This window comes from Enhydra lutris, unplaced genomic scaffold, assembly GCF_002288905.1.
Source record: "Enhydra lutris kenyoni isolate GAN:26980312 unplaced genomic scaffold, ASM228890v2 scaffoldscaffold19, whole genome shotgun sequence".
Classification (NCBI taxonomy): Eukaryota; Metazoa; Chordata; class Mammalia; order Carnivora; family Mustelidae; genus Enhydra; species Enhydra lutris.
Window position 1 is genome coordinate 20,091,295 of NW_019154103.1, and position 144,179 is coordinate 20,235,473.

At 37.6% G+C, this 144,179-nt stretch overlaps 1 protein-coding gene across 1 annotated transcript; it reads right to left on the reverse strand.

Moving 5' to 3' along the window:
* Positions 1 to 6,355: 6,355 nt before the first annotated feature.
* LOC111148274 (elongation factor for RNA polymerase II 2) lies at positions 6,356 to 77,771 on the reverse strand. The gene is made up of 12 exons (XM_022504750.1): positions 77,488 to 77,771; positions 60,925 to 60,972; positions 35,097 to 35,218; positions 30,260 to 30,423; positions 22,648 to 22,907; positions 19,038 to 19,162; positions 18,808 to 18,895; positions 16,557 to 17,127; positions 13,720 to 13,786; positions 10,098 to 10,269; positions 7,781 to 7,825; positions 6,356 to 7,689 (listed from the first exon to the last, which is right to left on the reverse strand). The coding sequence occupies exons 1-12, from the start codon at positions 77,632 to 77,634 to the stop codon at positions 7,573 to 7,575; spliced, it is 1,926 nt and encodes a 641-aa protein (XP_022360458.1). The 5' UTR covers positions 77,635 to 77,771; the 3' UTR covers positions 6,356 to 7,572.
* Between the last annotated feature and the right edge of the window lie 66,408 nt (positions 77,772 to 144,179).

Here is a 144,179-nt window from a genome sequence, read left to right on the forward strand (position 1 = left end):
GGGACTCAATCACAGTGATGCAAAAATCTAAATAAACCCCATAGGCTTTTTTGTCCTGGCTGGCTGCTTGTTTGTCAGGTTTATTGTAACAGAACTCTCCAAATCCAAATGAAAGATGGAAAGAAATAATTAGAAAATAAGCATATATATATATGTATATATATATATATATATACATACATACATATATATGTGTGTGTGTGTGTGTGTGTGTGTATATATATATATATATGGACACTTACTAAGTGCCATGCACCATCCTGCCCATACATTATCCTAACGCCCTGAGGAAGGCCCTGCCCACTCGTGGCTCGGAAGCTGGAGCTGCGGGGCTTTATAAACCTGCCCATGGTCTGTAGTTGGTGAGTGGCAGAGCGGGACTCTAAGCCAGGCTGTCTGGCTTGCCTGCTCCAAACCACGTGTGTATGGTGCGTCTTGTCTGGCTGTATGACTCCATCTTTGTACTGTTTGCCATTGGTGGCTGCTGGGCTGTTCTTGCCCCCACCGCCCGAACCCAGGAGGGTCTGTAAGCTCCTAGGGTCTCAGCCTGTCTGTGTGGCTATCATTTAAACATCTTCATTTCATCATGTATGGAATCCAGACAGTTGTTCTGGAATCAGTGGATGGGCTCTGCTAGCTCTGTCATTACAGGAATCCCATAGTCCTTTGATTATCCTCAACATGTCTATGCTTGGAAGATGACAGAAATGCTAGGAATAAAACAAGTGCCCACCCCTTTTTAAAATCAAATTTATTTTTTTTTTAAGATTTTATTTATTTATTTATTTGTCAGAGAGAGAGAGGGAGAGAGAGCAAGCACAGGCAGACAGAATGGCAGGCAGAGGGAGAAGCAGGCTCCCCGATGAGCAAGGAGCCCGATGTGGGACTCGATCCCAGGACACTGGGATCATGAACTGAGCCGAAGGCAGCTGCTTAACCAACTGAGCCACCCAGGCGTCCCTTAAGATCAAATTTAAAGAAATGTTAAGCTAAAGATGCTTTAATGAAGATAGAAAAATGATATACAACATTATCTCTAGACTGCTGTCCTCTACCACGTCTTTGAGGAGTGGGAGAAAAGCTACAGAAAAAATACCGTGGGAAATAAAATCAGAACCCATCCATTAATGATAAATAAAAGTCACTTTCAAAATCATTTAATTTTATATTACAAACCATTACAGACTATTGAGATGCTCATGTTCCAGAAGTGACTAGAGGTATGAATGCCAAATTGGAAAGACACATCCCCTTGAAGGTGTCCAGTTAGTTAATCATGGCAAAGGGACTCCCAAAGGCAAGTCAGTCCACCATCAGCAACTAAATTCTAAATCATGACTTTGGAAAGAAATGGCAAGGCACGTAAACCTAAATGACACAGCAGGCTCTTGCAGTAATCCAAATCCTCTGGCCACATGAATCTTAAGTAGGACATATATGAATAACCTTCCTCATTCCTTCTTTGAATAAATTGTTACTGAGCACCTTCTCTGTGCCAGGTACTAGACTAGGAGCTGGGAACACCCTAGAGAATGAAACAGTCTCCACTCTCATGGAACTTAATACAACTAGTAGTTAAGTTATAATTGGGATAAATGCCATGAAGGAGAAGTAGAAGATGAAACAGAGCATAGAACAGCATGACCTGAGTTAGTCTGAGAGGTTAGGGACAGCTTTCTGGAGAAGGTGATGTTAAGGGGAGATCTTGAGGGTGAGGAGGACTTAGCTAAGTGAGGAAGGGGTGGAGGACGGATCCGGTAGTACAGAAGAGACAGCAAGTATTGAGTAAGACCCTGGGATAGGAGGAGCGGGGGTTACTGGAGAATCCAAAGGTGACTGGTGCGCCGAGAGAGTAGGTGCAGCAGGTGATGAGACTGGCAAGGCAGAGAATGCCGTCTGTCTACACCACAGTGGAATTCTGTAAGCCCTTAGAAATCCGTGAACTATAGAAAGGCAGGTGGCCATTCCTCTAGAAGTCCCAGCTTTAGAACTCAAGTGTGGTGGCTAATCACGTGGGTTCATCTTTAGGAAGCACTCTCATCCATTTCACAAACCCAGAAATGGAATTCTTATCTTCCATCTACAAATGCCCATATTGTTCCAAGGATCTAATTACAGTTAAGACAAACCAGCCTGGCTGGCCAGTTGAATTCAGCAAGCAGCAGTTGTAAATACACATCTCTACTTCCACACCGAGCAGGATCATCTGACCCCAGCTGGAGAATTGAGCAATCACAAAATATCAGAGCTACTTCCTGCCACTGCCAGCCTCCTGTCCCAATCTCAGAAAGGTAAAACCAGTGGAGCAAGTCTGTGTAGATCTCGGCGGTCACTGAAACAAACACCAAACACTCCACCTTGAAACCTCAAGCCTCTCTCTGCCTTTGCCCCCTCAGCAATCAGTCCAAAAGGATTTGTTCACCAGGAAACTAATGCTCCGACAAACTCTCCCTATTGCATCCAGCAGACAAGCCATAATTTAGAGAGCAGTTTCTCATGGAACTCCCCAGTGCGTTACAAACAATGATGAAGCCTCTTCCATGCCTTCAGTAAGAAGGCATATTTCCATTTTACAGCTGAGGAGAAGAATGTGTTAAATGACCTGTGGGTGAGGGCTGGACACAATGATAACATTAGGAACTTCATTCACTCATCCATGAGGCTCCTCATAAACCTAACCAGAACCACTCCTGGCTCTGATCCATCGTTCCAGGTTTTCTGTATCAGTGTTTGGTTGAGGACTTCATCTTTCCCCTTTCCACTATTCCTTCAGAAAACTTGCAGAAAGCAGAGGTTGAGGACCCAGCTAGGAGAAATACTCTTATGTCTGTCTAATTCAGACTGGACAGTGCCTAAGCTGGAGTCTGTTACTGAGATAGACTTTTACTACGAAGAGGAGACGGTGTGATTCTAGGACTGTACCCTGCCCTGAGCCTCTATCTGCATAGCCCACCCTCCCTGCAACCCTGCCCCCCGTCTTGCTCACATAGCCTGCTTGTTATGACTGCACACACTTGAAAACAAAGGAAACATTTTTTCTCAAAAAGTATTTTGGCCTCTCTTCACATTTATCCATCATTTCTGAAAAAATCAACTCATTGAAAATAATCCACTAGATATTACCCCACCCCTCACATTCTAGTCTCCTTTGAATCTAGAGTCTGTCTAGCTTGTGTGGGGTTGCTGGAATGGTCACTGTGTGAAGCTCACGCTAAGGTGCCAGCATTATGAGGGGCAGAAGTGGTGAAGGACACAGACACTGGGGTCAGGCTTCCCAGCTTCCACTGTTTACCAGCTGTGTCATGGACAAGTCTCTTAACTTCTCCAAGCCTCAGTTCACTCACCTATAAAATGGTCTAACAGGGCTGTGGTGAGGAGTAATGGGACAGTGCATGCACAAAGTGTGTAAGCCACAGGAAACCCTTACATGGTAACTGTGATTATTGTTTTCCAAGTAGATGCTACCTCTGGAGGGCATGCCATACACTTAGGAAACAGGCAGGATCCTGGAGTAAATACCCAGCACCCATGTCCTGGAGTCACCAATAAGTATCTGTGTCCCAGGAGGATCACTTCCATTAGGGCATCAGAGAGCACTTTGTTGTGGGTTCTTTTCTTTTTTTCTTTAGAGAAATTTAAGAGCCTTGAAATGAGACAAAGGAAAAACAATTGCCAGAATTGCAAAGTTAACATTTTTATTGAACTGCAATTGGTGTAGAACAAAAGGGACCACCACAGCTGCCAAGCTTAGTTACAACTGAAAGTCCCTGCGACATTATACCTTTGAGCGTCCTAACATGGTTTGGGTGGAACAACTAAGAAACAGTGTAGAGATTATATATATGTGTATATATGTATATATACACACACACACACACATATATATACACACACATATATATATTTTAACACTTCAAAATATTTTGAAATGAGCCTTACAGCCTTGTTTAGTTTCAGAGTACAAAGAACATTGATAACATCTTCTGTTGCCTTCATTTAGTAGAATCAATTTGTGTCCTTTCACAAAAGTTTCCTCAAAATGCTGGCTATAATTTTCCCCCCATCCAGTATACATAAGAAAAGGATTTAGTAGCACTTAGGCAAGTAATAAACCGTAGGAACTTCAAAAGTAGTGAGGGCGGATACCAAGCGTACATGACTCAACACTCACACTGCCAGAAACACCATGAACTGGCCCAGGAGTTTCAGCCAAGTTCCAGAAGCAAGGACTGCACTAGTGGAAGGGATAAGGCAACCCAGGAGAGTGTCAGAACTATTGGACCACTTGTGTCTAACCCTCATTTCAGCATCTCGCTTCCAACATGCAAGTATGTGTTTGTTTTACATAATAAGGTGAAATACTTTGAGGGACAAGAAAACTATAAAGTTTAAAAGATCAATCAGAGATGAAAGGAAATTAATACTGAATTTTTTCTGATCAGTGTGCGTGGAGCAATGAGATAAACTGATCATACCAGTTACTTTTGTGAGAGCAAGTACTGAACCTCCATCACTACTCAGAGCTGGAAGTTATTACCCCCTCTCAAATATTCCATGGGAAATAAATGACAAGATAGGAAACAGAAACCCTACTTAAAAAACAAAACAAAAACAAAAGCATATCTAGTCAATGTTCCTTTTGGTTTGTATTAAGTCAGATGCTAATTTAATCTAGAGCTAATCTGCTGTTGGTAAAAATTTTCAGAAGTCCTTCAAATTATTTTAGATGAAATGTGACCAAAAAAGTAACACAACTCATTGTCTCATCTTGATAATATGTTTTATACTTGTGTCTCTCAAAACAACTAAATAAATTCTACCAGAGTAACTGGTACTAAGTGGCCACTCATTCCTGCAGCAGTTATTTGAGAGAATGTAAAAATCTTGCAGTAGGAGATAAAGGACGATTATAAATATTTTAATAGGCTCATGCCCATCTTCAAAAGAGATGCAGCCTCAGGTAATAGCAGGTTCAGAGATTTATAACTCAAATTTGCAACTGATAGATACACATTTCGCAAGGATCTGCCCAATGTATACAACAAACATTAAAATTAAGGCTTTTATAGATAGGTGGTCAAGTCCATGGGTGTGCAATGCTGAATTTTTATAATGTATCTCCAGTTTCCATTATTACCCAATTTGTAAACCAGAATATGTGCTGATGTGTGTGGGTGGGAGCTCCAAGGGCTAAGAACCAACTGGAAGCCTTGTTCATAAACAAGTTCTGAGATAAGGGCTGGCAGTGAAACAGTTGAGAGGTGCCTCAGATCACGTAGGGGACAGAGTGATTTGTGCCTGCTGACAGGGATGGGCATAAAAAAAAGCAAATAGTTCAATTTTAGTTCAAGACTTTGAGATTTAGAGACCCAAAGGTTTAACGCCTTATCTAAGCCAATGGTTCTCAAACCTTCCCTTGCAAAAGTCACCTGGAGGCTACTTACCGAAGTGTGGATACCTGGGCGCTATACCCAGAGATTCTAATTTGGGTGAGGCAAGTGGTCCAAGCACCTTGCTTTTGAGAAACACTGCTCAGAGCAAATAGCAGCAGAAATCTCTGATTAAAAGGCCAAGCTGTCCAAGAAATAACACCAGTGAGGTCATCACCTACAAACAAATCCCTTAGGAAACTCCACCATAATACGAGGAACAAAGTTATCCCCAATTAAGTTTCCTTTCCTATCTTTTTACAACTCAAAGTTTGAAATCAGTGAACATTTAGTAATGATTGTTCCAATTCTGAGGTAAAAGGAAGAGCACCAGGGATCTCAATGCTAAAAGAAACCAATTCCTTAAGAGGTCCATGCTACACAGAATCTAATTTCTGTAGTAATGTTATAGAGTTCTAGTGCAGTCTTGTACCAGTCTTTGTACAGTCTTTTTACTTTTGTATACTCTTCGATATTATCTACTCTTTCCAGTTAGTGTTTTTAGAAGAACTGCCAAGAGGAAAGTTCGTCTATATGCTCTTTCTGGTTTTCCAGATGCCAACATTTTCTGGTTTACACTGATACACAACAAAGTTATTTTTTAATTATTTATTTTTTGGATGCTGGAGACAAACATCTTTATTAAAGATACTACCAAAATTTTGGCAAACATTTCAAAACAGATTTGTAAACATAATGCTTCCCTTTTCAACTGGCAGCACTTTGAAAAGACAATACGGTAAGACAACACAAGTTGAATCAACATTAGTTCAAAATCCTTATATTTTTGACCACATAACTTATGTTCCCACATGATAAAACAAATGATAGTTTAAATCAACGTCAACAGATAAACTCCATGAAATGAAAGTTTGTGCTGTTTGATGAATCACAGTATGTTATGGTTAAATATATCTGCTCTTTTTTATATTCCTGGCTCCCAGGATGAAAAAAAAAAAAATCTTTAAATATACATTTCATGTAGGTAATAGCTTCTTTGCATATCTCTCTTCAAAAAATACTTTATAGCAGTATATAAATAGGTTACCTACATGTTTAATTTTATAATTTTGCCCCAAAACTATAGATCTGTTTCATTTTCATAACATATTGATTTTGCCCAACATTAATAAAGCTGACAAACTGTTGAAATGGAAATGCTTTTGTCTTCCACAATAGAAGTAGCAATTTGACAGGAAAAAAACAAAAACAAAAAAAAAACAACAACAACCCCTACAGTAACACTCATCAGTTGTTTAACCTGAGCGTTTGGCCTACTGAGAGTAGCAGCTTTTGTCCTCCATGCACGCTCACATCCACACCACCTCTGCACACACACCGGTCGAGCACACGCTTTCAGACGCTGGTAGGCCACGGTATGCTTCCCATTGCTCTAACCAAGTGGGAAGCAGTGTAGCTAATGATTAACCACACTATGTACACAACTAGCAAACACCTTAAGGCAACCATTGCAATGGGGGGTTAACTTGCAGGGCAGATTCAGTGTCTGGATCAAGTCAGCCTGTATATACATATGTGTGTGCTTATTTGTACACATACACATACGCCTTTCTATCTCTTAACCCTCCAAAACAATGTTTAAATTTTTTTTTTTTGTATTTTGTGCAAATTTCTAAATATTCTACCATTTAAGGCAAAGAGTTTGCATTAAGAAAGGTCAGAAAATAGGCTTATGTTTATCCAAAAGCATTTCACCTTGCACATTACTGTTTTTTTTTTTTTTTTAAACACACATAACTTTGAAGTATGGACACTGGATCCCCAATATCTAAAAAAAAAAATCATTTCTAATGACAAATATAAGTTTTTAAGGAAAAAAAAATTGATTTGAAGTATAGACACCGGATCCCCAATGTCTAAAAAAACATGATTTCTATTGACAAACATAAGTCTTGGGGGTAGGGTCGGGGTGGGGAGAAGGACCAGAAAAAAGGAGCTTCAAAAATGCAGGGAAGCAAAGTAAAAAGGGGGAAAAAATAAAAGTAAATTAACTCAAGTTTACTAATACTGAAACTTTCAACAAGCAAAGTTTCATTTTTTTTTTTTAGAATCTTAGAGCAACTCATTTGGAATTTTAAATAAATAAGCTTAAGTTTATTCACATCTTCTGGTCCAAGCAGATTTAGTGCCATGACTCTGCTTGCTGTTGGTCAAATTCACCTATTAGTCTTTTGATGTGAGCCAGCTTGTTATGAAGATACTCGCATCTATATTTTTCTTCATGATAATTGGGACTGGACTGCAGAGGAAAAAAACAGGGAGGAATTAGGTTGCAGAATGTGTAATACTTCCCAACTACGGGTCAGAAAACCCACAGTGATGATTCCTACCTGCTTGATCTTCTGATATTCTTGTAAGACTTCTTCGTGAACATTCTACAAAATGAAAATTAAAATCAGAAGGGAACGACTTTTCTTTTTCTTTTTGGCAATATAAACAGCTAAGACCCACTCAGTAAGGGTGTTGGAAATACTGATGATGGGAATGTAAACTGGTACCATCTTTAAAGAAGGCAATTTGGCAACTGCTATCAAAACAGCAAACGCAGAACTGACTCAGCACTTCTGTACTTCTCTTCCAGATTTGCCTGTGCCTGAGTGAATGCTATGTGTACAAGGTTACTTGCTGCGGTAGCATGTGTAAAGCAAAAGACAGTACACAAAATTTCAGTGTCCATTAATGCATGCAAAGGGATCCAAGGAGGCCATTAAAAAGGGGAAGTGCTTCATGTATTTATATAAAGTTCTCTAAGGTACATTATATTGTTTAATGAATAAAGCAAAGTACAGAATGATTTATACAGTTTGATATTAGTTGTTTAAAAGGGGGAAATAGAATGATAAGTCTAAGAATTTCATTACTTCTAAGATGCACATTTCTTCTCATTTTATTTTATTTTTTTAAAGATTTTATTTGTTTATTTGACAGAGAGAGATCACAACTAGGCAGTGGGGCAGGCAGAGAAGGGGGGGAAGGCAGACTCCCCGCCAAGCAGGGACCCTGATGTGGGGCTTGATCCCAGAACCCTGAGATCATGACCTGAGCCGAAGGCAGAGGCTTAACCCACTGAGCCACCCAGGCGCCCCATTTCTTCTCATTTTAATGAGATCAGATAAATAATGTATCAGTTTAACTTACTGGGACAGAAGACCATGGTACATACTGCGATTGATGACATCTTAAATTCAATTACATATGGCACACACATGAATCTGCTTGTGTATATACATCTCACAAACACATATACAGACCTTTGAAAGAATACATTGGAAACCAGTACTACTGATTGCCTCTAGGGAGGGATATTAGGTGGCTGGAGAAAATGGCTAATATTTATTTAACCTTATATACCATGGATTTAGGCGGTTTCCAAATGCTTACATTTACTCTGCACAACTCTATAATCACCTTATTTATGGAGGGGGATTTTGAAAAAAGTACGGTAACTGCCCAAGTCACACAAATATTAAATGGTACAGCTGGGAATCAAGGCCAGGCAGTCTAGCTCTGGAGCCTCCTCCTAACCACTAAGCAGTTCTTGGAATTACATTTTAGTTTAAATATAATCATGGTAACAACGGTAAAGAGCTATATCTAAAAAAATAAACCCCAAACCACCATAACAAGAGCACCCTCAGACACTAATTCCTCTGAAAAATCTTCTGTAACTCTAGGCAGCCTGTTTAAAGATTAAGGCCCACTAATGAAAGACACCTGAGTCTTTCAGATCTGAGGAAGAGACCGGAGTCTTTTCTGTGCCTGTGAGCACAGATGCTCTCAGGCTATTTTCCCCACTGGGGAAACCCATTCATTCTCTTATGCAGATTCCTGTCAGAAAAACAGTAGTAGGCCAGATGAAGGCACCATCTATGGTTGTGAAGTGTGACAAGTTATGTGGCCCACACAAAGAGGGAAACCTTCATTTAAAACATTAAACAGTTAAACATTTTGCTTGTTAACTATGAGAACAACCAGTACACGGGTCTGGCTGGCTTCTACTGGTTTGTCAGCTGTGGTAATACTACTACTTAAAGTCAGGAAGTGAAAAGAGATTACTATGTATTAACCGTCAGTCTTTGGAAGAGCTGGAAATACCAAACTTTTCACTTAAACCCAAAATCTCTGGAGTATTAAACCCCGTTTGTATTTTATGTCTGTATCTTCCCTATTCTATGCCAGACTGAGGTTTTTTTCTTTTTTAATGTACTTGAAATAGCAATTTTGGGGAGCAGCACCAGAACTAGCAGCTATATCTGAGTGGGCAGTTCAATCAATTATTTCAGTGAATCCCCAATCCAACTTTTTTTCCTAAAAAATATTTAGTTGTATTTGCTTTTTTCCTTGATACTCTCTTTAGTATGTTACAGTAAAGATTAAGCATATATTACATATTTTATACATACTTTGCCATATAAAGTTATTTTTTCCACTGACCGGAAAACAGTTCATTGTATTTACTTAGGTTTGAGAACTAGTTCAAATATTTAGTTTCCTAGCTAATTTTAAATGAAGACCAAAAGCTGAAGAGAGCCTGGTTTTGCCAGAAGACCTGCTCTGAAGGCCAGCAGATTGCCTGGGAATGGGCCAGGCAGAGAACAAAGAGGGTAAAATATGGAAGTCAGCCTATCTAGAAGCAAACATGTTTACCTGATACTCTTTTGAGCCTGGAGAAAGCTGCTTTCGTTGTGCATCTAGTTTGATAAATCTTCTAGCTACAGTCTCCATCCTGGCATGCAAGGCCCTGTACTCATCATACTCTGCATTGAAGTCATCCTTGTAATTTTGGCGTTGCTCATAGGAGACGATAGCAATATATTTTCTAATAAGAAAAAAGAAATAAGATAAATGGAGAGAGACTCTAGAATCAACATGATGCATAAGCCGGATATTTAAACCAAAAACTTGGAAACCATATCCAAGCACGTATCCCAAGACTGAATGCTGCCCTGCCACTGTTTGCCCCCATGTCACTCCTTCAGATGACTTCCACGTGAAATTATCCCACAGGAGAGCTTAAGACCTCCAGTGAAAGAAAGGAAATGTGAAAAAACATGGTGGCAATGGAACTGAAGTGTGACTAGAAAACACCACTTAACACAGATTTAGCTTTCCAAATCTTTCTTTATCCAAAATAATTCACTACCACACTAGTGGCAGAGGCCAACCCATCTGTCACGAGTCACATGGAAACAAACAGAAGGCCTCCATGGGTAACATGAAACCAGGAGAGTGTTACACAGTCACTCAGTGCTGAAGTCAGAGCTCTCTGGAGATCTGCTGCTTTATGAGAGGAGGTCTGTCTTTGGCTGTTTACACCTGCTGCCAGCAAGGTGCCTCTGGCTTGTTCCCTATACTTCTTTCCTCCCACGTTTGACTAGGCAAATGTATAAAATACAAAAGAGTAATTGTCTTCTTTTGAAATGAGAGACCGGGGGAAAAAATGGGGCATATTTCTAGTTCTTTTCAACACTAAAATATCACAGTCTGTGTAACTGAACATCAGTGTATACTATCATTCTAATTTACTTTCTTAATTAAAAGGCCATAAATCTGTTTTACTTCAGGTCGTGAATAACTTAAGGAAACTGGTAAGTAAAGGCCATTTTCCCAGAGTGTCAAGTTTATTCAGTGGTAAGCAAATTAAAACAGCATTTTAATATTAAAACAAAGTTAGTATTATTTGTTTGTGGCTCTGGGAAGTGGGACCACACCAGGGTCTGGCCTGGGTCTCTGTTCTCCATTCCTGTTGTGGGATGCAAAATTCCCTCGACTTTTTGAGATAAAAATTGAGATTTCAAAGCAATTTCAGGCAAGTAGCAGGTGCCTCAGCATGCCTCAGGCATGCACATATATTCTTGACTGCAGGGAAAACCCTGGAGTTCAGTCCTCTACAAAAATGGATTCAGATAATCTTACCAGTTTTATTCAAAACGAGAGGGCAAAATGTCTAGTTGGAAATGTGAGAAAAGTGATGCAACTGTGCAACCTTAATGTCCTCATTAATATTTTTATTCATGCTGAGTTAGACACTGTGGAGGTTTATTTTTCTAAGTGTAACTGAGACAGCAGTAGTATGCTGATTTAGGGCGCCCTGCTGGTGTCTTTGCTGTAAAAGGAACGGGGCCAGCCAAGCAGAGAAGCAGTCCTCTCCTAGACAGTGCTGTCCTGACTGCACACCAGAGGAAGCCCAGGGTGGGAAAAGAGATTCCTGGGAATAAGTGTATGTAAGCAAAATGGCTAAACTGCTCATGAAACTCAGGCTTCATTTATTGTATAAAATATCCTGCTTTCTCAAAAATCACAAATGAGGCTACACACTCGGTATTTTACTTAATTAATTTCCTTAGGGAAAAATACCAAACTGGCCAACAGTTGTGTTGCTATTATATAAGATTATTTGGTTATACTGGCATTCTAACAAAAAGCACTTCACTATTAAAAAAACAGACAAAAAACCCCCCAAAAAACTGTTATGGTTCTCTAATTGGTTCCTACTGCAGGGATGGAGTAAAATTTTAAAGGGCTTGGCTATTTCACAACCACAAGTAACAGAAGTATTCTTATTATACAAAAATTAGGAATATTGTGGTTTAAGTATGAATTATTCAGAGACTGATCATTAAGGTTTTATTGTATATCTTTTTGGTTTTCTTCTGAAACAACTGAAGTTTAAGTTCTGTAATTTCGGTGTTTTTGAAAATTCATGCTTTCTCACCATTTTAAGAAAATTTGCTATATTTACATCAGATAGTCTTGGGATAAAATAAGTTAAACAATCACAGAGGTTACGTACTTTCATGATTTTTAAAAGCCAGAAACACGACAAACATATGTGCTGAGGAAGATGTAGCAACCATCCTTAGATGAGGGAGTTAAAAACTAGTTTTTAAATATAGAACTAACTGTTTAAGTCGACAAAACACAGCAACATCCTGAATCCATGGGGAAAGGGTTAGAATTATTTTTTAGTCTCCCCACATGATTTTGTCACATATAACTAGTCTGTGTCATTATTACAAAAAAAGGGGAATTCAAAATCCATCACAAGAGAACAAGAGCACAGTACTGCAGATGTCATTTGAGGGGGCAACTTTCACAAGACTTTTGAGGAGAGGTGGGTTTGCAAAAGGAGAGGTGAACTCCCTCATCAGTGGAGCCCTGCAGGCGCTGTCCCCCAACCAGACCTTCCTGGGCCAGTTCAGTGGTGGCTGCTTTGCAAAACTCCCTCTCAGAACTCTAAAACTATACCACCATCTCAGATGAGAGAGGATTGAGCATGGTTTCTTGGCATCTTTTCAGTTAAGAGATGATAACGAGCATTATGGTTTCATGCTGTATCATTCCCCATTAAGTATAGCTTTCACACTACTGTTAAGCAAAAGTAACACATTTTAAGTATAAAATGTTCTCCACTTTAGAAATGAACATTTCGTGGTACGTGGAGGGCTAAATAGCACAGTTTAACTTTGTCCACCATGCTACTAAAAGAGGAAAAAATGTTCATAATGCTCAGAGTTCATTTTCCAGTCTACATTCAAATTATTTTGTCCATTTGTTAATTTTCAGAGCTATCCTGCAGTCATATCTGTTCGCTCTTCCGCTCTCCATTTTTCCAGGCTCTTGCAACTTAATTATTTCTTCTTACGCAGAAGCCTCTGAGTCTATAAAAAAGCTAGAATTATGTGTACAAGTTATAATTTCTGTGATAACCAGTTACAAAAATGTTCCCAGCTCAGCATTTAGCCACTTATTGCCATAACAAGAAAAACATTAATAACTGGTACTAAAGTGAAATGATCAAATCTTACTATTCTCTCCTCTTAAAATTAATTCTATGGCAGAGCTTTATTTAAATGAAAATCAGTCTATCTCTACTTTGTATTAACTGTGGAGGTTTAAGCTCTTTATCAGTAATAAACTCTCTTTGGGGGAAACAAGTGAATGTGCACTGACAGACTGTCAGCTTTGAAGAGTCAGATCCCTGAAATCTTCCATAATCAAATGCCTGGACTGGCCTCGGAACAAAGGACAGGCTTCTCTGTACTTAAAGGCCATGGAGCAGAGCTCAGAGCAGGGAGAGGCACAACCTGCTCAGGAAGACAGGGGTGGATTTGGAATGAGAGGCTTAATGGCAGCCTTGCAAATGCAGGGGTGGCTCCTGGGCTCTATTTCTGGAACTTCTTTTCTTGATTTGCAAATTATGGGAAAAGAATTTGCAAACTTTCTAAAATTAAACAGTTCTCTCCCATTGGCAGACGTCTGAACTTACATCAAATAATCTGGGAGTTCAATTGTTGAAGAAGGCTCCGTGGAGGCAGTGCATCCCTCTTTAACTCCTGTAACGAAGAAAAATGCAAGCTTTCACCGAACAGTATGGTTATAAAATCCCGATAATTCTAAAATAGATCAGAAACATCTGGAACACTCTTCCTCAAATTCTATTCTTCCATCTCAATAAGCAACAGTGAGCAAGGAATACAATTGAACACGAACAATAGAGGCCCTATGACCAGGGCCAGCAGAACTGACGCCAGGCATTGAAAGCGCCCTGGCTACTGCAGTGTCTGCACAATAAAGGAATTCCATCTTAACCCAAGGTCAATCTCCTATTCTTTCCACAGCAGTTGTGGCATCTGCCCAGCAATTCAAAGACTGTGGTGGCAGATGCAGCCGGACAATGCAAGATACAGATTTTACATCAACATCTACTTTTCATAGGATTCAAACAAGGCAGATGAGACAATGAAGTCAGGTAGCAGACTGCTGCGGTCACTGGATTTTCTTGCTACCCTTTTTGTATGCAGACCGCGGAAGCAGTGAAGAAGTTTTCCCGTTTATCAATTTAAAGTAATTCAAAATAAGGCATTACTGAATCACGATTTATACTCCTCCCATCTCTATACCGCATAATACCACAGATTTGTTTTTAAAAGGACAAAATAAATAAACAGACAAAGAGACTGCCAGCCATTCAGGGCTATGCTAAGTGTGTAAAGTCCCTCAGTCAGTATTCTATTTGTGTGAATGCACCATTTCCTGAGGGTATGTTTAGACTTTATAGGGTAATTTTTTATCATTTATAGTAGAATTAAATTAATAACCCAAGTCCTAACCCTGCCTGCTGGCAAAACATGCATGTCCAATATAAAACAAAAGTGAAAATTTGTTTAATTTTTTAAAAGACCAAGTATAGTAAATAAATTATGCAGACTCTGTGGGATTATTGTTTGTTTTTGTGTTGACTCAAGCCTGAGTCTGTCTTTTTTTATGACAGCCTGAGTCTTAAAGAAAAAGGCATCAAGTGCATGTCACCTGGCTTTTTTGCTACAAACACCAGATAAATTCCAATAGATTCAAGGGCTGTGGGTCTGGATCTATCCTCAGTATTCTGTGATAATCTCAACTGGCTTTGAGAGGTACTACATCCTCAGTGGAGGATTCAAAGACTAGGTTTGCTTCTCCAATCCTCCAACTCGAACACTCAAACCCTGCTGTAGGTTTCCTAATACTGGGACCCAGTTGCCCCAGCACCAGCCTGACTCAGGATTACCATCTCAGAGTGGGAAGTGTGGAGGCTGGGATAGAACCAGGAACGTGGCTTGCTAACTCTGAACACAAGGTTTCATTACCTCTTGCCATTTCCTGACCTGGCAAATTCAAGTACAGTAGTACTCGAGGGAAAAAGCTTACCCATACATTTTGGGCCACTATACAGTACCATACGGATTTCAGTGTTTCAACAGGTCAGCTTTGATGTGCAGTACACTTGACCCAGTGAAGGCATTGCATCATACTATTCTGCAAAGTTTCTCTCATGTGGTAAAAATGGTCAGTTAAATCTAAGGGTTACAGACTTCCAGTGTTATGGGAGAATTACAGAAAGACAACACTCCTTAAATTCTATTCATTAAAGTAACTTTTCTGAAGTTGTATTTTCCTAGGGAATTTTGCTTTAGTTAAGCTGGGTTTAAAACTGGAGGCAATGCTAAATGATGGGCTTGAATCTCTGACATGCTGGCATGGGGGACGTTAAGTTTTAGAGGACAACTTTTTTTAAATAAGAAAAATAGAATTTTTGTTTCTGTGTTAAAGATCATTATACCTCAGGTAAGTGGTCTTTCTACTAATTAGCTTTTCTTCAGAAATAAAGCATTGTAATAAGCTTCTTTGCATCTCTACATATCTGGCTTTTAACAGTTTCCAAAAGCTTGAAATGGTTAAATTTTGCTAACAATTAATACTAGTTTACTAAAACAGTGTTCTTAAAATTGAAAAAGAATTCTTAAGCTCTGTCATGCAGATTGCCAATAGCCTTACATAAGACAAACTGCCTTCACTCTGAGTAACGATGATGTGATGATGGATTTGCATATGCAATCTTACCTTGCCTGTCTTATAAAGAATTTGACATTTCCCCTGTGTTAATATTAATTAAGAGAGGGGTGACCCTGTTTCTTTGGCAAAGAAGGAAAAGAATTATTTTTATCGCTAACTGTGTGTCTGGTTAAATTAGTTCAAGACTGGCACATAATAATAGGTCACGTTGAGGTTGCATAGTACCCTGGCAGTTATGGGAAAGAGCAACACAGTCTACCTTCTAGAAGGGGCTCTCTGGAGGATAATAAAGTCATTTTCAGATGTTACCATCTTATTCTCAAGAAACTGTGTTTAGGGGCGCCTGGGTGGCTCAGTGGGTTAAGCCACTGCCTTCGGCTTAGGTCATGATCTCAAGGTCCTGGGATCAAGCCCCGCATCGGGCTCTCTGCTCAGCGGGGAGCCTGCTTCTCCCTCTCTCTCTGCCTGCCTCTCTGCCTACTTGTGATCTCTGTCTGTCAAATGAATAAATAAAATCTTTAAAAAAAAAAAAAAATTAAAAAAAAAGAAACTGTGTTTAATCGTTGGCTAAAAAGAGATGGAAAATGACTGCTGTTAAATACGAGAAAAATATCTGCTCTCAAAACCGCAACAGTATGTAAGATTAATAGCAGAAAGTCAATGGATAAAAAAGCACCAGTAATCATAAACAGCATAATCTCACACTCATGATGAGTTTGCTCTGCCCGTTCACTGAACACGTGCAGCTGGTTTTACAAATGTAAAATATACCTTCATTGGAATCTGGACTGGAGTTGTTCAGCTTGGCAATTTCCTCTTCTCCTTTAAGGTCCTCTTCCTTTTCTTCTGTCATCTCAATGTCGTGCTTTTTAATTTGGTCCTTTTCCTTGTGTTTTTTAGACTTCTTTTTGGACTTTTTGTGAGACATTGAATGGTTTTCTTCCATAGGCTTTGGACACTTTAGTAGAACTGAACCAGGGGGTAAGGTTTCCAGAGAAGTCCTAGAGGTATATTTATCTTGCTGGTCCTCATAGATACTACTGTTTTGACTGAAACTGTCAACAGGTAGGTCTTGAGTCCCCCGGCCTTCTGGAGTGCTGGGGGAATTGGAGTTAGAGTTTACAGTCTGAGGAGGATTGGAGACGGGCAGGTGGGTTGGAGGCAGCGGTGGTGGGGTAGGGATGGCAGCAGCTGCAGGGGGCGGCAGGAGGCCTGCAGCAGACTTCTCACTGGGGGGATTCAAATGGCCATTTAATGTTGGCGGAACTCTGTTTGTCAGGTGAGATATTCGAGCTTTTTTATTCATTAAAGGATCGATGAAATCTGAATCTAAAAGCCGTTTCTGTGGGGAGGAGGGAAGCAGAAAAAAAATGAGCCAGTTCGTATGAAACCTCAACATCACTGGTTTGGTTACCATATGAACAACTGAGTAATTTTACTCATTCTGAAGTTTATCACCAGCATCGTGTCTACCACTCTGCGAGCTTAAGCAGGAATAGACAATCCACAGAAACGAAAGGGAGAATCGGGCAAATACGTTTTCTGAACTTTCTGATCCTATAGCCACACGCTAAGTTCTTTGGGAGACCATGCCAACTTATGTGGACTATAGCACTTCAGAGAGTATTAAATAGAGGTACCCTCCTTCCTCTGTGGGCCACAGCTGACCCAGTTACATTGAGAGGAGAAAGCAGTTTGTACCATTTCACGCTGTCAGGACTAAGAAGGGTAGGGAAAGGGCAATAAGAGCCTATACTTACTTAATCTCCCCTAGTGTGGTAAGATGCTCCAGTTATGAATACTCTGGCTGTCATTTATTATTTCACCTGTTTTAAAATGAGAACAGCTGGCACCTTCTCTAAGTATCTCCATCCCTGCTGAAATGCTGTTCAATTTCTTCCCTGTAAATATACCTCTTCAATGGATTGGAAAATAAGTCTTAATGACAATGAGTCCACAAAAATGATATGGAATTAATGGTTCAAAAATTTTAAAAATTATGCTTATACTAGCCCAATCCAGCAACAGGAATATTCAAATGGAAAAGAAAATTCTGATAGTTGAAAAGTATGAAGCATATATCCAATGTAATGAATGATGTGGCCTAAACTTCAGCCTGGAGGAAAGTAATAGTTAATCATCCCATCAATTTATTCTCTTTTCAGTTTAGCATCATTGATTTGGCAGCCATTATATAATTAGATCAGAGTATAAATAACTCCATGGTAGTTGGCACTAAAAGTGAGGCTTGTATAGACAATGTCCATGCAAGGACAGAACTGCTTTTATTTTGTCCTTCCTCTGTTACTCACAATAGGTTTCTAACTTTTTTTGATATACGAACAGCCTTTTGCCCAGAGCATGCTTACTATTCTCCACACATCTGTCCCATCACACCAGTCCTTGGGAGGATGGTCCAGAGAGAGGAGCATTTTGTCGGTAGCACTGGTAGATAGGTCTGCCCCAAACCAGGGAACCAAGGAATCTCTTGGGGGGAACTTAAGCTGGAAGGAGTGAGGTCTAAGTGGAGTATTCTGATTGGGATCTAACCGAAAAAAGTACATTAAAGAGACATGTCTGAAAATGACGGAATTTTTTCTTTGCTTATTTTAGAAACATTTTTCCCCAAGAAAAGTTTTCTCGAACATCTTTCAGATAATATTAAATATCTTCAATTTTCTGTATAATTTGAGACTGGATATGGGACTAGATAAGTCTTCTAGTTAGTGACCTAATAGAAAAGTAGATAATCTTATAATACATGTAAACTTTAAATATGGAGAAGCAAAGCAGATATTAAGCACTTTGACAAGCAGTGCTGTGTAGAGAAAAAGAGGTCTGGGCTGTGAGCTGGGACCTGAATTCTAGACAGAGCTCTGCCACGATAACTAGCTATATGACTGGGAAGGCAAGCTATGCAGCTTCTTGGAGCCTCCTTTCTCTCATGCATAAATCAGACCACCTGAACTAGGTGGCTCCTGAGGTTCACTTCAATGCTATGATTATGTAATTTTGTGAATACCTGAGGAGAAGATGCAGCATCTCTATTAGAACATATGGGAGATTCTGAACGGCTGGTGCTGGCAGCATTCTGAGATGGATTTAGTTTTCTGTAAAGGGGACACAAGTTCCAGTTATGGGGAGAATTTTCAAATATTCATGATAAAAAGCTTACCTTTGTTTTTTCCTTCTCAACACTTAAGTAACAATGACTAAAACTTTTTTTTAAGGAAAAAAAAAAAAAAGATTTACCTTGAGAGCACTGACTCTAATGACCGTCTGTCTATTTCACTGTATCCAGGCCAGTCTCTTTGAAGCTCTTTAAAAACATAATCCTTTAAGGTATATGAGAGGTCCTTTGGATTCAGATTAGCTACCTGGTACATGGTATGAAAACAGAGCATTAGATCTTTTTGCTACTTCCTAACCCAAAACAGACAGCATTTTGCTTTACACTGAAAACAACTGTACCAATTGGCCCCAAAGGACTGCTAGTTTTGCATATGCCAGATCTCAATAAATGCTATTTGACTTCATTTGGGAAATTTAAACTTTATATAAGTAGCTAAATATTTTATCCCTGAACATCTACTGTATGTCATATTTCTATTCAAAAAGCCTACAATAGGCAAAAAGTAGAGGGAGGTTTATTTATTTTTTTTACTTTTATTTATTTATTTTTTAAAAAGATTTTATTTATTTATTTGACAGAGAGAGAGAGAGAGAGAGAGAGAGATCACAAGTAGACAGAGAGGCAGGCAGAGAGAGAGGGGAAAGAAGTCTCCCTGCTGAGCGGAGAGCCCGACGTGGGGCTCGATCCCAGGACCCTGAGATCATGACCTGAGCTGAAGGCAGAGGCTTACCCTACTGAGCCACCCAGGTGCCCTCTTTTTTTTACTTTTTTAAAGTTTTTCTAGTCTAAGGAGTGAGGTTTAAGAACTTCATTATTTACTTCTGGTCATTAACTCCATTACTTTTGAATCACAGTAAAATCCTTGGTCATTTGTATTAAGTAGAAACCAAAGAGTTCCCAAATGCTAGGTTATAAACTTTCCCTTCAGTAATCAGCAGAAATTATCTCCATAAATAGTATCAATTCTGATGCCCTTGTCTGTCATTTTCTTGGCTTGCTAAGCCTGCTTCTTGTGACTGCCAGTTCTCCTGAAGAACCACTTATTCAAAGTCCTTGAAATTCCTGAAAACCAATAAAAAGAAATAACCCTCAAATTACTGTTATTAGTCAACCAGTTTATTCTTTTTTTTTTTTTTAAGATTTTATTTATTTATTTGACAGAGAGAAATCACAAGTAAGCAGAGAGGCAGGCAGAGAGAGGAGGAAGCAGGCTTCCCGCTGAGCAGAGAGCCCGATGTGGGGCTCGATCCCAGGACCCTGAGATCATGACCTGAGCCGAAGGCAGAGGCTTTAACCCACTGAGCCACCCAGGCGCCCCTCAACCAGTTTATTCTTAAGTGTAATCTTTTCCTACCATATAACTGCAATTCCTAGAGTGTCCAGGCCTCGATCCCACGAACAATACAAATGTACGGATTCAGGTGCCAAACCAAGAGTCATTTTTAAGGCTGGCAGAAAGATATTTCTCCTGTCATTCTCTACTGGAATGGTCTTTTTTTAACAGCTCCACTTCTTTCTGTGTCCTTCTAAAGTAAAGTACTATCAAATGTATTATGGTAGTTTATGCTTTTCTTACAGTAAGGAAAGCTATAAGAAAAGCATTAATAACATTAACGTTAATGTTGTTATAAAGTAGAAAATGGTAGGCTTAAGATTCAAACTTGCAAATACATTAGAATGAGACACAACCAGATTTCTCAAAATGGAAAAATCGCCACAATGCTTAGCTTTCCTATTATCCTTGGGACGACATAGAGTTAAGACCCCATTGCTTCTCTAGGTTTCATACTGGGATATTCTCCTGTTTTCCTCCTCCTCCCTCTTTTTTTCTTTTATTTTGTTTTGCGTGTGTGTGTGTGTGTGTGTGTGTGTGTGCGCACTCTTCTATATGCTAGACTGCTTAGGAGCTATCCTCTGTTTTCTTCACTGTCATCATCTTCACCTAAGATTATTTCATTCAGCCCTAAGGCTTTCTTTCTTTATCTTTTTTTTTTTTTTAATTTATTTAAGTAATCTTTACACCCAACGTGGGGCTGGAACTCATGGTTTTGAGATCAAGAGTTGTATGTTCCTTCAACTGGGTCAGCCAGGTGCCCCAGCTCTAAAGCTTTCTCGGTAGACAGTCCATATGTTGCTATCTCCTAATTTATAACTCCAGCTCCAACTGTCTTCTGAACACCAGACCCTTACATGTACCTAATGAATATCTATCACCATTTGGGTATGTCTAACAGACATCTTCCAAACAGAATTCCCGATTGCCGAACATACACTTGTTCCTTGCTCTCCCTCTCATCTCAGTCAATGGCTCAGTATCCATTCAGTTGCTCCATGTAGTTGATCTGGGTGGGTTAGAATCCAGACACTGGCGTTTTATTAAAGTTCCACAGAAGATTCTAACGTGCAGCTAGGATGAGACAATGCTCTAGATTCTGCCAAATAATCAATACTAATGACACTCATGTCCCATTTGCTGCTGAGTTAAGCACATCTACACTTTAAAATCTTCATGTCTGTATACATAATCACTTCACTACTGACATCACCAGTATCCTTTGTGTGAATCAACTGCCACCATTTTGCCATCTTATCCTCTAGCCTAGGAGGTTAACTTACAACTTTTCTGGAGATTCAGTCACCAGGTATTTTGTGATTTGTAACCTGAACCTCCCTCCTTCCTCAAATAAAAAATCGGAAACATATACACTCTCACCCTTATTCACTTTCATCCTGTCTTTTGAGCTCTTAAAACTGTTATGTGACATAAGGATTTAAATTAAGTTTTTCCAAAAAGTACTCAAATAATTTAGTAAGATCCTTGAGACTGCCCAAGACACTTGGAGATTGGTTAACCCAGAACTGGAGATTTTGGCTTTATTCTTTCATAATATTTAGTATCATGACTTGAATAGGAGAATAAATGAAAAAACAGACTTAAAAGTATTATTTTTTGAATAATTAATGAAAACATGCAGGTTTATATTTTTTAATGGCGAAATTTAAGAACTTTGGAAATGTTACTGCTTTAGAAAAAATTGCATTTGAATGCTATAACATTTATGACCCAAAATCAATACAAAAAATATACAGAGTTATAGTCTGACAAACTAGTACTTCAACAAAACTAATGATCTACTTTTATACTTAAGCTTGTGATTTTAAGGTAATTGATCGAAGTTAATACACACTCAAATCCCTTAATGAAGACAAGTGAATGATCTCAGCATACTCAGTGGTAGAAAAAGGCAGAGTAAAGAGCATGCAAGGCAAGACACATTTAAAACTTGTAGATAAAAATACTCTAGCTTATACCAACCGAAGACTGATAAAAATAAATTGTACAACTTCACCTATATAAACGAGTAAATACTACAGCAATAGTTTAGGGGATTCAAGACCAAAAAGAGACAACAGAAACTTATTTTTATGGAATTTCAGAGCAAAATTTGTTTAATTCAAATGACGATAATGACTTGATATTTACTTTTTTTAAATTAACAATTCAGTAGCCTCTAATTTATAAAACCTACTATAAATGCTACAGTTCAATTAGTTTTTTAATTAAATGTTTAAAACAAGATGACTTAATATTTAAGACTTATAATTCATATACCATCGATCAAGATGATCCTGAAATTTCTCTACCTCAAATAGCAACAACAAGAAGCCTTCTTACATGAGCTTCTCAACAAGGAAGTACAAGGAAGGAACTCTCTCCAGGTATCTCACCTGCTGTAGAATTGCTCCGAGGGAGTTCTTGTCTTTTTGATTGACACCATCTTTCTGCAGTCGAGCCAGTAGCTCAGGTTTCTTGTAGGCCTTCAGTGCCAGTAAGTGAATCACTCTGTCCCTGTATGGCCGCTGAGAAACACTGCTGCTGCCATGTGTCTTTCGAATCGTATTTGCAGGGTTCATGGGGGTTGACCGTTTCCTCTCGGGTACTGCATCTGAAACAGCTTGAGGCGCTTTCCGAATCTGCACTCTTTTCCCTAAAGTCCAGTGGAAATGACACTGTTACACATTTGCAGTTAAGAACATAAGGAGCATCTCAGTTTCCTCAACTCTGATTTAGGTACTTCTTCATTTCTGGAGGGAATTAAGGCCTTTTTATTTCAGTTTTTACTTTAAAGAGATCTATAAACAGAAAGCATTTTGAATAAATGGCCTAAAATTATGGATTTGAAATTGTTTTGATAGAACTATTTACTGGAATAAATATGCATATAGAATTATTCTGGTCACTTAGCTACATATGGTACATTAGTGACACACTGTAGCAACAGACTGGAAATTTTAAGGTCATAGGTAGTTCATGTTAAGTGGAAATTTAATAATTTCTGTGTTTACCTGTGCTGTTTACAGAACTTATCTACATATTATATGTCATTTCTTTGGCAGACAGAATATAGCAAATGTGAAACATGAGAAATACCTGTTGGCTCTCACTGAGACCATTCTTTTGGCTGAGCTGGGGAATTATCTTAATCTCACAGATTCAGGAACCACGAAAAGGGCGTTCAGGCATGATTTGGGATCAACATTCAGAAGGACATCCACTAGATATTTTCCTTTTCAATAGGCCATACCAAATTTTAGGAGTCAAAAACCAAAACCAAAACTAACCAAACTAAAAACAATCTAAGAGGGCCAGACAAGCAGACATTTCCACTGCAAGGCTGAGGGTACACAGGTGAATTAGACCAACGGAAAAATGGTAAAAAGGAGGCCTTCACATCATTCCTGCCAGGCAAGTGCCATTTGGTAATTAACCCACTTTCTGCTTAAACTTAACATTGGTTAAGTGGCAAGTGACTACTTCTAGAAAGTATCTCTGGGCTGAAGTGACCTGGATACTGCATGCCCAGAGCTATCAGGACATAGCTGATCACTGACAAGACCAGAAAAAAAAAAAAAATTAGAATGACACTGTAGAAGACCCTCATTTTATCATTTCTGAGGTGAAATCTTTTAGCACCTTTAGTACACTCTAAACCTCCAACTCTGTGCCCTCTGGGCAACAGGTGGGGAGAACTGGTGATGACATGCAACGTGGGGCAAGTGCATTAGGAACAAGACTAGCAACTAGAAACAGTGGGTAATTCAGAGCAGTATCTTAAGTGCTATGGTCTGGTCTGGTCTGGTCTGGTGTGAAAACAGCTTAACTGGGCAGGAGCTTTAATAATAATTCTGTCCATGCTGGGGTCCTGAGGCCTAGCCAGAGGGGCTGTCTACACAATCCTGCCTAGAAATAAAGGAGAAAGGACAGATATCTCACTGACTCTTATATTTCTCTACTGTCTGGATGTAACGAGTTATTAATATCAGATCAAAATATTGCACAACAAAGGAACTCAACATTAAAGGAACACTGCCCAGTAGTAGGAAAAGCTATTAAAGGTGTGATTAAAGTTTTAGAGATAGATCTGGTTTCTGTATTTTTATTAATGTAGAGATAGCTTACCCTAGTGCCAGATGGGCAGGGAACTAATATTTACCATGAACCAATTAAGTGGTGGTGGTGGGGACACTGTGCTAAGATCTGTACACACACTAAGTCTGTAACCTGATGAAACAGGCATGGTCGGTCACTCATGGCAGTCTCACATGGCACAGGTGAGAAAACTGAGGCTTTCTTTCTTTTTTTTTTAAAAATATTTATTTATTTGACAGAGAGAGAGATCACAAGTAGGCAGAGAGGAAGGCAGAGAGAGAGGGGGAAGCAGGCTCCCTGCGGAGCAGAGAGCCTGATGCGGGACTCGATCCCAGGACCCTGAGATCATGACCTGAGCCGAAGGCAGAGGCTTAAACCACTGAGCCACCCAAGCGCCCCAAAACTGAGGCTTTCAAGGAGATAAACTCAAATGGTCTAAAGTGCTCACTCAGCACTTAGAAAGTTCTGTTATTAGTACGTGACTTTTCTTACATGTATTTCTTTGTAGGAAAGGTTTTATGAACAAATGCCTCATGTCTGCCATTGCTTCCTGTTAGGTTAAGCTCCATTATGCGTAGGCTGTAGCCACTTTGTTGACTAGTGGACTTTGAGTCAGCATTTGATGACTAGCAAAGTGTCAAAGTGAATGGCAGTGAGAGAACAAGTAAACAGCAGAGGAGCCAGAATCAATGTGGTCTGTATGTCCCCACATTGCGAGGATGCCAGCGTCTGAAGAAACACCGAAATTTCTAATGTGGCAACTGCACACCCTCCAATCTACCACTTCTCAGTTGTAACAGTATCAACAAACAGTACTGTTCCTTGAAATTTTAATAGGAACTTGTGGGGGGGGGGGAAAAGCCAGGGTCACAAAAGTTTAGGAAACGTTATGAATTCCACATTCTCCCCCTTGAAACCTGTTTAGCTTACACTTCCCCAAACAAAGCTGGAGCCCTCCCAACCACTCTTCTCTAGGGAGGGGAGTAGACAGTGAGTTTTTTAGCTAAGCTCACATGTACCATGATTGATCATTTAGAATGAACTCAAGCCAGCAAGGAAGGCAAATAAAATAGAAACAAAAAGCCACAGTACTACCAGTGTGTTCCAGGCTGCCCTACCTCCTCTGTATGTCTGACCCACCTCTGATCCTCAGTCTCTGGAGAGCCCCAAGGTCTCATGAGTTTACCGCCACTCCTCCCTGAAGCAAGCATAGGGCAGACAAATAAGGGAGGCTCATTTTGCCCCTCAAAGGGGTATGATGTTTGACAAGAAATTAGAATCTGGTCAGGGATATGACAGTAGTGGAGTCTCACCTGGGGCCTAAAGCTAGGCTGTTACTAATACATGAATTTCCTACCCCCAGTACATTCACTTTACCTTTATCTCATTTTTCCTTTATTCATTTTTTTCCTTTTTTTTTTTTTTTTTTAATGTAAGCTCTATCCAACTTGAGACATGAACTCAGGACCCTGAGATCAAGAGTTGCATGCTCAACTGACTGAGCCACCCAGATGACCCACTCTCATTTTTCCTTTAAACAGCCAGTTGTGGGAGTAACCCACTTCTTTTAAATGCTGACAGAGCAACCCAGACACACTGGGTCCCTGAGTTTTATGTAAAGATCACTTGCTTGCTGCCTCCCCATCAGTCTGTGCCTATTCAGCCAGGAAGGAGTCCTCTGGTTTAACATAAGACAGGCTACGGATGAGAAAACATCAGTGCTCTAAGTAGTTATGGAACTGAGATGTTAAAGAAAAAAAAATAGAAAAAAAAGTAAAGCAAGAAAACGGGAGGTTCAAAGTTGGAAGAAGAAAGGCTTTATTTTTATTTTTTCACATTTGCCTCAGAAAAGCCCTTTTAATAAAGCCTGTGGGAGAACCTAATTCTCTTCCCAGACTCAACTGCTAATCAATTCCCTGGGCTCCTTTTATAAACAGCAGCAGTGGGTTTGACGGAGTTGTGTAATCTGGGACTATATCTGAACCGCTATTTCATAACAAGGAGTCCACTTCTAGCGTCTCCATTTAACATGAGATTGTAGAAGTATTTATCCCTTTGTCTAGTGGCTCTGATTAAACTCTCTGAAAGGAAGGTGTTAAATCAGTACATCAGAAAGAGCAGGGGCTGTAGATATCTTCTGCAGTGGTTTTTCTGTTCTGTGGAACCTGACTAGAAGCCCTGGCAAACCCACCCAATGCTTTAAAAAAACACTGGCAGGATCTTGATGATGGGGTGACTGTCATGATTTAATACGTAATCCACTGCAGTGGAAACCATCTCCACCATTTGGCACTTATGCTCTTTTGTTTCAAAAGGTTTATTATCCAAATACACACACACACACACACACACACACACAATGGTCACAAAATTTAGAACTACAAAGGACCTTTGATATTACCCAGTTTAAATACCCCTTATCTAATAATTGAGAACATTAAGGTCCACAGATGTTACATGATTTGTCTAAGGTCTTTTAAACATGTATCAACTCATTATAAATAAGGAGGATGGGGCAGTAGTTGGGAAAATTGGAGAAAGAATTCTAGAAATGATACTGGTTGGGTTATTTTATACATTTAAATAAATATTAGCATGTATTAAAAATTTACAATTCGGGGCGCCTGGGTGGCTCAGTGGGTTAAGCCGCTGCCTTCAGCTCGGGTCATGATCCCAGGTCCTGGGTTCAAGCCCCACATCGGGCTTTCTGCTCAGCAGGGAGCCTGCTTCCTCCTCTCTCTCTGCCTGCCTCTCTGACTACTTGTGATTTCTCTCTGTCAAATAAATAAATAAAATCTTTAAAAAAAAAAAATTTACAATTCAATAAAATTCCAAAATTTAGGTAAAAATCAGTGAGCAGACATACACTGATAAAATGGAGCAGTGGTTCCTTCAAGTGATTCTTGAGGTTTTTTTCTTTTTTTTTTTAAAAAACAAAGTAAAATGATTGTAACACAACAGTGCTCACCACTGATATAAATTTCATGACTAGAAGCATAAGTATTCTGAAGAAATAATGATGTTTCGTAGGTTAAAGACTCTCCTGCTCTTCTCCAGGCAAAATAAGTTGTTTTTTGTTTGTTTTGGGTTTTTTTTCAGTCTACAAAAGGATCTTAAAAGCTTCTATTCCTGGGTGACTAGGCCAGGTGACCCAAAGGAGTCACAGGAGGGCTTGTGCCCTAATTCAGCTGCCAGAGGTCTGGCCTGGCATTATGCCAGCACAACCCCTCACCGAGACCAGCATTATTCCCATTTGTCCTCCATCCAGGCTGACACTCCCGGGAGAAGCCTTGTTCTGCAGGTACTTCTAAGGTGGCGAAGGTGAGCTTCTGGCATTATTTTATATGATATATTCAATTATGAACTGAAGAGGTATCTCCTATTGTCTTATGAAAATAACACAACTTGTTAAGGGGCCAAATCCATATCATTTGCTATTTGTTGATACCAACTAGGTGATATGTAAGATGGAGAGGTAATCATAACCTCCCTTGCAGGGTGGTTTTGAGATCTAGAGGAGGAACTGCATGTAAAGTGCTAACCAGTGTCTTGTGCACAGCAAGCACTCCAGAAGTGTTTGGTAATATTAGTACCAGAGGGTGAATGACTGCATTTTAAAGAAATGAGTGAGTCAGATAGTTCTGAAGTACTGAAAAAGCAGGAAGATACAAACAGAGCCACCTAAAAGGAAAGAAATATGGTAAAGGTCTAGCAATGGATAAGATTAAAATCAAAAGGTCAAAACATACCATAACAAAGCACAGTAAAAAAATCAAACACTTAAGGTTTGAATTCTGAGCTGAAGAAATGGAGGCAGTCCAGAGGAGAGCAATAAAAATAATTAAAAGGTTGGGATACAGCCATCTTAAGAAAAGTTAAAAGGAGCTGGGGTTATATGACCAAAAGTATAAAGGCTGAAGAGGTTATCGACAAGACTGAAGACCAGAGAACACTGTACCGTGCTGACGAGTGGCCAGGGCACAGAGGACCCAGCAGAGTGGGGTATGCAGCCTGGCAGGGTCACTGTAGAGCTCTGTGGGGGCAAATGTATGTGTGCGCAGAGGGAGGCTACCCTGTCTGAGAATGGCACGGACGTACTCTGGCTCAAATTTAAACTTTAGATAACCTCAAATTTTACGTGGTCGCACCTAAAAAATGTAAATAAGTTATCTGTAGTGCCTATAAGAAAATTCAAAAGTTTGAAAATTCCTGCACTTTAGGAATCGTATGAGTTATGTGATTCTGGGTGGTGTCAAGTCTGCCATGTAACATGCTGTGCAGATAAACTGCACCTGACCCTATCAAAACAAACACACACGCGAACGGAGGGGACACCATGGATCATTCAATGGGAACATACAGTGATCACTGCTGATCTGCAAACTTTGGAATAAATCAAGGTAAAGTTTTTCAGTCAAGAGGCAAAAAAAAAAAAAAAAAAAATCATTTTGGTGTTGTTTTTTTTAAGATTTTATTTATTTATTTGACAGAGATCACAAGTAGGCAGAGAGGCTGGCAGAGAGAGGAGGAAGCAGGCTCCCTGCCGAGCAGAGAGCCAGAAGTGGGGCTTGATTCCAGGACCCTGGGATCATGACCTGAGCTGAAGGCAGAGGCTTTAACCCACTGTTTTGGTGGTTTAGTCTTCTAGTCCTTTGTCAAACACACCAACTTGCCTCACTGTTTATAAAATGGTGATACTGGACAGCGTAAAAGAATACTTTCAAAGCAACAGGGACAGCAAAGTGCGGCAGATCTTGTGTGTTTTAAAAACAATTTGAGATTTAGCCTACTACAGAGAAAGTTAAGTTACTCATGAGGATAAAGAGAAAGGAGGTTGGAAGTTGTTACCTCACTCAGCAGGAAAGGGAAGGTGAAAAATCTCACTGCTGGTAACTTACTGGGTTGGGACTGGGCCGCATGGGTACAGATACCTGGGGGAGCCATGAATTGTTGTTAAACCAAACTAAATGTATCTAAGCTAAGCACTAAGTCCCAGGAGCACTGGCTTTGTTCCAAAGAAATACTTATTAAAGACACCAGTGGAGATTCTCAAAGCTGAATGTACTATAGCTGGGTCAGCAATGGGAAAATACAGAAGTAAAATTATACCAAACCATAGAAGGATGTTGATGAAAGAATCTGGTTATTCATAAGACTGTTTTTGTGTGCATTTACATTTCCAAATTTCTATCTTTTCATCATTTACTTATGATGACTTATGTTATTAAACTGACCAAGGCCTCAAAGCGCTCATCTTCACTCTTGATAATTCTTCCTATTACTATTAATAGTCACTGCCAATCAACTCTTTATTAGGGCAACTGCTCATAAAGGAGAGACTCATCTTGCTGATCCAGTCTTACTTCTTCAGTCTGATGGATATTTGAGTGAGCTGATGATAAAGATGATGGGGGTGGGCAGCCTCTTAATTAATGGATAGATGAGGATGAGAATGCATGAATGATATCACAATTGAGGTACCAAAAAGGCATCACCCTTTTGCTTTAAGCATATTTTATATTTTGCAATAAAAATTCCATGTGCAAAGATCCTCTGAAATTCTACTAATAGATTTTACTGTAAAAATAATCCTACAAAAATGCCAAAGAAAACCTATACTGTCCATCATTGTAATGATATCCAGTGTCCAAGAATACACAACAGTACCACTATTACAACCTCAAATAGTAAAGTAACATGACCAGAACCCAGTATTGTAAAATAATAACAAATAGCCGACAAAGGATTCAGGATTTATGAAAGAAGTAAAACTTTTCGACCATTATTATTATTCAAAATGTTCTGTAAACTAATTCTGGGTTAACATTAGGTTAATATTACCAGTATTTACCTACAGTGGTCTTGAATTATTCCAATCAATCTGAGAAGGAAAACGATATCTATACAAACCTACATATGGTCCACCAGGTTTGATAACTTTTGTGCTTCGGTTGCGGGATTCCTCCTCTGCCTGGGTCATTCTTTCTCGTGTCATCTGATACGAGTCGTTTGTTGCACACACTGTAATTTTATCTTGTATAAATCCCAGACAATTGAGCTGGGAGGCTCCAGAGCTGTCAAGTAAGACGGTGGCTTTGTTAGAGATGTCCCTCATTTTGCAGAACAAAGGCAAGTGAGAAATGTATAATCTTAAAATCAGTAGCCCAAATAATGGCCTTGCAATCTGGAAATAACTAATATTAATAATCTGAAGTGTTGAAATTCAAAATTATTTAAATTCTTCTCCTTCATTTTGTATCACGTTTTATTCATATTTTGAATAGAATGGGTAAAATGAACTCTCAGAGACCAAATCTGTAAAATTCTGAAAATAATTAGTATTTGTATTGAAGACCAGAGGAGTCTCAATGAGCACTGTAGTTTTACTTTCATTTTATAAAAAATTTTCTACCACTGATATGAAAAATGTTTAAAGTTTTCTTTTGGAGTAACCATAATATGCATGCTTTAGAAATGACTAGAAGAAACAGACCCACTGTGATGTTTTAATTTTTAATGAGATAATTCATTTTAAGGCCAAAATATTGCTGAACATTAGGATTTATTATAGCCCAAATATCCTAAACATTTGTAGCCTTTTATTTGCCATTTTGTTAAATCTCTACATAAGATGACCTATTTGTGTGGCAAATATCGAAGGAAATACTGGACAAGAAATTTTTGTAAATCTTTTTTGAAAAATTTTTATTTAAAAAAAAAATCATGAAAATTAACTTTGGCCTGGAAGATGGCTCCATTTCAAAGTATTATGCTAATATTAGGAGATCTTGGTAGCAGTTACACTGGTATTTTATTTATATATTTATTTTAAAGATTTTATTTATTTATTTGAGAGTGAAAGACTGCGCAAGAGAGAGAGCATGAACAGGGGCAGAGGAAGAGGGAGAAGCTGACTCCCTGCTGAGCAGGGAGTCTGACACAGGGTTCAATTCCAGGACCCTGGGGTCACAGGTAGACACTTAAGGAACTAAGACGCTTAACAAACTAAGGTACCCAGATGCCCTTATGTTAGTATTTTAAAAAGAAATTACTATGGCCTTAAAACAGACTGGAATATAGAAGTAATGAAAATGTCACTCTACCTCTGCTATTCTATTTCCAAACTAGCTTTGTTATGAGGCTAAGAAATAGGGTTGATAAAATTTCTGTAAATTCCTAATAACTGTACAAATGCTATTTAAGAAAATAAACCAGTTCATTCATCTCATAAATATTTATTAGGCAGGGACTGCACACCAGGCAATATGTGAGGGTCAGACTGAGACAAGGGCAAAGACAGATGTGGCCCCTCATTCAAGAGGCTGTCTAATGGGTGACAAGCACTCTGGAATTTATGACACAGTGTGACAAATGGCAGGGAGGCAGGGAATCCCTAGGAAGGTACTTCACCTGGATTGTGGGCAAGACTAAAACTTCCTGGAGTAAGTGATGCCGAAGGTGATCTACAGGGATGTCTAGTGTGTGTGTGTGTGTGTGTGTGTGTGTGTGTGTGTGTGTGCAAGACTAAAACTTCCTGGAGTAAGTGATGCCGAAGGTGATCTACAGGGATGTCTAGTGTGTGTGTGTGTGTGTGTGTGTGTGTGTGTGTGTGTGTGTGTTGTGTAAGCAGGGGAGGACAGAAGTTTTCTGGGAGGAGAACCAACCTGTGTGGGGCCCAGGGGAAGCCAAAGTTTTCAGTTTGGCCAAAGAAAGCTGGAAAGGACAGTTACAGATGAGACTGAAGAGGGCATGAAAGGTACATCATACAGGGCTTTGGAGGACTTTAGACTCTGTCCCAAGAAAAAGAGAGACTGAAAACAGGGGAGGGAAAATACTTATTTGTACTGTGAAAAGGTCAATGTGACGGAAGAAGGGACTGGGAGGTGGGGGCACAAAAGTGAAAGCAGGAGACCGCTCAGGAGGCTACTGAAGGATTGCTGGCAAGGAGCAAGAGCTTGAACTACTGTGGGGCAGTGTGAATGCAGAATAGTAAACAGAAAAAAAAAAAAAAAGAAGAATAGTAAACAGATTCCAGACACAGTGAGGAGGTAGAATTGACAGGGTTTGATAAGTGATTAGCCACTGGTGGAAACAGAGGCAAGTTAAAGATAATACCAAGGCTACTAGGTGTACCTGTATGAATGCTGCAAGACTAGTGAAGGAGAGGAGGGAGGAAGGCTTAACCCATTAGGGGAAGTGGGATGGAGGAGGAGGAAAAGTGGTAAGAAGAGACTACAGTTTGAAGTTTTGGTGGGAGGAAATTTGAATTTCAGCATCTCCCCCAGAAATTACTTATTAAGTAATTTAAATAGTGAGAATAAGCTAAACCTTTGCCAACCACAATGAAGTTACAGCTTATACCATTCAAAGTCAAAAAGACATCTTTCCACTAAACAAAATAAAGCTAAAACCCTGTAGGCAAGAACGGACTCCCTGGAATTGTCTACTCATCCCTTTTCAACTGAGTTACCATAAAAGTACCTTAAGAGTACCTTAAATACTCTGACATATAAGCATTTGACATTTGACATGTAAGCATTCCTAGAGCCTTTCCCTAGCCTAGCTCAGTTTCCTACAGTAGACTGTGCATTACTCTACGGGGCTGTCTGCCCTGAACCATGTATTTCCAAGAGGCCTGTGAATGGACAGATTTAAGGAATTTTTGAAAGGTAATTTTAACCTTGGGATTTCCTTCATTTTAGATATGATAAAAGTGACCTTCAGGGAGAACCTAAACTACAGTAGAGACAAGAACCAAGGGAAAAATAAAAATTCAACTGAATAGAAAAGGTGGAATGAAATTATTAAAAAAACAAACAAACAAACAAAACTTGCTTGCCAGGTTGAGAACTGAGAGTTTCAGGGCTTTTGTTTTCATAGTGGCAATTTCAATTTATACCCATGCAAGACCATTTTATAAAGCATCTTAAATCATCCATTTATGATTGGATCATACTTTTATAAAACACACTTGGCGCGTACTAATGTATTTGCCCCAATTTTCTCACAATAACTGTTTCATTTTTCTTGCTGCATCATGTAGCATTTTGTAAGTGACTTTAAATCCTTTTCCAAACAAGCAAGGTAGGAATAAACACACAGGGTGTTTATGATCTAAGGGAGAAACCTATTACCTATGGTGCTATCACTGGTTCTGAAGATGGGACTGTTTCTCAATAAAATTCCTAATGGGACATAGTTCAATTTGATGTCTAACTGCTTTCACTATAATAAAATAATTCTCTAAAGGCAAGCATTCTAAGTGAAAGCACCACAATTTGAAATCGGTGTGCTCTATGGTATGTAAAGAATACTGGTCTGGGAGTTAGGAGGGCCCAGTTTTTATTCAGCCTTATCACCAACTCACCAGCTGGATAACTATGAATACGTCATCTGTGCAATGAAGGGGCTGAACTACACAATCACCACAGACCCTCATACTTGATGCTTTTGTAACCTTCTGCAGTGCTGTCCCACATCTCTTTCTACAATTGTGAAAATGTTTTGTATCTGTGCTGTCCATTATGATAGCCGCTAGCCATGTGGCTACGGGGCCTATAATATGTGGTAAATGTGAATGAAGAATGAAATTTTAAATTCTATTTCACTTTTATCAACTGAAATGTAAACAGCCATATATGGCCAGTAGCTATCACAGTGGATAGTACAGAAAAGTCTATATGATCTACAACATACACAATTTATACCAAGAAACATAAGTTTAGGCGTGTGTAACTTTTAAAAAGCAAAATTAACATTTACTCAGGAAAAATGGCATAGTAAGATAGAACAGAAAGTTATTTAGTCACCCTAAATGTGAGTAGAAATTCAGAACGCCTTCAGTGAAGTGTCTTATTTTGTATCTCTGCCTCCCATCCTCCCTTGCAACACAGCTTTCCTTTCCTTTCTCCCACATACAGCAAGCGCTTACACAGTGTCAAGTACTGCACAGATGAGAGATAGGGATAGATCATGGCCTGGGACACTTTGGGCCCATTTCAATGTTCTCAGGATGTTGGGGGTTCTAAGGCCTTGTCTTTATCCAGGGGCAGAACAAACTCCCCCTACTCAAGGGGCCCATTCTTTAATCAGAAACAACCACAGCAAAGACAAGTCAAACAAGTAGCTTATTGTTTACAGAGGACCTAAGTAGATAAGTGTTCCATGGTACCCTGGGATGTGGGTGTATAGTCTTGTCTTCCTCCCTCCTTTTTTTGTTGTATTTTTTTTCCCTTTAAAATTAGAAGTTACTGCTCTACTGGGGTTAATTTCTAGTTTCCATCGTGCTGCAGCATAAAAATTTCTGAAAATCTATCTTAAAACAAGGCTTGCACAGGGAAGAAAGAAAGGGATATAGAAGATACACGTATTTTTTTTAATTCCTTTACTCTGGAGTGTGAACGTTGAGTATATAATAAGGCACTCTTACTTAAATACAGTGAATAAAAACTTTTAAAAAATTCTTAAACTTGTCTTTAATTAAAAAAAAACATTTTTTATAGATAGAAAAATCTGTACCTTAAAAGTTCTTAAGAGCAAGAACCTTAAAATTTTTATGATTATATCCCACAGTGACAAATATAACTGTTAGCACATAGTAGGTATTCAATATTTCTTAATAAAAGAGCTCTATAATTCAATTCATAAACATTTATGGAATGACTACTATACATTTTATTGTTTAAGTGAAAAAAAAACCTCAAAGAAAAACTATTCTTCCTTCAGCATTATCTTGAAACATACTTACCTGGAGAATGTTTGCTGGATGCAGTCAAAGCTGCCCTGAGGGTTGTCTTTACCCACATTTGACAAATAGAAGTTAAAGGTATGCGCTTCATTGGGGGGATCATTTTTAGGAATTTTGACAAGCTAAAGGTAGGGAAAAAGAAACATCTCAAATTATATATTTGACAAACAATGATCTGATGACTGACTTAACTGTTTTTCAAGTGACACTCATTTTATAGGCAACCTCTCTTGAGCATTTAAATTACCAAATCACTGAAGGAATCAAGCATGTATGCCTAAAAATCAAATCACTCATTTCCATTTTCTACCCTTAAGTGTCAATAATCACTTCTGATCAATAGTTTAAAGAGGAAACCTCTTCATTTCAAACTAGCAAATGATTATAATTCACACAAAAGAGTCATTAGTGAATTTTCTAAAAAGTAAAAAGCTTTTCCTCTTTAGAGCTACACAAGGTTCTGTCTCTGGCTGGCATGTCGCCCTCCCCAACCCCACCACTGAATAGCTTCTAGATATTTCAATGATCTCTGGGACAGAGACTATATCCTAAACTTCATCCTCTTACTATATATACGTTTCATTTTCATTTTTGCTTCTCTGAGTACAGTTTTGGAGATGACTAGCAACATAAGGTGAATGCCATAGTTACATTCATAGCAAAATGCGGAGGGGTATTTCTCCATGCCTTAAGATTCTCCTACCCTCATATTTACAGAATAGGGTCAACAACCTGGAGAGAGGATTCTGTGGACTCTAAGGCTGAGCCCATTACAACACTGTGGAAAAGGCAAATGTTTTTTATGCTCTTACTCAAGGTCTAGTTTTTCTATATCAAAAGTGAAAGGATGGGGTTGCTCTAGATCACAGAGCCCCTGTATTAGGCACATTTTCCTGGTACATAGTAGGATCTCACTAAACATCTGTGAACAAATGAACTGAAAACTTCTCACTGTCTTTCAATGGTTCCACCCTTTGCAGCTCCTAAGACCTTGCTCCCCTTGGGCTTGCAGGGGCTACCATGGTTTTAGGTGATAATTATGAAAAGGATTCACTGGCGAGAATATAAAATATGACTTCCTGCTTTCCAGCCCCCAAATACACAGTCTTAGCAATTCAGGAGATGAGTAGGAAGTGGGGGGTAGGGTGGGGGAATGTTTCCCAGTTCTCATTCTTTCCCCACCAAATCTGCCCTTTCCAGTATGGTAAGGTGAAGATTCAGAACTAACTGGTTGCCAGACAGACAGACAGACAGATATTCAAGAATGTGCTAGTAAGCATAAATATGTGTCACTTCTGCTTGGTCAGGAAGGACACCCTGCAAGCAACTCTGACTTGCTCACTGAAACACACCAAGCTTCTGACCTAAGGAAGAGAATTTTGTTTGAAACTACCAAGCTACCAATTCTACAACTCCCTGCCACCCCACAAAAACCAAAACAAAAAAGTAAAGAAAGGCAAGAAGGGAGATAATTTGCAATGTCTAGTGCACAGCAGACATGTAATAAATGTTGAAGGAATGAATGAGGTAGGAATAAGTCAAAGAAAAACATCTTACTTATATGGGGTAGAAATAAATCAAAGAAAAACATCTTTTCAGAGGAGATTCAGAAAACGCATGTAAAGCTTGAGAGGCCAAATTTTACCAAAGATGTTGAGTATTATATTACTATACTCCATAGAGCCTCTGTCATCTGTGAATTTAAACTATCTCTGACTCCTTCTTTGAAATTAGTTTCAAATTGCTAGGGTGATAAGTTTCTACACTTATTATCTACTTTATAAATTATACCTTTTTTGTTCCCTAAAGTTACTTTGATTTCTCAAATTTCACCCTAGTTCTAAAGTGCTGGAACTTTGAGAGCAAGTCTTAATTTACTCTGGGAGGACTCATCAGGCTGTATTACTGGGTGTGCAAAGTGAATGCCTAGTTGGCACACATACACTGGTGAAACAGAATGCTGTGTTTTACTTCTTAATTCTGTATAGGTATGGGAGAGCAGGAGCCAAAGGAATGCTGTGTGAGATACAAGGGAACAAAAAGTCCATCCTCAGGCACTGAGTGTAACAGCACCACTGACATTTGTCTGCTTTTATATTTTAAAGAATAGTAAGGTTCTGCTGCTAGAGAAGGAATGTGCCCTGTAGTTAAAGCCTCCTTGAAGACTTAGGAGAGAAGGTGGACAGGTAAAGATGGTGTGAACACCTGAATGGAATCCTCTCCTGCTCTAACTCACTTAACTTCCATTTTCCTTTCCCCTTAACCCTCACACAGATCTGTGGAGCCTGGGCGGGGAGATTTTCACAGTGGTGACAGGCTCATCTGCAGGCTGGGCTCTGGTTTCACTTGAGGTCTGAAGTCCTCGTTCCTGTGCAGCTCAGGTCTGGGAAATGCAGAAGTACTTCACCCAGCAAAATATGGAAGACTGTCCCTTTCGGGAGATTCTAAATCGCATTTTTAAAAAGTGGAATCGTAGAGTTTTTTCTATCTTTATTTTTAAGAGTGACTAGACTTTTTACTCAAATTCTGTAAACGTTCGGTATTCTTTCACTAAAAACTTTTAATTATAGGAATTCTCAAGCTCAGACATATACTAAACAGAGCACTTCAGGGAAGCTCTTATCAAACCTTTATAATAATTAAATGTAGATTTTTTTCCTTTCTCATCCTCTAAACTGTGATTCTTCTGAAGTAATGCTTATACTTTTTAAGGTGAAAAATTATCTTCCTATACATTTCAAAAAATTTTAAACACACACAGTGTCTTGTGTAAATCTGGAAAGTTCAAAATACAAAAATATCTGGTATGCATTACTGTGCACACTCCTCAAAGTAATAGGGTCTGGCCTGATGGTGGACACAGAAGGTTTTCATATTCTCTTTAAAAGTGTCTTGGAATAGAAAACAAACAAACCAACCAATCCTATAGTCATTTAAAAAATATCACAAACCAAATAGGAAAGAATCAGATTAAAAAGAAAGTTAAAAAGAAAAGCACACACAACCCATGCCATATCCCCACGGAAGTGTTTGGAAGCATGTGTTACACATAGATCAGAACAGCTGCTCTCAACAAGGGGAAGTCTTGCCTCCAGGGACGTTTGATCTGGGTGGGTGCTTCTGGCACCTCCTGGAGGGGAGAGATACTGTCCAACACCCTCTAGTGTGCAGGACAGCCCCCACAACGAAGGACTACCATGACATTCTAAAATGTCAGTGGGGCCAAGGTTGAGAAACTATGGATTAGAAAGAGACATGGGTTGGGGCGCCTGGGTGGCTCAGTGGGTTGAAGCCTCTGCCTTCATTCAGCTCAGGTCATGATCAAGCCCCAGGTCGTGGGCCTCTCTGCTCAGCAGGGAGCTTGCCCCCCACCCCCCACCCCCGGCCTCTCTCTGCCTACTTGTGATTTCTGTCAAATAAACAAATAAAATCTTAAAAAAAGAAAAGAAAAGAAATAGACGTAGGTCAATCTCTTAGAAGAGTCAGAGAATTCCGACTTCAGTGATTTCTGAATATTAATGAAATAGAAGGAAAAACAGTATCTTAAAAAAAAAAAAGTCCCAATTAGTATCAAATGGAAGGAACGGTTTTAACTTATTTGCAACACTATTCCATGTTTAAAACTTCTGATCATAAAAATATCGAAGGCAAATAAGTGCACCGCACCGTATTTAAAGTAAAGAAGAGTCAGAGAGAGAATGAACATTTAAGTACCTACTGCAAATGATTTTCTGCAACTTCCAAACGTCATGAGGTCAACAAATAACCAAATAACCAAAACAAAAACATAATGAAAGGTAAGAAGGGAGATAATTTGGGACCCAAAGGTGAATCTTGATGTATATCATAGTATTTCTTCCAGCTGTGGAGCTGCAGTGGGGTTGGAGGTTAAGGAATGATGACAAAACAGAGTTCTGGGTTTCTGTGTCACCTTTCCTCAGTGGTTTTCAGTGCAGCACCAATGCAGATGGTACAGCCTGGCTTAATCTCAGGCTTTTCCTGTAAAAGATCTCAGAGCAAGGTGTTGCCAAGCAACTTTTACATCTTTAATATCTCAAAAGCTTAAATTATGCTGTCTATAGATTTAGTGTGTCTCATATCCTGCAGGTAGTATAAATTAGGTACAAATTTTATTTGTATCAATAACTATGCTCTAAAGAATGAAAAGGATGTAGGAAGAGCTCTTATGGTCACAGCTGGTAAATCTGCCTAACAGTTCGGCCCCCATGGGCAGTAAAGCAAGAGACTTAATGAAAAGAGCAGGTTGTGTAATGACAATTAGGGCAGGTGGGGGTGGGTAAGTGGGAACTTCAGAACTAAACTATGGGGTACCTCCTAGTGGACCAGAGCCTCTGGGACTGTTAAAGGCCACAGCTACAGTGGGACTCAAGACCCTGCCAAATCTAGAGCCATATCAGAGACTAGACTTTCAGGGGAACTTGGGGATACTTATCACTCCTCTCTCTGATAATAGGAGCCTACTGCAGAGCTTGTCTAGATAGTGAACCAGTAGTTAGTTCTTTATTTCAGAATGGTTACAGAGCATTTTCTTATGAACTGGCCTTTAAATTTAGGAAATATGAAGGGGTGGGGGGATGAATGTGAAATGACTATTACTGGGAGCCCTCGCGTCAGCTTCTGGGGAATGAGGAAAAGAAATACTGAGGTCTGATTTAGAAACAATCTTGGAAGAGCATCCGTTTGTGTGACAGGAACTTCTCAATTTTAATTATAGTATTGTAGGCTTTTCCTGCAGGTCAGTGGAATGCCTTTATGTTTAGGGACACACGGTCTACTTGAAATTTTTAGCTAAATGCTTAAAGAATATTACTTAAAAAAATTATCAAAGACTATGATTCCAAACAGTTTCTTATTTAAGACAAATAATATAAAAATATGCCACCATATTCTGGGCAATCGGAAAAGTAGATTTTAACTTTCATTTCAAAAATGGGGGGCTAAAAATCAAAGGCTTGGGACCACAATTCATAGCCCACCTTCCAAATTCTAGTCTGTCTCTGATAAAAAGCTACAAAGTTTCAGAAAACTTCCAGACATTTATAATTAACATAAACACTGTATACCAAGATGTTTAAGTCAAAACTTCTAATTATTCTGAGATACAAGCTCAGGCATACAGCAATGGAATACTGTCTAGAAGGTCATTTCAACATCAAAATTTACACAAAGACACAGGGCAGTAACACAATGTGCACACTGCTGCAAATTTTCATACAGATATGCTAACATCTGCTTAAAAGCCACTGGTACTTTACAGCATAGGTTTCTTACCTTTGAGTACTCTGTACTCAATATTGGATTAAGGTACACGCTAGATTAAAAACAGGACCATCATGGGTTTTTTTGTGTTTTTTTTTTGCATTTATTTAAAAAGAATGAATGCTTTGTTCTTTTGTGGGTATTAACAAATGATTTAAACTTTTCCAACCTTGGTGATTATAAATGCTCAGTAAGATGCTCATGGCCCAGCAGTAACACAGTTGGATACACCTCTTGGGTGATTAAAGTAAACCCATAGTTCTGGCAGGCCCTTTCAGATCAAATTAGTTGAATTTCTTCATTTTATAGATTAGAAAAACAGAGACACTCGATTGCTCAAGATTATGACTATTTAAAATTGCAACCCCTGTACTCCTGACCCCCTGACCTTGCTCCATGTTTGTCTAAAACACTTAGTAACTGTACTACTTACAGATTATGTTTACTGTCTTTCTCCTCTGATCAGAGTATAATCCTTGGAAGGACAGAGGCTTCTCTCTAGTTTGTTCCCTGAATATATCACCAACATTTCAAATAGTGGGTGCCATGAAATACTCCATACATGTTTGTTGAATGAATGAAAATGTTGACTAATGCCTGAGCCAGGACTAGAATTAAAGTATCTGCTTTTTTTTCCACCAGTATTTCCAAAGTATGCTGAAAATTTTCCTTCCATGAAAAGGTTCTATCCTGAAATAAATTTGGGAAATGCCAGGTTAAAATAATAACTGTCTTTGCTTTGTAGGCCCTTTCATATTGAATAATAGTTTCCCATTTTATAAAACCTCAGAACCTACCTCCTCCATTTCTCTAGTATCTTAGGGGACTAGCTGGTCTTTTAATACTATATTACTAATATTTCTATTATTTCCCCATATATAATCTATATGCCTTAGCTAAGATTAAAAAAAAAATTGCTACCAACATTCAAAACATTAGGATTCTCTGTTGTTCTTAAACCCTTTCTAAAAGAATTTTAATGATTCTGTGATTTCCTAAAAATATTGAAAATTCAGTTTAGCTACAGAAATGTATTTGCATGTACTGTTCCAGAGTTAAGGTGCAGAATGAATAATCTAGAATCAGAACAGAAAACAGAAACCTCAACCTGAAACCCACAAGTCCTATTTTTCAAACCAGAGAGGCAGTTATGACTTTAGGCCTAACATTATGGGTTAGGGAAAGGAAAAAAAGCCTGTCAGATCAATCAAGATGTGAAAACCAACACCCGGGTGGATATGGGGGAGTAGGGAGGGGAGGCTATCGTTCACTGGCAATAGAAAACGTATTAGGGAAATCAGCTAAATATTCCTACTGACATAGAATAGCAGGGGTTGGAGAAGATCCCATGCATACTAGATAACATCTGAAATACTCACATGATAGATACTGTACTGAGGAGAGTAGTGCAAAATGCTAAATTTATCTAGCACAAAGAGAAATATTTGGCAGTTATCCAAAAAATTCAGGCCATGTAACAATTAATATGAATAATTCAGGACAAAATAAACCCATTTATTTCTTTCATTCTTGCTCTCTGTCAAGATGTCATAGAAAAAAATAAAGTAGAATAGCTTTCCTTATTTTTCTTCATATAGCTGCTTCAGATCCAGTATTAGAATTTCTTTAAAAGTTCTTGATGAAAGGGTAGAGTAGGACAATATTGAGCTTCCTTGGTTCTATTACTTCTGTGGGATAGTCTTTATTTCCCCCCTTTTTTCTTAAGATTTTATTTACTTATCTGAGAAACAGCGAGAGAGAAAGAGAACAAGCAGGGGGAGGGGAAGAGGAAGAGGGAGCAACACGCTCCTAGCTCAGCAGGGAGCCTGATGTGGGACTCATCCCAGAACCCTGGAATCATGACCTGAGCTAAAGGCAGACGCTTAACCAACTGAACCACCTGTGCCCCTGTGGCATACAGTCTTATTGGAAAAATCTTTCCTGAGAATTGCATTCTCATCTCTAATATATCCTTTTAAATTTATGGCCACCTTGGGGAAAATATCATTGACAGGAACATTTCAAAACTAATTTTAATTGGATACAAGTAAGCAACAACATATTAATTGAGTGCCTACTATGTCTACATTTCTGTGACACAATAATGAACAAAAGCTACAAAGATCCCTGCCATTACAGCACATACGTATAGAAATCCAGGAACGAGACAATGGTGGGTTGGATCAGGAAATAGGGAGAAGTAGAGGGATTCAGGATATATTTTGCAGATAGATACAGCAGGATTTTCATTCCTAGGAATGAAAAAAAGAGAGAAATCAAGGATGACACCAAGGTGTTTTTCCCTGGAAGAACGGAGCTGTTTCAGAGTATGAGTGTGCATGTGTCTGTGTATATGTGTGTACACATATACATATATACATGTACACATATATTCATATACACATATATGGTATCTTTGATATATGATGAGTACCTTAATATAACCCAATTCATATTATCTAGGTGCACTAAAAGACAACTGACCAGTGCTGGCTTCACCAACTAAAAAGAGGCTTCAAACTGAGTTTTGTTATGACTCACTTTGTGGCTTCATGGTTAAAAATTTAGAACAGACCAGGTGGCTGGGTATAGTTGCGTGGTAGCTGATTACTTCCAAGAAGAGAGGGGATGACAGTTACTGGCGGGAAAGATGCAAACAGCAGGTACAGAGATACTGTATGAAGGAAAAGGTATACAGACTATGCAGCATAACAGAATAGAAAATTTAGATTTAAAAATGACTAAAAAATTGAGAAATGTCAAAGAAGCTTTTAGAAGAAAAATGAGAGAATCTAAGTTTTTTCAAACTTCACGGCTGGGCTAATCCAAAAGTCCTTCTTTGGCAGCAAAAACTAAAATCTCCCACCGAGTTCCAGAACTCTTATCATAAAACTGCTTTTCATTTTCCTCTTATTAACCAGTCCCTTCTAATATTTAAATATATTCCACAGAATCAGTACTTATGTAGAAAAGAATTCTCATCTTATCCCTAAATCTGCCCACCCTCCCACAGTGTTTATTTCCCAGTTAATAAACCACCATTTATCTAGTTACTGAGGTTATTGGCAGCCTAGGGAGTCAACCTTGACTCTTCTCTCTCTCACACCACCCCACCTCCCTCAATATCCAGATAATCACAAGGCACACTGCTTTCACTTCTTAAATGATCTCTCAAATATATGTCCTCATCTCTGTCCTCTGCTTTGGCTCAATACACCTTTTGCTTGGACAACTTGTCTTTCAGCCCCTACTTTCCTCCGTTCTTGAGCTCATTCTTTTTTTTTTTTAAGATTTTATTTATTTATTTGACAGAGAGATCACAAGCAGGCAGAGAGGCAGGCAGAGAGAGAGGAGGAAGCAGGCTCCCCTAGAGAGCAGAGAGCCCGATGCGGGGCTCGATCCCAGGACTCTGAGATCATGACCTGAGCCGAAGGCAGCAGCTTAACCCACTGAGCCACCCAGGCGCCCCTTGAGCTCATTCTTTAACGATTTGGCTGCCAAAGCTAGTTTCATAAAATGTCAGTCTGACCATGCAATTTCCAAGCATCATTTATTTCTTCATGATTCTCTCCTACCAATCATCTACCACCCAGTCTAAGCTCCTTAATAGGACACATGAGGTTCCTTCCCAACAGACCTGGCCCTCACTCTCCACCTTGTATTTGATGTCCCCACTCCTTGCCTTGGCTTGTGCTAACTTACCCCTCATTTAAGACTCAGCTCAGGAGCAGTTCTCTCAGGGAGTCTTTCCTTCTCCAGTGTGGTGAGTTTCAAGCTCCTTTTCTGGGTCTCCACAACCCCCTGGGCTCACCTTTAGTGCTGCCTTTACTATACCGCATGCTAAAGTACTTGCTTATGTATCTGCTGCCTCACTAGTTAGTTAGGGGCAAGGACCATGGTCTTACTTCCATATGTATCTGGAACACAACAGATACCTAACAAATCTCTGTTGGATCCTTCTCACTTGGTACTGGATCATGTTCATTTAGATGAAGCCTCATGCCAGGGAGACTAAAATATTAGAGATGTATCTGAAATAGGTCACTACAGCCTGTGGAAAACCAGAGCTCCCCGGAGCACGCAAAAATAAATAACAAAATGAAAGATGGAAAACAAAAAAGTCCCACACAGCTGCATGCTGTGTGGTACAAACATCAGGATGAGAAGATTTCTGGCCTCTCTTGTACTATGTTTAGCCCTGAAACCCAGGCCAAGTGTCTGCCTGGATCTGTGGAACTTAAATTTACATTATTCATTTTTCTTTTTAAAAAGTATCTTCATCTTTATTAAAATACTCACAGAATACTCTGTCCTTACCAAATTCCATTTGAAAATGACTGTCTTTAAGACCATTCTGCATTTTATTATTTTTTTAAAGATTTTATTTATTTATTTGACAGAGAGAGATCAAAAGTAGGCAGAGAGGCAGGCAGAGAGAGGGAGACGCAGGCTCCCCGCTGAGCAGAGAGCCCGATGCAGGACTCAATCTCAGGACCCTGAGATCATGACCTGAGCCGAAGGCAGCGGCTTAACCCACTGAGCCACCCAGGTGCTCCCATTTTGCATTTTAAAGAACTTAGGGAGACCGCACTAATTCTAAGTTTAGTCATTGTCTTGGTCAAGTAGAAAGCAGAATTTTCTTTAAAAAAAAAAAAAAAAAAAAAGATTTGTTTCTCAGAAACAAAGCCCAAACCTGAATTCTACAAGAAAGAAAACAACAAAAACAAAACAAAACAAAAAAAACCTCAAATATAAATGCTACTTTCCAAATTCATCGCCAATCTTCTCTCCTTTTTGCTCTCCTGGAGTCTTAAGGAAAAAGCACTTTTTGCAAATGTCAGGAGGAACCGCTGCCAAAATGTGAGTGAGAACAGAATTCATGCGTGGCCATCAGCAACAGTTGTGTAAGTCTAGAGGGGACTGGTACTTAGCAGAGGTGAATCCTCAACATCAATATAAATTGCTAATAGTGGCCAATGCCCTGAATTTCACGGAACATGAAATTTTACATGGTTTTATCCCAAACCAATCAATGTTACCGTGAAAGCTCATTAAATTCAAAAACATAAACAATATCAAAGTCTGAGAACTATTTTCATGTAGATTTGGAAGTATCTTCAACTCTTAATTCTCTCTTTTTCAATGCCAAGAATAATCATTTTTTTTAAAGCTAAATCTTTTTCAGAATAATCTTATGGGGAAACCCACCAGGTATTAAAGGCAGAGTCAGCATTGCTCTGGTTGAGGAAAGGAATGATGAAGGACTGGGACTGCTAAAGCAGCCACTGTGGTGACATCACAGAATCCCCAGGCTCTGGGGACCCAAGACACACAAACCAAGGCTCTATGCCAAGGAAAGAGTAACAGCAACAAGATGTAGAACAGTTGGGGGCTATAATCTTATTAAATTTTAGTCACATCTTTAATGACATTACAATAGAGTGTACAAAATATAAACTCTTATGTGCCATTTTTTGAAGAGAATTAGTGTCAAATATTTGGAGGATACGAAAGATAAAAAATGGTGTTCTGCTTCTTTGTTCTCTTTGCTTTTTAAAATGTTTTATTGGATCCCTTTGTATTTCCAGTTGTAAGGTAGATTTCCTCAAGTTTTTGAGAAGAGAAAAGTGGAACTCTTTTACACACAGAGCAAAAGGGAACAGTGCAAACAGCGTATCTAGTGTGCTACATAACGAGTTCTGGAGCATACTGCCCAGTTTCCGACTTGGTTCTGGACTCTACCATCTGTGTTACCTTGTGCAAATAACTTAACCTTATTAATCCCTAGTTTCCTCATCAGCAAAATGAGGATAATGATATTCACCTAACAGGACTGTTAAATCTAAAGAAATAACCCTTCTAAAGGGGCTTGGCACAATGTACGGCCCCTAGTATGTGCCCCAAAATGTTCACTCTGGTGATGTAAAGACACTACTGGGGGAGCTCCCACTCTGATTTTAGCTTGTTTGATGCAAACACATATGCAATGATGTATTTGATTTTTGAAGTAATTTTCAAACGGCAGAGACATATAATAAGTGTCCTGTGGATCATCAAAAGCTGATAATACGGAGAGAAAAAAAAAAAAAAGCCGACAATACTTATTTTGAATCTCCAGTATTTACAAAAGAAAGAGACTAGAAACCTTCAAGGTCAAATTTTAGCGTTAGCTTAAATACAAATGAGAGAAACTATCTGGGAAAACAAACAGCCAAAAAGACTAGCAGTATTTCTAAATGTTTCAAACTCAAAGTACAGAGAAATTAGGTACAAGAACAAATCAGCTACAAGTATCCATGGAAGGCTGAAAAATTACAGATGCCTGCTGCTACCCTAGAAGGGGAGCAAACACTGCTTCCCTAGTGCCCTCTCTGTTAAAAATATGCTGCCTTCAGAGCCCTAGATACTAGCTACAGCACAACAAAGAAACAAACAGAATTAAGAGGTCTCATAAACACAAGGATTTTGTTACTTGAAAGCTTACAATCTTCATAAATTCAAACAGTATTTTAAAGTTTGTAGGGGGGCGCCCGGGTGGCTCAGTGGGTTAAAGCCTCTGCCTTTGGCTCAGGTCATGCATGATTCCAGGATCCTGGGATGGAGCCCCGCATTGGGCTCTCTGCTCGGCAGGGAGCCTGCTTCCTCCTCTCTCTCTCTCTCTGCTTCTCTGCCTACTTGTGATCTCTGTCTGTCAAAATAAATCAATAAAATCTTTTAAAAAAATAAATAAATAAAGTTTGTAGGGATTTTTAGTGTCAAATCTATAGGAAGCCCTAAAAAGGAATAAAGCCTATATAGTATTTTAATTTTTATGGATCTCTTCCTAAACACCTACCCTGAAAATACATTTCTGATATGGGGTCCATTTCATAAAATTTAGTTCTGTTCAATCTGCATAAGTCAAATTCATGTGCTAATTTTCTTCGGGACTCTAAAGGGAGTAAAATTATTTAACATGTAAAGCTATTGATATACTACTGATATATACAGTGCATCAAGAGCTAAATTAGAAACTGCAGCTCTGATTTCTTAGAGACTTAGCAGTCTAATGTAAATAAGAGGACCTGTCAAGTCTCTTAGATAAATTGATTTGTAATTTTTTTAATGATTTTATTTATTTATTTGATAGAGATTACAAGTAGGCAGAGAGGCAGGCAGAGAAAGAGAAGGGAAAGCAGGCTCCCTGCTGAGCAGAGAGCCTGATGCGGGGCTCGATCCCAGGACCCTGAGACCATGACCTGAGCCCAAGGCAGAGGCTTAAACCCACTGAGCCACCCAGGTGCCCCTTGATTTGTAATTTTAAGAAATACAGGACTAAAAAGATTCATTTTTAAGAACAGTATGTTCGAGCTATTGGCAAAGCCATCAAACCTGCCTTCAAATAAAGGAATATAACTTGGCAAAGAAAGGGCAAAGACTTACCCTTTGCCATGGACAATGGACAATTAATGACTATATCTGGGTAATTTATAGCACAAAATTTTTGCTTAATTATCTTCTAGCTAGTTATGTAATTCTGCTAAGAGGCAGAACCACACACTATAAGTTCCTCTAGAACACTGAAACTACATCAAGTAGCAAAATATTTTTATCCCCTTGCCAATAATTTACTGCACTGCCCCCTAAAAAAAAGATAATTCATATAAGCAGATTTCATGAAAATCTTGTAAAATCTTGCAAAATATTCTTTTAAGAAAGACCGGCATCCAAAGATGAGAGAGGAAACTCAAAAGCACTAAATTACTACGACCATCAGCAGTGGTAAAGAGAAATGGTAAAATAGTAAAATATATACAAAGAGAAATAAGAGTAATTATTTTAAAAAGTTAGAGGAATAGAGTAGTTACTTCAAAGAAGGTCCTTGAATTACTAAAATAAAAACTTCTGCCCACTATATTGGGAAAAATACATAATTAAATGAAAAACTCAAACCACTCCTAGTAATATCAGTGGAGACAGTAAACATGACAATACTTCAACAATGTCTTAAATGCATTTTACCTATGCCAGATATTATCAAGCAAATCACAATGTCAAACAGTTTTTAAACATTAGCAAATGATTTTTTTTTTTTTTTTTTTGAAATTAAGAAAAACGTGTATTCAGTATAGGCCAGGGAAAAACACGGGTACTTTCAAACAGCTGTGGAAATAAACAGCAAGACGCCTTCTGAGGGTGGAGGAGAGCATGGGGGAGCAGCAACAGTTATCAAAAAATTTTAAAACATTCATACTTTGACCTAGTAATTCCACATCTAGGAATCTAGCCTGAAGAAATCATTAGAAATTAAATAAAGATTTACACACAAGATTTACTGTTAACTGTTACACAGAAACTATATAAGTAATAGGAGGATTACTAAAGAAAAAAGCAGAATATAAAAACGCAATAAATACGCTTATTTAAATTAAAAAATATTTAAAAATGTATTTGTGAATATGAAATTTCACATGTATTTGTGAATATGAAAATTTAAAAAATTTTTTAAAAATTGTATTTGTGAATATGAAAAAAAAAAAGACTTAGGAGAAATCCAACAACACTAGCTGGTTTTCATTGTTAAGACATTTATTCATCTTTGTCCTCGTATGTATTTTACATACAATTCTATAGTGTACATTAGTTTTTCAATCAAAACAACAGACAGCTTTAAAAAATAATTAGATTTTAAATTATCACTATGACATTGGCCTTTCATGACTCAATCACCTTAAATATTTTTTTAAAAATTAGACGTTTTTTGGTTTGTTTGTTGGTTTGGTTTGGTTTTTTACAGAATCAAAAATAGTGAAACATAAGACTATCCAAAGTTAATCCTGGATTCATAATTATCTTATGCTTCAAGTTCTCTAAGAAGGAACAGAAACACTACCTTAAAAAAACAAAACAAAATACCAAGCATCCCTAGAACAAAGTTTTTCTTTACAGCCAAATATAAAACTTTTAAATATATGTGGAAACACATCAAATGCCACCCCTTATTTCTAATCTGTGAAGACTGACTTTCATGAATTACTAGCACAATTAGATTATGAGAAAACTAAAAAGCATTCAGATTAGTCAAATAATTTCTTGGTATTGATTTGTAGAGTATTACCACATTTGTGAATATGTGTATGCCTTACATTCTCAGTCTAAAATATCCCCAATATAACTTACTGAATTATTATTAAACACTAAGTATTTTAAGATTGTCCCTTTTCTATGGCTAATTAAGTACCAACCCTCATACTGTGGGCCCAACTTAGTTATCCTTAATCAGTTTTATGCATTCTGAATTTCATTACCTATAAATCCCTAAGAATTTTAACTTTTTAAATTCAGCTGACTACTACTTTCATTCCCATAATTTGTCCTTTTTAGAGTAAACCCATTCCTAGGGCACATCACAATACTACTGCTCCAAAATGTCAACTGTTTACTCAAAAAGAAAAGTGGCCTTTCCTCTCATATCCTTGTTAACACCAGTAACTCTGCTTGTACCTTCCTTCCAATGGGGAGAAAGATCACAGATGGGGAGAAAACTTTCTTTCTCCATTGATAGATGACAAAGCAGCTCTATCAAGTCTTTGACTAGCAAGATATTTAGCTCGTGTCCAGCACTAGATAACTTCTTAAGACCTGCCTTCTCTATTTTCACTGTCCACCTATTTTTTTTCAACCTTTAATATTTAGCCTTTCTCTTAGATTCTTTACATATTTAAACTTGGCATCTCAAAACATTTACATGTACAGAGCAATCAGGAATGGAGACCAACAAATATATATGTAAAAAAATATCTCATAGAGATTACCAGCAATGACATTTTGGTCTAGAGCATTTCATATTTACTTTGTAGGTTTATATTTGTGTTTCTATATATTTTCTAAAATTAGTATCATGGTATATATATGTCCTTTACCTACTGATTAATTAGGGAGATGAAATGACAGTTTTAAAAGTTTCTTACCTAAATGGACAGTCTTGCCATTTACCACTTACATATTCTCTTATACCCACCAAGAAAGTAATATAGCTCTTTAGACATATCTAGAATAACATGACCTATACTTAATTTTTGGTATTTCATTTTGGTAATTTTTTGTTGCTACCATAAATGAGATCATTTTTACACTGAAACACTAATTGCTAGTGCTTAAGGAGGCCAGTTATTTTTAAAAAATTATACTTAATCATTTATTGGGCATGTTCCATATGCCAACACATTCACAAGCTCTAACATTTAAGACTTTGGCCTATGTGTTTTGACTTTAGATCGAAGATATAGCCAAAGAAGTGGTCTAACAAACAATAATAATTTCAAAATCCGCACTCATATACATGTCTTCTTACCAGCTACCACAGATGGAACTTTCTTTGCTCCTATCTAAAGCCAGTCTCTTATCAGATACCATTTCTCCAACCTACTCAGGGACATTGCTACATCAAATCTTTCCCTCTCTCCTACATTATCAATTTTTGCTTTCTACTGGGATCATACTCCCATCAATTAAAAAATATCCTGTTTTTTGGGGGCAACTGGGTGGCTCCGTCTGTTAAATGTCCAACTCTTGATTTTGGCTCAGGTCATGATCTCAGGGTCAACTGGGAGTTCAAAAATCCTCTGTGGGGCTCTGCACTTGCGGTGGTGCGGGGTGGGGGGGATAGTCTGCTTGAGACTTTCCCTCTCTCCCACCAGCTTGCACTCCAATAAATCTTAAAAAAAAAAAAAAAAAAAAAAAAAAAATCCTGCTCTTTCTTTCATTTTGAGAAATGTGTTGTCACACACACCAGCCACCCAATATTAAGCCAGTGATTTTACAAGTTCTTTCTGAAGTTGACTACCTTACTGAAAGAAATCCTAAAGTTTTTCACTTGTGTACTTGGATTATCTGCAGATACTGGCAAACATCTATTATCCATAGCTTTTATTTCATTTTCTTATCCATTACTGAGCATTCTCAGAACAATGCTAAACTACAGAGATGACAGTGGGCATGTGTACTTTATTGCTAACATTAATAAGATATTTCTATTGTCTTATCATTAAGTATGTAACTGGCTATTAGTTTCATAGAAACTAATAGAAATAGTTTCATTTTTTTATCATGCTAAGAAAGAAATCTTCTATTCCCTACTTACTTATTTCCTTAAGTTTTTATTCAGATTTTATATGAATTTTTATCAAATGCCTTTTGGCATCTGTTGAAATATGTTCTGGCTTTTGTCATTTAATCCCTGAAGATAAGATGACAGATCATTTTGAAGTTAATGGTAATGAGAACAATCTTTATGTGATATTTATTTCTACAAAATAAATACAGCTGGATGATTTAATGAACACCTATGAACTCACTGTCCAACTTAAGAAATAGAACATTAGCAATGATCTAACCATGTGCTCCACTCCAATCCCTTATGCCTGCCTTTTTCTACCAAACATAACAACTACTCTAACTTTTTTGATGATCATTTCTTGTTTTCAATAATTTTATTGCATGTGTGTATACCTACAATGTATTAGTTCTGCTTATTATTCAACTTTATAAAAACAGTGTGATGCCATGTGCAGTCTTCTGTCCACTTGAGTTTCCACTGTTATATTATTCTTCCACTGAAACAGTATGCACAGTTTAGTGCCATTATTCTAAATTAGTGTGAACAAAATTTGGCAAAAGGAGCTTTAAATTCCCTAAATGTTAATAATTAAAAGTACTAACACTCATTAGTTAAGTATTCATAAGTCAACCAGTATTTTTAACAGTTGAAAAAAAAATAACTCCTTAAATACAGCTTTATATCAGAATTCCATCAGTAAATACACTTTTTTCCCCCTTCTTACTGCTAAACTTCCATGTATAATTAAATCCTATGAAATGTCCTTTGGAGTTGTTTCTTGAAAATCCTTTTGCTCTAAACTCCCAGATGCCACTGCCTCCCGGACAGCACCATCTTGACAGATGAGAGACGGAGTATTACCTAAACCCCTCATGTACAGCATGTCTCAAACAAAACACATCCCATGCCTCCTGCCTCAGGGTGTTTTTCATCTATTTTGGATTTAATAGCCCCACCATCCAACCAAATACTCATCATAAATATGGAGCCATCCTTGACTCTTTTCTTTTCTTCCTTCCAATATAAAAGGAATGACTAAGCTAGGGGAGCTACTGGATAAGCATGTTAAAATGCAAATCTGACCACATGAACCCCTGGGTAAAATTTTTTAAATAGATGATAATTTCCTGCAGTGCTTTTTAAAACCATAGACTATGATCCACTGGAAGGTCACGACATTAATTTAGTGGATTATGACCAGGATTCTTTAAAATGAAATAGAATATATCAGACTCTACTGATGAAGAAACAATATTGTGCTGTGAAATTTCTGTTTTAAGCTGGGTAAATGTGTATACCTATAGTGTAGAGGGTCATAATGTGAAATGTTTTTTCTCACCATGAATTGTTTCTAAATATGTTTGAAAGCACCTACTGCAATAGTTGCCACCCAGAAAATAATGAAAGTTGTGAACCTTCTCCTGAGAACAGAATGCATACACACCTATATATCTATATATCTGGATATTCTTATAATGTTCTTAATTATAGCAAACCTAGCTATCGTAAGAAAGCCTAGGGGAAAATATTTTAAAGTTGTGCTTCCCAGACCTCATCATAGACTCCTGGGAAAAAAAAATTTTTTTTTTTAAAGACTACATTTTTTGTTTTTTTTGTTTTTTTTTTTTTAAATATTTTATTTATTTATTTGACAGAGATCACAAGTAGGCAGAGAAGCAGGCAGAGAGAGATAGGAGGAAGCAGACTCTCTGCTGAGCAGAGAGCCCGATGCGGGGGCTCGATCCCAGGACACTGGGATCATGATCTGAGCCGGAGGCAGAGGCTTTAACCCACTGAGCCACCAGGCGCCCCTCCTGGGCAAATTTTTGTAAAGAAGAAGTATTGATCTCCAAGGTGAAATTCAAATTCACTAAGAAAGTGGGAACGTTTGACAAACCTGCTTACCACTTTGCTCATGCTGGACTATTGGACTGAAAAGCAATTTCTTCCTCTTTTGATCAGCCAACTCCTGGTAATCCGTCAAAGCCCAGTTCAAACAGCATTAGTTCCCTGAGACCTTCCTAACCGTTGCTCTTCCTCTTGCTAGTGGGAGAGGTACTGAACAGATGTTTACATGAATGTGAGAATAATTAAAATGCTTACTGAACATTTATTACAGGCAGGTGGGGATCACTGTAGTGATGAGAGCAGGCTCTGAAATCAGATATTAGAGTGGACTGTAGGCTCTTTTACTCTCACTGTGTGAGCTTCAAAAACTAACTTCATGTATGTATACATGTATGGCATGTATACACATCAGCAAAATGGGAGAATCTGCTTCACAGCATTCCTGTGAGGATTAAGTGAGAATGATGTGTGTAAAGTACGGAGTTCTTGGCATGTCATAAATATTCAATTAATTTTAGCTGTAATCATTGAAAAGTAACTGGAATCTATCAACAAAATAATCGAATAGATAACTGTTCCTTATTGCTAAATATGGTATAAATTGTAAGACTAGGCAGAGAGATTTGAGACTTCTTAGCCTGATAAGGGCAAATTCATTAGCCTCAAGTCATGTCTGTGGACTTTTGAAGTCTTTAAATCCACAAAACTCTTCTAAACTTGTTTTCAAAACAAGTTACTTTTGTAAGTAAAGGTTTTAGCTTAAAAACTAATTTGAGAACATTATAATTTCATACTTTTGTTCTTTCCAGTTAGATCACAATTCCAGAATGGTTATAAAAATATACCTTCCCTATAAATTCTCCCGGATTATCTAACATATGGAGCTTACCAAGCAAGCTAGTCAAGGGTGGGGTCAGGAAAGAAAACTTTTGAAAAGATTTTATTCAGATAAAATCTTATCAGAACACACAGACTGTCTAAATACTCCCACTGCACTGCTGTATTTCATGGACTCTCCGATGCCAGCAATTGCTAAGACTATGATTTTATGTGCCACTGCATAACATAAAATGCTGACCAACTATGACGCAATACCAAGATGCACTTATAATGAGAGGCACTCCAATTCCAACGACATTAAACATTAAACGGAAAAAATCTAGGGCTTTGGCATATTCTGCTAAATTTTTCCTGCTTACTTAAATTTCGACTTTTCTTTGTAATAAAAGTCTTCATAAGCTCATCTTATGTGCCTAGAACAGTGTCTTGACATAGTTAGAGGTCAGAAGATACTCAAGTAATGCTCATGGTAAGGCATTAAAGAATGGTAAAATACTATTTTCCAAGCTTAAATAAGCGAGTGCTATTAAAGTGACAATTTCTGTAACACTGGTGACTCAATTTCACAAGTTTCAGTTTTTGGTGAAAAACAAAAAGGCAATGCCATCAGTGGCAGATTTTATTGACAAACAGATACTGTTAGGAACAAGAGCTGGCATTTCAAAGTCCTATTTACCTTTGTCTATACAGTGTCAACCACGGTGCATGGTACACAGTGAGTATTCATGATGCTTGTTGAATGTAGACAGTAGGCTTAACTCACTGCTAAGAACACAATTTATGGCATTTGTGGCTGCTTCAGATTTCAATCACAGTTCCAACTGCAGCCTTCTAAAGTGACTGCAGTGTGGTAAAGAACAGAGCAGAATGCCTCAGGTCCTGTTGGTGATCATATTTTGGGAGGCTTGTCCTTTGTAGCCCACACTGAATTTGTGTGAAGGTGTGCTCAGCAAGTACTCTGAGACAGTTTCTGCAGGCACCACAAACAGAAAGGCCAAGTCATCCTCCCACCCTCTGCCCTTTGCACTCTTCCAAGGCAGAAGAGGGGCCTGGACCCCTGGTGCCTGTCCTGTTACTTAGCCAAGGTGTGAAACAATGGATGGTGAATTTAGCTCATTGCTCTCCTTTAGAAACACCACTGCTAGTTCTGATCCAGAAGAAAGGAGGGCAGAGGGCTATGAGGATAAAATAGACCAATTGGTCAATTTACAGGAGCTTCAGACTATGATTCAATTATTGTTTGAGATAAAATGATTTTCTACGATGTCAGCCCATACTCTTGGCCAAATGAGCTTTTATATATATATATATAAATTATATATTATATATTATAGGATATATGAAATTATAATATGTTAGCTATATCCTGGATATATACTGAAGTTAAGTATTTCAAATTAGGCCATTTATTGTCTTGGGCCATTATTGTTTGACACCTTAGTAAATCAACACATGGTTAAAGAGTTATGATTCAATGCAAATATTAAAATGTTATCTATACATGTCAACCACTGCAATATTAAAAAAATTAAAACAGAACTGCCATTACAAAAAGATATAATTCTAAAATCTTTCTAGTATTAATTATACTCAGGGCTGAATGCTTAAAGGTAGCTATTAGTAGTCAGCAACCTTTGAGCAGACTGACTAAACATAAGCATTGGCAAAATCAGTGGGCTAGCCAAACCAAAAACAACAGGGGAAAGCAGAGTACAGGCATATCATCTACGAAGGAATGGCAGTGTTGGAGATTTATTTTTATCTCTGCTGCTGTTTCAAAAGGATAGTTATCTTTGCTTCCCAGGTATCAAGTAGATTAGAGAAGGGTAGTCTGCAGAAAGCATCTGTAGGTGGGTTGAAATTGCCTACTAATTTCAAATACTGTATAATTTAGTATTTCAGACCCAATCTTCTCCCCAACCCTGCAAAGGAAACCAAGCATTGACAAAATATTTCTGAATGGTTACAAGAAAAATGCAACCCTCTGTTCTTTTTAGTTAATGACTCTACTGTAAGAGTTTTACAGCATTATTCAAGCCTTTAAAAAGTTAGCAGTTAAATGATGTATCTAAATCTTCAGAAGGTCACAGTACCTTTTGGAAGACATACATTTAAAACTTGTTTGGCTGGTTATTCCTTGTTCATTCCTGGAAACGCACGTGTGACTCACTATTTTACAGGAGACACTACATGGTACTTACAGAAAATATTTTCTATTTTCAGTCCTCTTCTTAAAAATAATTTCTAAATTATATATGCCAAACAAACTTCTATTTTCTAAAGCCTCTGGGATTGCTAAGTCTGAAGTAGGCAATTAAATTAGAAAATTCTGGAACAGTATTCTCATAAATACTGAGGTCTGGTTGGAATCGCATTTACTGTGACAAAGTTAACGTTATTTCTCACTGGCCTGGGACACTCATTCTCTGGACAGGAGTCCTGAGGCCGCAGGCAAGTGCACTCTGCAAGGCCACAAAAGGCCAGCAGATGCGGCCATTATTTGCTGTTGAAATTCAGTTTTTATTTAAATAATAGCACAGATTTACCTTTTTGTGTATGTGTATACAGATTTTAATAGGCCTTCAGGAATTTTACATATCTATCACCAGGATGTATTTTGCATCCATTGACATCTTTATTTAAAATGCTGATTCAGGGATGCCTGGGTGGCTCAGTTGGTTAAACAGGTCATGATCTCAGGGTCCTGGGGATCAGGACCCATATCAGGCTTCCTGCTCAGTGGGGAGCCTGCTTCTCCCTCTGCCTGCAGCTCCCCCTGCTTGTGCGCACACTGCTCTCTCTCTGATAAATAAATAAATAAAATCTTGGGGGAAAAATGCTGATTCATACCGATCAGAAATACACATAAGCCTTGTTCCTGACAGTGCCATTTACATAGAAATTCTGAGTGGTGAGTTCTGGATAAGTCCTACATTATTAATTTTTTCCTGTAGTACTAGTCTCTATGTGTTTGTCAGACTCTGAGTTCCCTGAGGACAGAACCCACGTCTTACACATCCCTGTATCTACACACTAAGCACTTAGCGAAGTACTTGACACCAGTAAGGACTACAAAAATGTTTGTGAAATAAATAAGAAACAAATATAACAACAAACCTATTAGCACACCATTGCTTAGGCACCTGTTTATAATTTATTGTAAAGAATAACTAGGTCAGTAGATGACTGCACTAGTAACAACTGCCAATACTTGAAAATGATGAGTTCAGTTGCTTCCAGTTCCTGTCCCTTCCAAGCTGTACAGTATACTGAGGGGAACTTTCCTCTGGTAGTGTGAAGACATAGACTATAATTACAGCTCTGTCTCTATTGTGTCTTTAGACTAGAAGCCTCAGCAAACATAAAAATAGAGTGTAGTTGTAAAAATTTTACTGGAACACATATTTTTGGAAAATTTTCACCTGCTACATTTTCAGTATACAGTTAAAATATAAGAGACAGAACTATATTTCTGTAAATATACAAATGATTTGTGTAAAGTTTACCTGACAATCAAGAGGCAGCTTCTGAAAACCAGGTGCATTATACCAATACACCCCTCTGAACACTGTAATTCAAAACACCTTATTATTGTAGGCCCTATGAATCTCACCAGCTACCTTTTCAGTCAATTAGAATGATCTACAGAAATTTATAATCCCAATAACCTTCAGTTATGAGTATCCTAGATGTGTTTAGGACTGTGAGGATAACTGATTGACCCTTGAGAGTCCACAAGGCATGTTTGGCTGATTCATTCAGCTCCCAATATTCATGAGTTTAGAAATCATACTCAACTGCTCCCAAGATATTTCCTTATCTTTCAGATTCCAGAAAATGCCTTCAATGACCACTCAAATTTACTGAGCACCGTCTTCCACTAAGGGAAAAGGGTGAGCAGGAATGTGAAAGACAGAATTTATACTTTTTTATGCTATAAAAGCTGCAGGTCAACTGTAATGATAAAAATCTAGGGAGTCAATGGTTCTCAGCAATTTCACTTGTTAACAGCATACTGCTATAGTTTGTTTAATGTTCCAGGCTGCATTTATTTAGAGGAAAACTTCAACCTAAGAGAACATGTTCAGGCACAAAAGTAAATAAGCTTAAAAGCTAACCTGCCAAGACCCAATCTCTGACCTTCTAAAGACATTACTGAAGCAAGAAAAATCCTATAATTAGTAACAAGAAACAGCAATAACCACACAGTGCTTAGCATCAGGGAAACAAAATACCCTTAACAGTCTCTTAATGGTCACTTTTGAAATGATTTTTTAACAGTACTCCAGTTATGTTTCAAATATGCCTATATGACTATCATGATAGTTAATGTCTATTTCTGATCACATTTGATGTAAAAAGACTGTAAATTTTTTAGATTTGCCAAATCCTTTCCAGAAAAACTTACAAAATTTCTGAAACAGTATTAAAATTTCTTATTAAGAAAAACTAACTTTTGTGGGAAATCGAAATTTAAGCCTTTAAAGCCTTCTTAAAAGTCTTGAACATTTTCCACCCCAGAAAACTGTAAGCATACTTCTTCAGGGCTTTTAAAGCAATCAGCAAGGCAAGGTTAAATTATCATGGCTCTCGAGAATAACAGAAGAGCACTGTACAGAAGACCCTCACATTTGTGGCTCTGCATATTCCCTGTAGGCTGTGCCAACCCACTCTCTCCCCTGTAATAACTCTTTGTTTTTACTAAGTCCCAAAGGGCTGGTGAGAGCTCTGCAAAGAGAAGGGGGGGGAGGGTGGATGGAATGCAGCTGCAGGCTCAGAAACAATGCTGAGTCCATATATTTTGTTCCCAGTTAGAATAATAAAAAGGGGGCTGGGGGTGGGAGTTGGGTGGGGGGTGTAGAGGAGAGGGCAAGCAAAGTAAGGAAGGTAGGGCCAAGTATTCCATTGCTCTCAGTCTATAGCCTCCTGCCCCTCCTCCCACTCTTCTAAATACAATAATCATCCCTTTGGGTTAAAAAAGGTTATCTGTTAAAATTCAAACACCCATTAAGATTTAAACCTATCAGTCATTTACATCTAAGTTATCTTTATCAGTGAACTACACCCAGGCAAGGAATGGAGTAGGAAGGGAGAATGAAGCTTGTGAAGATAAACTGAGGAAGCCTGGACACGTGACACAGGAAAGCCTCGGGGAGGTAGGTAGAATTGAGAAAAGGTCTTCCAAGGTCTCAAATATCAACCACCAGCTTTACAATGGTGCCTGGGGCCTTTTGGGGTGTGCCAGAGAAAACCATACTCTTTCTAAGCTTGCTAAAAGCTGCGGGTGTCTGAAGTTTGGAACCTTGCACATGTTGGTTTCTCATTATTCAGTCTAACTTGGTACCTCCTAAGAAAATGTTCTTCTCTTGCATTTCCCTAGCCTTTATGTCCTACCTGGGAAAAGAGAAAAATAAGTGAAGAGGCAGGTCCTAAGCAAGGTTAACAGCTGCTAGTGAGGGAAAAGCTCAAACCTTACTCTGGTCTGCCAGGTCTTCAATTCTCATTTCAGATAACCCTTTACTGAAAAACACTGGGGCCCTCCAGGGTTCACAGGCTCAGGCTTGCCTCTGGAACATCCTTTCAGAGATTACCGATGCCATTAAATTTTGTGAGAAAACTTAAGAAGCCTGATGAAAATAACCAAAACCAATACCTCGAAAATAGTGCCAAGAGGTGCTAAGGACTACGTAAAAAGTGATAAAACAAAATGAAGAAGGATGCTTGCTGCAGTTAGGATCCCATTCATAAACACTCAGTTACTAGGGAAGAAAGAAAAAAGACTGCATTGTAAAGCTATCATGTAGAAGCAGAGCTCTGACATCCACACACTAACATCTCCTTCAAGTTAGCATTATTTAGAAGTACTCTTAGAGATGGTATTGAATGATATACAATTAAACTCCACTCTTGAAATGTTTTCAAGTTATAAAGTTAGAAAGACTGTACTGATTTACATTGAATTTTTGCATTTTCTGACATAATAAACAGATTCACAAATGTAAATTTATAATAAGCAGAAATATGATCTCCCCTCAGCTTGCCTTTATTCCTAGAGCTCTAAAATCCATTTACAGATATTCCAAATCTCCGTGCTACAGTCCAAATATAAACAAATTCAGAAATGCATATTAGAGGAAGGAATGATTAAGACTTTCTATTAATATTAAATATTAATAGTAATAATTTAATAATAATTCTGACACTACTCCTATGAAGTTTATCATCTATTTTAAACACAGAATTCATAGGTGTATTTTATTGGGAGTTTATCATTTATTACACTTTTAAATGCAGCAATAAGATACACAATATTCTGCGTACTGGAAAAACTCAATTTTCTATTTACACATTTCTTAGTATGTACAATCAAATTAAGTCTACAGACAGCAAAAGTTCATCAATAGTAACAACAATCACATAATCATAACTTGACTGAAATTAGCAATTCCTTATGGTTAATTGTAAAAAAAATCCTCTTAATACTGTGACACATATTATACTTCAAAAAAAGGTAAAAAATGCAATTATTCATGATTTGGGGAAAAACTATTCTTCAATAAGTACATTGGAATTATTTTCTAAATCAATCAGAAAAAGATAATTCAAGTGTATTAAGGTATTCGAAATTTACATTTGGTCATAAAGTTCACAAAATATGAGCGACCTTATATTGAGGCACAAGTAAAAACAAATTTTAAGAGTTTAAAAATAATAGTATGTAAGAAGATTAGATTTTCTTGCTGAATCAACAAGAGTACTCACCCCTTGGAGCCCTTGGAACTGAATCGAAGGTCGAAAAGGAATTAAATTCTATTGAAAGAAACATAAAGAAACACATAAGTCAACCTTCATTACTGTGTCACAGAACTAAATGTTTAAACTTTAAATCTGTGCATCTGTTCAGTGCCACAGTCTGTGAAAATATCTTTTCATTATGTAACTAGGTTTACATATCATCATATTAAGACGACTTAATGAACAAGGTCATACTGCTGACATTTCTCTGAATCACACAACCACAGGTACATTGGGGGCAGTGTAGGCAGGTTTTTGAAAATGACACAATTTGGCAAAAAATGATTAGTATACTAACTCAATTTCACATTAAAAGAACACACTTTTGCTTAGTTTCTTAGTATTATTTTTAAAAGGCTAAAGGGAGGGAAGAGATAATTCGAGGAACTTTACAAAACTCTAATAGGATACTATAAATAGAAAATTGAAGTATTAGATAATGAACTGTGGTTTCCAGTTTCTCACATTTTATCATACGTTAGTTTCTAGTGGAGGGTCAAACAGGTTACCAGTTTTCTTATATGATCTTCACCAGGAGAAATGTAATTTCTAGAAGACTGTTTTGTTTTGTAACAAGCTTTGTCCACCTCATAACTAATATTTTGTCACAGAGTTGTGTATTTAGAAGAAATGCTGTAAGTATCTACCACAGTCTCAGGCACGATTTTCTATATCCAAAGACACCAATGTTTGTCTATGGGAATGCTTGTTCCAAACTCCTTTGAGGCTGGTTATACTTTCCTCCCTGACTTTTTGCAACTCAGAAGCTGTCTTCAGCTCACCACTGGAATTTGAAATTCTCTATCAATTTCATCAATTCTTCTTAGTCAAACAAATGCTAACTTTTCTCAATTGTCAAATGGCTCACTTCTCCCTGGATGTCAAAGATTCCTTACACCAGACACCAGTCCTCTTAGCTCTTCTATCATGCCCTTCATTTCAAAAGCTAGCGTCCTTCACTTTGCTCTCTCTACATCCACACCCCCCTGGAGGTTCACTTTGCCAGTTTGGTGATGCTTTTTAATCTCTTCTCTATTTGTCAACTCCTTTCTCTCCACAGCCTTATCATTGTCTGGGGACATTTTGCATTAGAAACTCAATGACAGCAAAACTGGCAAACGCTATACTAACTGCCTTTCCCCACTCCTCCCTCAACCAAAATGGCACCTCCTTCCTACTTTCCTGGCAAGCATACTTCTATCTTTTTTGTTTACTGGGCTCACAACCTTAAATTAATTTACAGTCTCTTTTCCCTTACCCCTAACCATATTCTCCCATTATACACTGCTAGAATTACAGAATTCCGAATCTTAGATAATACAGTCAAGGCAAGCATGCCGGTAGTAACTAAGCTGGAACCAGGAACCCAGGACTCAATCCTCCTATTCTCCCATGCCGCTCTTCTTCTACTGCCTTGTGCTCCACACACATCTGCTGTGGGACACTCGAAAGTATGATGGGGGCCTACTCCTTCATGCCAGAGTTCACATGTTAGTTGGGGAACACATGAGAATGATCAAATACTAGGCTAAGTAACTTTGAGCATCAGTAAGAATTCTAAAAAGGGAGAGAAGAATACAGGTTAGAAGAAACAGGAAAGCTGAAGGGCTTATGGAAAAGTGGATCTCAGCAGCAATCTTGAAAAGACAAACTCCAGGGAAAGGGAATGCCCTGAGCAGAAAAGCCAGGAGATAGGAATGGATATTGTGTAAGCAAAGGGTAGGTCTGTGTGTGTGTGTGTGTACAGAGTTCTTTCACATTTGAAACACAACACAAAGGATAAGAACTGGACTTGGCCATCCCTGCCTAATCTTTCCTTGACCTCAAAATTTGTCTTCAGTTTTAGCTTCTATACACTACAGAATAAATAGGACAGTAATTTAAATTTTAGATCTCAGGATTTCAAAAGGTTTATCACCCTGTGAAATAACCCTGCCCTAATCTCTTCTATTACCCCCTCAGGGATGGCCTTTAAGTCCTGCCCTTGACATGATAACAATTGAAGGGGCTTCTAATTTTTGGAATAACAAAGTGAGTTGCTGAAAGAAGTGTTTTCAGGGAAAGCAGCTCCTTTGGTCCTGTGTAAGAAAAAGGGAGAGAGATGGATTGGGGCTAGGAAAAAGGATTTAGACATCAGCTCCAGATGATGCTTTATTTAGAAATACTCTAGTGATAAGGCTTAAATTAGTATGACTTCCCCAGAGCAAACAGGAGATGGTGGAATGAGCAGACTTTCCCCAGAAAGAATGATAAAATGTGCTGAAAGCTTTATTATCAGGCACCAAAGAAAAATGATGCAAAGGTGGCTTCACAGCTCTGAATCTTTTTTTTTTTTTTTTTTTTTTTTTTTTTTTTTTTTTTAGAGAGAGATCAAGAAGGTAGAGAAGCAGGCAGAGAGAGAGGAAGGGAAGCAGGCTTCCTGCTGAGCAGCGAGCCCGATGCGGGACTCGATCCAAGGACCCTGGGATCATGACCTGAGCCGAAGGCAGCGGCTTAACCCACTGAGCCACCCAGGCGCCCCCACAGCTCTGAATCTTTATCTTTGGCCAGTCAGCCCCAGATTCCCTCAAATTAGGCTCTTAGTCTCTATTTTGAAAACCTCTGGACTGTTTTAGGCCCCTATTACTGAGCAGCTAGATAAAGGCCTTCCTTCTTCCCTTCAGTTCCTTCCAAATACTGCCCATCATTCAAAGAACTACCAGAAACTCTCCAATACCACCTTAGCAGTCATGAGAAGGTTCCTTCCCAGTGGGTTCTATCAGAGCAAAGCAAACTCCTCCACATGGAAAAGAGACCTTCCATCTACAGGACCAACCAATTTCATAATTTCATCTTCCACTGTCTCCCAACGGTGCTTCAGCTGTGTTAACCCTTTTTGTTTGATAAACATTTTCCTATCTTTTTTAAGATTTTATTTTTAAGTAATCTCTATATCCAACGTGGGGCTCAAACTCACAACCCCAAGATCAAGAGTCACATGCTCCACCAGCAGAACCAGCCAGGCACTCCTTCCTATTTCTACTTACTTCTTTTCCTTCAAGCTGGTATGCCTTCTCAGACACTATTTTGTCAATCCACACTAATAACTTACTTTTAACATTCTAGTTTAAGATTAGTTTCTTCAGGTGGGCCTTTCTTTGGATAAATCAGGAATCAAACACTCAATGGGTTTAAGGACCCAAGGCAGGTAAATGTGAAAGAGACTGATGTAAAGCAACAAGGAATATCAAGCACCTGGGGAATAAACGCAACTGAAAAAGGATTCAATTTTTAAAATGTGAAACCCTTACCAGCCAAACCACTGATGCCACCATTTTGCTAACTCTGAACTATGCCCACTTTTGAGTTAACTCTCCTTAAGTATTGTTTTTCCAGATGCCTGTGTCTAGGGTTCCACTACATTGGGGGGTATATTATTTTCATAGGTTGTCTTACTCCTAGTTGTTAGGATAGGGCCTAACATATATTAACCTAAAAGTATTTATCTACATTATGCTCAGCTAAAGAAAAAATCTGTTTTAAAATTATTTTGGCCATGTTTTTTTATACTACTTTATAGCAGTATATTACTATACACATCTACTTTACAGATTACTATTTATGGTTATATAGACAAAATAATAGAACCACACTTTATATTAGTTTAGGAATTTCCAGGTAATTTTGACTTTAACCAGTTTTTTGTTTCAGGACTTGAATTTAGAACCTAACCTCCTGATATGCTTACAGTTCTATCTGTACCTCTTGATTCCTAAACAGAAGTAATTTTTGTTTACATAAGTGTTGTAGTAGACAGGGCATTTTTATATCCATTGTCTCAAGTGAGCTCCTAAAACCAGCTCTGGGTGGTAGGAAGGCATCATTACCACCCATTTCAGAGGGAGATAAATGGCTCTCCAACAGGTAAAGGGTATTGTTCAGGAACACCAAGCTAGTGATTAGCAAAGTTGGACTTCAAAGCCAGCTCTCTGAATCCTAAATACTGAACACTTTCCTTCTCTTGGCTCTCTTAACAGGTTACTTCCCAGTGCTGAACATTTGAAAGTCCTTGACTGCTCAATTCAGTTCTGGCATTTTGTTTTTTTTCTTTTCTTTCTTTTGTTTTTCTTTCTTCCTTTCTTTCTTTTTTCTTTGTGGCATTTTGTTTGCAAGGAAAATGAATTTCATAAAATCATTACAATTCCAGACTTCAGTTTCTGCTTAAATAAAATCTAAATAACTTTTTTTTTTTTTTTTTTTTTTTTGCTAGAAGGACCATGTATAACAAAGGAACATATATAAACGTGTTCCTCATTTAAAAAGTAATAAAACGCTCATGTATGGAATAGTTATGGGTGCTTAGGACAAACAGGATAAACTAAGATCACTGTTACTAAAAAACTCCTTTAAGATTATCTGACAATCCAGAAGAGAAAAATACATGAAAGAAACTCCAATGCTTTACTGATGTTAACTGCAGTTTTAGACAAGAAGATGTTAGTAAATTACCAGATGTTACCAGTTCTAGAATGCTTTAAAAAAATGCAGTAAGAGGAGACAGCTGGAATTCTATACCACTTATCATGCATCTGACCACTGTGTTAATAGGGTAGCTACCAGGAATAAATTCTAAAAGTCAATACCATTACATGCAAATGTTTCATGCATGTTAGTTTTTTGTCTAAATGTTCGTTAGCCTAAGTTTAACTGCACAAACATGACCTCAACTCATTGTATATATATTTTTAATTCAATTTTAAAAGATAACATAATTACAGGTGATAAGGTATATTTTAAAATAAATGTTTAACTAAGTACATTCCCATTACAAATGAGTTTCAACAAGGGCTTCAATTTTTTATTTTTAGCTTTAATTAAATATTTGCACCAAGTAGCTCTTTTGAAAATCAAGTAACTCTAGAGTTTAACTGAGTAAGAGTTGAGCTATAAGTAAGAATGATCTTGCATATTCATACAGCCAAGAAACAACACAGACTGAAAATGGCTAGAGAAACTCCTTTTGACAAATGCTTCAACAACCTCATAAAGGTGGTGTTTTGTAGTCAAAAGGTTCTGTTAAACTCTTAGCTGTTTCACAGTTTTTAGAGCTCCTTGAATTAACCCTCTGTATCTCTTAGGAAATGTAAGACATTCTTAAGCACAGAAACGTAGGCAATACATTTTGCACAAGTTTTGTTACATTCTTGACATTTACTGTTCCAAGACAACTTTACTGCAACAAAAATTACTCTATGACCAAAGAAATCTATGTCCATTTATTTCCAGAAACTCTTCCTCACAATTTATCAGGACTATAAAAGTAATATGTAATTTTCTAAGTAATATTATTAAGTAATTTTAATTTTGCTGAGTAATAATAATTTCTGATATGATACTTAGAGGGTGGTAGAGAAGGAGCAGAGCTAAAGTTTTCTGGGGTTGAGTAGAAGAAAATTATTTATCCTATAAAAGTTATTCTAACTATCTCTTGATTATTTACATACTGCTTATCTATTTAAACAAATTAAATCTATGGTTACTTTGACTTTATCAACCACCATTGGTTTTAGGAATATACAGACATAACAAATAGCATTCTGGGCCTAGAAAAGAGTGATTTCTCTAAGAAACACACTATGGAAGGTCTAACTTTATTCCCTCAGTTTAGATATATTCTTCAGTTTTCCTTCTAAACCCATCGTGGAACTCTGACGTAACTCAAAGTTAACTTCAAATATTTTTTCAATCAACAGGCATTTATTAAATATTTGGTATTTATCTGAGTGCCTAAGCTGCAATATAAATCATGATAAAGATAGCGCAAAAAATTTTCCAAAGTCAAATATAATTTTGGAACTTTGCCAAAACCAGAAGCTTTTCTAGAAATGGTGATGGGTCAAGTCATTGCTTTAAGTGGAATTGCTTATAGCTACTTAGTTACTATTTATTGAGTACTTAAAATATGTCAGACACTATAATCATTTTTACTGTCACCTCCAGTAATTCTGAGAACATCTTTGTGGGGTAGATATTATTATTTCCAATTCTCAGGTAAGTCCCTGAGAATTACAAAGCTAGTAAGTGGCTTGGGACTCAAACCTGGTCTTAATTTAAGAAATGTGGTCTTATACAGCACTTTACACAGCTAACCTCTCCTGCCACTCCTTAACAATGGTTACATAAAATGTGAAACTTCTTAAAGTTATAAATTTAAGAATCAATAAGAACTGGTAAGCATTGATAGTTTTTTTTTGGTTCTGCACTATAGCTTAAGGAAAGTATCAGGTACTTGAATTTGCTGTCACTTATACAAGTAAATAATAAAAAGTAAAAGATCCTCTTTCTTTCCTAAAAGAAGTAGTCTACCAGTTTAAGAATTTGTGGTTGTGTGTTTTTTTTTTTTTAGAAAGTAATTTTATTCTGTTCTTAAAACATTACCTGATAGAGAAACCAAAAATCACTTAATTGTATTTTAACCACTGTAAAAAAAAATATATATATATCTAGGCAGGGAAAGAAGACACAGAAAGAATATTGGAGCTAAAGCAGGAAATAGTGCAGGAAATCAGACACTTGATTCTGAAGAAATCAAATATATTTAGCTCTTGTCAAAAGCTGGTAACATTTAGAATGAGAGCATAAATGAAAAATTTGTTGATAAATGATAATCTAAAGCTACCTTAAACAGTGTCTCCTTCTTGCCCCAGCATTTTACTAGATGATAAGAAAGAGTCACCAGGTTTCACAAAATCTAGTATTTTGCTTTGTGAGTAATCCAAACTCACACATATGAGAAACTTCTCTACAAATTTGGAAGAACCAGACTAAAGTGCATGTGCAATAAAGAACAATGCATTTCTATAATTACAGCATAGAAAAGAATGAAATATAAAAGGATTGCCAAAACAGTAGTGAGAAGAGGTAAAAAAAAACTAATTTATTTAACATAATCCTTGTTTTGAAAGATAGCTTCTGGAAAACTGTATCAATCTGATGCAGGCCAAATTAAAACACATACACAACACATACATACACACACACATATATATATACACATATATATACTATTTCAAATAGTTCTTAAAGAGATGTGGAAGGCAAAATCTAAACTGAAGAATCAGCTAAAAAGTTAGTTACTGTGAACCAGGCTTTAAAATAACAATACTTGAAGCATAATATCCCATCTTTTTTTTTTTTCTTTTCTGAGAATGCTTTGTGATTATATAAAAAGCTTATGTGTCAAATCTGACTATAAATGCAAATGAAGATTTCTTCTTTGGGATCATAATCTCTGGAACATAAGAAGCAGTAAAATTAATGTGGAATGGAAGACAGAGATTATTTTTAAAGTAGAAGAAATTTATAAACTAAACCATCCAAATCATGTTTACAAAGGGAGACATTAGAATGCTTGAAACCAGGAAACTACATGAATATACTAAATGTTTTTAAAAGATCACTGGCTGCTGTGTGGAGAAGCATGGACTATGGGGGTAAGACTGGAAGACTTGGAAGTCCATGGAAATCCTTGACAGATGACTGGGACTGGAGCAGTCGCGAAGGATGGGGTTAGACTTTGGATGTTTGGAGATTCACAGACTTGTTGACCTAGTAAGTCAAGAAATGAGGAGACAAATCAAGAAATACTAGTCAATTACTAAGCAACTGGTGACAAGATACTGCCACTTACCGAGATGGGGTACATTTCTGAAGAGGTAGGTTTGATGAGTGAAATCAAAAATTCTGTTTGTATTTGTTAAGACTGAGAAGACTGTTTAACTCTGATAAGGAGATGAAGTATTGTAAATAAGTGCCTGGAGTTGGAAGGTCAGAGCTGGAGATCAGTATTTCAAGTCATTAACATACAGATGACATTTAAATCCATAAGACTAAATGAGCACACAGAGAGAGAATGAACAGATAAAGAGAAGGGAGTTGGAATCTCCAACATTCAAACACCAGTCAAACAGAGGATGGTCAACAGAGGAGACTGAGAAAGAATGGGCAAGGAGGTAGGAGGAAAATCAGTGAGGTATTTCATAACAGGAAGGAGTGGTTAACAGGATGGAATGCTGCTAAGGTCACGTAAGGGAGGAACAGAGAGATGACCAATGAACTTGACAGAGAGATGACAAGGAACCTAGTCAGGTGCAATCTCATAGGTGTGGTAGAGACCACCCAACCAGAGTGATGATATGAGCAGAGGACATGAGGTAAAGAAACAGACACTGCTTTTCAGAAACATCCTTAAATGTAATCTTTCTCACTTTAGGTGTCCCCTTGAACAAAGACTTTATTGAAATTATGTGTTCACATGTCTGCTGCCTGTTTCTACGAGAAAGCAAAAGCACTCTCTTGATGGGAGGGACCATCCAGGACTTACTCAGATATGAGTATCTCTAGTGTGTAGTTCTATGCCTGGCACATGTCAGATAGAACAAGTGTTTGCTAAATGAATAAATAAGTATTTGGTTATTATAATTCTGACTCCTACCTCTTAATCTCTTAAAAATCTTAAGTTTTTTTTGCCACTGAGTTTCTACTACATGGATATGTTTTCTGGTCCTCTGAGGCATCATGATTTCTGATAATGGAAATCAAAAGCAATGATATTAAATAAAAGGTATTTTAAAATATGCTAACACTTAAGTTTCCAGGTAAACATATCTAGATCCTGAAGTATCTCAGTGAATCTTACCAGTAAGTTTAAGCCTGGTTTCACCTTTGAATAAGCTCACTGTCAAGTGGAAATTCCTCAGACAAAATTATCTCTAAGGACCATGAACTCAGCACCATTCCTAGTCTATTACAATGTATAACAAAAGCTTTATGTAGTTACATTATTTTTTTCCCTGATGAAACTAACAACAACAAAAAGAGGAGAATCAAAACACCAAAACAGAAATGGAGGTAATTTGGAAGTGAAGACATTGACTCTTTCAAGGCCTCCAGACTCATTTCAAAATGGGGCTTGAAATGTAAATCCAGGCACTTTTATATAGAGTTACTTAATGTATCAATAATCACTAGGGACGGAAACAACAGAAGGTCTAATCTCCATGTTAGACTCAAATTATATTTTCATATTATCTGTGCTTGATGATGGTCTTAAGTGCAAGTTATAGAGAAGGTTATTTTAAAAAGTCTATAAAAATACAAACAAAAAATCCCTACACAAAAGCAAAAATTTCTTTCACTTAATTTTAGCATCCGTCCAAATATCACCAATATTCTAAATTTCCATCCAAATGTCAGAGTTAGCAGGAAACATGTCAACAATATAGCACTGTTCTCGTCTAGCCTCAGACCTCCAAATAAACTTCTTAAATATAAAAACAATCAAATCTAAGTGTCTTGATCACCAAACAAAAGACTGAACGTTCACTAAAATGGTACCCATCATCTTATCTTCCCTCTCTCCATCCCACTCTCCCAAATGCCTCTAATTCCCTCCCCCCCCTTTTTTTTAACTAAGAATACCTTTAGTGCTGATGGCTAGAAATCTCAATTCAATCCTATTTCTTTCAAAACCTGCTGAAGTCTATAGATTGTATTCATCTCTAATGTCTCCCACAGCATCCTAATTTAGATTCCAAGCATCTTTAGCCTGGACCACATACCTTCTCTTAGCTTGTCTACTTCCTTCCAGATTCACCTTATATTCATTATGGAACGCTGAGGCCAGGATAATCCTAAAACACAGCTCAAATCACTTTATATTTCTAATCAGTATCTTCCCAGTTTTCACAGAATAAAATTTAACCTGCTCTAATCTCCCTTTCCTCTCTTAAATCCAATTGACTTCAGGTTAAGTAGAACACTGTATTCCATGGGATTCTCAGACCCAGCCCTAACTTTTCTACAGCTGTCCCTCCCTCTGTTGGAGAGGTAATCTCCCATCCAGTCCTTGCCTGTTAAACTCTTACAAAATCCTTTAAGATGGGAGGATGTTTTTTAAATGCTCTGTGAGTTCAATTCCAGGTGAGTTCAATTTGACTCATGAATGTTTAAGGAGCATATAGCCTAATTAATAAGATTCTCTCTTCTTATATCCTGTATTATTGCCAGCCATGGAAATACTAGGTTTGGCCTTTACTAGTAAAGTTAGTGGAGACACTTAAACCAGTTCTTCTTAAACATTTAACATAGATCTCAAGGGCCATAATGCCACAATAGAAATTATAGATAGGGAGATAAATTGGAAGCAAGGGAGAGAGCAAAAGAAAAGAAAGAGCAATTTTCCTTGGTACATTTGTCCTGAGTTATGCTTTTTTTTTTTTTTTTTCCAGCTTCAATTTGGCTGTGAAAATACGGCCATTACTTTACTGTATTCTACTCCAGACCTGCTTCGTTACATTTTTGCATTAAGTCATGGAAAATGCAGTATGGAACTGAGGTAAGCAAGACAGTCAAATGTGGGGTTATATATATATACAGTATTTTCTTTTATAAAACTTAGCTGATCTTAAACAGAAATGCCCATATCATCACATTTTAGGGACATCTTCTCAAATTCTCCAAATACATTTGGCCCACTGGGCAAATACATGGGCTGGACCCTGGTGCAAGGCTCTTGAGCTGAGCCTCTCTGTAGCCACTGCAAATTGTTAAAAATGACCCAGGATTAGTTCGACTGAAATTCTAATTTTCCTCCCTCTGATGGCTTTATCACAAATTACTTAGTAAGCACTATGATGAGCACTGCCTTCATGGTTTTTTGTTTTTTTTTTTTTAAAGTGCAAATGGAGCAAATGGAAAGGCTGGATCTGGTGACTATCTTCCATAAGCTTTCCTATAAATCATTCCAAGAATTCTACGCCCTTTTCCTTTTAAACACTTTTCTTGAACATGTTCCAATCCTTCACATATGTTCTTTCTTTCTCCTTCCAACTTGGGTGCCAAAGTTCCCTGTCTCTCTTTTTAGGCAATCTGGCTACTGCTTTTCACTGGGATGGGCACCCTTCTTTGCACTGAGCGCCTGATCATTTGATAAAAAGTTTCAAACACTTACTGCAACATGAGGTACAAATTTGACTTTATTTGATAAAAAGCATTTAAAATCAAGTTCAGCCTGAAGAAGGATCTAAGGGAAAAGTCAGTAAGATTAACATTTTAAAATTAAACCTGACGACATTTAAAATATGCAGGAAAAAGAATCTGACAATGCAGTTCAATTAGCCAACATATAGTATATCATTAATTTTTGATGTAGTGTTCTCTAATTCATTATGTGAACTTAAAAAAAAAGTATCTGACAATGCAAACCTCTTTGTTTTAGTTAATAAACATGTCCTAGGGCAGTGGCAATTCTGTGCTGACAGGTCTGGATGCTTGAGTGATGCCTTAAGAACAGGGTCTTCTGTATTTTATATGAACATATACACACATTCTCAAAACTGTTTGAGGACAGGCAGAAAAATGGAGATAAAGAAAAAGTAAGGTAGGAGTCTTTTCTGTACCTTAACTACAATGAATCAAATGCTAAAAAGTTCAGCTGATAGACAGCTGAGAAGTCATCTACCTCATGACCTGTGGAATCAGTTATTTTAAAAGACCAAGTAACACACAAAGGGAGCTATTGTGAACGACAGTAACTTTGTGGAGATTTATGCTTTGATTAGAAATAATTTTATCTGGTAATACTGAGAGAAACTCAGTTCCTTATGCAAAATTAAATATAAGTGTATTTGTACAAATTTTCAAAACACTATCATCTTCCTAGAAGACACTTATCAAAGAAGGGATATGCATTTAAAGCCAATTAATTAGGGTTGACAAGAGAATGTGTTAACAGAATCCTTCTTAAACACATCTGCTTTCTCATCTTTAGGCACAGAGAATGAAAGGACTTGCCCCAAACATATCAAGGCTAGGTTTTTTATGTAATAGGTAAACATGGTGATGTTGTTTGAGCCACCATCTTTGAAACTTTAACCAAACAATTTTTAAAAAATAAATTAACAGGCTCAGCAATGACAAAATCTGCTAAAATATTTTGGTAGGATTTTTGTTACTAAAAATGTCAGAATAAGCCAGCCACACATTACTGAATTAGCTAAAATATATTGTAGAATTTGGGGTTTTAATTTTAAATACAGTTTTAGGATACATCTGAGAGAAATACATAATTACAGTAATAGATGTTCACTTAAAGTATGTAGCGCTTATATAGACCATGCAATCACAAACATCAATTTAGAATGAATATAAAGTTGTAACTTCACAAAGTTACAATTTGTAACTTTATTTAGTAACTTTCCTCTCATTTAAAATTATCTATAGTTAACAAAAAAAAGTAGCTTTGCAATATATCCTAAATATCTGCATTAGTATGTCTAAATTTACTTTCCATTTAACACTTTTTAATATACAATCAACTTGAAACTGTTTATTTTCACACTGAGTGGAAGACAACTTTTAGGAGGTATTCACTCCAACTCTAACTCGTATTCCTGGACTCACAATGCCTCCTCTCTCCCCCAACCCAGTCCCTATTTTGGAAAGTTCTCAAGTTAGCATTTTTCGTTTCTCTAAAAATAGAAAACTTGAATAATGATAGTCAATTAGATTTGATTGTCTTTTCAAACAGTGAGAAATTGTTTCCTTTCTTTTTTTTTTTTAAAGATTTTATTTATTTATTTGACAGATCATAAGTAGGCAGAGAAGCAGGCAGAGAGAGGAGGAAGCAGGCTCCCTGCTGAGCAGAGAGCCTGAAGTGGGGCTAGATACCAGGACCCTGAGATCATGACCTGAGCCGAAGGCAGAGGCTTAACGCACTGAGCCACCCAGGCTCCCCTGAGGAATTATTTCCAATTAAAGATTCTGTTTCCATGAACCATTAACAATTTTGTGTATTTGTTCAATTCTATCTAAAGAACTTCTGCGTTGTGCTTAAATCAAAGTTTAGTAAAATCCCTGAATTTACCTCCCTGAAATCTTAGGTCAAGTGGATTAATTTAGAATAAATCTAGTGGGCAAAGTAATCTGGATAAAAATCACTTTCTGATGCTTAATTTAGGAAACTGTTGAAATTTCTGGCTCTTAGAAGGTCATAGAAGACGATAGAAGACGAGGAATAATAGTCATAACCTTGTACAGGCCAAAGCCACTGAGCCATTTGTCAGGCATCAACCTTCCATCTGAGCACAGGAATGGTGAAGGCAGTCTTAATGAAAATTAAAGCCATTCTTCTCCAAAGGGGAAGAGGCTTGACCACCAGAAACTTCTTCCCATTTAGCCAACATGTGTCAACATATTTCCTAACAGCTGGTACAATTTCAGGTCATAAGCCCAACTTCTGATAAGGGCCTAAGGTATAAGAGACCAAATAAGTTATCTTCCAACTGGAAGATAAAAGCTCAGACAGATGCCTACTGTTAGCAACTCCCTGATGGCGAAGCCTGGTCTGATCTGAGCCAGGAGGAAGGTCACCGAGAACACATTTGTAGGAGACTTAGCTGAATACACCAGAGTAAGTACAGTAAGTACCAATAAGTACCAACAGTGTAGTCACCCAAAAGGTGCCTCATTTGTTTTTCTACAACCTCTTCGCACTTCTTAGCCACCGGAGATGAACATTCTCACCCCAATTCCTGCTTTTGCAAGGCCCTTAAAAAGTATTTCGTAGCTGAAATGACAGTGAGGCCTGGGGTGAGAAGCTGGTTAGGTCAGAAACAAGGCAGCGTCCAGCTGCAAAGGCCAAGTCAGCTTATTTCTTCCTCTCTTTGCATGCCACTGCTTCTACCATCAGCTTTTCAGGAGAAAAGGAATACCAGAACTAACTCAATCTACCCGGGTCCACCCTCAGAAAGATGGAAGGACTTGGAAAAGTCCTCTCCCTTTCTCTTCTCTGCTTCTGTACAGAATGACCAGACTCATTAATTTGCATGCACAGAGATGGAAAAATGTAGTAATGACATTAGTTGGCAAGAGAAGTAGTTAGTGAAAAAAGCCATGGACTTCAGTACCTTTGACTATAAAAAGTACAAAGGAAAAAAAAATGAAGAACTAAGTGGCGGTTTGGGAGAGAATTTTTGATCTCCTGTTTCTTGGAAGATAATGGCTTATAAATGTGAGAACTTCAGGAATCAAAGCACTCCAACCTTAATCCCAAGCATGTCACAGTAAGATCTAGGAGGCAGAATGAAGGTAGAAAAACAAATACTCTTTGTGGGCTCTAGCCCAGAAGCCCATTGAGCACTGGAGGCCTCTGGCACTTCACTCTCCCTGGGCACCATCCCCCTCCTCATTGTGGGTCTCCTCACCCTCCTCTTCCCTGCCAAGTGTATAGTGTCTGTCAATTTTGTTGTAGTCAACTGTACAGTCTGCCTCGTTTCCCCCAGGTGGTTGGTGACCTACTGTCCCCAGAGATGAATCTACGAATCCTCTATGTGTCAGTCTTTCTCTGACAGAAAGCTGGGCTTCTCCTGCTTGTTTCTTCCTCTTCAGTCTGTGTTTTTCTCTTCACACCCCTGACCTACCTTCTTCAGTGTCATTCCTTCCCACACCCTCCCTTTGGAACTGGCAAGCTTATCTCTCCATCTTGCAGGGCTGAGTTTCTCTCTACCGTCTGCCTCTGTCCTTCTGCTTGCCTATCTGACTTCCCCCACACGGGTCTCCTACTCCATGCCCGTGCTAGTCCCTTCCCTGCAGGTGCATCTGTCTGGGAGCAGCCACTGACATATGCAGTTTACATTTCTTATATCTTCTTGCATTATTACTGGGTGTACACTGACTTCCCAGCCACAAATGAGACTTTTTCCCTGGGATTTCAGTGTGCAGGAAGGTATTTTTTTCCCCCTGTACATACATTCCATCCTCCCCTCCTAAGTCTGCGTGTTTTTCACCATACACAATGCTGGTGGGTAACACCTGTGCCCTGAAGTGTACATTTACACAGCCAGTTAATCCTGTGAGCACCCTCCTGAGCAAGTTCACCTCTGTGAGTCTCTCCTGCTATTTACCATCTCTACTATCATGAGTTCACCTACTTCCCAAGCTGTGTACAACTGTGTGCCTCCCTCTGTGGGTGCCTTTATGTAGGGGGCTTCTCTGAAGACGAGTCTCTCCTCACTCAGCTTCATAAGCTCCCACTGAACCAGGTTTCACACCTTTCTCTGGGCTCTGCTTCCAAATCCGGCTTCCTTCTATGCATTTAAAGTACCTGGCACTAGTGGGAGCTCAACAGATGTTAATTCTGTTCTCCAGTTTTATCTGAGTAACTATGTGAGTCTGCGTCTGGGTGTCCTTCTGGCCCTCAGTGCCTGTTTCAGTTAACTGAAGCATGCTTCCTCGGTATGGACTGTTCTGGGCTATTTGTCAGTACGCCCTGTAGATTCTACTTCCCTGCGACTATCCCTCCTCTCTGAGTAAATGTTACCCGTCTCTCATATGATATATTCCTCCCTTTTTACATCCACACACTGCATGTCAGTAAACGGCTTCCCCATGAACCCTGGGTTATGGCGTGTGCTCTCTGTCTCCCCACCCCCAGCTTTTTAATTTTTTTTATTTTTTCCCCTCAACGAGGGGGAAAAACCCAGCGTTTCTGGATTTGTACTCCAATTGCAGCATGTGTGCGTCTATATGAGTCTTAGCTGTACTTGAGTTGTGTGTATACACGGGTGTCTCTTCGGAACGGGGTGCGGAACGGGCGGGGGGGGGGGCGGCTCTGCCCTGGACGCGGTGTATCTTCCCCCATCCTTACCCTGGATCCATGTCCCTATCACCGGGAGTCAGCCCGAGACACACAGCGCGTCTTTTGAGTACGAGGAGCCTCCGCGAACCTTCCTCTTGCTCCCGGGTGAGCGCTGGGTGTGTGTGGCTCCCCCGTATACTGTGTTGGTCCCTCTCCGAGAAGGCGAAGCGCCAGTGTTCCCGAATTTCTGGGAGCGCAAGGTGTGTCCCCCTACTTTACGTACACGGAGCGTCGTGTCCCAGCCTTCGCGAGTACATGGTGTGCCCCCCCACCACGCGGTGTACCTGGGTCCCCAAGTCCTTGCGAGTACAACGTGTGTCCTACCGCCATACGCGTAGCTGCTGTGTCCGAGTCTCTGCGGATCCGCGGTGCCTATGTGTTAACCTCCCAAACGCGGATGGCTCATGCCCTCGGTACTCAGCATTCGTTACTGGTACGCTGCACCCGCTCCCCCTCCCCCGTCACGGACAGTGTAGTCATCTCAATTTTGTCTCTAGTGCTCCCCTCCCTCCCTGGGACAGAAAACGCCAGGAAACCCGCGGGCGCCGTCGGAAAGTCCCGCAGCGGCGGCGCAGCCCAAGTAGGGCTGCGGCTGCCTCGGCCCTGCCGCCAGAGGCCGCCCGCCTGTCCGCCTCCCAACACCCCGGCGCCTGGCCGATCCGGGACGGCAGCGTCAGCAACCCTACCCGGCCCTGCCCAGCTTAGCCTAGCCGCCGCGGGCGCGGACGGCAGCTGAGGCGAGCCACTGCTCCGTGGCCCCGCGCCGGTTGTCCCGAGCCCCGGGTGGCGCCACCGGGAGGACGAGCGCTCTCTCCGTCTCTCAGCCCTGCCGGTTGTCCGGCTGGTCCGCTCACCTTGTGGCTCTGGTAGGTCTCGAGCGCCCGGATCGCCGTCTCGGTGAGCTTCACATGCAGTACGGTGATGTTGTCTTGTCCCAGCCGCCCGCACGACAGCCCGTAGCGCTGCTCCTCCCGCAGACCCGCCGCCCCCCCTGCCGCCATCTTAAACTCCCCGGGGTGCCGACGCCGACGCCGCTCGGGCTCTAGCCTCCACTGCGGCCGCGGCTGCTTGGGCTTCTGCAGCCGCCGCCACAGCTACGGCCATCCCGCTGCTGACGTACTGTCATATACTGCGCGCAGCCAGACCTCGGGCTGCCACCGCCGCCACCCGCCCCACCCTCTGGTCCCGCGCCCCGCCCCGGCCTCGTCTCATTGGCTTCGTTCTCCCTCGGCACCGCCTTCATTGGACGCCCTCCACTCTCACGGGGGCGGGGCCCAAAGTCGCTGGAGTTTTGCTCCCGGGACGGGACGGCCGAGGTGAGAGGCTGACGTCGAAGTGACGCGCCAATTTAATCACATCTTACGTCACGTTTGGTCGTCTTGGTTCGTCGGCCGCGATTGGTCAGGCTAGCTTGGGGGATCCCTTCCTAAATGGGTGTCCAGGTTACCTGGCCGGCTTACCTGGAGTCGGAGCTCCACCCCTTGGGGGAGAGTAGGGGAGAGTCCGCAGAGTAGGGAATCTCTCCCCCTCACCACCTCCCCGTGGTCCTTGAAGAGGAAGACCTTCCACCCAAAACTGTGACCAAGTAAGGACTTAGTTCCCCGACGGTTGCGGAAGCTTGTGGGACCCTTCGTCATTTCACCCTAACCTTGAAATTAGTGAGTCGACCCTAGGCTTTAGGAGTTGGCTGGAACATGGGGGAGCATTTTAAGTACCACGTTATGCCTAAGGCTTACGTGCCTTTGCTGTGGTGGGCACAGTACTATAGGATTGAGCTTGTAGGTCTTTTTCTGGTTCTGATCCTGTAGGTCTGGCCTGGTTCTGATCCTAGAGGGACATACCCTGTCTCTCTGGAGCTCGCCACCGGGAGCATCTCCCTTTCAAAGGACCATTTAAGAATAGAACTGGGATTGACCTAGATCAAAAGAAACATCCACACCTGTCATTCTTTGGTTCTGTTTGATCTCTGCTCATTTTATTTGACATGGATGTGGGAAAACCTAGCTAGGGCTTAAACTACTGGGGGGCTAAGTAGAGGAGATGGGGGTGTGAGGGTGTGCGGAGAGGCCGGGCATACTTTCCATTCCTCGCGATGCTCGGTGTGTAGGCGTGGCTAAAGTAGAGAGCCTAATCAAGAGCCCTCTTCAGGCTGTGTTTGGGTAGACTGACAGGCTTCCTGTCCGGGAGGATGAATTAACAGGGATTCAAAACACCAGATAAAAACCAACCATTGGAAGGATCGAAACCGTTAAAAGGCAGTGTAAAAAATCTACTTTAAAAAATTGAGACGCTTGTTCTTTCCTTCAGATTGAAAATCTTGTTGCGTTTTATAGGCATTCCCTGGAGAAATTGAAAGGCATTTAAGCGGTATTTCCCATCCTTTTAAATTGGATAGGGCTGTGATTTTCCCGAAAGATCCAAGTGAAGTTTTTCATGATTCATCCCACCCCCCAAGCCCCCTGAATTAGTCCCTTCCCCAGCCTAAAGGTTACATTGCTTCTTGATTCAGACCCGCAAGCATTGAATGTGTCTAATATGAATTATAGAACTAATTCTCTTTCCATAGAGTATGGGTTAAGTGAAAACATCTGTATTAACTGTTGGTTACATCACAGGAGAGCATTTTAAAAATTGACTTAATTTCAATCCACTAGAACTTGCTAGTTGTTAAGACATGTTTAACTAACACTTACTAATTCAGTTTACTAAAGTGTAAATTATCTTGAATTCATTGAATAGAGAATAGAGAAATTAAGGAAATCACAAAAAATAATTTCATACGTAATTATTCTTTTCTCCTGTGTGCTTTAATAGACAAGGACTGATTGCTGACCACATATCTAAAACCTTAATGTTTGGGGGGTGGGGGAGGAGTCTGACCAGAACAAGTAGAACCTGTATCTCACTACTTTTCCTGTGAAAGTGGGTAAATTCCCACCCACATGTCATGTTGGTCTCCTGTTACTCAGAACCTCTGATGACAACAAGGGGTGGGAGAAGATCAAGGGTGATTTTCACTGTACTTTTCAAATGTCTGACCTGCAGCATCTTAATAGTAATTGATTTTCTTTTCTCAGTTGTGGTGGGAAAATTTTTCTCATGTCCTATTTTAATGGGTAACATCATCTTTCACTGGGCAATAGCTTATTATAGTGACTTATTGTTTGTTTATATTTTTTTCCCTTTTGAGCTTTTCAACTAAGAAAGGAAGCAATGATCATGTACAAAGTAATACAGTAATTTAGTATTTTGTCTCTTCATTGCATAATGCACATTATGCCTGCCTGAATCAGATGGGCAAGTTGTGATGCCCATCTTATCAGGGTAATTATTACCTTATCAGGGTAATTTGTTTGGAGGGTTCTGATGAAAGCTGCTCCTTGGGAAGTTTTCCAGTTTATATATGATACAGTTTATTTTCTGTATTCATTCATAGTAAAAAAATTAACAAGTAAATTGAATTTATTGAATTCCTATTTAGTGGAAAATGCTGTGGAGAATTTAAAAATTAAACTGTATAGTTTCTTATTTAAGGAATTTTCTGTTTAAATATGGCTAGTGAACCAATGCACTCCAAGCAAAGCAATTAGAGAATTAGAAAATGCTAGTTTGGGTGGTGGTGGTGATTAGCTCAAAAATTTAAAGGAAGAAGTCTGGAAAGGCTTTGTAGAGGCAGTGGAACTTGAACATCTCTGGAGGGCTGAGTAGATTCTAGATAAGTAGAGATGGTATAGAGGAGGAGAGGTCAACTAAAAATGATCATTCTAGCTGAACACATTCATTTTATGAGTGAATGCACTGAGACATTCATTTAAAAACAACCTGTCTAACCTATTACAACCAGCAGAGGTAGGTTTCGATCAGCTCTTTTAGTCACTATATGCATTAAATATCTCTTTGAAATTAATAACTGAGAAGAAATATGTCTTACATGATAATTCATGATAGTTCAATGCAAGGAAAAAGCCAAAGAGAAGTAAACTGATGGAGGCGCCTGCTCCATTTATGATAGCTAGTGTAAAAAATGGGCAAAGGACTATTAATATCAGAGTCTTTGCTGATTTTCAAATTCTGGCCACCCTCATTCCTGGTTGCCACGTATTTAATGACTATTTTTCACTTCTCCTTTGGAGCTGAGCTCAATAGTTCAGATGCCTTCAGGGGCTGTGAATACCCAAAATAAATGGAGTGGGCCACAGGGACTGAAGGTGCTGGACTGTGGTAAGCTGGCAGTGTCTAAAGTGTTTAGCAGTTTCCTGGCCCAGCTGATTGTTGCCAGGTGAACATGCAGGGGCCCAATGTGTCCAGTCTTCTATTTTTTAAAGAGAGCTGGAAATCACAGATTTTTATGTGAGCTTTCTGATTTTTACTTTTGGCACCTACCTGAAATTTGCCATAAACGTTTTGTGGACATTAAAAAAATTCTCTGGACCTGAGTTAACCCACTGCTTTCTAGTTTTCAGCCTCTGCTTTAGTGACTTCCAGTGCACAAGGCCATTCTGTCTTATACCTGTTGTAGTAGTTTTGTGAGTTTTTTTTAAAGCTACCTGTAAAAAATTCCTACTAATGTCTCAATGCATTGGCTTTTATTAGGAAAAGAGAACACAGAACCTTATAGAGTTACAGCAGAGGAACTTTGGGGAAGTTCTTTATCCATGTGGAAATTCTTCCTTCTTGGAATTTTCTCTTCCTGATGCCTCTTGTCCCCACTGGGTTTGACCTTGTACCATTATACTTCCAATTCTGTACAAAAAATCTCCTCCTTTCCTTAGACACTAATGAAGTGGGAGCTTAATGGTTTTAAATTCACTAAATGTTTATAGAGAATAAAAGTGCAATACATGTAAGAAGGACATAAATATTTGTTGCCTAAAGACAGATTTTAAGCTAAACAATTATTATATTGCATGTGATTATTTTTTACTCCACTCCATTTAAGTGTAAGAAATACCTCATTGTGTAACTTACTATCATAATTACCATTATCGCCACATCTGGCTCTGAGCTCCCTATCTCACTGTGTGGTGGAACAATAAATCCACAGGTGTTACAAAGGTCCCAGCATATGGTGAAGACTGTCTGGTTTATGTTCATCACTGCTGGATAATCCATTGAAAGCTCAAGAATTTCCCCTTAGGAACAGTTTGTGATTGGTGTAATCTAGATGGAAGGAACTAGATGACCTGAATTGAAACTGGGCTTATGTGAAAAACATACTGGTTTTATTTAGATTGTGTATTTGGCAGTGGGGTTGACAGTGGTACTGATGGGGATTATGTGAAGGAGGCTGAAACTCCCTAAGTACTGGTTGGCGCAAAATATATATGGTGATAGTCCACATGATTTCCTAGAAGGTATAGCATCTGGGAACTTCATTGAGACTGGCAGCTTTGGGTACCAGGTCTAGCCTCCCTTTCTAGGTGTGTACTTTATAGGGGAGCTATAAGGACAGTGCACTTGATTGGCTCTCTTCCGGGAACTGGCAGCCTCTGCCCTTCCTAATCCTGGGGGAGGATATACCAGCTCTAGACTTCCACCTCTGCACTCTCTTAGTCTCTAAAATCTTTTCTTCCTCTTAGGACAGTCTGATTCTTTTCAAAAATTGTTATGTGGGAGCAAGGAAAGTACCCCCACCCACACTTTGATCCTCCCGTCCAGTTCAGATACCTTCTTTACTCTTGGTGTGGAGCTGAGTAGAGAAGGCTAGGTGGGCAGAGTTGTCACTTACTCTTTCAGATGTATCAAAAATACAACTCTGGCTTCCTAAAATGGTGATACTCAGTATTTACTAACACCTCTCTGCCTTTCTTTCCTTCTTTGTTGCTTGCCTTTCCCTCTTGGAAGACCAATCTCAAGAAAGTTGTACATTCTTTATAAGGGAATGACTCAGGTTGAATTCTCCTGTACACCAAGAAAGTTCTCTCCTTCTATACTGATTGAGAAAAATGTTCTGTCCGTAGAATTCTACGGACACTATAGTGACCAAAATGTCCCTTTCTTGCACATAATTATTTTTATAATTATAATATATAGTATATAATATATGTACTATATTATTATATTATATATAGTATATAATATATATAATACATATAATATATGTATATGTATATGTATATGTATATATGGCTTTTCAGTGCAATGCAAGGCACCCTGAAAGGTGTCAGATAACCTTTGAGAAGGGGAAGGGTACTAATGGTGACCTCTGTGTTGTTTTGTACTAAAAAAGAACACATGTATATCTGAATAAACTGAGGTGGTAGGAAGACCAGAGGAGACAAAATACCTCTTCAGCTTTCCACTTTTAAACATGCTAATAGTGAGCCAAGTGTCATCAACATTAAGAATGTTATTGATAATAATAGTTTCTTCTTTAAAAAAAAAAAGATTTTATTTTTAAGTCATTTCTACACGTAACATGGAGCTTAAATTCACAACCCCGAGATCAAGAGCTGCACTCTCCAATGACTGAACCAGCCAGGTGCCCCAATAATAACTTATTCCTGATGAAACTTTGCAGCTTAAAAACAACAAAGATACATTGTCTCTTGACTTTTCTTTCTTCTTTGTGAGGTAGACATTGTTCTGAGGTAACTGAGACTCTCAGAGACTGTGTCTCACCCAGTTGGTAAATGACAGCACTATCTTTGAACATAGCTCTAATGTCTGAGGAATTATACAATAAAATTAATGAAGAGAAAATGAGGGGGCATGTGGGTAGCTCTGTCTCTTGAGCCTCTGACTCTTGATTTTTATCTCAGATCATGGTCTCAGGGTCATGAGATTGAGTGCCAAACCATGCTCATTTCAGAATCTGTTTGGGATTCTCTCCCCCTCCCCCTCCGCCTTACCCCCACTCATTCTCTCTCTTTCTAAAATAAATAAATAAATAATTAAAAAAATAAAGAGAAAATTATTGGTTCTGCCATTTTGAGATGCTTGGGGTTGGTTTTGTTGTTGATCTTGAAAGACTAAGTCATTTGCATCTCCCTCCTCCCCCAAAACAAACATCAAACATCCTATTAAATATAAGATGGAAAATAAAATGATGAATTCATCTTTGGTTTATTATAGCTAGCATATTGACTTCACTGAGACTTATGAAAGCTATTTTCATGTCAGCATAGATAATTTGTGATATTTTTGAACCCTTGCATTTTGAACCCATACATATGCAAATATGCATAGTGTATGGATGCCCATTTGAAAATGCTCATATAATCATTTTAAATGTTAAGGATTTACAGTTGTTATCTTTGCTTTTATTGTGTGCTATCTATGATTTATTTGATAATGAGTCTCTGTTGAAAAGCACAATCCCCAATAACATCACTGTTCCTATAGGAAAATGATACCTTATGACCCAGTTTCTAGAGGAGGCAAAAAGTATAAAATAAATGTATCACCACCCATGTGAACACAGAAGGCTTTTGTATTTCTACTTACAGAATTAGAATTGCAGCTGCCTTGATTCCATTTTGTTTTCAATCAAGTGTCATACTTTTCATCTTTGATCTTTTGATCTCTTATGGCCTACTATTTTGGGAGCTTTCACCTTTGTGTTGGATTTTGGAAATTTAAGAGTCAACAGTACACTTATAGGTCATATTTACAGAATTAGAAACAAAGCAGTATAGTCTAATATAGAATGATACGATATGAGGATAAGGGGTATTAGATGAGAAGTACCATACAGGCACTAATTCAGTGGTATATGAAGTTCTGAATTGCTAGAACATATTCAGGTCAGAGTGTTGGGAAGAGCTTCATGGGACAGTTAGCTCTGGGACATCAAAGATTTGTAGCTATGATAATGAGAGTTTTGGAACATTCTAAATATAGGGATCCTTAGAGTACTGGTTTGCTATCACAAGATGTTTTGGCAAAAGACTGTAATCTGGTTTAACTGGCGTATGGGGCATAAGAAGGTGGTTGTAACAGAAATAGAAGGACAGGTCAAAGACAGATTGTGAAGAGATCTTTCAATATTGGATTAAGAAGTATGGCCTTTTATCTGTGAGCAAGGGGGAACCTTGGAGGCTTCTGACCAGGAAGTGACATACACTAATTCACATGTTAGGATTATCTAGATGATAGCAATATGGGTAATAGATTGGAATGGGGGAATACCAGAAAGAGGAAGCTGAATTTGAGGGTGAAAGGTAATGAAGCCTGTGCAAGCCTATTGACAATGGGAACAGAGAAGAGGAGAAGGTTATGAAAGACCCTCTGAAAGCAGAATTGACTGATTTGACAGCTTTATTTGGGTATGAGAGGTGATTAAGCATGAGGACCCAAAAATAAGTGCTAGCTTAAAGTTTGTTTGCTCCAATATAGTTATTGATATAAAAAAAAAAACATGAGGAAACCAAAAGGAGGAGCTGGTTTAGGTTAGAGTTAGTAGTATAATACACAAGTGAAAATGTTCAGGCATTTGGAAATGTGGGCCTTAGGCTTCAGATTCTATCCCATTGAAATAATAGTAGGAATCATAGAATTGGACAAGTTTTCTGAGGGAGGTTTTGAGGAAAGAGGAGGAGAAGGGAAAGAACTAGGGAGTATTCCCAAACCACACCCACCATAAGGGCTATACAACTCTTTCCCATTGAGAATCATGGCTATGGTGGGCCAGTGTTCCTGACAGGATTATTTTATACCTGAGCTATGTATGTATCACTATATATATTTCCAAGATTTTCCTAATAGTAACATCATTCTTGGTCACTTGCCTTTAAATGTATTTTGGAGTGGGAGAAAAAGGGGGTGGAAAATTAACAGTTGTTTCTTAGGCATTGCATTTATTCAGTGTACACCCATGAAGATGTATTGACCTTGGACATTTTATCTATTAGATATGTTATGACAGAAAGTAGGTGTTGTAGGCAATAATGGGGGAGCCTGATGGCACTTTGATGTGAAATGTACAGGAAACACAAGATTATTAGGGAGAGGATAGGCAGGGAGACCAATGATCAGAGGTGATTCTATATTTTGGAAATAATGAACAGTGTGAAGGTAAAGTGATAATGTACAAAAAGAATTTAGTAAGAGATCATTGCTGTTGGTAGTAGCCACATACTCGTTGAAAAAATTTCACTGGGTATATACATTGGTATTTAAAGTGATAATGCCCCCCTTTAAGTTGTTGTAGCAAATTAATTTTTTAAAATATTTTATTTATTATTTGAGAGAGAGAGAATGAAAGAGAAAGAGAGAGCATCAGAGGGAGGAAGGTCAAAGGGAGAAGCAGACTCCCTGCAGAGCAGGGAGCACGATATGGGACTCCATCCTGGGACTCCATCCTGGGACTCCGGGATCATGACCTGAGCCAAAGGCAGTTGTTTAACCAACTGAGCCACCCAGGCATCCCATAGCAAATTAATTTTAATGATAATTTAATACCAGAAATGTTTTTGGTTTATGTTTGTGATCTTGAAAGCAGGGCAATTAAAACTGAGAATAAGGTGAGTTGCTCTCTGTTTCTGATGCTGTCCTTCTAATTTTTACTTTGAATAAATCCCTTTTCTTTAGTGTAAAGTAATTTTAGGTGATTTAAATACTCTGGGTATTTGAATTGTGATTTCTCTTCAATATAGCTCAACTAAGCCAACATTAAAAAATGTAAAAAGTATAAGGTATGATATGACTTACCTGCCAAAGAGTATTAGTCTCTAACAGAGATATTCACATTTCTTAAAAACAAGAACTGTTCAGAATGTTAATGATTTCTATAACTCTGACTCCTGGCGAAAATACTGGTACTGGAGTCAGCGGATTATATTAAACTTCAATAGTACAGAAAGCCAAGCAGCATGATTTAGTTTTGTCAAATGTTGACAGATTGTGCATGGAAGAAGACGTCTGTCCTATGTAATCTTGATTTCATCAGTATCATTACCTGAATTTTTTTTATGTTCCTGAATCTTTAAAAACAAAAGTTTTTATTTTGTGATTTTAAAGTTAACTTTTTAAAAACATACTCACTGTTAAGTATGTATGTTTGAACAGATCCTATTGATGTTATTTTTGAACATTTGTCCAAATAGAAACATGCCATTAGAAATTTACTTTAAAAAAAGAAAATTTGGGGGCATCTGGGTGGCTCAGTTAGTTAAGCATCTGCGTTCAACTCAGGTCATGATCTTGGGGACCTGGGATGGAGCCCCGCATTGGGGTCCCTGCGTAGTAAGAAGTCTGCCATCCCTCTCAACTCTGTGTGCTCTCTCTCTTGCTCTCAAAACAAAACAAAACAAAAAACCCCAAAAAACAAAAAACAACAAAAAAGACAAAACTTAAAAAAAATGGAAAATTCAAAGATCTTTTTGGTTTGCAATGACAATTATTACTGAAAATTTACTGTAAAATATTCAAGTGTTAATTCAGAATAAAATCTTTAAAATTTATTTTAACTTATATATGGTAAAATTTATTCTTTTTGTTTTATACATTTGACAAATATGGTAGTTCTGTCACCCCCAGAAAACTCCTTCCTACCTTCTCCTTGACTCTTTTTCTAATTTTATTTTTTAATTTAAAAAATTTTTTGAAGGTTTTATTTGTCAGAGAGAGAAAGCACAAGCAGGAGGAGCTGCAGACAAAAGGAGAAGCAGACTTCCATCTGAGCAAAGGACCTGATGTAGGACTTGATCCCAGGATCCTGGGATCATGAGCTAAGCTGAAGGCAGACACTTAACTGACTGAGGTACCCTGGGTTCCCTCTCCTTGGCTCTTAACTTCTAACAGCCATTGATGTGGTCTCTATCCCTGTGGGTTTTACTTCTCTAGAATAGCATATAATTGTAATCATACAGATGCAGCCTTTTCAGTGTGGCTTCTTTAACTTAGCATAATGCATTTGAGAGTCATCTGTGTTGTTGCGTGTATCTGTAGTTCCTTCCTTTTTACTGCTGAATGATGTTTCATTGTATGGATGCTCCACAGTGTCCTTAGCCACCAACTGAAGAAGATTTGCATTGGGTCCCATTTTTGGTGATTCTGAGTAAAGCTGCTATAAACCTTTATAAACGGTTTTTATGTCAACATAAGTCTTATTTCTCTTGGGCAAATACCTAAGAGTGGAATTAACTGCCTGTAGGGAGTGTACATTTAATGTCATAATAAACTACCAAACTATTTTCCCAGAGTGTCACTACCATTTTGCATTTGAGTGTTCAAGTTTCTCTGCATACTAACAAGCAATTCATATTGTTAGTCTTTTTGTTTTTAATTTTAGTCATTCTACAGGGTGCATATTATTAGTACCACATTACGGTTCAATTTGAATTTCCCCAATGACTAATAACATAAAGTATCTTATTAAGTGCTTATTTGCTATCCTCATATCTTCTTTGCTGAATTTGTCTTTTCAAATCTTTGGTCCATTTAAAAAATCTGGTCGTTTTCATATTGTTGAGGTTTGAAAATTTCTTATATAATCTGGATGTAAGTTCTTTGTCAGATATGTGATTTGCAAATGTTTTGCTCCACTTTGTGGAATATTTTAAATTCTGTTATAGTGTCTTATACAGAGAAAGGTATGTCTTTTTATAGGGCAAAAAAACATTTTTAATACTGGCAGAGTCCAGTTTATCAATTTCTTACAGATAGTGCTTTTGGTGTTATATCTAAGAACTCTGCCTAACTAAAAGTCACAACAGTTTTTGCATATGTTTTCCCTGAATGTTTTAGTTTTACATTTCCATTCAAGTCTGTGGCCCATTTTGAGTTAATCTTGGTGTAAGATGTGAGGTATATATCTAGGTACTTTTTTTTGCATAAAGATGTGTACAAAAGATGGTGTTTTCTCCATTGAATTTCCTTTGCATCTATGTCAAAATTAATTGATCATAGTATTTATGTGGTTATATTTCTGGACTCTCTATTCTTTATTGATTTGTGTGTCTATCCTTTTGGTGATATCACATGAAGTCCTTATTGTAGCTTTATAGTAGAATTCACTTTCAGACATCTCTGCTAGAAAGAAATAAGTCCTCTACAGCACACTAGTCAAATTCCTTTGCAATTTTCTTCCAAGCAAATGAATCAATTCTCAACAGTTTTCATGTTTTCTATCTTTATTCAATTTACGTATCGATTATAAATTCAGAATAGGCTACAGTCATACTTCTTATATCCCTTCCCTGGATAGAAAAAGACCCCTATGGACTGACATTCAGTTAGGACTTTCTCCACATCACAATCAAAATGCAAAAATTTTGGGCACCTGGATAGCTCAGTCAGTTAAGTGTCCGAGTCTTGATTTCAGCTCAGGTCATGATCTCAGTGTTCTAAGGTTGAGCTCCACATTAAGATTTTCTAGCTCCCTCTCTTTGTGCCCCTCCCTGCCTTCTCTCTCCCTCTCTCTCTCAAAATAAATAAATAAATAAAGCAAAAATTTTCAAAAGTGCCATTTTCTAAGCTACCCATCTGTAGATGTTCCCCTGATAGGCTTCGCCTCCTTTTATAGGCCCCACCACATAGCCTGAGCTGCCCGGACACCCTAACACCCATTGACAACCAGCTTCCTGTCTGGTGGAGTGGCAGTTGGTGGAAACCAGCTGTTATGATTCATCCCATTTAAGAGTTCTGCCTTTTGAGAAGTGACACTAATAGAGCCAGGCTGAATGGTGTCTGATTGGGAGAATTTTATGAAAGAGTTTGATTTCTAGTGACTCAGCAATTGAACTTTTTTATTTTTTAACAGGTACCTTCCAGGTTCCAGAATGTGTATGAGCTTAGTTATATAGATAAATGTTGTTTTCATCAAGTGTTTATACCGGCTATTATTTATTCCTGAAAAACAAATAGACATGGAAACTTCTGTAAAAAAATGTTCTGGTATTACCAATTCTTTAATTGATTTATAAGCTTTTAGATTTCTGATATTCTCCAAAAGGCAAAAAATTCTTTGCCCAAGGTCTTGCTTGTTACATGTTGGATTTGGTGAAAGAATTCTCAGGTGTCTAAGGGGATAACCTCATATACCATGAGGGTCATTTTGTTAACTCTTATGAATATTATTTAAAAGCAGAATATTAAAAAAATAAAAATAAAAGCAGAATATGTTAGGAAGTTGAAGAAATTTTCAACCATAGGGACAAATTTTTGTTTTAATCCGTCAGTCAATACACCCAAAAGAACAACAGAAGAAAAATACACTGCAAAATATTGATAAGGGAAAAGTGCACTTGGTTTTATGAGTTACCCAAAATTAACATCATCCTTCCTTCTGGGAATACGAGAAAGCATCATGATGAAGGAGAATGACGGTGATTAATTTGGGGCCATACCAGTTGTGGTACCAGTCCTGTGCAGGGGGGTAGGAAAGAGAGCCCTGTACAAGATGCACAAATTTCTGTAGCAGTGCTATGTAGCATCTGGCCACATTGCTGAATCATGCCCCTAAATATGAGAAAGTCAAATTGTGGCTGGAATTTTTCTAATGCTAACAAGTGCTGTTTTCCTATAGTTAAAGTCATGCTACAAGTTCAACATTTTATAACATTTGGTAGTAACAGGTGATTTTTAGCTTTGGATTGGTGATACCCTAGGGCAGAAGTTCTCAAACTTTAGTGTACATAAGAATCCCCTAGGGAACTTGTTAAAATTTAGGTCCCTGGGCTCTAGCCCTCAAAGGTTTGAATTATTAGGTCTGGGGTTTGGCTGAGAATCTGCATTTTAACAACCACCTTGCTCTATTTGGCATCTTGAGTCATCTCTCAAGAAGTTGCAAAATTCTCCTAGGAAAAACTATTGTTCCTCAACTGATTTTTTTTTTTTTTTTTTTTTTTTTAAGTAGTTTGAATTCACGACCCTGAGATCGGGACTTAAGCTGCGATCAAGACTCAGATGCTTAACTGATTGTGCCACCCAAGGTGTCCCCTCAACTGAATTTTTTAAATGCTATTTCACTTAGCACAGTACGTGTTATGAGACTTAATCATTGAGCTTCAGAGTTTCAAAGAGATTAGCAATAACTAGTTTAGATTCCCCAGGTGTAGACTAAGTAAGATATAACATGCAATGAGCAGTATACATAGACTTAAGTTAGATTTCTTTCAATTAGAAATTATTAGTTATACAATTTCCATTTCCAGGTCATCTTTGCCTCCACAGATGGTATTAGATAAGGGAGGTAGACCAAGCACAGATACCTAGGGAATTTCACAAGGTTCTTTATAATCATTTATTGCCTACTGTGCCCTTAATGATGTTACTCAGGATCCCATTAAATTAGCTGTGAATATACTAATTGGTCCCTTGACAATAGCCAGGGGGTGTCAGATCCTCTCCCTCCACCTCATTCTGGTCATGTTGGAGAGAAGATTGAAATTGTTGCCTGTGTAAGGGTGTGTTTCTTTCTTGGGACAAGGCACCTGTGGGCCAAAGGAAATTTCTTAAAATACAGCAGGAATCCCTAGAGAATCCTCCTCTAATTCAGACAGGCACTTATGACCTACTTTTAAAAGTAATTTGAAAATCTCATCAAACATAAGCAATCAAACTCCAAATTCTCTACCAGGTATTCTGTAGACTTAGCATGACATCATTTCCATCTGCTCTTACTAACAGCATAAATATAGTTTGGACAGGGTTTTTCCCTTCCTTTGTTGATACTTAGGTAAAACAGAGCATTTCTAGTTCCTGGACTCAAAGCAACTGTACAAATGAATACAATGTGATGTAAGTTGGTTCTTTCTGTACATAAAGGGAATCAAATTTGCTAACTTGGTATTGAAATTCCGACAAAATACTGCATTTTGCTGAATTAAAACACCTAAGTCAGACCTTATTTCTCCTTTCTTTGAAGCTCTGAGCTTGTGGTTTATAAATGTACCTGGCTTATATGAAACTTTTTTTAACTTTTCAAAGCAAAATTTTGATAAGGCAAAGAGATTCAGAGAATCTTCCAGAGTTGGAAGGTACATTAAAGAATATCCAATGCCATCTCTCTTCTTTTTTAAAGATTTTATTTATTTATTTGACACAGAAAGAGAGATCACAAGTAGGCAGAGAGGCAGGCAGAGAGCCCGATGCGGGGCTTGATCCCAGAACCCTGAGATCATGACCTGAGCTGAAGGCAGAGGCTTAACCCATTGAGCCACCCGGACGCCCCTCAATGCCATCTCTTAACTAATTTTTGAATCTCATCTTGCTTCTATTTTAACTCTCCCACGTAATTATTAGCTTCGTAAGGAGAAGTTTCCTACTCATATGCATTTTTAATCACCATGAAATTGTATTAATAATCAAATTCTGCTTCTTGCGGAAGAAGGTTTCATTTTGTACAGTTGGCCTGAATAAATGTTTGTGAACTTGATCAATAAGTTGGCAGATGGCTTTTTTCATTCCCTACTTTGCCATTGCGTAGGTTTGGTTGCCACATTGGCCCAGTTCAGATCCTTGCCCTGTGCCTTGTCTCTTTGGGTAAGTTGCTTAACCTCTCTGTGCCTTCTTTTTCTTGGCTGTAAATTGGCCTTCAAAAAAATGATAGTGTGATCCTGATCACTACCAGCAGACCATGCTGTCTGAATTTCAATCATTTCAGATTTCTGTCATCTCTTCTCTTTGCACTGGTACCTTCAGCTAACCCTAAAGTCAGTGTGAATTTTCTGCATTTATTCATTTCTGGCTATATTTTGTCTAATAGAATTCTGCAATATGAAGAATTGTATGGCAGTGCTCCAGGCTCTGAGAAGATGGCTAAAAAGGGTTGTGAGATTGTGTAACATAACAGGCTGTGATGCAGCCTGTTGTGATCCTAGATCTGCCACTTACTTCACTTTTCCTCACAAGCCTCAATTCCTTATAAGTAAAATAGAGATGATAATAGTACACAAGGCATGAGGTGTAGCATTAAATGATTTAACATATGTAAAAGCACTCAGACTGTGGACTAGTGCATAAAATAGATACCATGCCCAAGCTCCATTCTGAGATTCTGATTAAATTGATCTGGGGTGGAGCTCAGGCATCTGTATATTTTAAAACTCTCTAGGGGACTCTAACATCAGTGAGGACTGAGAACCTCTGGACTAGATGATTGTCACAGTCTAGCCCAGTTAGCATGGTACAGGCTTACATGCTTATGCTTCCTTTCCTTTCATTTCCTAGTTTAAGTTCTGTCCAAAAAATACTACGTGAAGACAGAAGTTACTTGAAGGCTGTTGAAAGTGTAACAAATTAACAGTTTCACTGTTATTTAGTATGTACATACTGGATGTACTTTATTATGGTAAATTCCTCATAATTCTAAGTCAAGCAATTTTTCAATAGAAACTGTAATAAGGAGATTTTAGGCTGCTTCAACTCACTGTCCTATAGCAATTTAATATAGAAATCACTGCTTTAAACAAAAAACACAAACTTCATGATTCAGTTAACAAAGTCAAAATATGGGGCGCCTGGGTGGCTCAGTGGGTTGAGCCGCTGCCTTCGGCTCGGGTCATGATCTCAGGGTCCTGGGATCGAGCCCCACGTCGGGCTCTTTGCTCGGCGGGGAGCCTGCTTCCCTCTCTTTCTCTCTCTCTCTCTGCCTGCCTCTCTGCCTACGTGTGATCTCTGTCAAATAAATAAATAAAATCTTTAAAAAAAAAAAACAAAGTCAAAATATGTATGCTCATGTAGAGCAGAAGAGGAAATTAATTGGTGTTTAGAGTCTGATATGTTATAATGAATTGGGTTATCAGGTGGTGACTTAATTAGACTGTTGAATGAATTAACACCCCGTAAATGTAGGAAGTTCACACTCAGATTTTTCACTCCTATCATTGAACTGATAGCAGTATCCAAAAGATTAAGGTGCGTTTCTGAAAAAAAGTCCGAGTGGTTCCTATTAAAAAATAGTTAAGTATCAGAGGTATTAGGGCCCTATCATGTAATGGCGCTAATGCCCCCTATAATATTCACTACAGACAAACTGGTGGAAAATATAGAGAAATAGAAAGAAGAAGATTAGGGGCACCTGGGTGGCTCACTTGTTAAGCATCTGCCTTCAGCTCAGGTCATGATCCCAGGGTCCTGAGATCAAGCCCCACATCGGGCTCTCTGCTCAGTGGGAAGCCTGCTTCTTCCTCTCCCACTCCCTCTGCTTGTGTTTCCCTCTCTTGCTCACTGTATCTCTCTCTGTCAAATAATAAATAAAATCTTAAAAAAAAAAAAAAAAGAAAGAAGAAGATTAAAACCACCAACAAACCCATGCCCTAAAACAACCATTACTAAGACCTTTATATACCATCTTTTCCTAGGCACAATTATGTATATTTGTAAGATTCAAACTAGGATTATACTATAGATACAATTTTGAAATTATTCCATTAACCAAACTCACTGAGAGCATCTTGCCAGACAAAATAATTTTTAAACTTTGCTTTCTCCTTAGTTATATATGAGATATACTTAATAATATTATTAGTTCAAGATAAAGGATGTAAGTAAAAGGAAGATTGATCCTGCCCAGGGTAGAGAAACAAGACAATGAAGAATAATGTGTTTTATTTCTGAATATCATTTTTATTCATTAATAAATTATTTATGGAAGAAGTGCTTCAGAGGAAAGAGGTTTAAGTTCACCAGTGATCTTTTAGGAAATGGCTCAATAAGTAATAATTGTATGAATGAATTAAGGAAAAATTAAATATAAATACAATCCTTAAAGCCTTAAATCCTTCACTCTCCCCAGACTTACTCCAAAGCCTACTCTTCTCTGACCCCCCATTCTGCCATTTAGGAATTTTAATTTTTAAAAATATAGGACGTATTACTCTTGGTCATGTCTTCCTTTTTTAAATGTACAAAATATGGAAGCATACCTGGGTAATAGTAGGTTTATACTATTATAAACCTACTCTATATATATTATACACAAAGAATTGGGGGTTATATGTTTACAATTCTTAGTCTTGGCTTATGTTTCATGGTGGAAAGTCTCCTTTAAAGAGAGCTTTAAGCTTATAAGAGAGCAAAGCTTATATTGCTGAAGGATTCCCGGATCCATATTGTAATGAAGACTGCTTTTGGTACCCATTAGAGTTCATCACTGGGCCATTCACCTGCCGTGCAGGTGCTGGAAGTTTATCTTTTGATTCCCAATGACCTCGGCAGCTCTGAGCATATGATTTGTCAGGGATAGTGCAAAGTGAAAATATGGCTCCCCCTGCTCAAAAAGCAAGAAAATTAAAACATAAAGCTTTTTCCTTTCTTCCACTATCTTTTTTTCTATCTATAATGGTGTTTTTCTTTGGTATTTAATGTTTCATGTCCTCAGGGATGGGGACACTTGCCCAGGGAATGCAGATTCTCACAGGGTCCCATTCTGTGACTAAGCACACATACCTCCCACTGGCTGCTTGTTTTCCCCTCCCACCAGCTGCTGGACTGGCGCAGGTCTTGGTAGGAGGTAGGGAAGTCATGCCAGATATCTTCCCTTCCCCTGGGCCTGCCACTTGTGGGAACCCATGGGGGAGGATGTCCTCTGAGGGTAGTGTGCAGCCTCCCTGCTGGAACGTGCTGGGTACCTCGATCAGCAGTAGGTGAGAAGAGGCTGTCTTCCACCCACCAGTCACCAGCGCACACCCCATGGTGTTGCCAGTCTGAGTTGTCTCAGGGAGCAAGTGAGCCCTTTGTCTGTGTCTAGACCCCTGCTGGGGCTGGGGGTTCAGCAATAATTGCTGGGTGAGGACATGGAGGAGAAGGATCCCAAAGTGCCAGGGCAGCTGAGAACCCATCTTAGCAAGGTAGGGAAGTATGTTGATTGGCAAGCTGAGGCTCCATGCTCACAGGGCATGCTCTGTGGTCTCATAGGACTTCACTTACAAAACTCAAAGATAAAATTATTGAGAACTTCAAGGTAGAGTATTAAACCTCATGTTGGAAGAAGGTCTTCTAAGCCAATACTTATGGAGCTGAACTGGCTGCATACCCAGTGAAGCAGACCCCAAGCTTTTGGAATAACCTTTCTGACACTGAAATGAAGAAACTCTTTTTTTGACAGAATGAGAAATACTTGAGTATCACTTTTATTTCTTATATAACAGTTCTTCTAACCTTTAATGTGTGTAAGAATCATGATATGAGGTTCTTTTTTTTTTTTTTTAAGATTTTATTTATTTATCTGACAGAGAGAGAGAGATCACAAGTAGGCAGAGAAGCAGGCAGAGAGAGAGGGGGAAGCAGGCTCCCCGCCGAGCAGAGAGCTCGATGTGGGGCTCGATCCCAGGACCCTGAGATCATGACCTGAGCCGAAGGCAGAGGCTTAACCCACTGAGCCACCCAGGCGCCCCATGATATGAGGTTCTTGTTAAAATGTGGACTCTAATTTAGTAGGTCTGGGGCCTGAGATTCTACATTTCTAACAAGTTCCCAGTGGATGCCATAGCTGGTCTGGGAATCACCCTTCCACACCTGCCTCCCTTAAAAACATTTTATTTGGAAATAATTATGACTCACAAGAAGTTGCAAAAATAGTTGACTCCTCTCTTAACTCTCAATGGTGACATGTTATATATAATGCAAATACAATATATGATGTGACTGTAATATACTATCAAAGCCATAAATTGACATTGACACTGTCAAATAACTAAAATAATACAATTTACTAACAAGTTTAATGTCTTTTATTCAAGGAAAAACAATTCACGGATTGGAGGAGTATTGGTGCCTCACAAATAGTGGAACATTATCCTGAGACATTTTGGGTAAGAGCAAGTTTTATAGAATGTTACAAGAGGCAACATGGAAGCAGGGCATGTTTGGCTAGGATGTTGAGGATATCCTTGTAGGGCAAGCAGGTCCTACTTTCTAGGGTAAGTTTAGCTAGCTAAAGCAGAGTTGGAGGATTATCATTGGTCTATGTTAGGCTTCTTTGACAGGTGTTTCCTATGAATGTAGGTTGATTTAGGTGTACATTTGTGACATGGGCTGGGCCACTGGGTTGTCTTCCATTTTATGGGTCCTGAAATACAAATTAACTTTATCAGTACAGTATTGTTAACTAGACTACAGACCTGGTTGTGTTTTCATCATTTTTTACTTGGATATATTTGTGTGTGTCTTTGTATGTGTGTGTGTGTGTGTGTGTCTGTACAGTTATATGTAATTTCATTCCATGTAGAGATTTATGTAACTACTACTGCAATCAAGATACAGAACTATTGTATTACCAAAGAGAATTAATTTGTGCCCCCCCAGAAGTTGGATATAATATATTGGGAATTCTCAATAATTCATATAATAACAATTCCTTTTCTTTTCTCATTGTGAGAATTGTCCCCAGAATCTAGCAAACCATGAGCTTGGCAGATGTAAGGCCACTGAAGCAACGATGTGAGATGAAGCTTTGGGGGCAAAAATAACATTGGTCCTTGGAGGAAAGTACAACATTCCTTGTTCTAGTGCTTTGCATCATCCTGGAGTGTACTTTGTATGACCCAAAGTCAAATGCAAACTTGGGGGAATCTTTATTTAAAAGAGATAATAAGGAAAATAAGAACCAGATATACCCAGTAGATCTCCAGTACTCAGTATGGAAATTGGTAAATACTAATTGATAATGACGAAGTAAGATGTTCATCATCTTGTTGGATGGACTTGCTAATTGCTTTATCTGTGCATTAGCCTTCAAACTTCACTCATCTTTATAAAATAAGCCTATTTTATAATGCCACTGAAAATAAGATTTCTTACCTATGACATGCCTTGTAATGGCAAAGTACATCAGATGTGGTTAATATGACTCATAATTATCAACTTCTCTTTGTATTTTGGTGGTATAGCATAGTGGTTAAACACATTATTCTTATCAGCTGTGTGACCAAGTAACTTAACATCTCTATGCCCCAGTTTTCTTATCTATAAGTTGGAGATGAGTATAGGACCTAACACACAGGGTTGTTGCATAGGTAAATCATACGCAACAGTGTCTTACAGAGTGTATACTGAGTCAGTTAATGGGATCATTAATATTAGGGCGAGGCCAGCCTTAGGTGCCTTCTACTAATAATTGCCCTAGATTTTGCTTCTTTATATCCAAGCTATTGACCCCAACAACTTTTTTATGTGTAACATTTAGTATCTTTTAAATGTAACCATTCATTGTACAGACTAAAGCACATAGGCTCTGGGTTCAAGTTCCAGCCATTACAACTGCAGACTAATTGTGGAATTTGGGCAAGGAACTTCCCTAAATTGTAGTTTCCTTATCTATAAACAGGGGTATAGTAACAGTATTTAACCCCCATAAACTTGTAAAAGTTAAATAAAACAATTCATGTAAAGCATTTGACATATAATTAGCACTTTATTGATATTTGCTGTTATCTTTTTTAATATAGATTTCTGGTTTTCCCAGTAAGTATACATAGCCCATAGACTTCCAGGGGTACTTGGGAGAAGTGATGTAAAACTAAATATAAGAACATTGCTTCAGCCTGGTGACTGGTCACACCTTGAGGACAGAGAAGTTGGAGCTTCTAATGATGTATATTCCCAGGTGCCACAGAGACTACTAACTATCTGCCAATATCCATCCCCTTATTTATTTTTTTTTTAATAATTGATCCTTGCCATTTTCCAGTTTTAGGAGAGCACATGGCCAACAGAGCCAGAGATTTCATTTCCCCAGCCTGTGTCGTAACTATATGTGGCCATGTTTTCTGTCAGTGGGAGTTTGTACAATTTCTGCACTTCCTGACCAATTACTTCCCCTTTCCTCTGCTGAGAATGTGATAGTCCATGGACAAGGGAGAGGACCAGCTTCTACCATGCAAGCAAGACTGCACCCTGAGAATAGCAGAGCCACAAAGCAACATGAATTTGATTCCTTGGACCACTTTATGGAATAGACCTGCCTTCTTCCCATTGGCCTGCCTGTGTAGTACAGGTCTATTAAATGAGATAGAAGTCAACTTCTATCTTGTTGGTGCTACTGTATGTTAGAGTCTCTTGGTTACAGCACTTTAAATATATATTAACTAAATTATGAGGTCCATCTCCAAAGGTGTTGAATGCTGGAAAAGATGCATTTTAATAAGATCCCCCAGGAACTATGACGCCACCAATCCAGGGACTATACTTTGAAAAACACAACACTAATGTGCTCCAAAGATGTCTCCTTATCTCTAAGTAAAATAGAAGTTTTGGAAAGGAGTCTAGAATTTAAAAGATAGGAACAAAAAAAAATAAATAAATAAAAGATAGGAACACCTTTTGTTAAAATTTTATTGTATCTGAACTGAAATGTGTTCAAGAATTCTGAAATAATTAACATGCCACCTCATTTTACATTAGCACTATGATTACATTTTAAGTTAAAAAGATAGGTTTATTAAAATGAGTGCCTAAGATGTTCTTTACAATGTTATTTTTTATAATGACCAAAAGAGTGAAAATACTTTGGTTATCAGGCTATTTGTTCACTTCTATAACACAGAATTACAAGGATGAGGTAATTCTATATATGTTGGTTAAGATAGCCCAAGATATATTAAGCTAAAAATGATCAAATACTGTGAAAAAAAATTAAGCTAGACATAGAAGAATACATTTGATATGACTCCATTTATTTAAAATCTGAAAACAGTTAGTTATAGTGCTTAATGTTGTGTGCTTAGAAAAAATAAGGAATTCATTACTGTGAAAGTCAGGATAGTGGAAACCTTTGAGAAGGAGGGTGGAAGAAGGTGATAATTAGGAGGAGTCATGAGGAGAGCTTCTAAGGGGCTGGCAGTGTTTTACTTTTCAATCTGGATGGTGGCAAGGGGGTTCACTTTGTTATTTTGCACACTGATGTATGTGTATATTAGATTTCATAATAAAAACTGTTGAAAACATATTTCATAACTACATTAAGCATATATATATATATTCTCTATATCTTCATATATATTTATATTATGCATGTGTGTGTATTCCTGTGTACTCAGAAAATTCACAAAGTATACACACACACATACACAAAAGAAATAGTGGTGGGTGTTCGTTATTATCTTTGGCTGGTGGGAATATGGGGTAGGGAACATTTTACTTTGCATTTTACAATTTGCATTTATTTATAATTTATATTTTCTTCATAATCATTTGTTACTTTATTTTAAAATAATCCCTCAAGTATTGCATGTGAATATAGATCATTTTATTTTATTTATTTCTTTTTAAAATACTTATTTGTTTATTTTAGAGAAAGAGAAAGAGTGTAAGCAGGAGAGAAGCAAAGGGAGACAGAGAGAGAATTCTAAGCTGTCTCCAGGCCCATTGTGGAGCCTGATGAGAGCTCGATCTCAGGACCCTGAGATCATGACCTGAGCCAAAATCAAGAGTTGGGCAGTTAACTGACTAAGCCACCCAGGTGCCCCTAGATCATTTTATTTTACATGCTTCTATATTATTTGAATTTTGTTTATAATCATGCTACCTTAAAATATCTTTCTCCAAGTTAGCGTGTGTATACATATGTGTATATTGTATATACATACTAATATATACTTGGAGGACTGTGGGATGATACTCATGAAACTCTTAACAGTGGTCACATCTGAGGGATGAACTTGGGGATAATTAAGAAAGAGGGGAACTTTCATGTTTTACTTTAGATACTTCTGGTTTGCTTGAATATTTTCTTTTACAATGAACACATGCTACTTTTAAATTTACAGCATACATAATAAAAAAAACCAAAATCTTAAAAAAAAAAAATAGGGGTACCCAGCCAGCTCAATTGGTAGAGCATGTGCCTCTTGATCTTGGGGTTGTGAGTTCAAGACCCATTGGGTGTGGAGGCTACTTAAAAAAAATAAAATAAAATAATTAAGTGGAAAAATAGCTGGATCAAGAGAATTGTGTTAAAAATTTTTTAAAATTAAGATAAAATTGTAAATATATAGCATACAACAAAGGTGATATATAGCATATTCTAGCATATTTTGTTTTTTATGTAGAATGCAGTTAGAGGGATAGAAATAGTCTGCTTAAAAATGTGTCCAAATAGGGAGAAGGTTCATGTATAGGAAAAGAGATGCTAGAATGCAAACCTAAAACCCTGCCCCATCACACATATGCCAGAGCCTCTAATCTGATGTAATCTTTGAAATTAAATCACAAAGACAGGATTCCTTAAAGCCAAGCATGGTTCCTGACCTATCAAAAGTATTCAGTAGTGGGGCGCCTGGGTGGCTCAGTGGGTTAAAGCCTCTGCCTTCGGCTCAGGTCATGATCCCAGGGTCCTAGGATCGAGCCCCACGTCACTGAGCTTTCTGCTCAGCAGGGAGCCTGCTTCCCTTCCTCTCTCTCTCTGCCTGCTTCTCTGCCTAATTGTGATCTCTGTCTGTCAAATAAATAAATAAAATCTTTTAAAAAAAAAAAAAGTATTCAGTAGTTATTTGTTGAATTTATTGGAGAACAATGCAGTTTTTAAATGATATTTCATCCACTCAACTTTCACTACTTGTTGATACTTTATGTTTTATAACATGTTAGGTTTTTTTTTGTTTGTTTTTTAGTGAGAGGATTGAGAGGTGGAGTACATGATTGATGAGATTCAAATGGGTGATTTCTGGGAAAAATAGTAGTAGCGTTTAGGTCAGTTAGTATTTTAGTCTGGTTTTTAAAAGTATAGGATACTTTTAAAATTGTTAACAGTTTCCACGATGGTGGAGGAGTAGGAGACCTTAGTTTTGCCTGGTCCCAGGAATTCAACTAGACAGCTATCAAATCATTCTGAATTCCTATTAACTCAGCCTAGCTCTAAGAGAATAATTGCTACAATTGTACAAATAGAAAAGTGACCACTTTCTACAAGGTAAGAGGTGCAAAGTGAATCTGAGGCAATATGTCAGAAGATAAACCATGCAGAGAGATATCAGCAGATCATAAAATCAGAACTTTTAAAAGTCTGCTCTGGGGAGGGACAACCTTTCCTGAAAGGCACTCAGGCGGCTAAGCAGGGCAGAATCCTAGGTGGGACAGTGTGGTCTCAGGATCCCCAGGGTCACAGAAGGAATAGGGGTGCCTGAATGAATGGGGCAGAGTTCCCAGGCATAGGAGTGGAGAAGCTTGCTGCAATCAGTGAACCAAGGTGTGAGCTTTCAACTCCATGTTGCCATAAATCATGAACTCTGGCACTGTCAGGTGACCTGTCTCTGAGCAGAGATCCAGCAAGTGGCAGAACCACTGATAGGCCTCTCCCTCCCTCCCTCCCTCTCCCAAGAGGAGCAGCGCTGGTGCACACCACAGGAGTCCCATGGTTTGGGGACTTGAGGTGAAGTCATGAGACTGAGATAGAAATTCCTGTTATAGACTGGGTGAGCATGGAGTGTGGATAGAAACCAGGGAGACAAGAGTGATTGACAACTTTTCTCTGAGGATGCACTGAGGAATGGGGTGATGCGAGATTATGGATCTGGGGCTGGAGATTGGGAGGCCTCCATTTTCATTCTTATCCTCTAATGTGGCATGGAAATCCTTCAAGGAACAAAAGCCACATCGAGCAATTGGGAACAGATTACTTAGCCTGGCCCTTTGGCCAGAACAGTGCAACTCTACATGGGGCAAAGATACCTGAGAATCAATGCAACAGGCCCTCCCCTGAGAAGATCAGCAGGAACTGCTAAGACCAAGTTTACTGATCAAACAGAACTACAGAACTCCAGTGTAGGGGGAAATACTATATAGAATGCATGATGTTTTTCCTCATGATTCTTTAGTTTTTAAATTTTAATTTTTTTTTCCTTTTCAACCATTTTTCTTATTTTATCAACTTTTTTTTTTAAGATTTATTTATTTATTAGACAGACAGAGATCACAAGTAGGCAGAGAGGCAGGCAGAGAGAGAGGAGGAAGCAGACTCCCTGCCAAGCAGAGAGCCCGATATGGGGCTCGATCCCAGGACCCTGAGATCATGACCCAAGCTGAAGGCAGATGCTTAACCCACTGAGCCACCCAGGTGCCCCTTCTCAACTCTTTTTAAAAGTATTTTTTAATTTTCATTTTTACACTTATACTCTTTCTGTTCATTGCATTTAATTTTTATATATATATATATGTACACACACACACACACACACACACACACATATACAAGTTTTTCTTTATTTACAATTTTAGGATTTAGTTTCTTCTAACAAACAGACCAAAGTACACCCAGGATATAGTGTATTGCTCTGTCCTGTTTACCTGTCTGTTTATATTCTTTTCTTTTTTTTTTTTTTGTCTTTTAATTTTAATTTTTACAGTTAAATTCTATCCTTTCTTTGTATTTAATTTTATTTTTGTACATATATGTTTTTCTTTCTTTACAATTTTGAGATCGACTTTTCTAACAAACAGACCAAAATACACACAGGGTCCAGTGTATTGCTCTGTTCTGTTCATCTGTCTGATTATATTCTCTCCTTTCTTTAAAAAAAATTTTTTTTTTCAGTTTTGGATCCTTTCTGATTGGTTTAGTGTATATTTCTCTGGGGTCATTGTTGGATTTTAGTATTTCATTCTTTTGTCCATCTATTCTTCTCTGGACAGAATGACAATATGTAAAATCTCACCTTAAAAAAGAAAACAAGAGGCAGTACTGACTGCCAGGGAAGCTAGTCAGTATGGATATAAGTAAGATGTCGGAAGTAGAGTTCAGAATAACAATTATAAAGATACCAGCTGGATTTGAAAAAAAAGCATACAAGACACTATAGAATCCTATTATAGAGAAATAAAATAACTAAAAACTAATCAAGGCGAAATAAAAAAGGCTATCAATGACATGCAATAAAAATGGAGGCTCTACTGCTAGAATAAATGAGGCAGAAGAGAATCAGTGATATAGAAGACAAAATGAGGGAGAATAAAGAAGCTGAGAAAAAGAGAGATACATAGCTACTAGATAACAAAGGGGGAATTTGAGAGATAAGTGATACTATAAAGCACAACAATATTAGGATAATTGAGAGAATTAATAATATAATATATATATAATATATATAATATATATATATATTAAAATAAATGAGAGCTGGTACAGCCAGACTGGAAAACAATATGGAGGTTCCTCAACAAGTTGAAACAAGTTGAAAATAGAGCTACCCTATGACCTAGCAATTGCTCTACTGGGAATTTACCCCAAAGATACAAATGTAGTGATCTGAAGGGGCACCTGTCCCCAATGTTTATAGCATCAATGTCTACAATAGCCAAAGTATGGAAAGACCCCGAGATGTCTGTTGACCGATGAATGGATAAAGAAGTTGTGGTCTCTCTCTCTCTCTCTCTCTCCATATATGTATGTATGTATGTATGTGTGTGTGTGTGTATATATATATATACATATATATATATATATATATATATATATATATATATATATATATATATCTTTCTATCTATCTATCTCTCTATCCACACTCAATGGAATACTACTCAGCCATCAAAAGAAATACTGCCATTTTCAACAACATAGATGGAACTATAGGGTATTATGCTAAGTGAAGTAAGTCAATCAGAGAAAGACAGTTACCATATGATGTCACTTATGTGAGATTCTTAAATGTGGTATTTAAGAAACAAAACAGAGTATCATGGGGAAGGGAGGGAAAATAAAACAAGATGAAATCAGAGAGGGAGACAGATCATGAAACTCTTAATCATAGGAAACAAACTATGGGTTGCCAGAGGGGAAGGAGGTAGGAGGATAGGATTAACTGTGTGATGGACATTAAGGAGGGCAGGTGATGTAATGAGCGCTGGGTGTTATATAAGACTGATGAATCAATGAACTCTACCTCTGAAACTAATAATACACTATATGTTAATTAACTGAATTTAAATATAAAAATAAAGTTATTAATTAATATATATATAATTATATTATATCCTAATTGTTATGAAGTTCAAGGTAAATGATCTAAAATTCAATAGGAATGACTCAGCCAGACAAGAAAAATTCACTCAAAGACTAAAGTATTATAGAGAAAAAGCACTGATATTAATCAAAGTTCTGATAGTGAACCTAGTGAGTAATCTAAGTAGATTCAACAATTTGTTGCTAATTAGATATTGCCACAAGTGATAACCAATAATAATGTTTGGTTGGTAACAGAGGCAATCAAAAGAGAGATGCAGAAGTGAAATAGATTTTTTTTGGAATAATGTCCCAACGCTGGTATAAAACTGTGGTGCCCAAGATAGTAGCAACTAATTAACATGTGGTTATTGAGCCCTAGTCTCAGTTAAGATATCTTCTGTCAAATACACACCAGATCTGAAGACTTAGTTTTGGTTTAAACTGTTAATAATAATATTAAAATAACATTTTAATATTGATTACCTGTTGAAATGTTAATAATTTGGATATATTAGGATAAATAAAAAGTATTAAAATTAGTTTTATCTGCTTCTTATTTTTTAATGTAGTGATTGAAAATTTTTAAATTATCAGTGTGGTTCACACTAATAGCTTACCTGCGTTAGAAAGAGCTGGTATAGAAGTTTGAATTAGAAGTGTACCAACAGTCAGCATTTTCAATGCTAGACAGGGAGAACAATTCCAGAGAGGAAAGTGCTTTCCTCAAAGGCACAAACATAGTTGGGAAGAAGAGTAGAGCTTCCATCTTTTGATTTTCTGTCTTCTTACACACCTGGCTCCTGCTGGAAACTTTGAAGCCAAACAAACTTCCTTAGTACATTTACGCATGGGGCATCATGTTTCTTTAACATTTTAAGAGCTAGACAATGATTAAAAACAAAACAAAACACACAGTTCTAGGGACTTGCAATATGACTGAGAATAGATAGAGTTTAGAAGACTGTGACTTTTAGTTAGACACACCTCTGTGTTATTTTTAAAACTTGGGTGTGTATTACTACTAAGAAAGAAAAGAAAAAAGGCTCAAATGGTGGGTGAAGCAGACAGATAAGGTTCAAAATAAACCATGGTTTGAAATTCAAGTTTAGAGACAATTGAAATGGCTTTTTCTATTATTATCTTCTTTCACATCTCCAGATGCCTTTAGTTAATTCTTTCTGCTCTCTTTGGGTGGTTTACTTTTTACATTACTAAAGCAAAATCAACTTGTATAAGCTAATTTTTGATTCTGCAGCTGTAGCTTGAAAAACCCATGTTTTCCCTACTTTCATAAGCAGTAGGCTGGCAAGAATGATTGGTGATTTTGTTTCTAGAGAATTCAAGTCCTCCCTTCCAAAGGACATTTACAACAGACTAGATGTTTCTGTTTGAAGCCATTTGCTACAATCATCCTTGAGATTTTTGCTCATGGCATTCAGAGCTTTTACCTCTAAAGAAATTCTTAGAATACAAGTTCATTTAGCTTCAGAACATATACAGCCTACTTACTGGAGCAGCTGTGCTGAGTTTCTGAATGGAGAGATGATTCCCACAGTGTATTTTATAGCTACACACCATTCCTGAGCATAGTCTCAAACACATTATTTTTATTTTTATTCCTTTATTGTAGTAGAGAAAGACATACTTGGCTAGTTTGAGGGGCAATGTTTATAGCAGCATTTTCTATTTTTGTGGCAGTTTCCTTCAGGCCCTTGCTTTGTTGACTTTATTTCTCAACCCCAGAACTTGATTTAGTGATCTCCTAGACCAAGCAAGGATAAGTTCATGTTGCCTGTGTTTATCAGGACTCTTGGAGTATGTATGGATATGACATAAATTCCTGTCTAACTTTTTGTCAGTATTCTCATTTTTTCTTCTTATTTCATCCCTATCAAGCCTTTTAGCCTCTGAAACAAAAAATAATCCTGTCTTGGAGACTGATATCATCTTCTCTACCTATTTTTCTGAGGCAAGTGCAAAGGTTTTGAAGGAACATTTATTTAGCTGTTGTAAAATTGTATTTTAAAGTATAAAGTATTTTTTTAACTGTTAAAAAGTTACTCATTCGTGACCCATCTTTATAATTATATTGATTAATTATTTTAATTATATTTGACATTATTTCAGATGTCTTTTCTATTTTTATTGGACACTGAGTTTCTTTTTTTAAAAATAAAAACATTATTTTTATTAACATTTTTGAGTAGAGTTGACGCACACTGTTACATTAGCTTCAGGTATACAACATAGAGATTCAACATCTCTATACCCGGTGTTAGTTAGGTTCACCACAAGTGCAGTTACCATCTGTCACCACACAACGCCATTACAGTATCATAGACTATATTCCCTTTGCTGTGCCTTTTATTCCCATGACTTATTCACTCCATAACTGCAAGCTTGTATCTTCCACTCCCCCTTACCCATTTTGCCCATCCCTCTACCCCCTTGTTCTCTGGTAACTGTCAATTTGAAGGGATTTTCTGATTTGATTTTTTAGGAAGTTATTCACTGAATACATACTCTGATATCTGAGCCCACCTAGAAGCTGATTTAGTTCCAGCCTCTTGAATTCCAAAATCTGCATTCATTCATTTCACAGTTACAATTTTAGGTATATACTCTATGACAGGGTAGGGTTATATCTGTTAGAAATAACCTTGGCAGAGTGGGGGTGCCTGGGTGGCTCAGTGGGTTAAAGTCTCTGCCTTTGGCTCAGGTCATAATCCCGGGGTCCTGGGATCGAGCCCTGCATTGAGCCCCCAATTGGGCTCTCTGCTCGGCAGGGAGCCTGCTTCCCCCTCTCTCTGTCTGCCTGACTCTCTGCCTACTTGTGATCTCTGTCTGTCAAATAAATAAAATCTTAAAAAAAAAAGAAAACGAAAAACCTTGGCAGAGTGGCCCTTGGACCACTCCTTGGGACATTTGGAGTGGCAAAACAAGGGTGGAGAGGACAAAGTTGCCAAGCCTGGGATTGCTGAATGTTCCTACCTCTAGACACAGTCAAATAGCATCTGCGGCCTCTGTCTGCCTTCTAGCCTCTGGGTTGCTGCATGGAGCTTTAAATCCCTGGGCTGAGTTTTCTTAACTATTGCTTAATTGGGGTCTCCACAGCTCCAGAATCTGGAACATTTAGATATAACCCATACCTGGGCCCTGGTCTCAGCCTATCAAAACACCAGCTTATGTATCCTCATCCAAGCTAGGAGTTGCTGCTCTTGGCCATTTACTCTGATGCAGAAAAGAGAGGGACTCTTTAGCATTAAGTGTTAACCATGCTTAAGAGAAGAAGTAGAGAACTTCTTTGTAGCTCCCTTTTGGAAACGGCTGTCCAATAACAGAGAGCCTCCGTCACACCAGTTATTACACAGTGGCAGTTTCAGTGATATGTATGTGCCCGGGCCCTGCCCCTGACCAATTAAATAAATTCTGGGAGTGGAACCTGAGAATAAGTATTTTTGAAAAGCTCTCCATCTAATATGCTGCTGGTATTAAAAGCAACTGGTAATGAAAGCATCAGGCCTTGAAAGGGACAGATGTAGGTGTAAAATCTAGAATTTACCACTTATTAATTGTAAATCCAGAAGCCTCTCTGTGCCTTAGTTTCCTTATTTGTACAATGGGGACAAAAATTTTATCTTCAAAGGTAGCTATGTAGCACCTAGCAGGTACTCAGTGAATAGTAGTTATTGAGATAAGGCTATAGGTGTTCTGATATGCTAGCCATTAGCCATATGTGAGTATTTAAACTGAAATTAGATAAAGTTAAAATTTTGTTCCTAAGTCCCACTAGCCACCCTTCAAGGGTTCGATAGCCACATATGACTGATGGCTACCATACTGGGTAGCAGAAATGTCAAACATTTCCTTCATTGCAGAAAGCTCTGTAGGCTAGAAAACACTGGTTTGTAATATCTGCTTCAGTAAAAATGTCCATTTAAAATCTGTTATGGAAAACCTTCTGTATTTGTTTCTGTTAAATAAATAGCAGGCCTTTTGGCTTGAGCCGGGAAGTGAAGAAATACGGGAACCACCTCTTTGGAGACTTTTTTCATGTCCCTATATACCTGCAAATGAGTTTACCTCACGTAAACAAACAAGTGGGATCATTCAATCAATTGTTCAAATAGCGAGGTCTCCTCTCCTTCTTACCCCCCGCCAGTTCTGAGGCCACACTTAACCATTTAGTCCACTTTTGAAGTAGAATATTAACTTTTTCCTGCCCTATTTTTTAGCACTACAGGCACTATCAGCAAACCTGCTGGGATGTGTGTGTGTGTGTGTGTGTGTGTGTGTGTGTGTGTGTGCACGCGCGTGCAGAAAAGGGCAGTAGCTGGGAGAAAAAGCTGGCATTGGTAAGGGAATATCAGTCAGTGGGAAAACAAAGGTCACAGATAGGATGTGTTTTATGACTTTATTATCAGGAATGTTTATTTCAGGTATTTTGATAATTCTTCTGAAAATTCTATAGTGTCATTTTATTTTACCCATAGTGGATAAGAGCACAGGCTCTGAAATCAGACCTCCTGTGTTCAAACCATATTACAATATGAACTAGCTGATTGATCTTGGGCAGGTTACTTAATCTAAGGCTGTTTTTCCATCTGCAAAATGAAGATAAATGTTAGTATCTACACTTCATTATATTATCACAAGGATTCAAGGAGAGAATATATGTAAAGTCCTTCGTATAGAGCATAATACCATATAAATGATCAATGAATTTTTTAAAAATTAGAGAAAAGAAAGAATATTTCATTTTATTTTCAGTAAACAAGTGATGTCATACTTTTAACTACAAGTATAAGCTAAATATATTCTTAGGAGTTTTAAATCTGTTTTAAAATTTAATATTCTTATCCCTTTGTCATATCTTCTAGAATAAGTAGGCCTCTTTGTTCCTCAAAGAACATTTATAGTTTCTGTGTTACATAAATGTTCCACTTGTGCTACTGTACTTGTTTGGTTAAGCTTAGGCCTAGCAACTTGGGAAGTGTCAAAGTCTGAAGAGCAAATGCATTGTTGATTTGAGCTACCATGTGTTAAACACAGCTAATACAACTAAGCGGCCTTAAAAACAAGGAAAGTCCTGGTTCTTGATGGGAAAGGACCACAACCTACCTCTTACACTCACTTTATATTCATTTTGTCTTCCTGCAATGATGTTTTTGTTGGCAAAGTTACTTTATTATTATTTTTTTAATCCAAAAACATGGCATGTCTTTTGGGTATTTTATTATTTAGATGTTTCACACTCTTTTGTTTTGTTATGCAGTGTGACAGTGTGACATCCCTAAAAACTCACTCCCCAGTGAGTGGAAAGTGCTATCATTTATTTTTAGTAAGAAAGCTGTATTGGTTCATATAGCTGCTTTCCCAGCTGAAATAACACAGCAGATTGGTGCTGTTTGAACACTGTTAATTGTTGAAAGTTCTTAAACTAGTAAATGGCCTGATTAGCTGGAATCCAAACAGTAACCCAAACAGACCAAACCACTTTTGATAAGATAAACACTCTGCTAACCTTAAACATTCCCTCTAGATTAACTTCCTGTGGTATGAAATGTTAAATTAAAAACGTCTTGTTTTGTTTTTCTATTTAGAGAGACATCAGGAAAAATTGTTTGGGATATTTAAAACTAAGTTAAAAATCATTATGTCCAGTGTATGATTTAGTAGATAATTAATCAGCAATGCTAGTACCCTATCATTAGCTCATGAGAGTTGAACAGTAAAGTTGGACTAGTTATAAGAGAAAGTCCTGATGTAGAAGATGTTTGAGGAACTACAAACAAACACTAGTAACTGTAACAAGGCAACAAGGAGCTTTTTCACTAGGCATCTTAAATCTCATATCTGGAAATTTTTTAGAATAAAACCGCACTTTTATTCAGCATTTGAAATATCCATTAAAAACATAACTCTAAAATTCCTTTCATTTTCCAGGTTCTAGAGCATTCATATTAAAGTTAAGCTTGTTTGAGGCTAATAATTTAAAAAGTGTTTTAATTAAATATTGCTGATGTGACCCATGCCTATTTCTGTAGCCTTAGAAATGATAAAAATGTCCTTACCAATGAAGTATGGAGGGTGTTTCTGTACTTGAAAATTTAGAAAATTTCTAGATTTTCTAACTCAGAAATTCAAAGTTAAGGTAAATTTTCATAAGATTAAAAAAAGATATTATTGTTTTCTTGGCTCACTATTATGAAAAATAGCAAACAGAGAGAAGAAAAAGAGAGCATCTATAGTTCCACTAGCCATCACTAAGAATATGGTATATTAGCTTCTAGGCTTTTCTTCTATACTTAGAAAAAAAATTAGAGTGGAGCTCACACAGCATATATATTTGTTTAATATTATAGGGTTACTTAATATTATAGGGTTACTAAAGCTTGTGGCTGTGTGAATATAAGAATTTCTTATTAGACATTTAAGTAGTATCAATTTTTTTTTCATATTATAAATAACACTTTGGTGGAAATCTTTGTGCATAAGGATCATTCTTCCCTCTGACTCTCTCCCTCTGCCCTTCCCCCAACTTATGCTCACTTTCTCTCTCTCTCTCTCGCTCTCCATCTCTCTCAAATAAATAAATAAATAAAATCTTTAAAATAAGCTTATCAATTTCTTATTTTCTTTAATAAACTTTTTATTTTGGAATAATTTTAGATTTTCAGAAAAGGTACAAAGATAATATGGAGAGTTCCCATAAACTGGTCACCCAGTTTCTGTTTCCCAATGTTACCATCTTATATTACTGTGGTACATCTGTCAAAACTAAGAAACCAACATCAGTACATTGCTATTAACTGATGGCCTAATTTGGATTTCCAAATGACTGTGTTTAGCATTTTTCCACAGGGCAGAGTCTCAGAAGTGGGATTACTTGGTCAAAGTTATGAATAATTTTAAGGCTCATATGCATTTGATTTCCAAAAGAGTTAGTTAAAATTATATTACCATTAAAAATATATTGCTCTATAGAATTATGCCCATTTTACAACATCGTGGATCGCTTTGAATAATTTTATTAAGATTTTAATATGATTCTGTGTTTGATCTTTTAGAGTTTAGAATTTTAACTAAGTATGAAGTCATAATTCCATTTCGTTAAATTCATTTGGCACAGATAAAAGCTATGTTTCATGATCATAGACTGTAGGTCTGCTAATTGGTCATGAACTTCCAAGCACAGATTACGATTAAGATTCTAGTCTAAAGGTATTTTAAGGATAACAGTATAAATATAAATTATTTTTCCCTTTCTACCTTAAAAAAATATCTGAGGTAGTGTTAGCTTTTGCTTTCAGCAGCTGAATTAGGTCTCTACTGAGCTGACCTTTTCTAGGTTACAGGCTATAGACTCTGGATTATGTGAATAATAATAACAATAAAAAGCAACGATTTGAAGGTACCAGAGAGTGGACAGAAACAGATAGATCCTGGTGTGAAATCCATGCCTGGAGGAGGTAAGGGAGATTAAAGAATGATTTAAATAAGTAGAGAGATAAATCATGTTTATGGATTAGAAAACTAGAAGTTAATAAGATGGCAGTTTTTCTGAACTAATACACAGTGTCATTAGGATCCCAATGAAAATAGTAGCAAGCTTTTAAAAAAAAGAAAATTGACTTCAAGGCTAACCTTAGTGATGCCTTGTGGATAGTAAATATCTCCTAACATTATGCGGTGAGAAGTATACTGAACCTCTGTGGCATTCTTTCTGAAAACACATGAGTACAGTCTAATCATGAGAAAAACATCACATAAACCAAATTAGGGGACACTTTATAAAATACCTGACCAGTACAACTCAAGGTCATTAAAGTCATGCATGAAAAACAAGGAAATGTTGAAAACCGTCACAGACTAGAGAGGAGAGGGAAGACATGGACATGGTGATTAAATGCAATGTGGTATTCTAGACTGGATCCTGGAACAGAGGACATTCATTTAAAAACTGGGGGAATGCATATTTCCCTGATCTCAGACCTCTCAGCTTCCAGACTGTGAGAAATTAAATTGTTGTTGTTTATAAGCCACCCAGTTTATGGTATTTTTGTTATAGAAGCTGGAATGAGTAAGAAAACCTAATTTCTACGGGTGACCCAGATCTGGTCAATGAGGCAATTGCTTACCTCTAGCCCCCTGGTCACCATCATAAGCAGGATAGCAGAATGGCTAAAAGCCTAAGTTCTGGAGATGGACTGTGTGGTAGACATATGATATTGCAGCAGTTTAGTATCTCTTGACCATCCACTCCATGTTTTGATAGTTCCCTGCATTATGAATTTCCCCTCCCCAAGGTAGCATAAAATCAAAAAGTGACTTTTCCAGTCTCCCCTGCAGCTAATGTTTAGATAAGAAACCTGAGTGCTACCAATTTGATGCACTAAGGAAGACTTGAGTCAGAAGTGAACTGTGGAAGGAAACAGGCTGGTCACAAGGCATCATTTTGCTGGCTATAGAGCGGATGGTAGAAGCCAACCCTTTGTAGGATCAGTGGTAGCAGCAGTTTCATTCATCGAATTCTTGAGTGTAATACTGACAGAATCCTAAGACAATGCCTTAAAACTGACTGGCCCAGCTTAAAGTTCTAGCCTTAAGACCCGACTGAAATTTTTTTTCTAATATTCTTGACTCTGGTGACTCAGTCTCATTCTCTTTTGTGCTTTCTTTAACAGTAATAATTAATTTCATAATATTTATAATTTTATCGTAGTTTCTTTGGAGACTTCATTCTAAAAGCTCATGTAAAAATTCCTGGTACTGAGAATACCATACAAGAGCATTCTGGCACATAATTACCGCTGAATCTAATGGACACCATCTATTTTTCTACTGTATTATACTTGTTTGTGATGTGAGTGAGTCTTTCTGGGACTCATCACAATGATTCTTAAACCTCAGTGTGTACAATCACCCATAGAGCTTGCTAAGATGTATATTCCTGAGCTCTATCCACAGAGATTCTGATTCATTTGGTTTGATGTGGGGGCCAGCAATCTGCATTTTCATAACTTTTCAGGTGATGTAGATACAGCTAGTCCATAGAATATAATTGTATAAACATTGGACTATGGTTGAATCCTTACCCATCTTTTATATGTATTTACCCTCATTCATCATTGTTTGCCCAGTGTCTGACCCATGGTAGGTACTCTGTAAGTATTTACTTAATGGCTGAATCTTTTTATTGCATGATGAATAATGAAAGACAGAAATATTAAAAATAGTCACACTTTATATATACGTGTTGCTCAAAATCTAAGAATGCTTTGGAATTAAAGAAGCAAATTGAATATTTTTCCATATAGTGATTCAACAGATTCTCTATGGTCAAACCTCTGGTTCACTGGGTTTCCTGCTAAAGCCAGGATTCATTTTTAATGGTCAAACATGAGATTCTACATACTAATTTTTAATTTACATATTTATCAGGGGAAATTGTATCCATATGTTTTATATGTTTGTTACTAAACAAAGTGACTTTTTCTAAAGCTCTAATGGCTTGAGTTTTAGCAGGACTTCCCCTCCTACTGTTCTAGCCCTGCCATCTGTGACACTGTCTCTGGTGTCAGGAGCTTAAGTTTGAGAAAAATAGCATTTGTGAAATAGTTACTTCTGAGACACAATTATGTATTGATTATATAGAGATGACAATCACAGGGCTCAGGTGAAAGTTCATGTATTTCTTCAGCTTTGGTTCTTTGTCTGCCAAAGTTTGATTAGTTAGGCATGATAATAGAGCCAATAGCAGATAAACTTGGTTTGAGAAGAGGAAGATGAGAAAGATCTGTAGCTGAAAACATTCAGAATAGGTGTAGTCACCACTGGCCCTGGTCGTGGAAGTCTTGTACTGCTCATTCCGCTTATAGGGATTCTGACTGTCACGCATTGTTTCATTCAGATGACCCCTCTTACAGAAAGATATTTTTTTGGTTTTTCCCCATCTGCATCCAGTAGGATCTTGTCAGGAACCTCTATTTCATAGTTATTTCTGTGCATCCTCTGTTTCTTCTGTCAAACTGTTAGCATCCTGAGGGCAAGATAACTAAACTGAATAAAGACTCCATAAAAATGTGAATGAGCTGCTTGCAAAGGGTCCATGTTTTCTTGCTGTAAATGGAAGGACTGGGACAAATATGCTAAAATGTACTGAAGGCTTTTGGAGAGTTTTTGTTGGAGAGTGGGGTGGGTGGGGAAGGAAAGTAAGAATCTTAAAAATAGGGGAGTAGAGGGATGCCTGGGTGGCTCAGTTGGTTAAGCGTCTGCCTTGGACTTAGGTCACCATCCTAGGGTGTTAGAATCCAGTCCCGCTAAGCTGGGAGTTTGTTTCTCCCTCTGCCTGCCGCTCCCCCTACTTGTACTCTCTCTCTCACAAATAAATAAATTAAAATCTTTTAAACAACAACAACAAAAAATTGGGAGTGGAGAACTTCTGGAAATTGGTGGTGTATTCATTTAATGGAATGCTAGACAACAATGGAGAGAAGGGTCTTTGCAAGGGGTATAAATGAGGCAATGATTCATTCACTTTTCCTTTTTAAAAACAGCTTGGTGAGGGGTACCTGGGTGGCTCGGTTGGTTAAGCGGCTGCCTTCAGCTCAGGTCATGATTCCAGGGTCCTGGGATCGAGTCCTGCATTGGGCTCCCTGCTCAGCAGACAGCCTGCTTCTCTCTCTCCCTCTGCCTGCTGCTCTGCTTACTTGTGCTTTCCATCTCTCTGTCAAATAAATAAAATCTTAAAAAAAAAACAAAAACAAAAAACAGCTTGGTGAGATGTGTTTTACATATCATTAAATCCATTTCATTAAAACCAACAATTCAATGATTGTTAGTAACTTTACGGAGTGGTGCAACCATCACCATAATTAGTTTTAGAGCATTTTCATTTTCCCAACGAGATCCCTGATGGCCATTTATAGTTATTCCCATTAATATTCCCAGACCCAGGCAACTACCAATCTGTTTTATGTCTATAAATTTGCCTTTTTTGGGCACTTCATATAAATAAAAGTATGTAATATGTGGTCTCTTGTGTCTGGCTTCTTTCTCTTTGCTTAACATTTTTGAGGTTTATGTGTGATGTAGCATGTGTTGGTAGTTCTTCCTTTTTATTTTCAAAATAGTATTCCATTATATGGGTGTACCACACTTAGTGTATCCATCTACTGTCTGATTGACATTCAAGTTGTTTCTGGTTTGGGACTATTACTAGCATTTCTTTATTCTGAAATGAAAATTTCCATACCAGTCATGGTATAGACATATGTTTAAATTTTCTTATGTCTATATCTAGGAGTGGAATTGCTGGGTTATTTGGGAGTTTTATGTTTAGTTTTTTGAGAAACTTCCAAACTGTTTTTCAAAGTGTTTGTGGCATTTTATATTCTCACTAGCAATGTGTGAGGGATCCCACACAATGTGTAAAGGGTCCCATTTCTCCACATCCTCACCAACATTTGTTATTGTCTGCCTTATTTATTACAACCATTCTAATGGATGTGAAATTGTATCTCATTCTTATTTTAATTTACATTTTCCTAATGACTACAAGTGTTGAACATCTTTTCATGACTTTATTAGCCATTAACTATTTGCATATCTTCTTTGTAGTGAAATATCAACTCATATATTTCACCCATTTTTAAATTGGGCTGTTTTTTGGGGCTATTGGGTAACTCGGTTAAGCGCCCAGCTCTTGGTTTTGGCTCAGGCCATCATCTAGAGGTCATGAGACTGAGCCCTGTATAGGGGGCTCCATGATCTCCATAATGAGAGTGGACCCTGCTTGAAATTCTCTCTCTCCTCTCTCTCTGCCCCTCTCCCACCCCACTGACGTGCACAAACTTTCTCTCTCCTAAAAAAAAAATTTTGGAAAAAAAAAATTGGGGGGTTATCTTTTTATTATTGAGTTGTAAGAGTTACTTGTATATTTTTGGATATAAGTTCTTCATGAGATATGTGCTTTACGAATATTTTCTCATAGTCTGTTCCTTGTCTTTTTAATTTTTCTTAAAGCTGTCTTTTGTCATGCAGAGGTTTTAAAGTTTGTTAAGGTCCAGTTTATTAATTTTTTCTTTTATGGATTGCTGTCCTATCTAAAAATTTTTCCCTTACTTAAGGTCTTAGAAATTTCCTCCTATATTTTATTCTATGTAGCTCTTACATTTAAGTCTGTGATCCGTTTGAGTTAATTTTTGTATATGATGTGAGGTAAGGGTCTAAGTTCATCATTGTGGATATCTAGTTGTCCTTACTTGTCTTATAAACTGACCTCAATTGAGAGCTTGGCTTGGGGTAGGCATTGGTGATATAAAAATGAATGATATGATTTCCAATTCCAAGTATAATCTAGGGAGGAATATAACATAACTAAGGAGTATAGAACAGAGGAACACATCAACTCAAGATCTGGTGACATTCAAGGAAAAGGACTCTGAGGTAAAATCAAGGAGGTGGCTTTGGTGTCTTCAGGGAAAAGATCCCCGCCAGATGCTTTTAAAGAGAGGAATGAGAAAATGAATCATTAGAAGATAATGCTGCACATTTTATGTTACTGATTATGTTATGATTTCCCTGGTCTAGAGATGCATATCTCTTCTGACATGTGAGTTAACTGGGGAAGATAAAACAAGAAGGAAAATGATTTGGAAAGTTTGGAAAATGATTCCAAACATGAGCTTACAGAATATGCTCTGTAGGAGAGAATTTCCATGTTAGAAAAGTTCCAGCCTATATAACTGCAGCCTACCTTTGGACAATGAAATTTCTTTACATTGTGGTAAAAAAAGTATATTTGTTCCCTAAGAGATGTAAAAAGAAAAGTTATATAACATTCGTAAAGAACTTGATAGATATTTGGGTATATAATTCTCTTTACTGCTTTGAAGATTATAATGGATATTTCTTATATTTCAGGTTTTCCTAAAGAGCAAAGCCATAGTATGAGACATTTTGTTAAGAAGTATTTTAATGTAGTACAAGAACATGAATGTGATATAAATCAACTTCATGTCCCTGTTTTCAAGACTCGTCTTTCAGCTTCTGAGTTACATTCTTCAGTACATTTTCTGAACTTCATTTTCTGAACAGTATCTTCAGACTTGAACCTAAATTATCTAATAGTTTTTTTGTGTAATGTAAAGACATGAAACCTCTGACTTTTGAAAAGGTTTTCAGGTTAGGGGGTGTCTGTGCTCCTTTGGCCCGAGTTTATCATCTTATTCTCACCCGTTTACCTCCAAACACATGTACGCTTTCTCTTTTTGACTGTAGATAGTTTGGTTCCACTTGTATGTGAGTAGTGGCACTGTTTGCAAGGTTATTAAAAAAAAAAGCTTAAATTCTGTTCCATTCATATAACTTTATAATCTTTACTTGGCAGATGTACCATTTATGGGCAACCATAGTTCCAATGTACTTAGGTATGCCTTAACTATGCATTGTGTTTTGAAAAGGCCTTACCTTTGTCTATTGGTCAGGATGCTTGGTTGGTTGCAACAGACAGAAATTCAACTCAAACTGTCTCAAGAAAAAAAAGAATTTATTAGCTCTTTTAACTAGAAAGTCCCAATGTGGAAGTGGCCTTAGCATGCTGAATCCAGGGAGTCAACAGATTTCTAGGCTTTCTTGACTTCTGTCACTTAATTCAGTATTCCTCAGGGTATTGACATCGTTCTCTAGCAGATTCTCTGTGTGTGGTAGTCAGTGATGGCCACTGACACTGGCACCTCCAGACTTCTCTGGTCTTTTATAAGTCAAGGTGAGAGGAAGAGAGAATCTTTGGGGTCCATATACAACCTCTCATTGGGGGTCTCTGATTGGTTCTGCTTGGGTCATATGTTCACCCCCATGTACCAATCTGTGAATAGCAGAAGGTATAAAGATTGATTAGCCCAGGAGCTGTCCCAGTTCATGAAGTTAGGTCAGAATAAGGCTCTCTGATTGACAAATTCTCCAGAGCCACACAGGGTGAAAGAAGAACAGGTCCCTAGAGGATGCCAGGAAGACACAAACAACAGATGTCCACTACATTTGGTAAGGTGTTACTAAACACTTTTAAGTGCAAGGAGCACTGACTTTTATTTGCCACAAAAACCCGAAGCTGCTGCTAATCATGTTACAATATGTATTTATCTTTGACACCTCAAATATTTTAGAGATCTATTTAACTCGAGAGAGAACTTGATCTTACTTACAGTAATAAAATACCTTTTTACTGAATTGACATTCAGTGTCAGTTCTTAAAGTTAATTTCAAATCTTATCAAATATTTATAAATATTCTCACTGCAATTACTTGCATAAACTGTATTTATTTCACAATAAAAAATCACAAGCATTTTACTTGAGAGAAATTATTTAAAAGGTAATTCCTCTTAGATAATTTGGGTGTGTTGATGGTGTTTGGTTACTTAGTTAAAGGAAATTTGGATGGAATTTATTTCAAATCATTATTTAAAGACTAGAAAAGAGTTTTTAAGTGACCAGTTATAAGCTTCCAGTAAACCACATTTCCTTTCCTTTTAATTCTCAGATCTTGACCCTGATAAGCTTTCTAATAGAGGAAAATTCCAAAACACACATGAAGGAGAGAATTACATTGAGGCGTTTTAAATAGCAAGTCCAAATACAGTAGTCTTTTTTTTTTCTTTTTCATACTCACAAATTAGGACAGCTCCAGCTTTTAAAATAGAGTAAGAAGAAGGGGTGGCACACATACAGAGCAAACCAACATTTAAATATAGCACATTAGAATTCTTTGCATATCAAAGATGAGTTATAAAATGTAAGTTGGTTTTGGTTTCAGAAAATGTTCTGGATTTTGGCCGTGTTGCCATGCTCTAGAGCTTTGTGGGGTCTGCATTATGGGAAGAAAGAAGATTACTAAAAGGCTCTGCTGTATTGTTATCGTTAATACATTCCAAAGTTTTAGACCATGTTCCAAAGTCAATATACATGCCATTAAAATTAATAATCGAGTTGACTATACATTTAAAATATTACTTCACAGGATTTCTGGTAAAATGTGGGCATGGAGTTATGAGTGGAGGAGAGATTCAACACCATCTTAGCAGATAGAAAGCAAAGACTAAGATGCTAGAACATGAGTCTCCACTTTGGAAGGGCCCACTGAGTGCCTAGCACAGTGAATGAAAAGGAACACTTTTAAAGCAAATCTTGATAAAATTTCAGCACTGTAGAATTAAAGAAGAAATGTTGGGAGACCATGTCACGTACAATAGCTAATAGAATGGCATAATACATCTCAGTGGAAATTTTGGAAGGTAAAAGACAACAAAGTAATGCCACTAGAATTCTGAGAAAAACTACTCTTCAGCCTAGAGTTCTGTATTCAGCTAATCAATCAATTGTGAGGGTAGAACAGAGAAAGTTTTGATAAACAAAGTTTTTAAAAAATCCTCCTTGGAGTCTTTTCTTAGGAAGTGACTGGAAGATCTATTCCAACAAATTGAGGGTGCAACCCAAGAGAGATCAAGAAGTTCCAAGGCCCAAGATAAAGGGTATCCAACTTAGGTGATTGATGAAGGAAGTTTCAGCTTTGCATTGAGCCTAGGGAGCTACCACCTGCAGACTGTAGCAAGAGGATACAAGCTCCGTAATGGAAACAGTGGGAAGGAATGAAATGGATGGATTATTTGATTACACTAGACTGTTTGGCAGTTAATTTTGATGGGATGGTGATCACTATGATGGAACATTTGGAAAAAAATTATTAAACTTCTAATATTGATAATTTAAGGAATTTAGGTATAAATATATTATTTAGAAACACAGAAGTTAAATAACTAGAAGAAATAGTTAAAGGATAAAAGTGGTTATTCATGGGGAAGGATGCAGCTAGATCTGATGAAGTTGATTTTCAGCTTTTTGGTACTATTTGGTCATATTATCAAATATATTAGTATGTTGATTAAAAATAAGAATCAAATTGAGATAAGAGTAATTCAAACTAAAAACATGTAAAAGTGTTAATAATAGGGGAAACTGGGTGTATGGCACATGGGAACTCTTCTTCATAATTTTTCTGTAAATCTAAAACTGTTATTCTAGAAGATAAAGTCTTAAAAATTAAACTGCAGAAATATGAAAGATGAAGGAAAGAAAAGAGTACACTGTGATGCATATCATATATTAAATATAGTACAATAAAATTAATGTCAAAATATTAAAAAATTTTCGTTACTGATTTTCAAAACAGATTATGAAAAATAAAATATTACATTACTGTTAATAAATCTTGTCTATACATATTTGTCTTACATTTTGAATTATTCAGTATTACTAGTCAACTTATTCTTTTTCATGGAAACTTGCAATTTTTTAAATAGTGAATGAATATCCCTGTTTAAGATTAAGTGGTTGACATATTTTTCCAATCACTGGACTAATTAGTTTTGGATTATAATTATTAAAGTTAACCTCTTCACCCCCACTTAAGCATCCCAAACCAGTAAGAGCAGACTGCACTAGAAATTGTATAGGACTAGTTGGGGTTCGTGTAATAAATGAGCATATCTGGCTAGGCCACTTCTTCAAAATGATGCATTATCTATAGTCAGGCATTATTGCTCCCCTTTTCCTCTCCATCAATTTGGCTAAATGGTAGTTTAGTTTTATAGGGATTAAGTGATTTACCTACTGATCTAGTGGTAGACTGAGACTTAGAAATCAAGCCCTCTGTTGCCAGGGGGAGGGGTATAACTTTATCCTGGGGCATCAAAGATAGTGGTATCTCCTGTTTCTTCATCATAGTAGGCACTAAACATGAAAGTGTAAACTTCAGGATGGTTGACCCTGAAGCAACACTAAGGTGGGCATACAGTGATTGAACTGGGGTTGGTAGCATGTTTTAGGGTAGGTTTACTAATTTCCTTATTACTTTCTATACGTTTAAAATCCCTTTTTGTATTACAAAAACTAGACATTGTAGGAAACTCATACCTTGTTTTCTTTCAGTAGATCCAGCAAATGAAAACGACAGCCCTGCAATAGCTAAATATCTAAGCTAAAACATATTTTAAAAGCTCTAATTGGTATAATAACCTGTAATTTTCTTTTCTTTTTTGGCATCACCCATTTTGTATCTTGCATTTCCAGTTTCCCTCAATCGTGTATTTATCTGATATTCTTGTGGATTTTAAAAGGTGGTTTTGGTGTCATATTCTTCAATTAGTTGACCAGTTTACTTGCATTAAGTGTAATCTCTTGTGCTTTGACTTCCTGCCTATGGGACACTTGAGTTTAATAAAACCTTTGGAGGCCTTTTTCCTAACTTGTTGACTTTAATACTAGTTCCTGGTCCAAGTGAAAAACACTGGAGGTGGTGCGGAGAATATTCTTCTGTGTACTTGCAGATTAAGCTTCACTAAGAGGAATGCTATTTTTGGGTCCATGATTGGATTGACTAACTTGGTTCTGTTTATTTTCATTGTGTGAATAATGGCTAGATAAACTTCTTTTCTTTGGGCCATTCTGTTGACTTTTGAACTTGGTTACAGCTATTTTGTGGACTGCTAAAGACTGAATGTTTGTGACCTGTCAAGATTCTTATGTTCAAGCACTACCCCCACCAATGTGATAATATTTCACAGGGGGGGGGTGTTGGGAGGGGTAGTTTTAGATGAGGTTATAGGTATGGTACTCCCATGATGGAATTAACACCCTTATAAAAAGAAGAAAAGACATGAGAGCTAGCTTTCTCTCCATGAGCACACAGTAAGGAAAGGCCATATGGGCACCCTTCTCAGGCAGCTGCCTACAAGCCAGGAAGGGAGCACTCATCAAGGATGAACTCTGCTGGAACGTTGATCTTGGACTTCCCAGCTTCTAGAACTGTGAGAAATAAATATCTGTTGTTTAAGCTGAAGATCAGCTTATGGCATTTTGTTATAGCGGTGTCCTGGTTGTCTGAGACATAGGCCTTTTCCAGTTTTTGGATTCAATATAAATAGAACAGGGCAATTAAATCTTAACCAGTATTGAGTATATGGAAGTGATAATAATTCTACTTCCTTTAGACCTAACAATGCCCACTTAATTCTCCTGGCACCATACTTTAAAATCAAATATAAAAATTGATTATTTTTGGAGACAGTATCTTTATGTTTGTAAGCCTTTTATTTATCCTTTCATTTGGTCATATCTAGCAATGTTGGGTTTTTTTGTTGTTGTTTTTTTTTCTGTCAGCATTCTAGATGAGTCCTGTAATGTAAATATCTTATTTTTCCTTTCTGTGGTGTCCATCCCCTTACAACCTGATTATAGTGCCATGTTTTCCCTGGAAATCACCTTTCCCCCTTTTTACTTCCCAGTCCATGGGACTGAAGGGAGGCTTACTTCATCCATGGCTTCAGGAATGAATGTGATATTCAGATAAGGACAATCAGAGAACTACATCTCCTGACTGCACTGATTGGTTCTGAGATGGACATATGATTCATTTCAGGCCAATGAGAGATAGGCTTAAATCTTTTGCTGAAACATTGGGACAAAGGCTGAAGTCCATAAAGAGAAAAATGATGCTGAGAAAGGATGAGTACCCAGGTGGTATTATTTGATTACCTGGATTCTGTTGTATCTGAATCTACCCTGGACTTTTTGATCATGTAAGCCAATACATTTTTCTCTTTGACTTACTCAGTTTTAATTGAATCTTTACTAATTATAACCAAAAGAGTGCTAAATAACAAGATTGTCAAATTCACAGACAGTAAGAAGCATGAAGAGATAGAGAATATATTAGAATATATTACAGAGTGAAAATCCAGAAAGATTTTAGCTAAAAAGAAGAGCAACAACTAATAAGATACAATGTAGTAGTGATAAATGTAAAGTCCTGTGTTTGTTCGAGATCATCAGCTGAGCAAAATGAGGGTGAGGCTGACATGGATAAATATGAAAAACATTTAGTCATTTTAGTGAATTCTCAGCTAAGTCATAATTATTAGTGTGAGAAAACCCTCAAGAATATGTATGTTCTGTTCCATTAATCTATTCACCTATCCTTATGCCCATGCCACACTGTACCATATTGTCTTAAGACAATAGCTATACTGTAAGTCTCAAAAATTAGGTAGTATGACTCTGCCAAATTTGTTCTTCTAGACTGTTGGCTAGTCTATGTCCTTTGCATTTCCATATAAATAAAATATTATGAGTTTACCCAAATTAAAAGTAATTAGTTAAGAATTGCATAATTTTTCAAGCTAATAGACAGTGAATTATAAATTGTTTTTAATGCCTTGTCATTTGAACTGGTTAAAAAAATGATACTCATTATACTTTAACAGTTTTCTTGGAAAATAGTTTTGAATTATGCCAGGTCTTCAGAAATACATACTTAAGATGCAAAAGACCTATATTTTTATCTTTATAAACATGGTATAGTTATGGAGAAATATATAAGAAATTACTAACAATATTTTGCTCTGGGGGGGGCAGGTGGCATGGTTATCTGGTAAAGGATGGAGATTTATTTTTTTGTATGGTTGTGAACTCTTTTAAGTAAAAAAAAATCTAATAAAATTTTTCAAAATAAATATATAATATGCTTTTATTATTCATGTATGTTTGAGTTCTATCTATAAATGACAATTCCTTTGTATGCATGAAATCTGTTCTGATTTATGATTGTGGGTGCTGTTTTTAGTTAATGTCACTGGTTTTCCTTCTTTATTTCCTGGCTTAGTCCATCACCTGGACTGTAAGGAACTTTCATCAATCTAGTGGATCTGCATTTAACAAATTCTTTGATGTACCTCTTAAGATTTTTATGAATGTTCTTTACCCCAATAAATAATAATTATATTTAGGGCTTACAGCTCTTTTTAGTGCTTCTTGTTTTTGCTCAAGTTAACTTACAGTTTCTTGTGTATCCCAACTGTACTTAATTTATCCAGGCCTCAGTTGCCTAATCTGTAAAATGTGTTGGCTAAAGTGTGGTCCAAAGTCTCTTCTGGTCCTGTGAGTTTATAAGTTTGTCTTCCTTTCATTTCATTTGATTCCCTTCATGATCCAGATGGATGGTGATGACAAAATCATCAAGACAAGACATGACATTCATGGAGTATTCAATCTTCGGGAAAGTTATGCCTGCTTTTTGCTACTCTTTAGACCTGTGATTCACAGTTCTAGTTTTAGAATATTCAGTATGTCTGTAGTTACTAACAGGTGTGATAGAATGAATCATAGACCCATCCCTGTATCTGCACTCCTGCCATGGCTTCCTTGTGGGCATAAGGTACTTCCTCAATCCTTCATGTGTTTTGGCTAATGATATGTGAGCAGCAGTTGTGTCATTTTTCAGCCTAAGACTTTAGACGGCTTGTATGCTTCCATTAGTCATCTTGTTCTTCTTGTTTCTGCTGGTTCAAGGAGAATGAGAGGCACAGGGAGCAGATCTGTGGATCTGAATGAGAAGCAGAACCTGTCTATGGAGCCCAGCTTGGATCAGCTGAGTCTCAGCTGACCTGTAGATCTTCAAGAATAAATAATTATTAAGTCTTGGTGTTGTCTGTGACACAGCATTTTTGTGACACAACAGGTACCATTGACTTCTATCAACATGTATTTTTAAATAGGGAACACATTCACGTGGTTCAAAAATAAAAATGTAAATAGGCATATAGTGAAAAGTTTTGCTCTGTGCCCTGTTCACTGTTCACCTGGGTCCTATCTAAGTCCTACCACCACAAGGTGCCCACCTGAGGATGCCTGGGTGGCTCAGTCAGTTAAGCATCTGTCTTCAGCTAAGGTCATGATCCTGGGGTTCCTGAGATGGAGTTCCCTCTCTCTCTCTGCCCCTCCCCCTGCTTGTCCTCTATCTCTGACAAATAAATAAATAAAATATTCAATCAAGGTGCCCACTTGATTAGTTTCTTTTGTATCCTTTTAGAATTTCTTTATGTAAATGCAAACAGACAAGAATATATAATCTTGGCTCCCATTTCCATTTCACACAGTTTTATACTTTTTTCATCTGCTATCTTATATATATTTGTGTATCAGTATATAGAAAGCTTCTTTATTCCTTTTAACAGCTGTGTTGTATACCATAATAAAAAAGAATACATTCTCCTATTGATGGTCACTTGTTTTCTATCTTTTCTATCTTTTGCTGCAATGTAAGTATATCTGTGGGATAAACTCTCAAGAAAAAGAAGACGTATACAGATGGAATAGCTACTGCCAAAGTGTGTTTCATAGGGGAACACATTAATTTTAATTGGTAAGATACTGTAAATATCTAACAGCATTTTCCTTTAATCTACAGGACCAGTGTAGTATTTCACACAGGAAGCCATCCTACTGACATTCCAGGAGGACATGAAGTGATATTTTCAGAGACCTGACGCCTCTATACCAGGAAGCTTCAGCACTTTATAGGTGTCAGCTTCTTAAATCCTCACAACATCCTGTAAAGGTACTGTTACTACCCTTATCTTAAAGATGAGAAGATTGATGTGGAGGGAAGCTGAGTGACTTTCCTGATTTCATTCAACTAGGAAGCAATGGAGCTGGGATTCTAACTTAAGTAGATTTACTCCAGGCTAAGACAACTAAACCATAACTTCTCTAAAATCACTTTTAAAATAAAGGTATAATTAAACTAGGGACGCCTGGGTGGCTCAGTTGGTTGAGCAGCTGCCTTCGGCTCAGGTCATGATCCCAGCGTCCTGGGATCGAGTCCCACATCGGGCTCCTTGCTTGGCAGGGAGCCGCTTCTCCCTCTGCCTCTGCCTGCCATTCTGTCTGCCTGTGCTCGCTCTCTCTCCTTCTCTCTCTCTGATAAATAAATAAAATCTTAAAAAAAAAGGTATAATTAAACTAATATTAGTATAATATCCTAAAATATTTTCCCTGACTTGTCGTGTTTTGATAGTATTCATAAATTATAAATTATGTGTGGGGGGTAGGGGTGTGTGTGTGTGTGTGTGTGTGTGTGTGTGTGTGTTTGTACCTATGGGAATCTTATGAATTTCCACTTATTAACCTGAAGATGTATTATGATATATAAGAAACCATTATGAACTTGACTTCCATGGTTATAATTGTTGGGTGAATTTTCAAGAAAATTGTTTTTTAAAATGGGTTTTGAAAAATATAAGTGTCTATAATTTGCTAAGCAGATAACATACCTTTGGCACAATTAAAAATATCACCTCTAACTTATATTCATTTAATATTCATATCACTCCTGTGAATTATAGTTATTAATATTCTGATTTTACAGGTGAGGAAACTGAAGCCCAGAAAAAGGGGTTGACTTACTCAATATCACCCAGATAGTGTGGATGATGATAATGAGTAATATTTACTGAGTATTTGTTATATACCAGGTATATTACTAGGCCCACTTTACCTGGACCTATTTAATCTTCACAATTCTATGAGAAGTTGCTCTTACAGCTTTTCAGATGATGAAATAGGATTAAAGAAATTTAGAAATTTTCATAAGGCCATCTAGCAAGGAAGTGTTGGGCACTTAATCCAGGTTTGTTATGATGGTCAGTTTGATATGTCAACTTGGGTAGGCTTCAGTTCCCACTGTAATATTCAGTGGAACCTAGTCTAGGTGTTGCTGTGAAGGTATTTTATAGATGTGATTAAAGTCCCTAATCAGATGACTTTGAGTAAGGTAGATTATCCTAGGTAATCTACATGGGCCGAAATCAGTCAGTTGAAAGGCCAGAAGACCAGAGCTGAAGCTTCCTTGAAGAAGCTCTGCCTGAGGCCTGCAGCTTCAGCTGCCTGTGAGTTGAATGGTTCCTGATGGTCTGCCTTTTGGATTTCAGACTTGCCTAGCCATCCCCCATAATCACACAAGCCAATTCTTTGCAACAAATCTCTTAATATGTATCTCCTATTAGTTCTCTTTCTTAGGTTGAACCCTGATATATTTGTCTAAATCCAAAGCTCAAGCACTTGCCAGAATGCTATACTCATTCTTTGTATACAGCAAATTAGAAATTTGAAACCAAGTCCAGGGCTAGATCTATGCTGCATATGCTTCTGAACCACACACTCTACTTATTACTCACTGCCTCAGTATAATGAGGTAATAAGCTTTTATATTTTGCACCCTCCAATTTGATAAGCATTTTGATGGCAGACATCAGGTTTTACTTATCTTATTTTTCCTGTACTGTATGTCATGCACACAGGATGCATGTGTCACGCCTACGCACAGACACATGTCACACCTACAAACAGACACGTGTCATTTGTCTTCTTGCTTTTGTACTCTCAATTTGGAGGCCATCATTATTTTTTTCTCTAACTTTTCTGTTTTAACTATTAACTTATGAGCTTTTAGGAACTTAGAATTTTAGTCAATGTTGCCATCCCTTGTCTTATCAATTATTAGGATTTGTCATGGGTAATGTAAAACCTTAGCAGAAGAAAAGAGGTAATAGTCTGTCAGAGTGTCCAGTGATGTTTTGGCTTAGCTGTTTAATCTGTGCTGCAGTCCTTTCTGGGCTGGACTCTGACAGATAGTGACAAGAAAAATTAAAAAATTTTCAGTTCCCCAATGAATATAGTTGGAATAGAAGGAATTTGTTCTTTACTATAGATAAGCCCTAAATCTGAGGTCAAAATGTTATCCAAGAGCAGATCCTGAGTTAAGTGATTGGTCCCAAAAGATACAATTCTCTTCTCTATTTGTATTGGTTTTTTTTTTTTTATTTAAATTCATTTAATTGACACATATTGCCTTATTTGTTTCAGGAGTACACGTCTGTGATTCATCAGTCTCCATATAATACCAGGGCTCATTACAATATATACCCTCCCCAATGTCCATCACCCAGTTACCCCATACCTCACCCTGTCCCTTCCAGCAAACTTTAGTTTGTTTTCTATGATCGAGAGTCTCTTATGGTTTTTCTCCCTCTCTGGTTTTGTCTTATTTCATTTTTTCCTCTTTTCCCCTATGATCGTCTGCCTTGTTTCTTAAATTCCACATATCAGGGAGACAATATGGTAATTCTTTCTCTGATTGACTTATTTCACTTAGCATAATACCCTCTAGTTCCATCCATGTAGTTGCAAATGGCAAGATTTCATTTTTTTGATGGTTGAGTAGTGTTCCATTGTGTGTATATATGCATACACATATATATGTATATATATATCACCACATCTTCTTTATCCATTCATCTGTTGATGGAGATCTGGGCTCTTTCCATAGTTTGGCTATGGTGGAGATTGCTGCTATAAAGACTGAGGTGCAGGTGCCCTTTTGGATCACAACATTTGTATCTTTGGGGTAAATACCCAGTAGTGCGATTGCTGGGTCATAGGGTAGCTCTATTTTCAACTTTTTGAGGAACCTCCATGCTGTTTTCCAGAGTGGCTGCACCAGCTTGCATTCCCACCAACAGTGTAGGAGGGCTCACCTTTCTCCGCATCCTCGCCAGCATCTGTCATTTCCTGACTTGTTTATTTTAGCTATTCTGACTGGTGTGAGGTGGTGTCTCATTGTGGTTTTGATTTGTATTTCTCTGATGCCAAGTGATGTGGAGCACTTTTTCATGTGTCTGTTGGCCATCTGGATGTCTTCTTTTATTTTATTTTATTTTATTTATTTGAGAGAGAGAGAGAGAATGAGAGAGAGAGAGCATGAGAGGAGAGAGGACAGTGGGAGAAACAGACTCTCTGGCGATCAGAGAGCCTCATGTGGGACTCAATCCCAGACTCCAGGATCATGACCTGAGCAGAAGGCAGTTGCTCAACCAACTGAGCCACCCAGGAGCCCCTGGATGTCTTCTTTGCAGAAATATCTGTTCATATCCTCTGCCCACTTCTTGATTGGATTATTTGTTCTTTCCGTGTTGAGTTTGATAAGTTCTTTATAGATTTTGAATACTAACCCTTTATCTGATGTGTCGTTTGCAAATATCTTCTCCCATTCTGCCAGTTGTCTTTTGGTTTTGTTGACTGTTTCCTTTGCTGTGCAAAAGCTTTTGATCTTGATGAGGTCCCAATAGTTCATTTTTGCCCTTGCTTCCCTTAGCTTTGGTGATGTTTCTAGGAAGAAGTTGTTGCGGCTGAGGTCGAAGAGGTTGCTGTCTGTGTTCTCCTCAAGGATTTGGATGGATTCCTTTCTCACATTGAGGTCTTTCATCCATTTGGAGTCTATTTTTGTGTGTGGTTTAAGGAAATTGCCCAGTTTCACTTTTCTGCATGTGGCTGTCCAATTTTCCCAACACCAATTGTTGAAGAGACTGTCTTTTTTCCATTGGACATTCTTTTCTGCTTTGTCAAAGATTAGTTGACCATAGAGTTGAGGGTCCATTTCTGGGTTCTCTATTCTGTTCCATTGATCTATGTGTCTGCTTTTGTGCCAGTACCATACTGTCTTGATGATCACAGCTTTGTAATAGAGCTTGAGCTTTGGCATTGTGATGCCACCAGTTCTGGTTTCTTTTCCAACATTCCTTTGGCTATTTGGGGTCTTTTCTGGTTCCATACAGATTTCAGGATTATTGTTTCAACTCTGTGGAAAAAGTTGATGGTATTTTGATAGGGATTGCATTGAATGCGTGGGTTGTTCTAGGTAGCATAGACATTTTAACAATATTTGTTCTTCTAATCCATGAGCATGGAACATCTTCCCATTTCTTTGTGTCTTCTTCAATTTCTTTCATGACTGTTGTACAGTGTTCTGAGTACAGATCCTTTGTGTCTCTGGTTAGGTTTATTCCTAAGTATCTTATAGGGTGCAATTATAAATGGGACCTACTATTTAACTTCTCTTTCTTCTGCCTCATTGTTAGTATATAGAAATACAACCAATTTCTGTGCATTGATTTTTATATCCTGCCACTTTGCTAAATTCCTGTATGAGTTCTAGCAATTTTGGGGTGGAGTCATTTGGGTTTTCCCTGTAGAATATGATATCATCTGCAAAGAGAGAGAGTTTGACTTCTTCTTTGGCAATTTGGATGCCTTTTATTTCTTGTTGTCTGATCGCTGAGGCTAGGACTTCTAGTGCTATGTTGAACAGCAGTGGTGATAGTGGACATCCCTTCCATGTTCCTGACCCTAGGGAAAAAGCTCTCAGTTTTTCCCCATTGAAAATGATATCCTCTGTGGGCTTTTCATAGATCGCTCTTATGATATTCACACTGTGAAAAGTTTTATCAAGAAAGGATGGCATACTTTCTCAAATGCTTTTTCTCCATCAAATGCTTTTTCTGCATCGTATCGTCCTTGTCCTTTCTTGTATTTATGTAGTATATCACATTTTTGATTTGCAGATGTTGAACCATCCTTGCAACCCATTGAGCCACCCAGGTACCCCCTCCCATTTTTATTAAGCATATCTGTTAATTCCATGACTTGAACAGAGGGCAAGTTTGCCTTGAAACTATGATTTCTCCAACATGACAACATTTAAGCAAGATCTGTTAAAAAACACTTTTGCAAGGAGAGAAAAAACTCTCTAAAGGATGTCTTCCCCTACTCACTCTCCTTGATAGGTACACAACTTAGAGACTTCTCTAGTCTTTACTCTAAACTCATTGTTTTTAGGATGCCTGAGTTTGAACTCTCCTCCCCTACTTTCTAGTTACTTGATTGTGCTAACAGTTATTAAGGCTGTTCACCAATATTTTGGTTTCCTCATTTTAGTACATGGTAGGTTTGTACTTCTCCTTGAAAAGGCTCATGGCCACATGACCTCCAGGAAGGAGAGAGAGAGCATAAATCACCATCTTTCTCTTCCTCCTGCATGGTAGCCAGCTTCATAGCAGACAACAGATGGTCCATCACTCTACCAAGAATGGAGTCCTAGTCAAGCCACAATAGTCAGGTGGCATGAATGAAAAACAAAGCTGTTGTCTTTTTTTTTTTTTTAAGGTTTTATTTATTTATCTGACAAAGATCACAAGTAGGCAGTGAGAGAGGAAGGGAAGCAGGCTCCCTGCTGAGCAGAGAGCCCGATGTAGGGCTCGATCCTGGGACCCTGGGATCATGACCTGAGCCGAAGGCAGAGGCTTTAACCCACGGAGCCACCCAGGCACCCCATTATCCAGAATCTTGAGAGCTAAATATTATATATATATATTTTTTATTTTTTGAAAATATTATATATTTTAGGGGCACCTGGGTGGCTCAGTGGGTTAAAGCCTCTTTTTTGGCTCAGGTCATGATCTCAGGGTCCTGGGATTGAGCTCTGCATCGGGCTCTCTGCTCAGTGGGGAGTCTGCTTCTGCCTCTCTCTCTCTCTGCCTGCCTCTCAACCTACTTCTGATCTCTCTCTGTCAAATAAATAAATAAAATCTGGGCGCCTGGGTGGCTCAGTGGGTTAAGCCACTGCCTTCGGCTCGGGACATGATCTCAGGGTCCTGGGATCGAGTTCCGCGTCGGGCTCTCTGCTCCGCGGGGAGCCTGCTTCCCTCTCTCTCTCTGCCTGCCTCTCTGTCTACTTGTGATCTCTCTCTGTCAAATAAATAAATAAAATCTTTAAAAAAAATAAATAAATAAAATCTTTTAAAAAATTAAAAAAAAGAAAATCTTATATATTTTAAAAATTCCCCAAGTTTACCCCTTTTATATCCAGCCTTTCAAAGAATTTTTTTTTCTTGCACATCTTTTTAAAATATATCACATCCTTTTTAACTTAAATAGAATTCTTAAGGACTTAGGGTCATTATTATAAATGTCAGTTATTATACTGTAATGTAATATAGTTCAGGAGAACATTTGAAGTGTACAAGGCATTTGCTCTGATGTTTCAGTGCATTTTCATAGCAGTTTTTGTTCTTTGTCACTTCTTTGCTGTTCTCAGTATACCTTTGACAATCTTTTAAAAAATAATCTCATTGACCAAATATACTGCTTTCATTCTGCTACAAATTTTGGGAAGATGTTAACCAGTTTTTTTAGAATTATATATAACTTAAAAGAAATTAGCCTGAAGTAAGTCACCACTTGGTAAGTATACATTGATGAAATTCTTTGTAGTAGCGTACTGATGTTTTTTCAAAGAAGAAAGAATTTCATCGAATTGTTACTACCGGAAAAGTTTCAGCTTCACTATAATTGAGAAGTTAAACAGACAAAATTGGATAGTGTTTGAATTGAAAAGTGATTGAGTCACTTTTACCATTCATCAGAAGTATCAAGTAGATTAGCATCTCTAGTATACTTCCCGTGTCAACAGATGAGCGTGGGCACCTGTGGAGGTTCAGGGTGCCTCTCATTCATTGTTCCTTACCTCAAAACCGCATCTTATGACTATTTGGTACTGGAAGATCTTGCTAACATTACTGCTACTCTCAGAAACCAAAGTGGCAAAGACCAGGAAAGGTGGAAAAAGGGGGTAAGGAAGGAGAGCAGATTTTCTCAATGCACTCCTAATGTACAAGTAGAAATGGAAATTTGTCATTACCACTTCCAGGAGATGTCAATGTATTTGAGAGTATTGCATGTTTACTTACAATTCTAGGTTCTCTACTATTATTGTGAGTATGTGCATGTATGTGTGTTTGGGGGCATTAAAGAAATAACATAGTTCTTGACCCTTATAATTTATCCAATATACGTGATTATGTAAAGTTATCAGGGCATATGATTTATGAAGAACAATAAAAGACAGTACCTTTGTACATAGAAGGTATATGTTTTCTCCTTTGCATCAGTTTCTCCTTCCCCTGTAACAGCCTTTGGACTTTGCTTTGGCAGGCAAAACACAGGTGGAACTGTAGCTAAAGGTCTACTTTTTCTCAACAGATCTAGACCAATTAGACGTCATCTCTTGGAATTTGAATCTTTAGTGACAAAATGACTGAAATACTTGGAATGGAATCATTGTAGCAGCAAAATCTTAAAGGGGGGGAGAAAAAAAATCATTAGCTTCTGCTATTTAGAACCTCAGAACTGCCTAACTCCTGATTTTTTCCAAGGCTTCTGGTACTCTCTGATACCCAGAAATTCATTTTCTCATTTAGTACATTTCTGTTGCTTATCACTAAAAAACTACACAATTAACTTTTGTGTTTTATGTTTCACGGTGAGCATTAATGTAAACAGACATTTTAAATGCTAGTTAGTTTTTAAGTATATTGAACAAGAAGATACATTTTTTTAAGAATAGAATTTTAATGATTTTGAGAAAAGGCAATTTCTAAAATAGGACATTATGTACATTTATAAAGCATGTGCTACTTGTCAAGTGTCATGCTAAGTGTCACTCTGTGTATGTACAGTTATTTAAAAATCTATATGTATAAAACTTTGTCATTACAATGACTTAGTGAGTAAGCTTCCTATCCCTATTTTATATATGGAGAAACTGAAGCCTATAATGGTTAATTCTGCAGTCACATAGCTGGAAAGTGGTGGAGGTAGGATTCATAACCAGATCTGGTTGACTTAACCACTGTAATATATTGTTTCTTATATCAGAAATAATATTATTTTTTTGGGTCCAATTATAAGTTAGTACTGGCTTAGAAATTAGGCATATCTTTTTTTTTTTTTTTCACTAGGGCTCTGAGAACGTAGCAGAATGAATGTTAATAAAAATAAGCTGTGAAAATGATTGTAAATATCAGTCCTCTTATCCAGTACCATTTCTACATTTGTCTCACATTCTGTTTTCAAAAGAGAGATATTTAGGGTGCCTGGGTGGCCCTGGGATTATGACCTGAGTGGATCAAGTCTTGCATCAGGCTCCCTGCTCAGTGGGGAACTCTGCTTCTCCCTCTCCTTCTGCTGTGCATGTGCTTGGTCTCTCTCAGTGTCAAATGAATAAAAATCTTTGAAAAAAGAGAGATTGAGATCAATTACCCTAGATAATACTAAGGTTAGTCAGAAGTTTGTATTTAAAAATCTGTGATATATATTTTAATTAAATTAGCATTTTATTGCCTATTTTGTTTGTTATAATCTAGTATTTTTCCTGGTTTTTTTTTTTTTTAATATAAACTAATGTGAATCTAGAAAGTATATAATCTGCTATAGAGCAGGGAAGTGAGATTGTTCAACTAAGAGTCATTATTAACTTTAGTCACATAGAATGGATGGACAAATCATGATCAGTATAACTGCAGGCTTTCTGAAATTTCTAAACACTCTACGATGAAAAATTAGTTGACATGATGGAACTTTTTCTACACAAAAGAATAATTTAAAAAATTATAGATGCCTTTCAATATTTAGGATTCTAAAAGTGTGCTACAAGAAACCATCTTTGTGCCTGAAGAGCCCCCTTGTTCCATTGTTTCAAGCTAGTAATATTTACAAGATCCTTATCGATCAGCATTTTCCACTTTTCACAATTCAAGAGTTTTTTTTTTTAAGTTTTGTGCAAAATTTTCTAGGAAATGTTTTCTTTGTCCTAAAAGAATTACTGCTTTTCAATTACCTTGAATGATCTAATTACATAATTATAACAATACATCCAAACCTAAGCACTGTTGAAACGAAATGCCTAAGTGCCAAGATATATTGTCAAAGATAATGGATTCGTATGATCAAAAACCTTATTCTACCATAAATATTTATTTGTTAAAAACATTGAGGCAGAATTGTGAGACCTTGCCTTTAGTACAATACAATTACATATTTAAAATGAGGCAAAAAAAAAAAAAAGAAAAAAAGGTATAGAAAAGGTATCCAGTGCACTGGTCCCCATGTATACATAGCCAAACATGGGAGACAGCTATGTTCTGGTTTTCTCTAGGAATCCTCCCAACTTTAAGGGAAGTTCTTAGAAGTGTACTTCTCCAACATGAACAGGGGTATCTATTCATAGCTCCTCCTGTTAGCTCACAGGCTCTGTATCCGTCAGGGTTCTGCAGAGAAACAGAATCAATATGTATACTAACTAATTTGTTTTCAGCATTGGCTTATGAGATTGTAGGGACTGACAAGTATGAAATCTATGGGGCAGGCAGGCCTGCAGGCTGGACACTCAGGAGCTGATGTTTCAGTCTTGAGGCAAAATTCCTTCTTCTCTAGGAAACCTCTTTTTGCTTTTAAGGACTTCAATTGATTGATGAGGTCCATTCACCTTACTGAGGGTAATCTCCTTTACTTAAAGTCAAGTGATTGTAGATATTAAGCACATTTACAAAAATACTTTCACAGCAACACCTAGACCAGTGTTTGATTCAATAACTGGGTACTATAGCATAGCCAAGTTGACACACACAAATCATCCCTCAATCTCTATGTGACAACTGTGCTGGTGGAAGGAAGTCTCTGGAAAATTTTCAGACACAGCCCAACCTCTGTTCAAGGGTGGCTGGGAAAAGGAAGTAGAACAGGTGTCACCTCTTACCCCTTCTTCCCTCAAGACATCAGCTGCACTACTTCCCCAGTGATTGTGCAGTCATGGTGGTGGAGCAGAAGGGTAGTTGTGCTCTAGATAAGCTAGAAAATGATGGTTTCATCATTTCTGGGAAACTTGGGGGCAAGAGGTCAAGATGTAGGTGATTTTAGGATGGCTTTCGACAAATAACTCTTGTGGGGTTAAAGTGAAGGGCATCATTTCCTGGTGAAAATGATAGCCTTGGTTTCACTTTGCTGAAGAGAGTCTAGATAAGATTTTATTTTGAAATGCAACTTATGGAAGCTGTTTGGGCCTCTCCCCTATCGTGGCACAAAATTGTAGTAGTTGGTAATAAATTAATACTGTTAGATGAGCAGCTAGGCTCAAGACCAGTGAGAGATTTGAGGTATCCATACTTCTTTCGCTTTCAGAACCTCTGAAATATGTTTTCTTCTTATGGCTGCTTTATGCTAAAAAAACCTATGAACTGGGACACAGAGAACAGGAACAGTAATGGAAAGATTGGATCTTGGATAAGCATAAAATTATTCACTATTTAAAAGTCTTAAAGGTATAATCCAAAATATGGGTCATGGAAAATTTTAGGACATGGCGATGTTATGAGACATTCTTAAATAGTCCTGTTTTGTGTAACAGGCCAGTTAAATAATGGAAGGTTAGAAATAAAAAATAAGACTTAGGCAGTATGATAAGGGGATGAAATTTTGCTTCCAACTTTACCTTTGGAAACATGTATGGCTAATAAGATCCTGTAGAAATTACTTTCACGTCTTTACTCAATAAAATCTGAGCAATGAAAAAATGTAACTTATAACCTACTAATGAAATAGTTACAAAATAAACACAGACTTTCCTTCATTTTGGACTAATTTTAGCCAGGAAATGAAATAGCTAACAAAAGCCACAGAGTTATCATCCAATGTAGACAAAGCATTTACTAAAACCATATTCCCTCAAATTGATATGAACTGAAAATTGTGCAGAAGAATTATGCAGTATTTGCCCCAAGTGACTTTTTAGCAGTCTCTATCTCTGGAACACCATTCAAGTGTATTTTAATACTTTAAAAGAAAATATTTCAGTTTACTAATATTGTGTCAGGAGCAGCACTTAGCGAGTTCAGCTGTTTTAAAAATTTACCTATGATTAAGAAATAACTGAAAAACAATCCAAAGGTGGGAGTTGTGGGGGGCGTAGAAAGGAAAGAATACTTACAGGATGCTTTGCAAAGGCAAAAAGTTAAAACATTTCTGCACTGGAAAATAATTGAAAAATTGTAGTAATGTTTCACTTCCCAGTTGAGGCTGAGAGGAAGCAGGGTGGCAGTGCTGTTTAGAATCCCTAGGAATTGGACACACCTTCGGAGGATTCCTAGTTTGGCTCCCGTCAACCACAAAGAAAGTGCTTTGTTTGCTCCAAAGAGAATTTACACAGAATCTCAGCAGGAACATCTGCTGTTCTACAGCAGATAAAACTCCTGAGGTATGTCTTTTACAGCTAGAAGCAAGATAATAGACATTTATTGGGACCTCACTTCCATTTTATTACCTGATAAAAACAGATGAATTAGGCTCTCTGCTTAAAACATACTACCTTGATTCAAAACAGAATAATGCTATTTTGTGTGAAGTAAAGACCTCAAAGCAATTTTAACATTGTTTTCATATGAGTAGGAAAAAAAAGTGTGTATTTTCCCCCTCTGTTTCTAAGTCCACAGAGTCAGGGTGTCCAGTGCTCACTTTCTCAGAACTTGATGGTACACTTTTTTTGCCAGGTTATTCTCATTGATTCCAAATTGGGGCTGGGCCTTTTGGCATGGTTAAATGCCATATTCCAGGTCGTATTTTTGCTAATTTCTTAACACATTAAAAAATTATTTTTCTTCTTCTGAGTCTCACTTAGTAAAGCTTCTCTTATGGATTGAGCCGAAGAACTATTGCTTGATCATTTGAGTCTGAATGTAATTAGTCTGATGCTTTTTCACATTTCCCCCAACTGAGTTTAATAAAATCCTTCTCTGCTCATGGTACACTTTAGGTAGAAAGTTCAGTCATTTGAGACAGAGCTAGCCAGTACCCCGAGGCCACATGGACCCTCAGTAACTCATGAGAACGAAGTGCCCTGTTTGACTGTCTCTAACTTGGCTCACCATTTCCAAGTAATTATGCCATGTCTTAAAATAGATGAAGACTCAAATGAGAGAAAAAAAAATTATGTACCGAAAAACTTTCACTGCTGATTCAACTTAACAACAGTTATTTTGTGGGTTGTGATGTCAGTGCCTATTATAGTCCAATTGTGCTGTCTTTTCTTTTAAAATACAAAGAAAATTGTTCAAAGAGGCAGAGACCAGATATCCTGAAAATGTGTATGGGAAAGCTGAAGAGGCAGGAAGCAAAATTAAAAGTTTGGTCCGTGTCCACCAGATATTGAGAGTAATGGGAAAATGTAGAGAGACATTTTACCGTCATTTGTTGGTTCTTCTAGTTTTTCAAGTTCTCAGCAGAACCAGGATGAAAGTCATTCTATAATAAACAAATGATTTCATGGTAATGGAGTTAGAACTTACAAAAAAGGAGTCAAGAAACTTTCCAGAAATATTTGTTTGTGTTTCCCCAGCAGCTTAGTGTCTAGGTAAATCTGAATGCTGAAGATAAATCCTGAACTACTTCAAAATAATGTGATCATATTAGAAAATGTACTTTCTGGTTCCCATGTCATTGTTCAAAGTAATTGATTTTGAGAAGATACACTTATTGCTAAAATTGACCATGCTCTGTGGCCACACTTAAGATTTTGCTAAGCCAGTGGAAATATTTCTAAGATTGCTGTAATGCACATACCCTCCGTGAAGACAGTCTTTTCAATATTCTATTTTCCACAACTTTGGGGAGAATCCATTGGAGCATGGGTGCTCAGGTGTAAACACATGATGTGAAATCACATTAGGAGGCCAAATGAAGTTTTCAATATTTTCTAATATAAGAAAATAAGGGGACTCGAATTTGTCAGAGACAGCTGGGAAAGCTTTCCTAAGAAGACACTATTAAGCTGAGATCTGAAAGCCAAATAGATTTTCTTTAGTCACACGATTTGATCAAGGCCTAAAAGCAAGGAAGAAAATAGAGTGTAAGACGCAGCTGATGAATGGCTCCCAATTAATTAAATCTTGAGTGTCTTCTTTGTGCAAAACATAGCCTAAGCTCGGGGGATATAATAGTGAATCAGGATACACTCAGACATGGTCCTCATGTCAATTCCTCTCTATGGAGGGAGACAAATACTAGTCAAATTGCAGATATAAATATGACATCATCACTCTGTTAAATAGATGAAAATGCTGGGAGAACATATACAAAGGAACTGTGAACTAATTGTGGCTGCCAAAGAAGGCTTTTCTATGGAAGTTACAACTGAGCAGAGATCTAAATAAGAGTTAAATAGCTGAAGAGAGGAGTGCACAGTGTTTCAGGCAGAGGGAACAGCATGTACAAAAGTTCGACTCCTCATCCTTACTATAGGACTTCCGTTTTCCTCACAAATAATGCTTTACAACATGTGAAAGTCTGAGCTTTTTCTGTTCCAATTCTAAATAAATTCAGAGTAGCTGAAAAAGTAAATTAATCAGGGGCTTAAACTGGGCTATGGTGGAGGAGCAGTGGTTTTTGATGTACAGTGAGGCAGTGGATTAAGAAAGGAGTAGAGGAAATATGGAATGATGAGCGCAGTACCATACCTCAGTCTGAGAAAAAGAGGCTCTGGACTCTGGGCTTCAGAGGGCTCTCAAATCACGAGTATATACAACATATAAACAGTAAATTATTTAAAAAACCATAGGCTCTTCTTTCACTAAACATACATGCTTGTGGACCAACAGCCATCAGGCTACAGGGAACTGCTTTCCCACATCTTTCAACTACCTCCTAGAAATAAGAAATAATTACATCTGAAAGCTGTGACATATTGTGGGTTATGCTACCTCCAACCTGAGAAAAGGAGAATGCTTCAGAGTCCAGGGAGGATTTGAATGGCAGAAACACTTAAATAAGAGAAAAGATAAACTAATTAACTTGTCAAATCCTTCTTCTCGCAGTGTGAATACATTAGGTATCGGCATAATGAAGTTTTATTTCCCACTAGTGCTGAACATCCATTTTCTTGCTTCCCTCCATATAAAGCAATTTATGGTTCTGGACTTTCTCCAGATATCCTCAGTATTTGCAATTATTGTAAATGATGGCTGGAGAGTATTTTGCAATATTAAACAATATTAATATTGCTCTCATACTGGTGTGCATCTATGTCTAGATGTAATATGCTTAAAGTGTGATACCAACTCTGAAATGATGGCAATTAGATGGATATTGAATGCTAGAAATGCAAGTAGTTTTATTAAATGTTTAATGAGAGTATTTAAATTTTCAAAAATTAAAATAAAAATTCAGCATTTAGTCTTGCTTTATAATTTGATATTCATTATAGTATATATTTTATCTTTTTATTTTAATAATTTTGTGTATTTCAGAAGAAAGAGAGCTATTAACATAGAAGTTTTCATTTTTCTGCATTTTAAATTTACATTTCTGATTAAAATATATTTAAAATTTTATACCCTTTATACAACTACATTTTACTTTTTAATCTTTTAGATCCTTGAAAATGAGGGCCAGTGAAAAATAGAAAATTTTGATAGAAACAGGGAATTCAAAAGTATGGATTAGAAAAGAAAAAAAACTATAAAGAAAAAAATACAGAATTTTCAGAGTGAAGGTCTACTTAAGTTAAAAATAAAAATATGGGGACAACGAAAGTGAGCAGACTTCTATTGAGCATGGCCCTAATAGAGTTTGCAAACAAGAGATAACAAGTTCTTTTCTAAAGGAGATGTAACCAATGATCAAAACAATGCAAATAACAAGAAAATTATTCTCATCAATCCACAACTTAAATAGGTCAGATAAGAACCTCTCTCAACTTTACATTCTTTATTAAATGAAGATTTAATCACTAATGAAAACAATGAGAATGAAAAAGAGAATCAATTTTATATCCATTTCATAACCCAGAAACAACAAAAGCAACTCTGGCCTGTAAATTAGAAGTTGGAGAATGAACGGTCTTGAAATTAGCAAATAGAGGAAGAATACTCCAGAGCATCTGACTAGATGATGATCTTAGAAATGGCAATGCTATGTCCTTCTGACAACGTTTCTAGTAAAACACATTCAGATTTGAATTAATGATTAGAATTTCCAATGCAAGAACATGGCAGAATTTTTAATATTTCATTTGATTCCAAAATTCTTTCAAGTAGGAGGTAGTAGAAACTGGTTTTTATATTCTCTACTTAGGAACTACTTTGTTATCATTTGTTAATATGTTTCACAACCAATCTTCATGATTGGCTGGAGCCAATGAATGTATTTGTGATAAGAAACACTTAAATTCTCAATTAAAATGCCATGAAATGTCACTTGAACACAGAAAGGTTCAGATGTAATTACTAAAACTAGAAAAAAAAAAGTGCCAAGTAATCCCAAACAACCAATAACATTCCAGAAATTATATGTCAAACTAGTCCATGGGCATAATGTTCTTTACAGAATAATGTTGTATATTCAATATTCATCTAAGCTTAATATTGATAGGACTTAATGGCAGATATCTAGGATTGGTAGAAATGATCTTGAAATTTGAAGACAGAATGACCAAAAATTTAAGATGGGTAAAAAATAATGAAACAAATGATGACTCTGGTACAGAGAATTAAAAAAACAAATGAATAAAGAAAAAGCAGAAGACCTGAAAACAGAAAAAACTGAGGGAAGAGCAGTTGGGGAATGAGCAAAATGGATGAAGGGGAGTGGGAGCTGCAGACATCCATTTATGGAATGAATAAATTGTAGGAATAAAGGGCACAGCATAGGGAATTCAGTCAGTGATATTATAATAGTGTTGTATGGTGACAGATGATTGCTACATTTGTGGGGAGCATAGCATAATGTAGAGAGAAGTTGAATTGTTGTATTGCATACCCGAAACTGATGTAACATTGTGTGCCAGCTCTACTCAAAGAAAGAAAGAAAGCAACAAAGCAAACAAGCAAGCAAGCGAGTGAAAGAAAGATGAATCTTATCTGAGACTAATAAAAACATTACATTAAAAAAATAAAAGATTGTTGAAAGCAAAACTATGATAGTGGTGCTAACATGGTTAGGTGATGAAAAAATCAGAAAGGTGATTTTGGTGAAAAATTCAGAACAATTCTTTTTTTTTTTTTTAATATTTTATTTATTTATCTGACAGACAGAGACCACAAGTAGGCAGAGAAGCAGGCAGAGAGAGGAGGAAGCAGGCTCCCCGCTGAGCAGAGAGCCCGACGTGGGGCTCGATCCCAGGACCCTGGGATCATGACCTGAGCAGAAGGCAGAGGCTTAACCCTCTGAGCCACCCAGGCGCCCCAGAACAATTCTTTGTGTAATTTATGGTACATAATTTAAACTTATTACTGAGAGAGATTGCCTCGATGTTGCTGATGTTGTTGACATTTTTTGGAACAGCTTAAACATTAGATACAGTATTTTCAGGATCTGTCCAAAGGTGGAACATCTTGAGATAAACATCAAATTTGACCCTAATACATGTGGATTAGCAATGTTTACTTGCGATTAATATTAGCAAAAGCTTAGAAAAAAGCGGATCTAAGTTTGGCTACTTTACTTTTAAAAAAAGATTAAAAAACACTTAGAATTTAAAGAAAATAGTTTTTAATAAGTAGAAACCACAAGTGCAATATGCAACAAAAGTAACAACTTGGAAAAAAAAGTTAAAATGAAGAAATAAAAATGGTCAAAAATAGCTACAAAGAAGATTCATATACTCACATGAAAAATCCCCAAACTAATTCCTATAAAGACTGTTTTCTGGCTATTAAAGACCAAAAAAGACAAATTGAGCAAATGCTGCTGCTTTCCTTTTTTTTTTTTTTTAATATTCCAGAATTTTAAAATGTAAAAGCAGAAGAATTAGGAAAAACTGTATGAATCTAGATATTATTTTAAGAGATCTTGAAAAATCATGATATGATAGCAATGTTATGTGATGAAATTCAAATACATAGTAATATTGTTTTGCAATAACAATGCATCATATGCAAATCCACTATAATAGGTTTGAGCATCTGTGGAGTAAATATTCACTTCTGAACTGAGTATCGTTTTAAAAGTGTTATTGACAATTCCATATGTGATTATTACAGCTGAGCTAAGTTTTTCCAAAGGGAATTAATAAAAACTATGAAATAATTTTGACCCAAGAAAGGTTGTCCAGTTTAACATTTCCTGTCAGTAGAACTCAAATTATGTGAAAATCTTGTTTTAACAACATCATTAGTAATCTTGGTAAACCAAAGGCAAGAAAATATATTTCATAGAATAAATATATAATATTTTATGAATTGTGGACATCTTGATTGCTCATCCAAGTATTACTCAGGTACAGTAACAATTGAGTTCAGTAGTCTTTGTTATTTTGTTGACTTTTAGTTGCATAAAACCCATAGCTTGCACACATTTAAAAAATTTTGTTGTTTTGAAGTTGTCAAGATAGGAAGATAAGATATATTTTAGTTAACAATTCTGTTAGCCTGATTTTTTAACTTTTAAGTATGGGCCTTCATTTATATTCTTGCCTCCCATCCTACAAATGTTAGAGGTATAATGGGATGAACTGCTTTTCTCACATGTATAAGATTTTCTAGATAGAAGGCTATGCACCTGCCCATTGGACAGCAACCTGAAGGTCTGTGTTCGGTCAGCTTCCTTTGGTTAATCATTGGTAGGATGGGATCATGAACAGCTTAGAGGTAAGCCATAAAGATAGACAGTAAGCAATACTATTGCTATCGCATGAAAGGATGGAAAGAGCTTGAGAATCTTAGATGACTGGGGATGAGAGTAAGGGGAAGGAGTTTACTTTTAAGTAGTACTCTTTACCAACTCTTCTCCCCTTCATACTCCACCCCAATTCTGGGATTTGCCATACTAAAGGCAAGTGCCCAAGGTCTAGATGATATTACTTGAGCTTATTTCTAATGCTTACAGAAACCTCTTGTGCACATAATTTAGCCTGAGTTTCCTCACTTAATAATTTTGAGTTAGAATATTAACTTATTATACCATATTGCTTTGATGGTTAGGAGGTAAAAGTAATTATAAAATACTTGACAAAAATAAAGCCAAAATGAGTGTGCCATGATAATATTTTCCATCCCTATAATACACTGAACTTATTTATCAAATAGTGAATGTCCTCCAATTTATTTCTATGTGAAATACAATCAAAATATTACTTTAAGACTGCTGCTTTTTTGAGGCTGCTTTGTTTATT

What these genes read in the sequence shown, in the direction of transcription:
- LOC111148274 (XM_022504750.1), bottom strand. Translation starts at nt 77,634, where the DNA reads ATGGCGGCAGGGGGGGCGGCGGGTCTGCGGGAGGAGCAGCGCTACGGG. An exon ending in TTAGAGTCAGTGCTCTCAAG is followed by an intron (nt 18,896 to 19,037) that starts GTAAATCTTTTT and finishes TCCCCTTTACAG; the next exon opens with AAAACTAAATCCATCTCAGA. An exon ending in ATGCTGCATCTTCTCCTCAG is followed by an intron (nt 17,128 to 18,807) that starts GTATTCACAAAA and finishes TCCTCCCCACAG; the next exon opens with AAACGGCTTTTAGATTCAGA.